This window comes from Pagrus pagrus (genome assembly GCF_965226575.1).
Source record: "Pagrus pagrus genome assembly, chromosome: 10".
NCBI lineage: Eukaryota > Metazoa > Chordata > Actinopteri > Spariformes > Sparidae > Pagrus > Pagrus pagrus.
In genome coordinates, this window is record NC_140194.1 from 29,308,597 (window position 1) to 29,448,635 (window position 140,039).

A 140,039-nucleotide genomic window follows, 5' to 3' on the forward strand; every position below is an offset into this window, starting at 1 on the left:
AATAATCTGTTAATGCAGCTTTAAACCTAATGGCTCCTGCTGACAGCGACACTATGTTCACCTGCTTGTCACTACTTTGTTTATCAGCTGTTAGTTCGGGCAGGCTAAAGCAGGTTTATCAGAGTGTTTTTGTTTGTTTGTTTGTTTGTTTTTGCTGGAAATAAAAAAATACATAAAACATAAAACATATTTCTGGATCTTCACAGTGTAACAGTGTTGTAGCATTCTCCTAAACAACTGGAGTAGAGGGGGGTTTGTTTTAAAATGTAAAAAAACCCAAGCCATTTTATGTCATTTTCAGTTTCCCAGGTACTTCAGGTGTTTAGGAGAATGCTGCAGCGCCATTTTGCTGCAAAGCTCCAGAAATGTTTTGTATACTATGAAACTTTCCCTGACCTTGCATTGGCTTGAAGGGAAGTAGCCTAGATAATGACTGATTAAGCATTTTTGGTTGAACTGTTCCTTTAACATAAATCGACAACGCTTATTTTAAACATTACTACAGAGCTGTTTTAGAGAACTGTGTAACCCTAGATGATTCTTAGTTTTTGTGAAACTATTCCATGATTTGAGGTTGAACAATTCAAATTTTGGGGGTCGCATTTTAAAAATTATTTTTCGTTGGTGCATTTAAGTTCTTGTGGTCTTAGTATTACCACCTTTTGATAATTCAACCATCCTTCAGACTGACACTGTATGTTAAAATTACACCAGGAACACTGATTTACTCTTAGTAGAACTAAAATTAACTAGAAAAATTGTATTTCCTGCGAAAATACAGTGTGAATGCTGACGGCTGAAGTGATTTTGCAAAATCTGCTGAATGTGCTGGAAAACACTTGCCTAATGCATAAAAAATGCATAAAGCTATGAGAATGAATGGTCAAGAATTTGCAGAAAAAGCTGATTTTTTCAAAAGCTGAAAAGGCAGAAAGGCTGAAAAGTAATAGGTTGAAAGAGCTTAAAAAGCTGAAGATTTTGATAGTTGAATGGCTTCTATAGCTGAACATAAAGCTGAATGTTTGAAAAAGCTGAAAAGGTTGAAAAGCTGAACAGTTTGACAGCCAGACAGTTTCTGTAGCTGCACAGATGCTGGAGCAGTAGCAGAACCAAAGCTGAAAATGTCCCCATAAGAATGAATGGGAAAACACCTCCCAAACACCTGCAGGTTTAGAAAAAAGTGTAATGGTTATGGCCAAAATATGTATACAGTGAGTAACAGGAGACATTGCTGAACCATGTGATGTCTTTATTATTTCTGTAGAGTGAAAAATGAGGGCACAAGAGCGAGAGACAAAACCGGTACCGTCTGCTCCACTCCAGAGATTTAGGCTCAAAGTTAACACTGCGGCTTATGGGGGAGTTGCTGGAGTGCTTGTCGCTCGAGGGCTTCTACAGCCAAAAGTTTAAGTCGCACATCTGAAATAAGACCATCATATGAAAGCCAACAAGATTTCCTACATTTCTATGTATATATTGTCTATGTGAAGTAAAAGATGTGGGACCCAAATCAAGCTGAAGAGAGTTTTTTCTAAAGTTTTTGCAGCTGCTCTCCACTCTAGCGATGATGTTCCGCACTCTAGCTCACGCAATACACACCCATTATAAACCCAGAAGAGGAGCTAAAACTCCTTCAAACTAAAACTGTGATAATTTCAAAACCATAAAAGATTTTCAAAAACTAAACACATGCCCAATAGTTCAAGGTCTTGTGAATATTTTAAAGTTGGAATGGTGTATCTAGCTCAAAGTATGAGGGAGCAGAAGAGGTTGAAAGTCTATGAGTTTTGAGGAGGATTTGAAGATTTTCCCATTTGTTTCCATGTTAAATTTTTTTTTGAAAAAGCTGAATATTTGAAAAAGTTGAAAAGCTAAAAAGCTGAAAAGTACAAGGCTGAAAGAGCATAAAAAGCTGAACATTTTGATAGTTGAACAGTTTCTATAGCTGAATGTATGCTGAAGTAGTAGCAGAATGAAATTTGAAAAAATCCCCATAAGGATGAATGGGAAAAAAATTTGGCTTTAGTTTTGAAAAAGCTGAATATTTGAAAAAGTTGAAAAGCTAAAAAGCTGAAAAGGACAAGGCTGAAAGAGCATAAAAAGCTGAACATTTTGATAGTTGAACGGTTTCTATAGCTGAACGTATGCTGAAGTAGTAGCAGGGCGAAATTTGAGAAATTCCCCATAAGGATGAATGGGGAAAATTTTGCAGAAAAAGCTGAATATTTTCAAAAGTATAAAAGATAGAAATACCAAAAATACAAGCAAGAATGTCCTTAATGAGCTGCACATTTTGATAGTTGAATGGTTTCTGTAGCTCAAAATTTGAAGGAGCTGAAGAGAGCTGAAAAACGTACGGAAGCAGGAATAATAATAATAACTAGAAAAATTTGTATTTCCTACGAAAATACAGTGTGAATGCTGATGGCTGAAGTGATTTTGGAAATCTGCTGAATGTGCTGGAAAACACTTGCCTAATGCATAAAAAATGCATAAAACTATGAGAATGAATGGTCAAGAATTTGCAGAAAAAGCAGAATTTTTCAAAGCTGAAAAGGCAGAAAAGGTGAAAAGGAATAGGCCGAATGGGTTGGAAAAGCTGAAGATTTTGAAAGTTGAACAGTTTCTAAGGTGAATATTTTGATAGTTGAACAGTTTCTCTAGCTGAACATCAAGCTGAATATTTGAAAAGGTTGAAAAACTGAAAAGGTTGAAAAGTTGAAAAAGGTGAAAAGCTGAAATGGTTGAAGAGCTGAAAAGGTTGAAAAGCTGAAAAGTAATAGGTTGAAAGAGCTTAAAAAGCTGAATATTTTAAAAGCTGAACAGTTTCTCTAGCTGAACATAAAATTGAATATTTTAAAAGTTGAACAGTTTCTCTAGCTGAACATAAAGCTGAATATTTTAAAAGTTGAACAGTTTCTCTAGCTGAACATAAAGCTGAATAGTTTGATATTTTAACAGTTTCTCTAGCTGGACATGAAACTGAACATTATGATAGTTGAACGGTTTCTATAGCTGAACATAAAGCTGAATATTTGAAGAAGCTGAAAAGGTTGAAAAGCTGAAAGTAATAGGCTGAAAGAGCTTAAAAAGCTGAACAGTTTGATAGTTGAACGGTTTCTATAGCTGAACATAAAGCTGAATATTTGAAAAAGCTGAAGAGGTTGAAATGAACAGTTTGACAGCCAAACAGTTTCTGTAGCAGCACATATGCTGGAGCAGTAGCAGAACCAAAGTTGAAAATGTCCCCATAAGAATGAATGGGAAAACACCTCCCAAACAGCTGCAGGTTTAGAAAAAAGTGTAATGGTTATGGCCAAAATATGTACACAGTGAGTAACAGGAGACATTGCTGAACCCTGTGATGTGTTTTTTATTTCTGTAGAGTGAAAAATGAGGGCACAAGAGCGAGAGACAAAACCGGTACCATCTGCTCCACTCCAGAGATTTAGGCTCAAAGTTAACACTGCGGCTTATGGGGGAGTTGCTGGAGTTCTTGTCACTCGAGGGCTTCTACAGTCAAAAGTTTAAGTCCTACATCTGAAATAAGACCATCATCTGAAAGCCAACAAGATTTCCCACATTTCTATGTATATATTGTCTATGTGAAGTAAAAGATGTGGGACCCAAATCAAGCTGAAGAGAGTTTTTTCTAAAGTTTTTGCAGCTGCTCTCCACTCTAGCGATGATGTCACCCACTCTAGCTCACGCAATACACACCCATTATAAACCCAGAAGACGAGCTAAAAGTCCTTCAAACTAAAACTGTAATAATTTCAAAACCGTAAAAGATTTTAAAATTTTGAAAAACAAATTCAATAGTTCAAGGTCTTGTGACTATTTTAAAGTTGGAATGGTGTCTCTAGCTCAAAGTATGAGAGAGCAGAAGAGGTTGAAAGTGGATGAGTTTTGAAGAGGATTTGAAGATTTTCCCATTTGCTTCCATATTAAATTTTTTTTTGAAAAAGCTGAATATTTGAAAAAGTTGAAAAGCTAAAAAGCTGAAAATAAGAAGGCTGAAAGAGCATAAAAAGCTGAACATTTTGATAGTTGAACGGTTTCTATAGCTGAACGTATGCTGAAGTAGTAGCAGAATGAAATTTGAAAAAATCCCCATAAGGATAAATGGGAAAAAATTTTGGTTTTAGTTTTGAAAAAGCTGAATATTTGAAAAAGTTGAAAAGCTAAAAAGCTGAAAATAGGAAGGCTGAAAGAGCATAAATAGCTGAACATTTTGATAGTTGAACGGTTTCTATAGCTGAACGTATGCTGAAGATGTAGCAGAATGAAATTTGAGAAATTCCCCATAAGGATGAATGGGAAAAATTTGGCAGAAAAAGCTGAATATTTCCAAAAGTATGAAAGATAGAAAAATGAAAAATAGAGGCAGTAATGTCCTTAACGAGCTGAACATTTTGATGGTTGAATGGTTTCTGTAGCTCAAAATTTGAAAGAGTAGAAGAGAGCTGAAAAACGTACGGAAGCTGGAATAATAATAATAATAATAACTTTAATAAATTCCGGAAGAACAATAGTGTGAATGCTTTGGAGCATTCACACTAACTAGAAAAATTGTATTTCCTGCGAAAATACAGTGTGAATGCTGATTGCTGAAGTGATTTCGCAAAATCTGCTGAATGTGCTGGAAAACACTTGCCTAATCCACAAAACATGCATAAAACTATGAGAATGAATAGTCAAGAATTTGCAGGAAAAGCTGATTTTTTTCAGAAGCTGAAAAGGCAGAAAGGCTGAAAAGTACAAGGTTGAAAAAGCTTAAAAAGCTGAACATTTTGATAGTTGAACGGTTTCTCTAGCTGAACATGAAGCTGAACATTTTGATAGTTGAACGGTTTCTATAGCTGAACATGAAGCTGAATATTTGAGAGCTGAAAAAGTTGAAAAGCTGAAAAGTAATAGACTGAAAGAGCTTAAAAAGCTGAACATTTTGATAGTTGAACGGTTTCTCTAGCTGAACATGAAGCTGAACATTTTGATAGTTGAACGGTTTCTATAGCTGAACATGAAGCTGAATATTTGAGAGCTTAAAAAGTTGAAAAGCTGAAAAGTACAAGGTTGAAAGAGCTTAAAAAGCTTAAGATTTTGATAGTTGAATGGCTTCTATAGCTGAACATAAAGCTGAATATTTGAAAAAGCTGAAAAGGTTGAAAAGCTGAAAGTAATAGGCTGAAAGAGCTTAAAAAGCTGAACAGTTTGACAGACAAACAGTTTCTGTAGCTGCACAGATGCTGGAGCAGTAGCAGAACCAAAGTTGAAAATGTCCCCATAAGAATGAATGGGAAAACACCTCCCAAACACCTGCAGGTTTAGAAAAAAGTGTAATGGTTATGGCCAAAATATGTATACAGTGAGTAACAGGAGACATTGCTGAACCATGTGATGTGTTTTTTATTTCTGTAGAGTGAAAAATGAGGGCACAAGAGCGAGAGACAAAACCGGTACCGTCTGCTCCACTCCAGAGATTTAGGCTCAAAGTTAACACTGCGGCTTATGGGGGAGTTGCTGGAGTGCTTGTCACTCTAGGGCTTCTACAGCCAAAAGTTTAAGTCGCACATCTGAAGTAAGATGATCATATGAAAGCCAACAGGATTTCCTACATTTCTATGTATATATTGTCTATGTGAAGTAAAAGCTGTGGGACCCAAATCAAGCTGAAGACAATTTTTTAACAAGTTTTTCCAGCTGCTCTCCACTCTAGCGGTGATGTTCCGCACTCTAGCTCACGCAATACACACCCATTATAAACCCAGAAGAGGAGCTAAAAATCCTTCACACTAAAACTGTGATAATTTCAAAACCGTAAAAGATTTTCAAAAACTAAACACATGCCTAATAGTTCAAGGTCTTGTGAATATTTTAAAGTTGGAACGGTGTATCTAGCTCAAAGTATGAGGGAGCAGAAGAGGTTGAAAGTCCATGAGTTTTGAGGAGGATTTGAAGATTTTCCCATTTGTTTCCATGTTAAATTTTTTTTTGAAAAAGCTGAATATTTGAAAAAGTTGAAAAGCTAAAAAGCTGAAAAGTATAAGGCTGAAAGAGCTTAAAAAGCTGAACATTTTGATAGTTGAACGGTTTCTATAGCTGAATGTATGCTGAAGTAGTAGCAGAATGAAATTTGAAAAAATCCCCATAAGGATGAATGGGAAAAAAATTTGGTTTTAGTTTTGAAAAAGCTGAATATTTGAAAAAGTTGAAAAGCTAAAAAGCTGAAAAGTATAAGGCTGAAAGAGCATAAAAAGCTGAACATTTTGATAGTTGAACGGTTTCTATAGCTGAACGTATGCTGAAGTAGTAGCAGGGCGAAATTTGAGAAATTCCCCATAAGGATGAATGGGGAAAATTTTGCAGAAAAAGCTGAATATTTCCAAAAGTATAAAAGATAGAAATACCAAAAATACAAGCAAGAATGTCCTTAATGAGCTGCACATTTTGATAGTTGAATGGTTTCTGTAGCTCAAAATTTGAAGGAGCTGAAGAGAGCTGAAAAACGTACGGAAGCAGGAATAATAATAATAATAATAAATTCCAGAAGAACAATAGTGTGAATGCTTTGAAGCATTCACACTAATTATACTATATAATAATTTTAAAGCGTACTGTTATGATTACTTACACTGTATTAGCCCATATAGTTCTCTTTTACAGGTCACTGTTGTTGTTGAGTGTGTTTGTGTGTGTGTGTGTTGTAAGTCTGACATATCAGCTTCCTTCTTGTATAGAAACCAGAGCTTTGGCTTCCTGTTCTACAACCTGACTCCTCGCTCACGTTCAGGTACACTCTCACATGCACACACATCTATATAGAGAGACATATACCCCGATGCACAGGAACACTGCGGTACCATTTTAGCATCTTGGCCATGAAACATTCAGCAGCAGACTTGTCTGATCAGCAGTGGCTGCTGTCCGGTCATAAGGGCCCCCAGTCTCAGGTCTCTCTGTCTCTCTGTCTCTCTCTCTCTCTCTCTCTCTCTCTCTCTCTCTCTCTTTCTCACACACACACACACACACATAGTCAGTTCTCTGTTTTCGGATGTGCAAAGGTACAGGTGAGCTGTAGTTTCCATAGTATTTAGTCAACAGATAAATAATTCTGGGCAGTAAACAAATTGGTAGCTTCTAGACCTTGTGTCCCTTCTCAATTTGTACTTTTCCATCTGACCACCTCTCCTTTGCTTCAGGTGATTATCGCTCACACACAAGTATTACAGACAGTGTTTACTAAAATGCTGTCTCATCTGCAATTTATTGAATTTTGATGGAATTTTGTAAATCATAAATATCATTTTAGTGACATAGTTTATTTTAATTTTTAAGATGGATAATACATGTAGTGTTTGGTGTAGATCAGAAGATGTTAAATTTGAACATATCTGCATCGATGGTAGATTTAAACAAAAGTCTGCCACAATGCTGGTGGCTCTGTGAGATTGTACTTATCACATGGCAGAGCTTATACTAACATGCTAACAATGACAATGCAGGTATCTTGTTTACCATGCTCGCTATCTGCTCCAAGCTCACAGTTGCTAATAAGCAGTCAACAAAAAGAACAGCTGTGGCTCAGGGGTAAAGCCAGTGTCTTGTTGTAGGAAGGTCGCTGGTTTGATTCCCCTGGTCTGCATGTCAAAGTCTCCTTGGGCAAGATACTGAACCCCAAATTGCTCCTGATATGCTGGTCGGCACCTTGCATGGCAGCCACCGCCATCAGTGTATGAATTACTGTGAGTCGCTTTGGACAAAAGCGTCTGCTAAATGTAAAATATGTACAGTATTTAATAATAAACTTTATTTATATAGCACTTTTTAAAAACACAGTTTACAAAGTGCTTCGACAAAACAAAGCAAAATTGCTGAGGACAAACAAAATAAATGGCATTTATAGTTAAACAATTTGAAACAAATAACTGAAGAACAGAAATAATGATAAAAATGAATAAAATAAGCAAAATAAAGAAATGGAATAAATCAAATAGGTAAAATAAACAAAACAAATAAAGGTAGGAGCAAAAGCCAAAGGACGACAAAAGGACGACATCACATAAAGGCAAGTCTATAAAAATGGGTTTTAAGAAGTGATTAAAAAGAAGTTACCGATCCTGCGAACCTTATCTCCTCAGGCAGGGCGTTCCAAAGCTGAGGGGCCCTGGAACGCCCTGCCTGAGGTTATAAACCAAAGTATTGGGCTTAATAACATTAACCGGTCTGCTCTGGAGGAGAGAGTCAGGGACAGAGCCAGACTTTCTGGAGGAATAAACACCCAAAGTCAAATTAGACTTGGCTTTGATCCAGAGCCATAAACCACATTTTAGAAGTAAAAATTTGAATTTATCTTCACTCCTGTTTCTCAACCTGACTCCAGCAGTGATCCACAGAAGTGACCTGCATTTTTAAGTATTTACTGTTATGTTGACTCCAGACTGGAGCTGGAGATAAAATCTACTTAACTTCATGAACATTACGTTACAGAGAGACGAGGGGAACGAGAAGAGAGAGAATCAAAGTCTGGTGAGTGCTGAGTTTGGTGATTGACCTGAATTCAAACACGCAGTCTACAAACCTGGTTGTATGCTGTTGCTTGCTAGTTTACGGCTAATGTACAATGAAGTAATCTGGCTGTTTGAGGCAAATTAACTACTAGATGAGTGAAAATTTGCTTTGCTGGTGGTGAATACACCATTAACCACCATTGCTGATGAAGGTTAATCTGACATGACTCGAGCACAAATGTTAAGTTTGTTTGCCCCCTTCTGTCCTCACTATCTGACTGTTATAAAGGAGACGTCAAATTCATCAAGTGGCCAGAAATACAACTCTGAATGGATGCTTATTGCTCCCCGTCTGCTGGATGTGTAAGTGGGAAAGTTTAGCCATAACAACATTACCACATGATAATATGTCAGAGCTGTTTGTTTTCCATCTTGTTTTGGAGTTATTCCAGAAATACATTAGTCCCGACTTATTATTGTCTGTTACCAGCTAAGATGTGTGATTTAAAGATGTGTCATAGACACTACCAACATTTGATTGATCTAAAACTTGTGGGTTAAATATTGCAGTTTGTGAATAAGAATCTGTATCTCCATAGGAATAATTAGCTCCAATATTTGCGGTTATTATGTGAAAGTCCTTATGAGTATCTTTGGTCTAAAGACAACATTTAAAGGCCCTCTAGACTAATTCTGTCTAATCAGCTTCTTAGTATGGTTAATTGTGTCCTACATGAACATGTTATTTGTTTACAAAGTTAGAACTGTTTTAGTTGTTTCAAATGAGAGATTTGTGTATTAGAGTTTTTGTCTGTGCTCACATCACTAGTTTAGAGAAGGAGGGGCTCAACAGGAGATGTGTGATGTCACATACTTCTGTGCACCAATAAGGTATCAGCAACACTTTAACCAGGATCTGATGATGTTGTTGTGTGGCCACTGTCAGTTAAAGATTTCCAGTGTTAAACCCTTAATAAATTCTTCAGTTTTAATGTCATGGTGTTTCTTCATATAAACGAAAGGATGGATGTGCAGTCACAATTTGTTATGATTGATTTCTTTAAACTTTTATTGCACATTTAAGAGACAACTTACCAAAAACGACACAGCATGCAAAGAGATTTGTCAGATATCAGCAAAGTGTGACCTTTTTATGTGATGTGTGCTGGTTATCAATGTCTATATTTAAAGAGGTCTTCATATTTTAAAACATGCACAGTAGGGTTTAGCGTAAGAGTGGGACACATTTTTCTTCAATAACTACACAAATGTATGTATTGAATGACATTAAAACAAAGCAAACAAGCTACAAAATAACTACTACTAAAACATCTTGTGGGGAGGAGTAAGATTAGAGGAGGAGGAGCCTGCTAGAATTTCACTCCTCAATTCATACAGAGGATCAGATGGAAAGGTGATGTTTGTCCTGGAGACTGAAGGGGAACAAAAAATGAAATGGAAAGAACAACAAGAGTCAGTAAAGTTATACTCTGCTGAACAACTACAACAAAAAACACTCATGAAGTCCTTTAAAAATGGTAGTTTATGCTATATTTGTCTTTTAAAAAAATCTACACAGAGGCTCCACTTTCAAAACACAGAGTATGTAGGAAAAATATCATTCCATTCTCTTCTGATGGACCGCAAATCAAGTGAACATTGTCCTCCAACATCCTCAGTCACAGGACTAGCTGTCCAAATTGCAATCTGAATAAACTTCTCCATTGGAGGACTGATCTCCCAGTCACTGTGAGAGTCGTAACTGGGTTGCAAACGGGTTCTGCTGGGTTTAAAGGGTTGCTTGCGGTCCCACGGGGGCTCCTGGGTCAGCCAACACGTTTTATACTGCGTTTATGTCTTAGACAGCTCGGCACGCATTTCTTCTCCGACTTGTTTCCTGGCGACGCCGGAGCCAGAGCTGCAGACCCCTGCTTCCTGTGCAGAGGGAGAAACCAGACACAGAGGCAGAGCAATGAGAGGAGGAAGTGTGATTGAGTGTTTGTTCTGGTCAGGACACAAGATTATTTAATTATTAACTGTAGACTCCTGTGGCCTCGACTGATAGAACCACTGCTGTGATCACAGTCCAGTCTGGTGCAGCCAAACAGACCCTAAGTGCATCAATAATGTAATAATAGTCCACATAACTATCCATGCTTAACCACAAATATAAATAAATAAACATTATAAGCCTAGGTTGCAGCTTTTGTGGCACTAAAGCTCCCACATCTGTACTTATATCCTAGTAAGAATAACTTCAGGGTTGCCAGGTTGTGAAAAATCCCTTTGACTGATGGTACTTCCTCAAAATGGCTGGATGTGGCCCAAAATTAATTTGTTATTTACTTATTAAACATTTATAACTAACATTTAAACATGTATAACTGCATTTTCACAAAAAAGAAAGCACAAAAAACAGCCAACATTTATTTTTACAACCTGACAACTCAAAACTGGTTCTTCTTATTATTGGTTTATACCGGATCAATACAGCATTGGTAAGTATTTATATATTTAACCATTAATAACATGATCAGCAAGAGTTAGTTACTACTGTACTTTACTATGCTTCCCAAATGTTCGAAACTGTGGTAAAGTATACGAGTATTATTTAAAGCAACAAGATGTGACTTCCTGGTGAAAGACAGTTCATTGTTGAGTCTCACCCAGGTCCTAACTGCTGATCTGGGGATGAGACTCAACAATCAACTATCTTTCTCCAAGAAGTAGAAAGAAATATATTTTATCTGTTAAATTTTTCTCATTTTATCTTTTTTGTATTCGGCTTTAACATGTTGTCCATTTCTAAACAGAAGAAAAGAAGGGATCAGCCTTCCCGATTCACAGTTCATGAGATTTTAGTGCTAATTAATGCATTTTGGCTATCAAAATGTTATCCAAACATTTCATAGTACACAATATTAAGCCTTTTCTAGTTGCCGTACAGCAACAAGTTCAGTCCAGACTGAAGTATCCACTATTTGTTGTATCGCCATGAAATTTGAGATACTTGCAAGTACCTGCAAAACTAACCCAAGTGCCTAAGTGCAAATTGCAGCACCAACAGGTTCCAGGTTCCTGCAGCAGAGTAGTTCCTCACCTGGAAGCAGCAGCAGCAGCAGCGGCAGCAGCAGCCTCTCTGTGCCTGACCTGCCTCATCACCTTCAGCGTGCGACAGATCTGTCTCAGGGTCATCTTCGGAGCGTGGCACACCAGGCGGGGACGCGGGGTGCAGCGCGGGCCCCGGTATGTGAGGATTGCCTGATAGTGGCCCCCTCTGTTTTCTCTCCCAAACAGCTGCAGGGGCTGAGCAGTGGCATAGCAGGATGCAAACTGGGAGTCAAGGTGGAAGAGAAGGGAAGAGTTTGTCATATGTTGTACATATCTAGATTAGATGCATGCATAGATACATAGATACTATAAACTGATATATATATATGTATATATATACACACACATACATGTTATATATGCATGTATACCTGCACACATACATAGGGTTAATAATGCAATAAGTGAATATACAGAGATTCAGAGATACAGAGATATACAGAGACTTTTTTTCTTCACTTTTCTCTTGACCTATATCCCTGAACTCTTAAGATTCTAACTTCAAAATTGTGATATGATATGATAAATATTCCCAATCCTCTTCTGTACAAACTCAAAGCCTTTGTGACAGTTTTTGTTTTCAGATGTGTTATGTTCCACTCTTCAATAGCACAAATGCATTCAGCTGTATATAATATAAATAATGAATTTCATTGGCTTTATTGTCTTTACGATTTGGTTTCATTGCAGAAGACTGCACTTGAATATCTTTTCCCTCATAAAACAGACTTCATGGTATTTGGGATATTGACCTGATGACATGCACCCCCAAAGCTCTGTCCACAATTCTGTTTGATTATTGCCTTTCTCTTCTCTTAGTCGTTTTTTGATATGGCTTCATAAATTCAGATTGGGGGAGAGATGAGTAAATACACCAAGTACATCTGGAATAACTGTTAAATCCTCTTACTGGTACAAAATACTTTGCAACTAAATAAGCTGTTAGAAATGCTTTTACCCTGATTTTAATTACATAACTTGGATTTTTTTTTTCTGTGATAGGACATCTGTCCACCCCATTGGACGTTATGCACCAAAGGGTACGTTCTGCTTTTTTTTTTTTTTTTTAGATCTGCCTTATTTTGTAATTTTTTAAATCAAAATCATGATATCACTTACACTTACTTACTTTAATTAAACAACAATATAACCTTAGGATTGTATCTTAATATAGACACAATAGTCAGAATATACCCTTTGGTGAATAACATCCACTAGAGAGAAAAAAAGTTTATCATCCAATTCTGATTGACTGTATTTCTAACATCTCTTATTCAGTTGAAAATATTGTTTTTACCTGTCTGTTTTTCTGAGAATAAAAGAATTTGACAGTTTTCCAGAATCATTGTTATACAAAAGACAGTGACATTATTTTTGAAGAGTAAAAACAAAAATGTAAAAAATATTACTTTTTGATTAAACAAGTTATGCATGGAAGCGTTATCTTACAAAGGCAGCTAAGAGGGTTATTTTGAAATATATAATCCACCATGCAAAGTTTGTCCCCTTCATCCTTCTTAGTACATTATAACTACAGTGTGGAGTGGCACACTGCTGAATGTGTGTGTTACTGCCTAAATAAACACACTATACATTACACAATGTACACCTATGTGATGTACCTGTCTCACTGAGGCTCTCATTTACACTACACACTTTGTTAAGTGAGAAACAATTTGATCACTGATGCATCATGGGAAGCACTGATAATTATTTAATCACAAGCTGCTATTATTGGCCTCCCAACATTTTAATCTAGTGGATCATAATAGATACTGTATTGCAGGCAGCGGAACAAAATGAGGCCATATGAGCTGCTGCAGTCTCAGCGTGTCCCTGTCATTCACACATACGTACACTTGCACACACCCATACTGCAACATTTTAATTAGTGTACGAGGAGCCACCGTCTTCCTCTCGCAGACTTAATCACCCTCTCCATCAGAAACCCAAGACACACACACACACACACACACAGAATTCAGCTGAGCAGATACATTTACAGGCCTGACACTTGATCATGTAGATTTACCTCCCGACAGTTGTCTTCCCAGTCACACACACATACACACACACACTTGCACACAATAGCTGACCTGTTACAGTATCTTTAAATTGTCGTGTACAGAGAAATTAGAGCTTTGATAAAAAACACACACATTCTCAGGATATCTCTTGAGGTACTCTCCATTGCATTCGACAAATTAGTGTTTTAAACTGATTCCAAATATATGAAGAAATATTTCTTCAGTTCTGAGTGTACAAATGTGAACATATCTCATACACATTTGACAAAAATATGGAACTTTCGATTTTCAGCATGGCAGGTCACTTACACTGGGTTTGCTCTTAACTGCTTTGCTGTCTTATTACATAAACCCACTTCACTTTAAACCAAAATAGTGCATCACACTGCATGAATGACATAACACTTAATCACAACACTTAATTCTACTTTTATAGTGCAAACACTTGAAAAAAACAGTGTGGTTCTATGACTGCATAATCCTGAAGTGCAAGATTAAGATATACATATGCATAAACATACACACACACACACACACACACACACACACACACACACACACACACACACACACACCACAAAGATACTTACAGGAACGACAGTCGCCATGGGTGATTGTTAATGCTCTGTAGTGAAGAGATAATCAGAATGGGACTCATTGCCTTCTTATACATGCCTTCATGACCAGGCTGGATGATAGGCCAATCACCCTTCAGAAGGGACAAAATAACCCCGCCTACCTGTGACATCGTCACAGTGAAGTCACTCTTGACTTCACACACACACACACACACGCACACACACACACGCACACGCCTGTTGCCTCATGTTACACATACACTGGCACGCAGTCTATTATTGAGGACTCTTGTTGCGCAGAGTATATTTAGAAGCAGCTGTAATTCTGGGATTGAGGAAAAAATGAGGGGAGGTGAAACTGATAGAGACAGGAGGGAGAGAGGGAGGACAAGACAGACGAGGAAATGGCAAAAGGGGGGAGGACAGGAGAAAACAGGCGGACATAATAGACAGTTAGGGGGAGTAGGGAAGCCGGCGTCACACAGTGTAAGGTGACGTGCCTAACAATGGGATGCACTGGTGCGTTAAATATCGTCAATCAGTACAATATTACACATCACTGATGGGAAGAGACAATAGGTGTGAGACACGCTGACTCTGATGTGTTTTCTAGTCTCTAAGGAAATGAAACAGGATAAGGGCTTTACTGTCAACACATTAGACTGTGCAAACCATCGGTCAAACTTTCTGTCTCAACACGAGTCAAGTAGAAGCTACTTCATGTTATTCAACAACTCAAAGTTACCAGAGATTTTAAATGACATGAAAGCAAATATAAAATCATGCACAAGATATCTCAAATTTTTGATTTTTTTGATTTTAATTGTTATCCAAAATGATCTGTATAATTTGGTAATAGGCACAGGGAAAACATCAGTGGTGCCCAAACATTTTGACTTGTGAACAAAAGGTAGAACAAAGCAGGATGTAATTGAGGCCCCTTGTCACAGGTTATGACCTAAATGTGGACATGAGCTCTCAGCACTTCTGGGTTCAAAGGTGATTTTCTTTGCAAGATTGTGGCACAGCAAATGTTTGGCCCAAAACTTGGTAGGATATGACACCTCACAGCTTGCTGGGCTAAAGCTGAACAGTCACAGCAGCTCTTCCAGCTCCTCTCCTCTCTCTGCACTGTGCTGTTTGCTTCCCCTGGCATTTTGTTCCATAAAAAGAAAAAAAGTTCTCTGTTCCCACTGTTTGCAATCTTGTTATCTCGTGAGCTTAGCTGGCTGCTGAAGGGACGATGAGTCTGCACTTTAAGCAACATTATGTAGAAATTGGCATTTTGTGCAGTTTGGCGTCCCCCAACAGTTTCTGAGTGCAACACCACTGTTGTAAATACAAATCCCAGGTCTGTAACAATTTGTCAGATATAATGTAGCTGCTAACTACAAATAAAACTCATTACATCATAACAGTGTTATGTGTTGAAAACTTGTATGTTGAAGTAAACATGTTTGTAAGGCTGTGATCCTCCCCTCTCACTGAAGTTACATAGTGCAGAGACAAGTGACAGAGACACCGTTCACGCTGTTACAAGACACTGTACCATCAACATGATGTTGAGTCTGTTATTTTAATGTAAAAAGTTACATAATGTTGCTTTTACTTAAAAAGAACATAGACAGACAAAGTTCTGAGATGTTTGAGTTTATTTAGTTCTGTTCAGTTTATACACAGCAGTTGATTTCCAGAGGAATTTATTTAATGATAAAGCTCCAATCAAACCCAAGTACTATTCATTCATTATTCATTTATTATCAGAAACACCATTATTTCCATATATGTTTAATTGTATACCTGCTTATAAACATAATTCAAATTTTTGTAAGTTCAGCCGACCTGCAGTGTACTGACTAAAAATCTCTCTGGCCTACACAAGGAATTAGAATAACTGGAATTAGGTAAGTGTAATCGAGCACTATCTCCATTTCTCTTCAGTTACTAGAAATGAGGAATTCACAGTAATTCTGTAATGCAACCATAAAAATAGCATTAGTGGGTTAATGTTGTAGGCTTACAGCGTATGTGTTATAGATGTGATGCAACATTGTGTGCTAAAATGTTCCTTACTTTGCCAAAAACAGCAGGAATTGAGGACCCATGAGTCACTTCATGCACGTTGAGTCTTTTCTAACCTTCCATTTAATTCTATAGCTATGATGGTAAAGGTGGTTTGAATATTTTGTATTGTAACTTAGATTAAAAGAGGGATGTGACAAGAAAAGAGGAAAAAAAGAACTGTCTTAATGTTTAATGTTATAGAGACACTAGAAAATCAGGCTATTGGACACCCTCTCATAGCAGACATTTTGACTTGTCAAACACAGGTGAAGCACATATTATTTAACGTGATCTGCATTCTCTGCATGTGTTCCTGTGAAAGGGTCCTGCTATTGCTCATGCTGGCTCACTGATGCACCCAAGTGTTACAGAGCCATCATTAACCACATTTGTTCCAGCTGTGCTTCTCCTGCAGTAAATACAGACTGCGTGTTATAATATTCATGTCTGTTTGAGGGCACCATCAGTTTGGCGTACACAAATGTTCAGAGTGATGTATAATTTATTCATTCATCAACTAAAGGAACTGTGAAACTTTGTGACCCACATGTCTCTAAACTCACAATACTAAATGAGGGGTGTGTGTGAATGTTTTACCTCTAGAATTTGCTCATATAATCACTCAGGTGTTGAATTATCTGCAAAAAAAAAAAAAGACACATAAAACATCACATATTTGTCTTTGTCTCACCTACTGTTTCATCAACTCCCTTGGCACCTCTCTACTGCTGTCTGTCTCTCACATCACCCATTTACTGTAGCTATGTATACTATGGTCCTTCTCTGCCCCCTGCTGTTTTGTACAAAGCTCTACCTCTATGTAGGCTGAGAAACCATGCAACTTTTGTTGTATTCACTTGTGAGATAATGCAGTTTTAGACAAATTCATTCAGTCATTTTATTCTCTTGTAGTTGTCCATGATGTATAGCAATGTAATACTTTGAATTGTGTGTTATATATTATATTCAGTATTGAAAACTTATGTAAGTATTTTAAAGTTGTGCAGTTGATGTATGTAGAAATGTAGGCTTTTGCCAATACTGCACAGGATGGTGTCTGCCTCTTCCAGGGACGTAGACAGGATTTTAGAAATACTAAACCCCCCCCCCCCCCAATAATCCAATAATCGCTTTGGAAATAATATCAGTTCCAGCACATTGATGAAAACTGGACTCAAATCCTGACAGAAAAAGAAGAAGATGATTGATGAATATGGCCAATTTTGATTTAAATTTATCAAACTTATTTACACTTATTCATATGCTAAAAAATGACTTCAATTAAAATAGATGGTGACACAAGAAATGGCAAGAATGGTAAAAATAACACAATATTTACAAATATATGCATACATACATCTACCATACTGCAAGATTAAAAAAGGTCTGATAGAATAAATAGAATAACATTTGAATATGAATCTAAAATGTGCTAAATAAGAGCATTCACATGGGTAACACTTCATAATAACCATCACTGATAAATGGTAAATTTATAGTTCAGTAATTTTACTGTTAAGAAGCAATAACATGGTTCTTAAAACATTCATTAAGTAACTGTATAGTTTAAAAACATCAGTTGTAGCTCGTCCAAATAATGTTAATAAATGAACACACAGTATTTATTATTCTGAACAATATGATCAATTGCAACTTTCCAATAAACAAGCATTTAATTGCTTGTTAACAGTGAAATGGCTGTTAAATAAAGTTAAAATAACTGTATTTGCCATTTTTTATTATATATATATATATATATATATATATATATATATAGACCCACAAAAGAATACAGAGGACATGACCTCAGTGGCCTCAATGGTCGCTACCGCCCTGGCCTCTTCCTTACGTCCTTCTGAGATGCCCTTGAGCAAGGCATTAAAGGTCCAAGGATTTAATAACTGCAGACACTGTGGTGACTCATCACACTGGTATCTTAAAGGACACTGTGGCATTGTGACGGAGAGCAACGTGTGCTGATAAGAATGTGTTTAACTGTGGGTAGAGAGGACCAGTTTTCAGGACAACTAGGCCTAATTTTAGACCAGGATGTCTTCACTACATATCACAGTTGTTTATTTCAGTTCTTAAGCTTCATCATACATATAGAGTCAGACCTTCATACTCCTTGTCATAAAGTCACAGGATTTTTGTTTTTGTTTCTGTAAAGCAAATAAATTAGGCTATATTTTTTCAAACCTCCCACCTAACCTCTAATAGCATTCTCTCGTCATATTATGACTCGTTGTGAATGCTGAATTTGATTGTGCCTATACCTAATAATTGCACCACCTCGTCCATCGTGTTTTTATAACATATATTTTACCAAAACACGCTGGACGGCGCTCGCGGACAACTCCTGAGTTGCCTTCAGAGCCACGTGCGACTTCCCTATTTTGTTAAACGCGGTCCTAAATGTCCTTCGTAACGCACTTTTAAACTGCTGCTGCAGCTTCCACGCTCTCCCAAACATCACTTCAATATTAGTTATTTCTTTACTATTTTTGTGCTTCATTTGAACCTCACCTGTGGAATGAGTGTTTCCAACACTACATGTAGGCAGCAGCTCATCTGTTCGCTCAAGATAAAGCTGAAAGTAAACAAATACACGCCCTCTGTGTTAGGAGACCTTAAAATAGGCCACACTCTATCACGTATATTCAAAATAGTACTAATTTAATCTGTCTGTGCATGGACATGTCAGTTTGGGAGATGTTGCGCGAACTCGTCATTAAGAAAGTGATCGAAGTGAGGAGCGCACAAAGATTTATGTCATTATTAGTGTTGAGAAACTTAAACAGATGTCAGGTTTAGTTAGAGTTAGATGTGATGGATTTACATTTTAGACTTAAAAGCTCCAGAGTAGCCTGCGGGCTCTGATGTTGACTTATCGATCAGGAAGTGATGACAGCTCTTGACGCTATGTCACTGACTAGTTGACGTCCACAGTTAACCTTAATAAAAGCTGTCACTTTTAGAGATGGTAACAAATGTAACCAAATTATTCACTAATCATCTGTTTGCTCTACAAGAGAGATTCAGCGGACTTTATCTTCACTGTGTTTTCACAGCAACAGGTGGATCTGGATGGAGTGCTGCATTTATGGCACAAGTTGAAATCACGAACCTATAAAGTCTTATGTGAAAATCGCATTTTCCTGGTTTTGAGGTGAACATTAGTGATAGGGAAGAGCAAAGCTATGTTTATAAAACAACGACAGCCATCCAAGGGAGAACATTGTTTGTTGTTTCAAGTACCTATAACGCCAGTGGGCTGCTGTGACAGTCAATAAGTCGTATCTACGATCTTTTCCGAGCGTTTGAACCTCTCACAGACCCCGCCTCTCGGCGCTGTCCTCTTGTGGATACTTAGAGTTTTTGAGCTTCTGGGCGTCAACGACGAAGTTTGACTTAGTAGACAGGTTGACGGTCCTCAGAGGAGGTTGTCTCTCTCGTTCTAGTCTCTGTTTTCACTTTTTGGTTCAGGTGGACGCATTGAAACTTCACTGTCAGGATGTCTCCGTCCACGTCCCCCCGGTTCTTCTCGGAGAGGGAGGTGGCCCGCCACTGCACCAAAGAGTCCTGCTGGGTGCTGCTGGGGACCAGGGTGTACGACGTGACCGCCTTCTTGCGGATGCACCCGGGCGGGGAGGCGCTGATACTGCGCCGGTCGGGCAAGGATGTTAGCGAGGAGATGGAGGGACCCCCGCACCGGCACTCTGAGAACGCCCGGCGGTGGATGGAGCAGTACTACATCGGGGAGCTGGCAAAGGACAGCGGCACCGAGGAGGCACAGGTAGAGTCTGGGGTACCTGGACCCACAGGTAGCGAGCTAGACTGACATTACTGACCTCACAGCAGAGTGACAAGTTCAGAGAAAGATAGGAAGAAAAACCGGTTGCTTCAGTTGAGGGTCGTCAAGGTGTGTGTCTTTGCAAGGTGTGTTAGAAACTGACATTAATATTTTTGGTTGAAAGTGTATATATCTCCCACTTGGAGAGTTTCCCCTCAGGCTAAAGCGGTGACGTTGTAAAAACAATGGCCTCCAGGCAAGGCTGTGGCCCCTGAGGGACAACAGTCACAAAATAACACAATTATAGTTAATTTTTAATCATTCTGCTCAGAACTCTCCAACATGTTTGACCTCATTTGGGAAGTCATCCAGTGACGTCTCTTAAAAATAGTCTAACCAGAGTAAAAATGAAGCCCACGGAGCCCCATGTTCCTCACACTGAGCCAATATTTTGACAGTCATGACATATTTATGTGCTCTAAACAGGCTAGGAAGTGTTTAATCCCTAAATATGATCCCAGACGGGGTGACTTTGCCAAACACTTTGTGGTTTTGAGGCACTGGAAAGCTGATAGGAGCTTGTTGGCTCTGTGAGTAACAGGTGTATAATCGTCTCTCACATGACTTCTCCTGGACAGTATTGATTATAGGGGAGGGGGAGAGGAGTACGTGGAAAATGACACACAGGGAGGGGTCCGGCTCAGTGTTTGTGTAATTTCTGTGAGGAGAAGGAGGAGGGAAGGAGCAGAGCAGGCAGGGAGGGGCGTACAGGTGATATTGTAGACCTGTGGGGGTAGGATGTTGGGATGAGGGTGGGGGCTCATTGGTGTTAATGAATGATTCAAGAAGTGTGTGTGTGAGTGTGTGTGAGATGGAGAGAGAGAGAGAGAAGGAAAGGAAACAAAACTGGTTTGTCTTGTCCCAGTAGGGATAAAGGTGAATACAAACAGAGCCAATTTGAGGGAAACTACAAACTCTCCAACACCGGTTGTTGGTTGTATCCACATTGAATTAAGCTCTTTCTATCCCTGTGTGTTTGTCTATTTGGGAGGAGGGAGGAACCAAGAGAGTTTGCATAAATCTCTAACCAACAAAGTTGACATTTACATGGCTTTCCCACTCTCATGTGTGTTGCATCTCAGTATACAAGTTGCACAACTGCAGTGGCAAAAACCCTCTTCTTCTCTTCTTCTTAGTCCTCTCTGTAGCTTCGTGCTTCATGTGGTCGCTTCATGTGGTCGCTGTTAATCTTGTAAATGTATTTTCACACATTTCCTTCACAGTTTGAGACGTTAGTGGTTTTCTTTGGACATGATTCAGCACTGTCTTCAGTGTCTTGCAGGTCCAACTCAAGGTTGCATGGAAAAAACCTCGACTTTAAAATATTTTTGAACAACTTCTCGTTAAAAAACTGAAGTAGTGTGTAGTAGTAGTAGTAGTGTGATTCTGCAGAAATATGGTGACTGATATTGAATTCATACTCAGCCCTACTGAGGAACTCACATGGGTGTGAAACACATGGTTAAATGTGACAATGGAGGTCATGAGACAGATTTCAGCCCACTGACTGATTCACCACGACATACCAGTGGGTAATAAAATATTGCACTTACATTATTTGTCCTCCAGGTTTGGCTGGAAAACAAGTAATGCTCACTTGCTCTTCCCTCAGTCACTCAGGCCTCTAACTTTAAATGTTAAACCGAACTCGCATTTTGTTCTTTAATGATTGGCCTGTAAATGGCATTTTCACCAGGAAGCCAAATACCAGTGCAGAAATGGGATGCATAAACTTAAGGTCACACAGTGTGACTTTGAAGAGGAATTAATTGTGTTTTCCTACAGAAAGGTTAAATACAAAGGTAATATCACCATAAGTAGTGTCAAAATAATGCGGCTTTGGATTTTTAAGTTTGGTTTGACAAGGAAATACACAAAATTGCATAATAATTCTGTTGTTCCCTTTAGAGCTGCAAAGATTAATCAATTATTTGTCAACTATTATATTAATCACCAACTTTTTTGATAATCAATTAATTGATTTGAGTACAATTTAGAAAAATAGTCAAATAGTCATATATATTTGAGGATTTTCTGGTTTCTTTACTCTGACAGTAAACTGAATGTATTTTTGTTGTGGACTAAACAAGACATTTGATGGCTTTGGGAAACACTGACTGACATGTTTTACCATTTTCTTACATTTTAAAAACCAAACAACTCATTGATTGATCAGTAAAATAATCAACAGATTAATCGTAAATGAAAATCATTTATAGTTGTAGTCTTAGTTCCCTCATGGCATGATCCTCCATTACTGAGCTGCTGAAAATGGGACTAGGGAAAAGATCATGATAACATCCCACACCACACCACACAGTTTGAGTTTGACACGCACAATGTCAGCTCCTGTTGAGTCATATCTGGTGGATGGAAAAATCATTTATCAATAGAGGAGTGGAGTTGTGACGTCATTTATCCAGTGGTATCAGTATCATTAAGGTGGAGGTGTTTTCATCTTTGACTGCACACAATTTCTCCCATAGCTGTTCTGCTTTTTGTCAGTTTATGGCTGTTTGGCATTTTAATGGAGCCGCATATGTGGATGTTACCACGTGCACATACGGAGGCTTCAACCAATCATTATTATATTCTTTGTTAATCTACTGATTATGTTTTGGGATTTTTCATTTAACCAGTCAATATAATGTCAGAAAATAGTGAAATAGCCTATTTCAATTTAAAGCCCAAGTTGATGTCTGCAGATGTCTGGTTTTTTTTTTGATAAGCAGCCCAAAACCCAATTTAAGTAAGTGACACTCAAGAACATTTGTGTTTTTGCTCGAAAAAATTACTCAAATGATTAATTGTTTATCAAAATAATTGTCTTTTCTTTATCAGACAAATCAGTCAATTTGTGCACTCAGCTTTTTATACGAACAAACTGAGATGTGTTGATAATGCAGGGATGAAATACCAAATGAACTTGATCCTTGATTTGTATACAAGGATTTTGCCTTTTTAGCAGTATGCTTTCCTCCGTGATTACAGATCGAGCTCAAACACCTGTATGGTTATTGTTATAATGGGGTTTAGAAGGTTGTAGTGTCATGTTGTGTGTTACCTTGAGATTACAAGGCCTATACATTGCTGTAATTTCCACAACAAATTATTTAAAGATGCAGCACTCTAAAATAAAATTTTTGCTGCATTAAATATGACTTTCAATCCCTTAGTGACATAATAAAATCTGACGTGGTTCATTGTCCAAGAGTGTAGATCATGTTTCCCATAGCCCAAGATGACATCCTCAGATATCTTTTTGTCCTCAACCTGAAGATATTCAGTTTGCTGTCATTATAAGGAAAAAAGTGTGCAAAAACCAAACAAAAACAACATAAAATTCTGTAATAAAGAAACCAGATAATCTTTACGTTTATGAAGCTGGAATCAGAGAATTAAAAGAACGCAAGGCCTTCTCAAAAATAGTTGGCAATTAATCTATAAGTAAACAACTAGTTGATTAATTGCAGCTCTATTCTGAAGGCATCATGTGCCAGAGTAGTCTATAGTGATGACAAGCCTTCGTCCCCATTCAGGGAGACTGCTCTGCCTGCGCTCTGCCATACAGGACAAAGTGTTTGAACAGACTTCAGGTAAAGCATGGCAGATATTACAGGACTTGTATAATGTTCTGTTTGAGGTTGCTCACAGTACAAACAGAAGGAGATTAGAAGAGATGGTACATTATCCTCCATGTTTACATAAGAAGTCAGTCTACATATATTCTTTAGTGAAGAAGGGGAATCCTTTTCATGGCCATTATTTCCTTGTGATTGACAATTGGTATGTGGTTTTGGATAATAATTGAGGTGCTATTTGAATCGATCTCAAATTTCTGGTGATTATGACGATTAATGATTATTCATTTTCATTTGGAGACAGCAATGTTATTCTGAGACAGCCAGGGCTTTGTGTGTGTGTGTGTGTGTGTGTGTGTGTGTGTGTGTGTGTGTGTGTGTGTGTGTGTGTGTGTGTGTGTGTGCACGTGCGCGCATGTGCATGTGCATGTGCATATACATGTACTTTTGATTGGGAGCAGGTTTACAATCAAACAGAAGGGCTGTTTACACCGTCAACAAATCGAACTGCTATGTAATAGATGCTAATTACCTCCATTCAGAACCAGTGCTTTTCCACAATTAGCCAGTAATTGGCACAGTTTGTCCCTAAATAAACAGCTCAATGTTTTTTTTATGATGTATTGGGGACGTCTGCCCATACAGAGGCATTTAACAAAACACTGATCGCATTATGTGGTTAACAGGTGAAAATGACGGTCTACGCTATGGATGAGAATTGATAAGATTTTATCGATAACAATGCCATTATCAATTCTGTTTATTGGTCTGATTCTTTATCGATTGACTTCTGATCAATTTTTGTTTAGCTGGCCGTAGCCTGAGAGCTAGCTGTAGCAACAGTCTGTCTGTCATCATCTAAAATGGATAAAATCAAAGAATGTTTGTGCAGCAGGTGTTCTCACTCAGAGGCTACATTTTTTATGAATGCCTGCCGGGCATTCTTGTTCTTTTAACTAGAGGCTGGCCGATGGGTTTTTGAGGCTGATGTCGAGGCAGATTTAATGGAGTAGAACAATTCTGATATTAATACATTGGCTAATATTATTTACACATTGATTAGATACATTAAGACATTTTTTGCAATGATTCTTCAAATGTGGTCAAATCAAACACTGACAACGATACATATGTAATGAAGGCAGGATATTTTGCAGTTTAATAGAAAAGTTATTTTCCAAAATGTCATCAGTGCACAGAAACAGAACACTTCAACATTTGTTTTAAGTATGTTCTGTTAAAAAGTTTTTATATCAGCACAAATCAGACAACATATACACCAATACCGATATATTTGTGATGCCAATATCTGCCAATAACATTGACTGACAGATAAATCAGTCGGGTTTTAATTATAACATATCCTATTTTATTTACCTGTGATAATTGATGTGCTGCTTGGAAACACAGCATATTGCCAGTGTTTCCACCCTTACTTGAAATAACCATTATACAGACATTACAATAAGAACTATCGTTGTAACTTCTTCTGATTGCAAGTTTGCAGCAGCGTAGATGCATGCATCATAATAACATTAGTGTTGTCTTTTCCTGGTTTTAAAGGCTGCATTATATGTAGGGATGAATTGAATTGGTGTAATTTTCTGAACTCACCGGACTGTTTTAATACTTGCTTTTAAGACATGCACTGGAAAAATGTAACTGGCTGGTATACTCAGACTTTCTGTTCCTAGAATGGGTCAACTATGTTGAATCCTAAATTTGTGTGGCGTCTCTCTGGAAATGTAATTTTTAGCAGCGATCCTAAGTACACTACTCATAATAGGGTTGGGATACCATTTTTTTTAGTGATACACTTGATTGTTTATTCTGTGATATTTCTGAATTATATTATGTGTTATGTGAATATTTTTGGTCAAAAAAAATAACGCGACACATTTCATTTGACTTTTATTGCATATCCGTGCACATGCATATATGCACCCATAGAGTGTATATACATTTTTCACCACAGGTTGAGTAATGACAGAAACACATATCCCCTTTATCAGAGTGTAAATCATGGGTGGACCTTTGTTTGCTCTGTTCTCCTGTCGCTTTGTCTTGAAGGGATCAAGGCAGTACGGCCTATCTACCTCTGAGCAGGATGTGGAAATTCACATTCCCTCAATTTTGTTTAACTCGGTCAGTTGCTTTCACTGTCTCCTTCTATACAGAGGTGAAATGTAAATGAGTTAAATGGGGCAAAGGGCACAGGCAGCCATAACTATAGGAGGAGAATGAAGCTCTATAGTCATGAACTCGTGAGGATAGTATAGAGATTGTTAAAATGAGTGGAATCACAAATGAGTGAGTGTGTGTGAGTGAATGAATGAACAACAGAGATACTATGGAAGACCTCAGCAGGATGAGATCATATGCAGAGAATGGTGCAGGAAGTGAGTCTAAAGTTCTTTCAGTCTTGAATGAAGCAGTTAAGTGAATCCTGGAGGGTAAATACCAAACAGATGATGAAAGTGAATCCCGGCACAGATAAGAAGGGACTCGACAGATTTGAGCAGAGTCGAGGTGGTCGTGATGGTCGCTGTCAATAAGTGTTGTGGATGGAATGCTGGAGGGCGACCGGGTCGGGCTGGTACAGCACTGGAATGCAGACTTTCATCTGCATGGATCTTTCTCTGCTCAATGACGCGATTGTCTTTCATCAGAGGGCAAGCCGAGGAAGAGGAAGAGAGGTTGAAGGGGTTGGGGGGGACTTGTTACAATGTTCACATCTATATTAACACCTGCTACTGTAAGTGGAAAGGTTGCTACATCTTATTGTAGCACATTGGACTCATAAATGAATGGTTATTTATGAAAGACTGTGTCTCTGCAGACCATCATAGACTTTCACTAAGTATGAGCCAATCAGAGTGAAGCCAATTAATGTCACAGTATTTACTACGATCAGCTCTGTTCAGGTGTACTCTGCACCAGCGTCAGTTTTTCCTACCAAGCTATTAAGGTGAACCAGCTCTTTTATAGCTCTTAAGAGCTGCTCTGAGTTTATCACCGTGGTGATACATTACCCGGCACATTGTTTACCTTTGCTACCATAGAGACTGCATACACGGCAATTAACGCTCAGGTGCTGGCCTCAGGTGGCTCCCCTCATCGCCTCAGTAACACCTGGAAGTGAGAGAGGGCGAGGTGGAGGGAAACTGAATGGACGGTCAGAGGAAAAGGACATGAACATATGCTGAAAAGGTTCAATTGATTTGAGAAAAGGTCTCACAGGAGTGATACTAAAGGCTGATGTTACCTGTTTGTTCTGAGGTCATAACTTTTTTGACCATAAATCACTTCCCCATGGCTTTGATCATTCGCATTGCTGTGATCCCATGGGTGATCTGATTGGCTAGAGAGATATGAGGCCCTGCTAATATTCGGCCTGTGGTCAGAAAAGGACAGAGGAGAATGTGTAACACTGAGATCTAAAGTCTTCGGAAGTGTCCTGGAATATTACAACATTAAAAGCGTTACAAAATAATTTCTTGTACACATTCACTGATGTGTTCATTTTCCCATGGCTTTTCCCCTTACTCATGAATTTAAATGATCTTTTACCAAACAATTAAGTATTGCACAACATATGTCAGGCTGATAATTTATTGACACAAGCTATGCTTATCTGTAAATTTCCTCCTCCCTCAACGTCTCCTCTCTCTTTATACCATTATGCACCTGTTAATTTTGTCAATTTTGCATAATAAGAGAAAATTGCTCTTTGCAGCAGGCAGGTCTTGGTTGGGCTGTGTGTATACATTATCTGTGGATGACCCAGGGGGAACACAACGTGCACACACACACACACACACACACACACACACACACACACACACACACACACACACACACTCAAGAGGTGTGTTGTTGCAGAAAAACAAACAGTTGTAAGGGTGTGTGTGAAACTAAAATTGTCTCTCAGACACACCCAGTGGAAGGAGGAGAATTTGGAGAGCGTCAGCCTGAAGGAGTACTTTAGGGATGTCTACAGGCAGAGAGGATCGAGAGGTCTCTGCCATGGATATCTAGCAGGTCTTTTAGATGAACTTTTGTCAAAGGGGACCAACAATGACAACCTCTGCTCAGGTGTTCTTCTGGTGAAACATCACAGTGTCGGATGAAAAGACTCAGCTGACAGTGGTATTGCGTGTGTGTGAAAGTGTGTGTGTGTGTGTGTGTGTGTGTGTGTGTGTGTGTGTGTGTGTGTGTGTGTGTGAGTGAAAGTGTGTGTGTGTGCTGCCTTTTGCTCCCCACAGGCCTTACCCTTTCCTATTACCGCTCACTCGGTATCAAATCAGTATATTACACACCAATTAATAGATTTTACACATGACCACAGTTGTGGACTAGTTTTGCATGAAAGGAAAGCTGTTGTTTATGGGAAGTTTAGACTCTTATACACATAAACTGCTATTTTGCTTCAGCCCCCCAAATGCAACGTGCTATTCCAGAAATCCTCCAGGGTTATTGTATGTCCCACCATGAGAGATGGCATGGCAGTAATTAATTCTTGGTTCTGTATTTAATTGTACAATATCAATTTTGACTTCATACTATTAAAATTTTATGTGATAAATTTAGCATTACGATGTAAGCAGAGAAAAAAGTTTGAAGTAGAGAACTGTTATCATGTCATCCTATTATCTTGCTTTAAAAATGCAGCAAAACAAAAAATAACATTAAGAGAATTTGTTCTTAAATATCTGCCATTAGTAAATCTCAATGCAGGCGAGTGTTTGGGCTCCACATCTCAAAATGTTCTGATCATGTGCCACAGTGTGATCACTAGGGTTGGGGGAAAAGTCGATTCCTATGCGTTGCTATTCACCTGTCACCTTTTTGTACATAAAGGTCGTAAAAATATGAATTCCTACACCGTTTTTATATTGGTTATGGCTGAACTAGGAGTGTTGCGATATTGCGATATTCACAATAATCATAATATAAAACAATTGACATATTGATATTGTGTTAATAACACACATATAATAATACTGTGTGAATAATCCAGGGAAGATGGTAGGCCTTGAGCATCTGTTTTTAATGATTTCATCTGGTTGCCCTTTCATTTTTAGGGTAATTTAATTACAAAAAAAAAGAGATAGAACACAGTCAACAATGATAAAGATGGATATGATTGCTAGCATTTCTTTTTCAAACTTTCTATAGATATCGCAGTAATATCTTTAAAATCTGATATTTCGACCAACTGGATGATGAAACGTAGTGGACGTGAACATGTGACTATGTAGAAGAAATAGTTTTGTCTATGTTGAACTCCCATTGGTGTACAAAGACTTCAATAGTATTATTTAATTAACTGCCTCCTGATAGACTTGATTGATGTCTTTAAACCTTTAAAATTAAAGGTGAATTATACTGCATATCTTTTTTTTTTAGTTTATATTACACACACAGAACAACATTTTAAAAATATATGCAGAACAAAGCACACTGATGCTGGTTGCCATGTTAATACGGTACTTAGCTTACTCGTTACTGTCTGTATGGTAACGCGAAACCTTCTGCACAAACCAGCTAGCTACACAGAGCCTCTGATTCTTGTACACACACACACACACACACACACACACACACACACACACACACACACCGGTACAGAGAAGAGGAAGGGTGGAATCTTGAATTCTGGTCAGTCAGGTTTGACTGGTTCTTTTATTTAGAGGGAGACGAGTGATCCTCTTATCTAGACACACACACACACACACACACACACACACACACACACACGCCAACACATGTACATCACCCTCACCCACCCTTCCCAATCCCATTTCTTTCCTTGTGTCCCACAACCAAATAGCTTTCAGACACCTACTGTAAGTAGGATCCATTAATTCAGTATAGGTTTTAAGGCATAGGAATGACTCTGACTTGCATTGTGAATGTGTTGAACAGTATGAGTGTGTGTGTGATGTTAACTTATTCACCTGAAGTGTTGTTTACATTCTGTCCTTCACCTTGTGACAGAGAGTGATGACAGAAAAACGAAGGTCAAAACAAGATCATCACTAACAAACGTGTTTAGCTGCTGTAAACCAGATGAGTGAGCCGTGTGGTGTAGTATTCCTGTTTGCATTCCTTTGGAAAGACAAAAAGATGTGTCAAATTTTACTGAAAAGGAGGTTGTTGCTGAGGTTTAATTACCTGCTTCATGCTGCCCTCACTGTCAACAGACTCTACCGGCATCGGAAACATGTAGCAAACCGAACGAGCAGCACAGTTAATCTTTGTTGTATCTCACCCCCAACGTGTAGTTACATTTTTGAGGCTCATTTGATAGCATGGACTTTTGCCTTTTTTTCCAGATGACAGAGGGTTTGGCCCTAGTTGGTGAAATATTTCAGCCTTGGGTAAATGCTGTTGTGTCATGAGATTGGTAAAGGTGTATTTTGCTATCTCTCTTTCATCTAGCGTGAGTGTAAATCTTGAGAGCATCCAACCTTAACACAGTTTTCTGACCCTCCTGCTGTCACCCTTATCAAACTAGTATTAGTGTGAGCAATATAACCTAAGATTTATGTCATGTTTTGTAGTTTTTGTATTATATCACGATACTACAAATAAATAAATATGTAAATAAAAGGAATACTCCACTTGACATTATTATACATCTTTTTCATTATATTGGCAATGTAAGGGAACATGTCTAAAAACATTTGTTTCTTCATTTCAAATAGGAATAAAAATTAGGTATTGGCCTACATGTGTATCAGGAGCACTAGCCTGTCCAATTATGTAGGCTAGGCTAATTAGTTAATGTGATTGTGATGTGAATTTGGCATCTCAACAGCATTTATTTGTAGAAAACCCAATGAATATTTATGTAAGCAAGTACAATAGTCAGTGTACAAGTCATATCTATCAAGTACATTTACATACAGCACCAAGAGACACATGAGGATCACCCACTACTCTTGCTATTTAACTGGCTTCAATTGAGGCTCAACGCTCACACAATTTCTCTTGAGTGTCCCTTAATAATAAATTCTCCAACACTGCTCCAAAAGACTTGTGTGCTACAATAGACGGAAAATGGCAAAACTAACAGACTTACAAACATGATAAAATTTTTCACCTGTAATTGAAACATGAAATGCTTGATGTCTTTTGCTAGTGTATTTGGCTATCACAACTGCCATCAGTGTTTTACTAAGAGTTGATAAGAGTGAATACAGACATGTGTGGAGACTGGTTACTGGTTCCCAGTTCCCTAATCGTGCCTTACACCTGACACAGATGGAGATAATGAAGGCCTCTCTCTCTGTGTGTGTGTGTGTGTGTGTGTGTGTGTGTGTGTGTGTGTGAATTGAGTCAGTGTTTTTACGTATTTGATAACGTGAAATAAATGTATGAAGGTCAATAGACTTTGGTTAGTCACACTGTTGGATTCCTAAATAAACAATTTTCTCTTACATTTGTTGTAATCAGTGCAACTGATCGATGTGCTACATGAGTATTCAGAGCTCATGGCCTTTTCAGTGTTATTGAACTTTCCACAGTGTTACTGAACTTCAACCTTGCTCTCTCCACGTTTCCAACCAGGGAACTGCTGTTGGCACACCCTCAGAAACACACACACACACACACACACACACACACACACACACACACACACACACACACACACACACACACACACACAGCAGTCACAACGCTTAGTTCGTCATAGGTTCTAATTCAATAAGGAGATAACAGTAGGGATTAGAGTTATTTTCAGGATTACTACTTCAGCATCAGCTTTTATTTCAAGGTACAAGGTTGGGCTTTGATTATGTATCATTTTACAACATCACAAAACAAAATGTATAAATGAATGAATGAATAGTCATTTTTTAGTGTGGATGATGAATTGAGGGCCTCACAGCCTGATGAAAATGGCTGCTCTGTACACTAGTGGTACAGCAACGGATACTTCTGTATCTTTTGCCAGACAGCAGCCGGGTGAACAGACTGTGGCTGGGGTGGGTGTTGTCTTTCTATTGGTATCTTTTTGGCTCTGCTCAGACGTCTCACTTGACTAATATCACTTATGCTTGGTAGATGGGTACCAATGATATTCTGGGTGGCTTTAATCACCTACTGTAGAGCCTTCCTGTCCTGGGCGGTGCATGTTTGTGATGCCAGGATCCTTTTTATTGCTCCTCTGTAAAGGTTGACAAGAACTTGGCACCAGAATTTAGCCTTTTGAAGCTTTCTTAGGAAGTAGAGGCTTTTCTCTACTTTTTATTTTTACCAGGATGGTGCTGTGCAATTACCATGATAGGCTGATTTCCTGTAACCTACAAATGTTCACCTGCTCTACCTCAGCTCTACTAATGTAGACAGGGGTGTGTCATTACCTCCTCTTTTCTAAAATCTACAATCAGCTCCTTAGTATTGCCGCCAATGAGCAGTAGATTGTTCTCTGTGCACTAGTGTTGTCAAAAGTATCCAAATATTGATATTGAATATCTCAATACTCTTTCAGTACTTTTTTTGCAGTATCATTAATCCCGTACAAGCTGTGTTCTTTGCTCTCCTCTTAGACAGCAGATTGACACGTGTCGCTGTAGTGTCCACACCCCACCACTCCAGAATTAAATTGACTTATACACAAGCTTTGTTATATTTATCATTTCAGAAAAATCTGAAACTCTATGCCCTGAATGTTGTGGCAATTGTTCCCAGTGGTATCGAATTTGGCTTTGATAATGACATTTTTTAAGGTATTGTATCAAGGTTTGAAGTTCCAGTATTGTGACAACACCACTGTGCACTATTCTGTGGGATTGTTGATTTCCTCTCGAAAATGAACTCTCATTGTTGATTGTAATGCGGCCGATGATGGTAATGTCATCTGCATACTTAACAGTAGAGTTCTCTCGATGTCTGGTAGTGCAGTCATGGGTGTACAGTGTGAACAGGAGGGGGTGTCTGTTTGTGAGGAAGTCTAATATCCAGATGCAGAGTGTTTTTAGTTTTCCAGTCAGCGTCATGGGTGAGAATGTATTGAATACTAAGCCGAAATCAACAAACAGCATTCTGATGTACCTGCTCATATTCTCAAGGTGTGTGAAGACAGACTGGAGAGCAGTGGATATGGCATCCCCTGTGTTGAGGGTCCAGGCCGGCAGGGATGTTGTTTTTGATGTACTGGAGAACCAGTTTCTCAAAGCACTTCATCATTATGGTGGTGAGAGCAACAGGGGGGTACAGACTAGAGACGAGAGACTAATTTCATCTTCCTCTCCTAACGCATTTCATCCCATGTTGGCGAAGTGAGCCATGTGTGTTATGTGGGTCCATCTGTGGCCCATACTCAAGTCACACCACAAAATAAATGATCTTCATATTATTATAGATAAGTGGATATTTCTGGAAAACTGCAGTCTGACCTGCCTAACATAGAAGAAGAGCAGCAAATAAGAAACTTGAAACAAGTGAAACTAAAACCAGGGTCAACTTCCTGATTGGACAAGTTTGGAGTACCTGACCCCAAATTACTAAAGACTTCATTCTTTTTGATATATATTTATTAATTAATTTACAACATTTGGTGTATGAGACCAAATGTGTGAGTGTTGAGCTCTCTGTGTTGTTATTACGAAATTGCCATATTGTCATAGAAGTCATAAACCAAGTTAGCCTTCCTAGGTTGACTGACTGACCCTTCTCATCTGCTATGTAACCTGAGACCAGAGGGGTTATGAAAACAGTTTCTAGCATGAAGGTCACCGGTAGAGTTGCTACCTTTGATGCTCTGTCGTATTTTTGCTCTTATTTACTTACTTAACTCTAGGAGGAATCCTCAGTGACGCTGCCTCAGTCTATGTGCACCATTAATTATTATACAAAAGGTAGCAAGGAGTCAAGTTACTTGATAGTGGCAGTTAACCAGAAATGCAAATTTTTGGCACACTGTTGGCAACAATTAAGGGTCAAAGTAGATGTGTATTTTTACTTTCATGAAGGAATAGAGTTGGTAGCTGAGCCAAAATCAATATTAGTAAGAGAGATGTTCTAATGTTTCCAAATATTGTTTAAATTTAGGGAAATAAAAAACTAAATTTAGCAACTACCTGACTTCAATTCGATGTGCCGCTGTCATCATCCTTTGATCACAACATTTAAATTGCACAAACCAACCATGACCAAGTCTGCTTACAACGCGACTACCCAAAAGGGGCGACACCTTCTCAACTTTCTGCTTCACACACAACTTCTCCACCTTTAGTCCCTACACTCTCCCTATCATGAGTCATAAAACACACAGTAATAAATGAAAAACCCAGACACACACCCTGCAGAGAAGGAAATCAGTTTTTCTGGTGAGATGAAACAATCTTACCACAAATAACTGATTTTATTTCACCTCAAAAAGCACAAAATCATTATGAATAAAATACATGAAAAAGAAATGCATTCAGATAGGCCTCGAGTGCAGTGTTTTTCAGGGTTAGAAGCTTTTACAGCACATAGGATAGAAGATAATAAATAATGATAAACTTTATCTATGCAGTGCTTTAGAAGGTTGCTAAGAGGGGTTTAAAGTCTATCAGTTAATCAGACACTTTCTCAATCCATGTTTTATTTCAGACTGGTCAGGGAATTGACACTGTAGGCAGGTATTATCAGCATGTGTGATGTTGTTAGTAAGCTAAACTTGACTTTAAAGGCTCTTCAGTCCGTCATAAGTAGTATTCTGGATAATAATAGTAGTTAGTTTTGTCATGACAACAGTCAAATATTAATGTTTGCCCTTCAGGTTTATTGACGTTTTTATTTGGTGGATTGGTTTAATCTTTAAGCCTTGACGGCCTTCAAGTCAATTGTCATTGTCTTCATTGAGTCACGGAGGGCCATCAAGCCAGTTTTGTAGTAGGGATGCACAAATTGTTTTGTCTTTTTCAGCCAATAACAGTAACCGACAATAACCTGCTCTTCACAGTTGATGCCAATAAGATAAGCAATTATTTTACATTCTTTTATTTTAAAAAGTTCCTAACCTGTAGGTTATGCACACCTTAGTGTAAGAAAAGGCTTTCTTGTCTACACTGCTTGGCTCCACCCATGTCCAGTGCAAAAACGGTGTTCAGTGCATGTTCTGCTTGTACTTCTTCTTCTTTGTGTTAATTGGCAGATCACAAACCAACTTTACCAACTTCTGTATTGGAGTGTATAACTGCTTCGCTTGTTAAGTGAAAAATTAAAGCAATTTCACTTGGTATTTTTGGTATGTATTGGCTAATGTTGCATAATTGAATGATAGTCAAAAATGTCAGTAGCCTATTATTAGTCTAGATGTTTCCCTGTTACTTAAAATGGTTAATGTGACATTTTATCTGTGTTATGTATAAGCAGTGGAAGTGTGGCTCACCCAGGTAGCCCCCTAACTGTCACCTTTGTCTTACCCCACCCTCTCCTCGATTCAACTCTGCCCCAGTATTTTTACTATCTGCTCGGCCTTTTATCCTCTTCTATCAGTTCTGACCCAAATGATGTCATACGACGTCAGCACAATTCAACCTGGTTTGTCTTTCTCTCCCCCAGCCGAACTTTGGGATCACAACAAAGGCTAACAAAATGAAGCAGGATCATTAGACCACAACCAATATTCAGCTCTAGGGCTGCCACTGCCGATTATTTTCATTATCGATTAATCTGCAGATTATTTTCATGTTTCATTGATTAATATTGTATATTACGGTAAAATAATATTTTGATAAAATGCTGATTACAATTCACAATGTAGCAAATCCTTTTATTTAAGAAGCTGGAACCAGCAAATGTTTAATATTTTTGCTACTTCATTACTTTTTGCTACTTTTTTCATGCTTTATCACACACTAATTATTACTATTACTCATTCATTTAACTGGTTGTCCATGCCAACCTAGATTTTCACACGGCTGAGGGACATTCTCTCTTCCCAACCTCAGTCACCTATTGCACTGGAAATCTCTTTTATTCCTCTTCACCACACATTTAAATTGTCCAGCCACATTCTCCTCCCTCCTCCTCCTACTCTCCCAGCAGGCCGACTATAGTTTCTGTGTTGTGATGGTACCAGGCCACATCGCCACCCCACTCTAGTCATCTCCTTTGTTTTTTGTCTTTCTTTCATGTTGCCCCTCCTACTGGGACAGAGCTCTCCCTATGTCTTTCTACTTGACCTCAGTCTCCCCTGTAAAGTTATTGAGTCACGCTGTGAACGTGACACGCTCTGAATCATTATCTTAATTTTGTGTCGATTTAATTGTAGTTCATGCACACACAAACACAGTTACCTGGAATATACCATAACCTAAAGACCATTCTGATGTGCCATGAGAAGGGAAGTTGAAGATTTTTATGAGTTCCTGTTCTGAGTACGATGCACAAGGGATGAAATAGTAATTGAGGTTTGCTTTATAAAAGTCACAGGAAAGGATTTTTTCAGGTTTGACATATATTGTGAATGAATGCTGTGTAAGCTTGTTGACTGCTTTTAATCACACTCTATTAGCTGGAACATTATAATGGAAGGTCTATTCAGTGTAATGCAGTCAATAGGTGTCATTCTTGACATGACAATGAGTCGACGTTGGGTGAGAGTTATGTCAACAGCCCAAGCATACCACCCATTGTCTCAGCTCAGGCATGAAGAGTGTACACAGGCACTCCTGGGTCGAACACATAGGAAGGCCGACAATTAGTTAGTGAACTCCTGAACTGTGTACTTAACAACAACTAGCAAATGACCTGCTATTCATTTGTTCTTTAGCTATCTGGCTTTATATTCAGGCAGTAACGTAGAAGATGTGTCAGAGCAGGTGACAGAGTGATAGCACAGCGAGAGATGGACTGAATGCAATAAGATAAGGTCAGTAAGATGGAGAGATGGAGAGAGGGTTAGCTTTTACCTGAGTTACGACACCTGAGTATGGATTTCAGGAGTGTAATATTATAAATATCTATACATTTGTTTCCTTCAATTTATTCAAACATAATGGAAATCAAAATCGATTGAACATGAAAACACATTTGCCATGTTGCATGATTGTTGTCAGATCTTTTGATCAAATGTGCCATTGTCAAGCCAAAAGAAGAAAAAAAACTTGCAAACATTCACAAGTCTTTTTCTCACTGCTCTGTTTGTTAGTGACCACACTCTAGATGTATCCTCCCATGGAAAGTGTAAGGACAAAAACAGACCACATCAAGTCATTCGTTTGCAGCCACAGCCCAGCAGATTAAAATCAAGATCAAACTGTGGTTAGAACGATGCTGTGGTGTCAGTGTGCCCCTTTGCTGTTGTTTCACACTGGAGACAAGATGTGCTTTTAGTTGCTCGTTTCGGGTAAATAACAGATGTATAGTTGGACATAAACCCAATAAATAAACCCCACCACCACCACCGGAACTGGCAACACAACAAATTTCTAGTAACTTCCTCAAATGTAGAATACTAGTGAATTAAACATTAACTATGATTTTTGTCAATCTGCTGGATTAAATAATGGTTAAAGATTTAAATTAAATGTGAAAATACAAAGTAAATCGTAGCCTGTGCCTGAACTATGATGTTCTGTTTGCTGCTACTGTGTGTGAAGGAAAACATTTCTCTCTGTCGTGTCTTTTCAAAATCTCAACCATAAGGGCACCGATCACCTCCACAAACACTGAAATATGTGGTTTTATTGTCTTCGAGGGTGAGATGGCTACCAAAAGAAAGCCATTTATGTTGTTCAAAGGTGAGGTTGTGTAACTATCAACAAAAGCGCTAAAAAAGACTGTTGCTTGATTACTTCCTTGTCAGGTGAGTACAGTAAAACTTTGTTGTCCTCGTTGATGAGCAGGCTCAGGAACACTGTGTAGCCATGGTGCTGTGGCTTTGAATTTCCCTAATGAGCTTTTTTACTTTTCAGCCTCTCACCTTTCCATGCGCTACTACAAGCTAAAGAAAATCTCTATCCAAACAATATGCAAAACCTGATAAATTGCTGAAAGTTCACCAGCACTTTTTGTTATCCATGCATGTAATAGTTGGACCTGGATATGGTGGTGGCTCAGCCTTGCTTCCTTTATTGCTCAGCGGCTCAGCATTTCCCTGTAGACCACCGTCATAAAAGAGATGTTTGTTAAAATGCTAACATGACGCCTCAAACTGCAAACAATGTCAATTATGAATCTATTGTGTGTTTTTTTGTTTTTTTATGTAAAACTTTCCTTGAGCTGACATTTTAAATTTGTAACATTGTTAAGCGTAGGGGGCCAAGTGGGGACGGGGGGAGCACTACTGCAAATATTCAGTGGGCCACATAAACAGGAAGTAAACCCAGAAGCTAGCAAAACAGGCAAGTAATTCACATTTGACTTAATAGGCACACTCTTTGAATAGGTTATCTAGTTCTGCTATATTTCTATGCTGTTACTATAAAAAAGTGCCAAGCGATCCTCTCAAAGGTGGATGCAAACCCTTTAAAGGGATGCTATGTAGTTTCAGAGAAGAAATTCAAACTCAGAACTTTAATATTCACAACATTAATGAGGTAATAATGCAAACTTAAATATGTATTTATTCAATAACTGAATAAACAAGCTGTTCTCAGAGGAAAATAAGGTCCCCAGAACGTGATTTGAAGCTAGCAAGGTGACAGGGTCCACCAAATATAAAACAGTATGAAATTGTGTTGTCTTTGAGGGCGCTCTCACACTTGGCCCTGTTGCTCCGTACCGTGCTGAAGCATGATTGTCCCTCCTCCCCAGTCCCCTGCTGGCCTGTACTCACTTTGCTCCGGTCGCAACCGGGCCTGAGGTTGGAGAACAACAAAGAGAACGTGACTTTACTGACTTTTTTGTGGCTTACTTTGTGTCGTTTTGGTAATAGACGGCCATCCTAGATTTCTACATTCTGCAAGGTGGCGTAATACACATGATTATACTTCATGTCTATGTTGCGCACCCATGCCTGTGCTCGTACATGAGCAACTGTACCATGCCAAAGCACACCTCTTCCAACTGTGCCAGGGTCAAGAATGTGTACTGGGCATGAGCACGGTACAGAGTGCTCACACTGGTCCAACAAACTGGACTTTGGGGATCAAACGTACTCGAGCACGGTACGGAGTGTTAAGTGTTTATCTCAAAATGTGAATATGACAGCTGGTTTAGTTAATATTTAGCCCCATTACAACAACTGCAGTTCAGAAGTTAAACTTTTACAGAACTAGAATCATATATATTTTAAGAGGAAGGTTGAAGCCATTAGTGATATAATCTAGATGGTGATGGGATGAAGAGGATGGCTGAAGATCTTGATGTATAAGAGGTGGACTCTGATGAGCTGGACCTGAGCACTGGGTATGATTAACTGGAGGTGAATGGGTTGGAGCAGAGAGGAGAACAGATTTGAAGTTTGACGGCGACGACATGATTGGTTGACTTGATCGTGGCAGAATCTGATTGGTGTAACTGAAGGAGTAAACGCCCATAGTCAGCTGATTAAGTGGGGGGAGAGAGAGAGGGAGAGTGGAATGAACGATAATATAGTCCTGACTGAACTTACACTGAGCTTCATCTAATGAGCATCACTCGGAGTTTTCACTGCTTAGTCCATCATTGCTGCCTGATCTTGCCTATGCAGGCGTCTGAAATATTAATGCTGGGGGCCTGTGATAGCATTTTACAAGCTAATGGAGAATTTAAAAAAAAAATGATTTTCACATTTTGATTTTCATTGAAAGTGTTAAGTAACAGGAACCAGTCAGTGATCAGCATCGCTAATACAACACAACTTTGCTTCCCTCCAATTATACCACTACAACTACTATAAGTAATACATGCTAACGCTTCTCTGATTTTTCATTGTAATTTAAAGCAAACTATATCACAGATCCACATTCACGCTTATCACATGTATGGTCAGAAAAGCTCAATTAAAGGACTGAACCAGCTTAAATTGTAGGTGCTCTACTTATCCTGTACTGTTGTGATACTTTGATGTGTGCCATATAGTGGCAGGTCCTATTTACTTGTTTGTTTCCATTGTCAGCTCCTTGGAGAGTAAGCGTAGGTGTTGCACAGTGGGTATAATTTGCTCTATCAGAGCATTATGCAACAGAGGGTGCAAATGTGGGGTGTGTGTACTGTCTGTATTCTAAAAAATGTATTTAAGGTGGTATGTGGAGGTTTACACATATTTCAAGATAGAATTGTGAGGCTTGTGTTTGCATTGCCTTTTGAGCAAGCACATTGACCGTGACTTGAACATAAATGTGGAGAATATATTGTAAATGTTTGCACTGACACATTAGAGTTAAGCTTTTCTGTGTAATCACTGCAGTTATGTTGGTTTAAAGTTGGAGCTTTTTGTCAGGTTTTTTAGTTCATATTTTGAATTCTGTCACATTCGGTGTCTCACACTTTTCTGTCACATCTGACAAGATTATATTTGAGCAGAATATTCACATTCACAATACTGGCTACAAACAGCACACGCACCACACCTGCAGAACTGATGCCACACCACTCCAGTGACCTTTGTAAAGTGTGTATAAAGTGGGGTGAGGTAGAGAATCACACATAACATTTGTTCGCTCACGTAGGCCATGACTGCTGCTGCTGATACAGAGGGTGTGTCTTCTCATTGCTTTCACTAAAATAAAGCTATAAGGCTACTTGTTTTGGTGTGTGTATGTGTGTGTGTGTGTGCTGGTAGCTTTGAGCCAATAGCCTTTGCTGTGTTACACTGTTTTTTTGCTACTAAGTGTAATTTTTTTTATATCAGCTAGCTCTGTATCACAAAGATGCTATTCTCTCTTGCCCAGGGGCTATAGATGTAAATTTGCTTATAGCTAACTCTGTTACAGATAAGAAGCTTGACACTGTCCCTGGCAGATAAACAAATAATTATCAGGTCAGGATCACCCATAACAGCTAACAGATGTATCTCATCTTTCTGATGGTACATCTCAACCTCTATTTCCCCAAAAACGTTTATATTTATATGTATTAATATCAGTTGCTCAACCTTTTTTAAGCCACTGGATGTGTCATTTTGATACAGTTTAAAAACTTACTGTAACATAACTGTATCAGGAAAATATACATATTATTATTTTTATATGTTAGACAATGTTCTTCTCTTGATACTGTAGACAAGGCCTGGTTTGTATTACGGTACTGTGTTCTCATCAAAAACTGGATCTGGAAAATGGAATTGAGCTCATATAAATACATCAGAGTGAGTTTCAACATGAAATGTATTCTTCCAAGAAGGAACAAGGAAGGTTAATAGTCCCTTTGTTTCTTTTCTTTTCTTTTCTTTTTTCTTAGCACAGTGTGATAATGGGTGGTGTAACCTTGCCCCTGTAGGTGTTGAATTGCCATAGGTGATGTTAGTAACGAACCGTAGGGGACCTGTGTGTGCGTGTGTGTGTGTGTGTCTGTGTGCGTGTGTGTGTGTGTGTGTGTGTGTGTGTGTGTGTGTGTGTGTGTGTGTGTGTGTGTGTGTGTGTGTGTGTGTGTGTGTGTGTGTGTGTGTGTGTTTGTGTGATAAATATTTCACCTGACTGACAGGAACTTGACAGACAATTGCAGTCTCAAAGGATGGGTAGAGGCAGCCAGTTGTGGATCAGAGAACAGAAATAATGTAACACTGAATTTATATCTTAAGCGCTTAGTCACAGAGGATAGGAAACCAGATTGAATGTTTCAGTCTTTCCTGTTCTGCATTGTGATTGCAACATACAAACAAAACTCTTCTGCTGGTGTCAGATACTACTATCTGCAGACTTAATTCAAAAAAAGTATTGTTCTTGCAATTTCATATATAACATTGTCTAACTAAAACATTCCTTAGCATGTCACATGATGTGCTATTTCAGTAAACCTTAAGAACCTTGGACCACTACAGAAAATTGGCAACGAACATTTAATATCCAGGAGACCAGAGTATAGACACTACCACAAACTGTACACGTTCCAGCCATATTCTAGTCTGCAACCTATTCTTGTTTAAAAAACTTCAAACAAAATCTGCTATTTGTAGGTGGCTTTAAGTGCTTAACTCACAGAGGTCTGCAATTGTACTATAGTTCCAACGTCAACTCAGTTTCATGGCAAGAAGTATGTAAATGTCAACTTTTCAAACTACACCTGCATCATAGTACACCTCTCTGCACTGTCTGCCCGCCTGTACAGAGTGCTCATTATATTTGAAACTTCTCCAACATTATGGCTAACTCTGCAGCTTCGGTTTGCAAGTCCTGCATTGAGATACTCATAGCTTGTTGCCTGACAAGCATAACCAGTTAACCACAGTGGTGACAAATGGTAAAACTGGGTAACCATAGGAGACTTTTGTAACCACAGCTGCTGTTGGCTGAGGGGACCATACTGCCAACTTAAAATAACCATCTTTCTAGCAGGTTTCTACAGGTGGCAAGCATTTTAGACTAAAAAGATATTTGTAGATGGAATATTCCCTAAGTAGGACTGATGGCACAAGTTTACACTCAAACTGAAACATTTTCAATGCGACATGTTTTTTGTTTCTGTTCAAGTCCTCCAGAGCAGATATACATTACATTTACATTGCGGTTCTTTTGTGTTTATCCTTTTCTGAACATGAATACACATGTGCTTGTCAGAGCTCATTTATTTATTTCCAGCTTATATTTGCATTTGTCATTATTTGCATCGATATGGATTTTGAAGTGTATAAGGCCGTGCCCTTACAAACATCCAGCAGTGTGTGTGAGGCAGCCACAGTTGCCACTTCCTTTAGTTTTGTACACGCAACTAATGATTCATTCAAAAACGCCCAGCATGTAGTCTGTCTTGTTAATGAGGACTAGGTAGAACATTTTTGTTGTAAACCAATCTTTTTTTTTTTTTACCATTTTTAACAAGAAAGACAATTTTAGCTTGTATATGAGAAGAAAAACTGCAGCAGAATGAACAAAGAAACTAAACAAGGACCCGAACATCATGTCAGATCAATGTTGAATAAGGTTTTACCCATGTACCTGTGGAAACATTGACGGATGAAGGTGCTTTTCAGTTATATAAAGGTTCAAAGTTTGAAGATTGTAAATGTTGAGCTCACATGTAGTCATAACCATGAAATATATAACAAGGTGAGGAGGCTGTTTGACTCACCAGAGCAGAGCAAAGGGCAGCCCCTCTGGAAACAGACACACACATACAGATCAGTGTTTGCATGTCTTCATCATACCGTAGCTTATTTGATAGGGATATAACTATATTTATCTCTGACTTTTGCAAAATGAAATGAAATTTGGAAAGACTCAAAAGGCCCAAGAAGTACCACTTTAAACATGTGTCAGTCTGGGAAAAACAAAAAAAAACATCCTCTATTTTATTTTGTCACAGCTCTGTTTACTCTCAGATACCCTCTGTTGTTAACTGTTTCCTGTTTTTGTCTGGTTTCTCTTCAGACTCTGAGAGAGAGGAGGAAGGGCAGTGAACAGACAGACGGACAGACGGCAGAAAAGAAGGTGAAGGAGGAGGACGAAGACAGCCCATTCAACCGCTGCAGCTCTGTGGACCTGGACAAGGTCCGTGTGTGTGTTTCTGTGAATTAGTTGGTATGCGATCACATGGAGAGAGTGTAATCCTTCATGAAGTAGCTCTTTGTATATATTTGTGTTTGTTGAAATTGTTCATTGTTACGTGCTCTTGACTGGTATGAGAGTGACTGAACGTGTGTGTGCGCGTGTGTGTGTGTGTGATGGGGGATAGAAGAAGAGTGAACAGCCATCAGGTTATTGACCCTGCCTCATTCCAAAACTGTCCCTGTTTGTTTGTAGAATCTGAAGTTCCCACGCTGCTCGTCAAAAGCACACCGTCACTACCATGTGTATATTCTTCCCTCTTAACCCCAAACTTTCCCTTTTAAAGAGGTGTATGTCCTCGCAAGTATACACATAATGACCCACTCGTTCGTTTACTAGGGTCACACTCATGTGACTGAGCAATCTGACAAGTGTTTTCTACCAGGTCCTTCCACAGCACAGTGTGATGACAGATTCAACCAGTCCATCTTGTTCACTCTGTTGCCAGGCATCACTGTATTGCGTGGGTTGCATCACACTTAACTGGTCACATTGTAAACCTGACCTTACTGGGCCTCACACCTCAATACTTCACAGTGTTTCTGCCTTTACAGCTTCATCTATCATTCAGCTTTATAATAAAGTTGACCTTTTAATCCTCTTGTTTTGGCATAATCGTAAAATAAACCTTCACCTCTGACACTCCCACCACAAAGCTCTAGTATGGTTTGATTTAAAAAACAGAACCCAAGTACCAAATACAAGAGGTGTTCCTTTGAGTGTGGCTGCAGTGTTAGGAACGTCACTGTAGTAAGTTTAATGTGAAGCCACCTCCTTGTTCAGGTATGCCTTATTTTATGCCAGTGTATTGTTGATACAGTTCAATGCACTGGCAAACTGGTAAAGCAGGAATGCAGCTACAGTCAGTCTCACATTATTTAGATCCTCACTTCATCGTGCATCAAGTCAGGTGTTTGGGGTGTGTGTGTGTGTGTGTGGTGTGTGTATGTCTTTCAACATTTTGTCAGAGCCATCTCACTCAGGAATGAGAGGCAAAAAAAATACGTGCCGTGGTTTCTTTTGTCTTTTTCCATTTGTTAATTTAGATAGAAACTCTTTGTACATGTCATCAAAATTCACCTGTTGAATTTTAGAATAGTATTAGTAGGCATTTGGGGATATTCAGAATACATATTAAACTACAATGGCCCACAATTAGAGCGCATACCAAGGCCCAACAATCCCCTTTTGTACCGACTCAAAGATACCAGCCACCTTAATATGCCTCATTTTTATATACAGTACATATATATATATATATATATATATTTCCCTTTATCCAGATCTGTTAATGTGGTCTAATCTGGGCTGAGACCCATCCTCCGTCCAAGTTTCATTGAAATCTGTTCAGTAGTTTTTGTGAATCCTGCTGACAAACCAATTAACCAACCAACCAATGGACACGGGTGAAAACATTTACATTTACATCCTTGGTGGAGGTAATTCTTATTGATAATGTTTTTCCAGTCAGGTGCTAATTTAGAAAAGAGGATGTTTCATGATGATTTTGGAGCTACAGTATAAATTATGTCACGTCCGTGTGGTGTTTGTTGTGTGACAGGGCAGTTAAAGTAGCCAGCTGATTCAAACTGGTTCCTGTTCTTGTCAGATGCGGCATCATGTGATAGTTGATTTCACTTCTTTTTTTAATATATGAGAATAAATGTCTTGTAAAACACGTTTTCTCTCAGTTTAATAACTGATGGCTTGTTGACTAGCAGCTGATACACATACATAACATTTCCTGTTTGGCAAAGTTGAACATGTACACTAGAGTTTGCCAGTTGTCAGCATCAGTAGGCCCATCAGGACTTCCTCAGAAATAATATCCGGCAGCTTACAGTTTGTGAGGTATCAGCTGACTTCAGTGCAGTAATTGTAGTCAAATGGCCCTTTACTTTTCACTGTACTTCTATTTGGCTTTGCTTTTACTACTACACTGATGGGTATTAGAGTCTACTCCTCCTCTGGATGGTTTCATCAACTTCAAGTCTACTGCTACTGACTGCACAGTCCCACCCAGAAAAACTGCGTTCAGCCAGGCTGTCTTTTCTTCAGAGCATCACATCAATCAAATTCAGTATTAGAGCGTTCCCATCATTACATCATTCATTTAAAGCTGCTGTTTAGCACTGTTGACATTTTCGCTAACATCTGGTTTGTTTTGCAGTTAGCAATCTGCTCCCTCCTTGCTACGTCGCCACACATCGGGGCTCCTTTCTTTTACTTAAGGCAGCTCTCTTTGCGTCTTTCTTATCTTCAATAATTTTTCATCTGCCTTTTTGGTAGGATAAGCCGTTACCAGGAGGCCAGAAATTGCTAGCTTCCTTCTTTTCTGACATTACTGCTGTAGCTATCAGAATAGGAGGATCCTGCTCTATGCGCCTTCCCCAAGAAGACAGGACCGCCTTTTTAATGGAGTTCTATGTCCTGATTAGATAAAGTGGGCAGCGATACCAGAAAGTCTCATTTGTCTATTTCACATACACACGTTACTGACCAAACACAACTGTATATAATACTTATTTTAATAAGAAAATAACACTTTCAGCAGCAGTGTAATGCCAGGAAATGGCTTGTTGATTACCAACAATATCAATACTGATGCATCTTTTATCCACCTGTATTATTCCTGATATCAGGATTTGCCCGCTCATGTTATTTAACAGTATCATATAGTTTGTTTTATTTTTTACACATTTTTAAAAAAACATTTTACGTGTTGTATTTTTAAATTTTTTTTATTCTTGGATTCCCATTAACATCAGGCGAAGGGACAGCCAATTAAATTAGTTCAGCTAACTCGGGTACATTTACATTTGTTTGAATGTTGATTAAAGTACACTTCCCCATTTCAAGAAAGAAGAATTAAAGAATTAAAGTCTCCAATTCACACAACTAAAAATGAAAACAGACAGATAACTGTGTTATAAAACATAACACATTCACCATACTTATGTAAAAAAAATTAATATTGTGTGTATATATATAATTTCTCACAACATCTCATATATATATATATGTTTGAAAGTATGTTTTACCCATGTTTTGCACACTGCAGTGACCATTTTTTAGCTTTACAAGTACTGTAAAGTACTTTGTCCTGAGTGAACAGAGGCATTAAAGGAAGAGGTGGCTGCCAGGAAGCTCTGAGGTTGATAACTTACTCTCAAACTCACAGTGATATGACAGGAAGCTGACCAGTCATAGCAACAACAAGTGCCATGAATGCTAAACTGTCAGTGAATGCATTTACATGATGCTTCTGTGGCAGTGCAGATGTCATTCATTAAAAGTGGATAAGGAGAGGCAGTATTTTGATTTCTTTGTGTGTAAATGAGGTTATGTGATGAACAGATTATCATTCAGGCAGTAACCTGTAATCACTTATAATCAGCCTCAGGTTTCTGTGTCAGTCTGTGCCTGATACGGACGTTCTTCCCCCAAATGATCAGCACCAGTTAGAAGTGCAAAGGTTTCTAAGTAAAACCACTGAAATTAACTGGCTGTTTTGATATGATGTGTTTAATGTGATCTCTTCAACCCTAGTCATGGTTTTAGTGTGCGAAACTTTCTCATTAATAAGTCTGTCAGAAGTTCTGACAGCTTTCCTAACCTAGGACATTCCTGTGGATGTTACAAAACTGACTCCAGGTCATTTTGAAACTTGACTGTGTTATCATCGTTTGCCCACAGCACAGCAACGTGTGTCATGTGAGAGACATGAGGAGGTTGTAAAGAACTCATAAAAGTCTTGTCTGATAATAAAAGTATGGTCTTTGGACTCCGGAAGAAAATCCTTAGTCATTACTGGCAACATGCAGTTAGAGCAAAGTAACCCTACAGAAGCACAGCACACAGACACAAATCAGCATACAAATAGTCACTTCCTGGTCTGAGTGCAGTTCATCAGTTTTTAACTCTCTGCTGCCACCTGTTGTATTAAAAAAGTGATCCTCTGTTGTAACACACTTTCCTGTGCTTTCTCCATCACTGTCACATTGACCTGTACTGAATGCATTTCACTGATTTCTCACTGGTTGTATCTCGACAGGATTTGGTGGATTGGCGGAAGCCCCTGGCTTGGCAGGTCGGCCACCTCGGAGAGAAATATGATGCGTGGGTTCACCAGCCAGTCGACAGACCGATCAGACTGTTTGGAAACCCCTTCCTGGAGGCCAGCACCAAGACTTCCTGGTGAGAGCGGAGGCTATTTATTATTATTGAAGAGAAAATAACAGGATGACCAGAAAAATATTTCCTGGTATATTTATGTATACGTTAATATAATTAGTTATATAATATTTCATTTAATCATAAATATTCATTTAGTTTTACAGACTTGCAAACAAAACAGGCTTGGCATCTATTCACATTACCTTTTTGTCCATTCCTAAAGTTTCCACATATGAATGTGTGTAACTCACACAGCCTGAATAAAAAAAATAAGCAATAAGTTTAATCTAAATGTCTGAAGTGCTTAAATTTTTCCAGTCTACAGTTGAAATGTTGCTGCAGGAGACTTGTTGACTCAGTTGTTCTATCTATTGAAAGCCCTATTTGCATTGGACTAGTGCTACCTGGGGACCTTCATTAATTTGTAGTAATTGCGTAGGACATCTGTGGTCTTAATCGCATATTAAGGTGCCTTGTAAACTAAAAATTCATATTTAGCCAAACACAAAAAATATAAGTCCTGTGAAAACTCTGATTTGGAGTTTTATTTCTTTTTAAACAACAACTAAACAAAGTACGAATTTTGATCACACCTCATAATATGTTGAACAGCAGTCAGTAGCTGTGCTACGAGATCATGTAGAGTGACGTTTAAAAGTGATGACAGAGAAGTTTAGGAGCACCAAAAAGCTGTTATATCCAAGTATAGCAACAAAGCATCTGATACTTGATCTAAATGAATTGCAAATGTGTCTTTATGCTTATAAGACAAGCAGAAAAAAGTCAACTCTAAACTGTATTAATAATGTGGCTGCTGAGGAACAGGCACTTCACTTCTAAAAGTCGATGTTACACAGTGCCATGACATCATATCCAGGAGATAATGTGAGTAAATATGAGTAAAATACAGACGTCACCTATGCCGTGTGAATGCACTTCATGAAACACAAACATGGGTGAACAGGGCTTAATACAGTAATTCCTAGAACCTGTATATCAACACCTCCAGGATCACTTTGTTCTGTATGAAGAAACTAGCGTAATGATATCCACTATATAATTAACAGTATTAAATCCACTTTCAATTCAAATGAAATGAACACATTTGGGAGATGGAGGGCAGTCTGCATTAAGTAGCTGGAGCTGGAGCTCCAACCAATAGGCTGCATCACCCTCAATATGATCAGATAGAAAGTATAAAACAAGCGAGAGGATGTTGATCAATTATTTGATGCTGTCTGGCAACAGGTACTGGGTTCCAGTGGTGTGGCTTCCTATTGTGTTTTATTTAAGTTGGCACTGCTACACCGTCCTGTCAGAGGGCACCACCAGGATAGTCCTCGCTTCAGGTAACATACATATACATACACATGACCGCCTGCACACACAGCCATATATAACGCTTACATTGCACGATTGAATTTTCATTCACACGTCCATATTATCACATGTGTACGCACACACCACACTATACATGTTTGTTTTCATCATTTTCATGTCCAATAAATGTTTGTTTACATCGATATAGTTATTATTATGTGTGGGTGTGTTTGTGTTCCAGACTTCTCTATCCCGATCCATAAGTACATTTTCCCGATACTCTTTTTGCTGGGCTGGTTCTTGTGGTCATTCATCGAGTACTGCATCCATCGCTTTGTCTTTCACATGAAACCACCCGCCCATAACTACTACCTAATCATGCTCCACTTCCTCCTGCACGGACAACACCACAAGGTACATACACACCAGTGAGGCTGATGGACAGGCCAGGTCTCCTGATCATAAAACTGGTTTAATCATAAGTATTTTATGATGTGTCCTTTATTGCACAAAATTAATGAATTATCTTATATTGCTGGTGACTGACTGCACATTAACTTTCAATAGCTATAATGAATTTAAACTTGCTAACCTCCCTGCCACTGTGAGCAAGCATATACTGTACATGTTTAAGTGTATGACTCCAACTTGTTTCTCCACAGTCTCCTTTTGATGGCTCTCGGCTGGTCTTCCCTCCCGGCCTGGCCTCCTTAGTGGTTGGAAGTTTCTACATAATCCTCCGCAACACGCTGCCGGATATCCTCGGGATATGCGTGTTCGTCGGGGGACTGTGTGGCTACGTCGTGTACGATATGATCCACTACTACCTTCACTATGGCTCACCAAAGAGAGGCTCGTATATGTACAGCCTGAAGGCCTACCACGTCAAACACCACTTTGAGCACCAGAGATCAGGTGAGCAAGGGAAACCTGGAATTTGACAGATACAGCTGCTTCCATCAACATATTTTAATGCAGATTTTGAAGCATCACATTAGAAAAAGTCAACAGAAAAAAAAATTGGGGAAAAAAAATCTTAATTTGGCAAACAAAAGCTTTTTTTGTTTCTTTTGACAAACACTTCATGAACTAAATGGGAGATGAAAACACCTTTTTCAAATCAGCTCTGACAGCGAACATTTAACTCTTACATGACTGATCAGCTGTTTTGGCTCTGAGAGGAGTAGAAGAAGAAGGAGCCTATTGCCCTGATGGAGCTTTTTTTTTCTGTTTGTAGTCACAAAATCTTTGGTCTCGCTCAGTGTCCCTCCAAAAACGTTGGTTACATGTCAAAAGTAAAGTGCATAAAGTACAGTACCTCAATAAACACAGTAGTACCTAAGGACAGTACTTGATTACATTGTGCTTAGTTACGTCTGATCACTGGTTATTCTAAAATTTGAAACAAAGATTTTTGTATATGGGTTCCAAATATCAATTATTGGCCTCCTTAATTACTAATAATTGATATGGAATAAAACATATGAATATTTCCTGAGCCTTTTCTTCTTGTACTCTGTTTGTTGCAGCCCTGTATAACATAGCTTAAGTCACCAACGTCTGATGAAGCTACGCTTTGTATAGCCTAGTTTATTCGCTCCAAACCAGTTGATGGAATCACGTCTAATATAATACATTTCTTTATATTTCTTATTTTTTTACTTTTTGCAACATTTTAGAATTTCCCTTCAAATTCACTTCACAGTCAGATGGAAACATGTCTGCATAGAGCTGAGGAAGATCCTGTTTTTGTTTTGACCCGTCTGATGTAATCTTTATTTCTCTCTCCAGGTTTTGGAATCACAACTACATTCTGGGACCACCCCTTCAAAACACTCATCCCCGATGAGAAATTCTAACACATAAACGGCTCTCCTGAAGGGCCACAGGACTTATCAACCAGCCTCTTAGCAACCAGCCCTCATGGAATAACCCGCTGCCCCCTTAACCTCCTCAAACCTCCACAGCCATAGCTTTCACACTTCTGAGGACTTCTGGGTCACTGCAGCTAATTCATTCACACATATCAACCTGCTTTTTGATTCCAGCCAGCAACACATTTTTTGCCTGAGCTTGCTCACCTGGGTGTTTCCCCACTGTGATCATCTCTTCACAGTTGAGAGGCCTTTCTGTGCCATTTTTATAACAAATCAACTTCTGCTGTAGTTTTCTTCACTGCACTGACCTCCCAGCCAAATAATCACCTGAAAGCCCTTTACAACATCATAATGTACAGCCAAGAGGGAGGCCATGGAGAGAAAGAGAGGGACACACACACACATGAACAGACACACACACATATGCACATCTATATATTTGGATCATTACTGTTTCATTTAATGAAAGGAATTATATGATTCCTAAATAGCTGGAGAGTACTGTAGAACACATTCAAAACTACACTGCAGAAACTAAAAAGAAATACTCTTCCTGGTTTTTTCCAACATTTTTTCCAACAGCATGATGTCGATCCACATTCACAAATGGAATTGTGCACACACATAATAGCTTACAGACACACAGACACTGTCCTGTGTTCCCTCAGAGTGGGAGAGGGGGAACAGGAAGTGAAAGATGGAAGGTGAATGTGAAAGACAGAGAAGGAAGAGCATGTGACGGGGTGACAGAGAGAGAGTGTGAGAGAGTGTGTGTAGAGACTGTGAGTGAGAGAGAGCCCCCAAACTGGTGAACTGACTCAGGTAAAAAAACAAAAAAACAACGTTTGATGCTTCCCTTTGTCTGCAGCTTGAACGTTCCTCAACTCTATCACAGTTTGTTTTTTGTTTCGTTGCCGCCCGGCTACACTGCTACTCACTGCTGCAGGTCTGTAACAGCACACATAATCTCCCTCCACCATGGTTACTCTCACTGTAGTTTTTAGAAGCAGCTGTGAAAAGAAAACATTTGTTTTCACATGTAAGAACATGCTGAGATTCATTTACAGTTTAGATTTAACTTATTTAATTATCAGCAAAGCTGCAGAATGTGCTAATGCGAAGTACTGTTGATGTCATGCTGTCATTCTAAATGTTTAAAACTGCTGTGGAGATATATTTTTGCAAGTCTTGTAATATTTCCTCCGTTTTCCTTTTTGTCATTAATGATACAACAAAGGTGTAGAAAAAATATTTTGTAAAATGCTTTGTACAGAAGAGATTTTTTTTAATTGCATCAGCTTTATGTTGTCAGAGGGAGCAGATTTTTTTATTGGTTAGACAAGAAGAAAACGGATGCATTAAGGTGTAAAGATGGATGGATGAGTGTTGTCATGGTGTCAGAGGGACAGAGCTGAGGCATGAGGCCAGCCTATCAGACTTCCTGCTGTGGGGATCTTGGGGTCAAAGTTCACAGGGTCAGCTAGGTGACAAGAGAGGGTTTATTTTCTCCAGGAAAAAAAAATTCTTTTTAAATTGAGTGGGTTTTCAGCACAGACTAAGGAGAACTTAGGTCTTTGGGAGATGAAGGATGGTTTTTAGTCTTTTAGGATCCACCTTCATGTCTCACTCCACCCATTAAATGCCACTGGTTAATGTGGCCCTACAGATCCCCACAGGATGACGATAGATGAACCATCTGACTGGACAGCAGGAGGTCCTGATGGTACCTGGCGGATCCTCAAAATGTCTCCTCTAAACACTGGACAACGACACTGATAACTAAAGCAGAACAAACCTAATTAAAACCATTAACACAAATAGGTAGGGCACAGTGGAATCATTTTGAGCAACTTTTCTAGTTTAAAGAAATACTCCTCACAGAAGAGTAAATGAATAATACATTAATTGTAATTGTATTGCTTTTTTTCTGGCAATTCAAAGCAGCAATAATATTTAACCCTTCAGGTAAACCTTAAGAGGGATGTGTCACTGACGTCGTTGCAGGGTTAAGCTATAACTGCACGAAAGTTTGTTGTTGTCTGCAGCACACAAATCCATTTATATAAAACCATAAGACTGTCTGTCTTATGCTGCACACAGTGTAATTAATTATGAATGTTGAAGGCATAGTGAAGAAGGTACTTTGATATAATCACTATGTACCACAAAGATGTTGCTTCAGAAAGAGCCAAAAATTATTTTTAATGTCTGTAATGATGGTGGAGACCGTGATGACTGTACTAATAATGATGATGAGCATGAAAATGATTGTGACGGCTGCATGTCAAAGTGAAATGATTCCACCCGATGGAATAACGTATATACAGATCTTATTTATGTATATTTATATCATGAAGATGAAAAACAACAGCGTGAACGCTTTGATTCTGACAAGTGGACTTTTACTTGTACTAAATTATGCAGCGTAAAAAAAAAAAATTACCCAAATCTGTTTACTATAATATCTTTTAACTTTTATTTTGGAATTTTAAATGTCTATGCAAATGCAAACGTATTTGTAAATAAATGTCTGTATATTTCTGATGTCAGTCTGTCTTGTCTTTTTTTTTTTGGTCAATCTCTGTTGTACAATTATGAACCCTGCACCAGTTGTATGTCTTCTGTGACTCTTGAGCAGCTTTGTCAAAACAAAATAGCATAGTTGCATTTGATGCAAAACTCTTGTTTTCTATCATCACAGTAAATTACTATAAAGTATTCTGATTCTACTTTATGTCCATCCATTATGTGTTTAAGGCCAAATTTTGTAACCCATTACTTGTGAGTAGAACACTTCATGCAGAGATGTAATATGAATTGACCATGGTTTATCCTATTTTACAGAATTAAACTAATCATTAACTTGTGATTCTCTGTATTACATGCATATATGCATGTTTTGTTTTTTTTATTAAAAATTTGTAATATCAACCAAACCTTTCCTATTTGCAGCATGTGGAGCCCAGATTTAGCCCAGGCTATCACAAAAATTGCCTCTTATATATGTCAATTCACAGGACAAACTTAGAACAACATGTTGTATATCTTTTTCAGCTTTTTTAGCCCTTTGCATTAAAATAATTAACAGATGGCTTTTCATATTATTCTTGTGGAGAACTGTAGGATATTCTGTCTCCAACAATGCCTTGTGGTAAGGTAAAAAAAAAAAAGATACTATGACAAACACACCGGAACAGAATCAACCCCAAAACGTAAAAGATAAGGCAAACACAACTAACAGTAGCTGCTAGCATGGCTAACAGCTTACAGCCTGTAGTTGGCACCAATGTCTCTTATAATGTCTCTGGTTGGCACGGTGGTGTGGCTAAATGCTAATGGAAACATGCTATCGTGTGCACACTGGCCATGCTAACATTTTATTGTTAAGCAGGTATAATGTTTATCATGGTCACCATGGAATTTAGCACTTGGAAACTAGCACTTAGCCCACAATACAGCTGAGGCTGACAGTAATGTCATGTCAGTTTTGCAGGTAATGCTCATAAACAAAAGATAAATGGCGATCATCAGACTTCCCCTCCAGCTCAATCATGAGATGGACATTTTTGTTCTAATGGATGGCCATGAAACTGAGTATGACATATCCAGAATGAATCCTAATGACTACGACCCGGTCAACACTGGACTCTGTCGGATACTTCTGTTGATTTCATTTCTGCAAAAATATTATATTTGACAGCCACAGTTGTGCTTTGTGTTTTGTACACATAAGCAAATGTTGGCATGCTAACATGCTTACTTAAGATGCTAACTTGATTTACCTGCTAAATGATAGCATGTCAGTACTGTGAGTGTATTAGCATGCTGTTGTTAGCATTTAGCCCAAAGAGCTGCTGTTACTAAGTGAGAAGTTTCACAGTACTGCTGGTGTGGCTGTTGACTCATCTGCTTGTGACCAGTTAATACCAGGAGAGGTTTCTCTGTGAACCTATCATGACACAGAGCATGTCTATGACGTGTGAGCAGCTTATTCAAAGATTGACTTTACTTTTTCCCCACTTTAGTATGGATATATTTTAAATATATCTTTGAGGACGTACAGAACAGTGTAATTCTGTCCAAGTGTCAGACATTGGATTTGCTTCATTGTTTGTTGTATAGTAAAGTTCAACAGGGCTCTAATCTGGTTTACCTGACATGTTTTTAAAGCAGCAGATTGTATGAAGTTTTAAACCAGACTGCAGTTGCCCTGGAGCTTCTTCGGGTGTGTGTGTGTGTTTTTAACACAGTTAACACATGGCAGCAGCAGAGGCGGGTGGAGCAGCAGGACCCTGAGCTGCAGCTGCATAAAGCAGAGAGCAGGCAGGAGGGAGGAGCCTGAATATAAACCAAACAGCTCTCCACACCCTGCAGTCCTGGGAAGTTCCTCCGCATTCCTGTCATATACACACACACATACACACACTTACATACACACAGACATATACATAGGCAGAAGGCTGGGAGGAATCACAAACCGAGGCTGGGTGAGTACACGCAGAGAGTGAGAGTGTGTTGTTCCTGGTTTCTTTTCAGGAAATCTGAATAGATGTTGTTGTGTTCATGCTCGTGTGTGTGTGTGTGTGTGTGTGTGTGTGTGTGTGTGTGTGTGTGTGTGTGTTCAGACAGGAGTTTGGAGGGGGTGTGGGCCTGCTGTAGGACTGGACAGAGCCTCATCATCAACGTTCTGACAGGTGTTGTATTTCCTGACTCATCCTTTCTTTCAGTGTGTGTCTCTCTCTTTCTGTCCCTGTCTGTTTAAACATAACTCAGTCACATTAGGAGGGACGGCACCACTTCAGTCCTGTGTTCCTGTGTCTCTCTCAGTCTCATCCTGTCTTCCATGAGTTTGTGTGCATGTAAGTGTAGCTACAAGCTCAGTTATCATGCAGTCAAAACAGAGGAAGTTCTTTTATTGGCTCAAAGTGCCAAAGAAACCGCTGTTTCCTGCAGAGAAACTGAAACATTCAGCGTTCCGTGCTACAGTGTAGCTACTTGCTACAGTAGCTTGCTACAGTAGCTGAAATGACAGTAATAGTCAGAAGGACACACTTTGCAGATAAACTGCACCTTCAGTAAATGCAAATCTAAGAGATTCATGAACAGTCTAATGCTGTTTAATGTAATATGTGGTAATGCAAATGCAATAAGGAAAAATGAATCATCATCATAACTGTCAATATATGACTGCACTCAAACATGTAAATGTTGTGAGTCTAATGCAGCACATCAGAAAGGACCCTACAAGGCACTGAGCAGAGTCGTTAACAAGAAGTCCTGGTGTCCTGCTAACTAAACTGTTTTTCATAGCTTCATGACTTTTAATCAGAATCAGAATTCCCTTTTAATCTTCTTATAAAAGGATTAAAGTAAAGTTGTGACAGTGAACTGCCCTCCACCCTGCCCAGGTTGAGTGTGTCTGAAAATCTTATGAACATTTTCATCTTTTTTTTACAGTGTACCATAATTTTGCAGCAGTCTGCAACCGTAGAAGTGATTCTGTGAGACTGTACGTAGGCACAGAGCTAAATGCTAACATTTAATGTTGAGAGGATATAATACTGATTGGACATCATCTTAGTTTAGCATTCTCATTAGCCTCAGTTATGTTTTGTGTTTAGTGCTAATTAGTTAATGGTGGCATGCTAACATGCTAACCTAAGATGGTAACCTTAATTACCTGAGAAATAATAGCATGTTGATTATGAGCATGTTAGCATACTGTTGTTAGCATTTAAAGCACTGCTCACTTCAGTTTCAATGAACTGCTAGTGTGGCTGTTGACTCTAGTTTGCCTGTTACCCCTTAATACCAAGACAGGTCTTCCTGTTTAGAAGATGTAATGTGGGACGCTATCTTAGTTTAGCATTCTTAATCTTAGTTTGGCATACTAACATTGGCTAATCAGCACTTAACACAAGTACAGCTGAGTCTGTAGTCGAGTCATTAGTCTTATACCACTAAAGTTATTGCAATTCATCCTGAGCAGGGCATGAACAACTGGACCAAATTTCATGGCAATCCACTTAAGACAACTCTGCTCTGCTCAAGGAAAGTCATTGGATCAATGAAGTCACTGTTCAAGGCTTTGTGCCAGTCCATTCAGTAGTCTATAGTGTTGTCACAAGTTGTGAAAACTTTGATGTAAAGTCAATTTCATGTTTCACTAAGAGACAAAAATGTCAAACTCTCGGTGGCACTAGAGAAAAAGTCAGGGGTCAGGTCGGCTTCATCCTGGAGACCATGAATGTGTGTACAAAATAGTTGTTAACATATTCCAATGTCGGGTTAGTGGTGGACAAACAGACTGACACTGCCCTCCTCAGAGCCATGATACTATCATGGCTAAAAGAGGAGAAAACCTCACAACTCTTTACATTCTCATCAAACCATGAGTGGTTCTCTACCTGGCTGTCCTGTTGACGAGGATGATGTGAGCATCTTAACTAAACCTGTTTTGTTAACATTTCTTCTCAGTCTCACCATGAGTAAGGCAGAAGGTGATGAAGGTGACGATGTCAGCAGCAGTGAAACAGCCCAGCTGCTGGAGGATAAGACTCCAGCAGAGAAGAGCCTGACCAAACTGAGCGCTACCACTCTTGGACCAGGCTGGACTAAAGTTAGTTGCCCCTGCTGTGTATCGGAGCGCGTCGAGCCGTTGGTTCTGGTGAAGCTCGGAGAGAAAGTTCGCCCCGAGACGAAAAGGTGGCTCATCAGACTGATTGGAGCGCCTCAGAAAGATGGAGGTGAGGGCTTGAATGTCAGTGATGATGGGAGAGAGCCCTGTAGAGCTCACTTTGTCTGCATTGATCTTGCAAAGAAAAACATGCAGATCAAACATTTATGAGCCTTTCCTCTCATTATGGAGGTCTACTGAAGAGGAGAGCCATTCCTGGAAGCTCTCTCGCTCTTTAACATTTGCATTTACATGCCAGCAATGCAGATAATATAGGTGAATGATTCCTATGAAGATGTAATCTAATTTCATATTCAAATTACGTTATTCATGTGTGAATAGGCGATTTCTTTTTAGCATAATAAGGGTAATAATGAGAGTTAATTGCCATTTTGTTTCTCTTTATTGTGCTCTCTGAGGAGAGCCTAGATCTGACAATCTCTCTCCTTGAAGGAAATTTCTTAGATTATTTGTTTAATCATCTATTAAAGCAGTCATTAAAACTATAGGCTTACTGTGCTGCCAAAAATGTTAAACGCCATTAACCTTAAATTGTAGCAGAGATCACCAAGTTTCCAAAGACGTCAAATATGTGAGGCTGAATTATTTTGGGAAATATGTGTAACTGATGAACGAGAGTCTAGAATATTTGTATTTGATGAAATGACAAGGCAAGTTTATTTGTATAGCACAAGTCAGACACAAGGCAACTCAAAGTGCTTTACAGGGGCATAAAAATTACATTACATTAAAAACAAGCAGGAAGACATCAGACACAAAACATTTAAACAAGTTGAGAAATAGGAAAGTCATCTAAACTAGAATAAGTTTAAAAGAGACAAGACTAGAAAATAAAAGTCACAGTGCAGTTCGAAGCCTTGAAATTGCTTCAGTGAAAGGCAGTGGCAGACCGAAAGGTCTTCAGCCTCGATTTAAAAGAGCTGAGAGTTGGAGCAGAGTTTGTTCCAGATATGTGGTAATGTGGCATAATACCTGAACGCTGCTTCTCCATGTTTAGTTTTGACTCTAGGGACTGAAAGCAGACCTGAGCCTGACGACCTCAGAGGTCTGGATGGTTCATCGTAGCAGCAGATCAGAAATGTATTTTGGCCCAAAACCATTCAATGCTTTATAGGCTATGGCCATAAAAACATGCAGTATACAGCAACTTAAGGGAAAGCTCTATTCTGCATTTCAAATAACTGTCAATATTCACGTATCTTGAACATATACACAGCTTTGTCCAGTCCTTCTGTCCATCTCTGCCAAAACACTTCCTCAACCCAACAGAAATGATTACTCTCCTCTCTTCTTATCTTTTTCTTTAATCAACACCACTGGAGCACCACAATCTGCACTTCCCCTTCTCGTCTTACCTCTTGGATTTGTTTAGTGCGCGTTTATTCCATCTTTTTAGCCCTTGCATTAGATATCATGGATTTTTGACCCTACTGTACACTCCACATCTGTGTTCCTTTTCTTTCACTACCATTCATTTGTGGATGACGTTAAACATTATTTTTCTTTTTTCTAACAAACAGATAAAGACATTAACATCATTCTGACTTGCTGAATGTTACATCAGCACGTAAAGCTCAATCTAGCTGAGACGGAACTCATTTCTCAACAAAATCAAGCTCAAATCTCTTCCACTTCCTGTTTGTTTGCGTAATAAATCAGCTAGTGAAGAAACATTCCTCTCTGTGTAAGGTATGCAACCAGCTCAGTGTTTAAAGTTTCTACTCCATCTTTGCTCCACTGTCTCCCACCAGGTGCTGCATTACTGGCCCACCCTGGCGAGGAGGCCAGTGGTGACATCATCGTGGTCTCTGCCCCACGCTGTACGTTACTCAGAGCCACTGAAGAGTTGGGACTATGTAAGACTTACAAGACCAGAGACATGGAAGCCTTCTCCTACAATGACAGAGACAACTTTAAAGATTCAGGTACACAAGTGGAGCTTTGAATGCAGTCATGAGCACACTGTAAACGTGAAAGCATAACATGGGCAAGGGTACAGTATGTGGGTTAGTTATTCACAACACAAAGAGAATCAAGAATGTATGATCATATATGTCATATTAAAAGGGCAATAGGTAATATTCAATTTGAATTTACCAGGTGCTCAGATATCAGTTATCCGTTTGCAAGGCCATAAAACTAAGGCTTTCGTCACACACAGAACGCCTGGCAGGTGTGTGCGATACAAAGTTCAGATGTGTTGTGTTTTTCCATCGCTTGTCCGTTCAAGCCGCATTGCACCTGTCCACTGACAACCCTGTATGCCCAAATTTGGTAATTTGAATATTTCCGATTATATGAAGGAGTAAGTACTTCTGTATAGGCTGACAATGTTCCCCCTCTTCTTAAAACAAATAAACCACTTACTGTGAAAATCAATTGGATTATCTGAGAAATGCAAGACATTCACTAGAAGGAATGCAAATTCAAAATAAGTTTCTTGCTTGCAGTGTAGTCACAAAGCTAGCGTGTAATAACACGAGTGTCATTGTGGACATACATCCTTGCACACAAATCTATTGTACCCATACATTACATTCCGATACACCAGTCTCAGCTGTGCATCGTAGTGCTAATTAGCATGGTAGCATGGTAGAATGTATAATATAAACGAGTCATATAGTATAGTAAGCTTGTTAGCATTTAGTACATGCAGATGTTAGCACTACAGTACAGCCTGACAGAGCTGCTAGCACAGCTGTATTTTTTCATTCTTGTGCATGTGTGTATTCACACAACACTGGCTTTTTCTGTGTTTCTGTGTCTATTCATGTGTGCGACAGACAACATGGAGGTGTTCCTGACCCTGGCAGAGCGGCAGTACATAATCAAGTATGAGCTGGACGGCCTGCGGGCTCAGAGAGACCTGAGAATACCCGGCCTGTCCGACAGCTACACGCTGCAACACCGAGACAACATCTGTGAGTGCTCTCAGTTGTGTTCACAGCAGCATGGAGAGACAGGATGCACACACTGAAAACATATCTGTACTTTCTTATTTATTATCTACTAGTGAGAATTTCATTTTATAGTAGTTATAGTAGTAGAAGAAGAAATCACTGAAGATCACCACCACTAAGACATCTTGTGCAGTGCACGCTTCTAATCATGTTATAGATTTCCATCCAGCTCATGTAGTGTTTAGAGTAATCTCATCAACTGTTATGTGTTTTTCAGACATATTGAACATCATGTTGTAAATAATAGCTGTTGCCTGCTGCCCCCACATTCAGCCTGTAACCAGCTGTACTGTGTGAATCTATGTCTTGCTGACCTCAGCTGTTCTTCTCTCCTCGCATTCGATCAACAAATTGCCTCAGTCAGCATCACCCGCAGTGTATGTGGCGTATAATGTATGTGTGTGTGTGTGTGTAACTGTATATATGTGAATAGGTTGTTGCTTACTTGGAAAACTGTCACCCATCTTCCCAAGGTGCTTTGTGTCCTAGTGAAGCTTTGATTGTCATGTGTGTTGTTGCAGGGCAGAAGCTGGGGTCAGCTGGTGTTATTGTGGACACGTTTCCGCTCCACAACCCGGACAAACTGAAGGATCTCAGTGAAGCCTGGTACTCTGGGAATCAGCTGGCTCAGCCGCTGGGTGGGTGGAAATGCAACAGACACACACATAAACTGATGCAAACATGGTCTCAGTTTTTCATGCTGAGAGGAGTTCGAGTTCACAGTATGGCCATATGGGTGACAGCTTCTACTTTCTGCCTGTAAGACAACCGAACCCTGACACCTCTGTGTGCTGCTCTGTGCAGATTCAGTCAATGGGTACTTTGGAAGCTCTGTGGCGTTCTACTTCAGCTTCCTGGATTTCTACACCTGGTCTCTGCTCCCACCAGCCGTACTGGGCCTGTCCATCACCTACTTCTCAGGTAGGTCTGTGGATTGTTCATTCATTTATGTTCACAATTACCCGTGTGGCATTCATGAAATATTAACACTCCAAAACATACATTTATATAAATTTACCATTAGAATGGTTAGAATGGTTCTTCTCACACGTCACAGGTGAGGTTGAGAAGGAGATGGAGGAGTCCGTCTCAGGGTCAATGGCCATACCTGTTGACTCGGCACAAACTGTCGGTGGCCACATGGTCCAGGCGTTGTTCAGCATGCTCTGGTCCACCGTGTTTATCGAGCTGTGGAAGCGTCGGAGCTCTTCCCTGTCCTATCGCTGGGGGACCCTGCACCTCGCCGAGCGCTTTGCAGAGCCCCGGCCTGGCTTCCACGGCGACCTCGGGGTCAACCCTGTGACAGGTCGTGTGGAGCCGCTCTTTCCTGAATGGCAGAGGGACCTGCGTATGGCTCTGGCGTCTGTCCCAGTGGTGGGACTGTTTCTAGGTACAATTCTTAATTTTAGCTGAATGAATTGATCAGAAAGATAATATTTATTAGTTGCTTAGTTTGATTCCCAAGTAAAAGAAGTATTGTTTTCCAAAGGAAAGCATCTAGTAAATGTCAGCCGAGGTTAAAGTGGTGAAACATGAAAGCACAGAAAAGTACGCTCTGCTCTTTAAAAGTGCAAAACCTCTCCTGAGCCCTGCTTCTGTACTCACGTCTCCTGCCTCGTCACATCTCCTCCTGCAGGGTTGGTGGTACTGGGTATGCTGTGTTTCTACTGGGGGGAGGCCCAGGTCCAAGAGCTCCACAAAGACTGGGACTCTCTGCTGTCTCAGACTTTGCTCTACATGCCCTCAGTGCTTCACATCGTCTACACAAACGTGCTAGCAACTGTTTACAAGACGGTGGCACAGTCTCTGACTGAATATGGTGAGTGAGACGGAGGGGATGCAATGGGGAGTATAACAATTCATGAATTTATGAATATAGTAGCAATATTTATCTCATACTGATGATGTAAGCATTGAAGAATGTGTGGCAAAGATGCAATCAGGGAATGGGATGATCATTCAGCTGATCTGGTGTCTGCTGCCCTTTAGAGAACCACAGAGAGGAGTCTGCCTTTCAGAATCACCTGACAGCCAAAGTCTTGGTGGTTAGTACCTCCTTTCTTCTCCAACCAATAGCTCTTACATTGTATTTTTACCCAGCATGCTCTTTGATCAGACTCTTTTCTCTCTTTCCCCAGTTCACCTTCTTCAACTACTTTGCAGTGCTCTTCCACATCGCCTTCTTCAAGCAGGATGTGCCTTTGCTTCGAAAGGTAACAGCTGAACTCTACTAATGTTGCATGTCTCTGTAAAGTGTTGTGTCTTCGAGCTACTCGCCTGATATTTTAATATGTGAGACAGATTTAAAAAACAGAGGTATAAATCCAACATATCCTTATCTTTATGTCTAATATGGGTCAGGAGTCAGAAATGCTTGATCCTACAATTCCCACAATGCAATAGCACCTTTCATTAGACCCTCCCTGCTCATGTCACACTCCTAAATCTATTGTTCTAAACAGGCTGAGGTGACACTGATGACTTCATCAGCATATTCCTGTCTGACCAATCAGCACAAAGTTAGAAAGTGACATGTCTCTGCCCCGCCCACATCATTTTTCTTTTACATAAATCAAAGAAACTGTTGATTTAAGGGTAATCATTTCTATAATTTGACTAACAGCAACTTGTACAGCTGTGTCAATGTTGTTCACACTTTTTATAGATGCGAGGCAGCTAGCCATTTATGTAAGAAGATCCCATCCCGCCTTCATAGCTTTCATTGCTCAGTTGTTTCTACAACCAGCTGTGAGCTCTCAGTGAGCACAGCATCAGACTAATTTGAGATGCAGGCTTCCCGAGGCAGACATTTTAACTTGTCAAAGCGGGAAAAGCACAGGTGTGACCAATAATGTTAACGATGGCTCCATTCTATGAAGTCATGTCAGTGAGTGAGCATGCGGTGAGGACCTGTACTTTTCCTGCTTTGACAAGTCAGAATGCCATGAAAAGGGTGTACTCAGAAAGTTTGAGCACCACCAAACATAAATCAGTGAACAAAATAAAAGATAAAGGCTTCCTGAGCGACAATAAATTCACATGCTCTCTTTGTCTAAAGCGTCTAGCGTCTTTGCTGATAGTGACCCAGCTGATAAACCAGGTGACAGAGGTGGTCATACCCTTCCTGGTGGACCGGTTCATCAGCGCCCCCCACAGGACAGAGAGTGAAGACGACCCTGAGGAGGACAAATTCAGGAACCAAAGCACCCTGCCTGCTTTCCCTGTGAGTAAAAGGTTCATAATGAAACAGGGGTTAGAATAAACTGTGGCAGTGTGTGACACAGCTTCTTGTTTTGTCACAGGGCCTGTTTGCAGAATACATCGAGCTCCTGGTGCAGTTTGGGTATTTGAGTCTTTTCTCCTGCGTGTATCCTCTGACGGCCGTGCTGCTGCTCATCAACAACCTAACGGAGATCCGATCGGACGCCTACAAGATCTGCAAACTGTTCCGCAAACCCTTCACCCCTCCTGTGGCTAACATGGGCGTGTGGCAGGTCAGCAGAGAACACAACGCACAATAGAGGAGAGACAGCCGATGTGTCACACTCAACCACTTATGAGCCAACAGTCAATGCCATTGTCTTGTGTTTCAGATTGCGTTCGAAGTCCTGAGTTTCGTCTCCGTCGTGTCCAACTGCTGGCTGCTGCTGCTGTCACCATGGCTACAAACGTTGTTCCAGGAGCGTGAGATGAGCAGCACAAACATTCTGATGTTGGCTGTTTTGATGGAGGTAAGAAGGAGGATGGAGAGGTCACATTAAAAATAATCACACGCGTGTGTTCGCCTGACATCGATACCTCTGTGTGTGTTCGCAGCATGTGCTCATCGTGGTTAAGGTGGTTCTTGCAGTAGTGATCCCAGATGAACCGGACTGGATCCGTAAAAAGAGAGAGCATATTGAATACACATCCATGCAGGCCTTGAGAGAGCAGGTTAACCACCGTGCATTTCATTATTTAGCATTTTTAGCATTGAGGTTGTTCTTTACGAGTGTGACGACTTCTCTTTCTTTCCTTCTAGAGGGTGCAGTCTGAAGACTCCTGATTGCATTTCAAAGTGTTGGGGTGGTGCTTTATGTTATCCTGTGCTGAGCTGCTGCAACCAGAAGATACCAACCTCAGTGTTGTGTGGGCCCAGACAGGAGAACAGTCTCGGCTCTCCATCAGGGCCCACAATGCATACTGCTGTGCCCACAATGCTCCACCTGTATAAGTGTTTCAGCTGCTCTCACTATCAACACGGTGCTTCTGCAATGTACGCACTTTGAAAACACACTCATGTCACATGTATACTGCAAGTGCGATTTGAACAGCAGCTAAATTGTTGGTTTTTTTCTCAAATGTGAGACAGCTATTGGATGTCTTGGTTATGTGTACAGATGCCCTTTAAAGAGCTGATGGTAAAGGAGGTTTTCACAGGGTTGGTTTAGAGCTCTTGTACGATCGCTATGGCTACGGTATGTACAGTCAATATTGACAGTAGTAAGGGACGGATGGGGCAGAGTATTTGATGTCACTGGCAGGGTCAAACAGAGAGAAAAGGCTTGACAGAGTGTTCCGTTTTTTTCTCTGGAGTGGGAATCTTTCAGGTGTGTTTTTGCTCAGTGCTATTACCTGATAAGCTACAGTGTGTGTTCAGGAGGACAGTGTCATTATTGGAGTGGTTAGCCAAGACAAAAAGCCAGAAATATAGATGTATGTCTTTTAAAGCAGCTTTAATGATTATTTTATGCGAAAAAGTACTTGTAGTAACAGAGAGAGAAAAGAAGCAGCACCAGCAGTGCATTTTAGCTCATTTTTGGCCCGCAACTTACAGTAACTTATAAAGGTCTGATAAACCCACGGTACCATACCTGCTCAGCACCAAACAGCAGACAGACTAGGTTAACGGCTAGCTGGTGAACACAGTGGAGCATTTAGCAGCTAAAGAACCAGGTATTTCCCTCAGAACTCAGTAGAGACTGAAAAAGCTAAAAGGAGAGTGAATATTGGACTTATTGTAGATTTGTTCAGGAGGTCAGAAACATTACTCAATCAATGTTAATGCTGATCCGTGTCTGCCATAGATTTCTAACAGAACCAGATACTGTCATGTATTCACTCCAATGAGAATTGCCAAGTGCATATGCAGGTTTCCAGCTTTCACATTTCCTCCTGACTATGCGGACCACTGAATATGTGTAGTAGAGTTTCATCTCTGGCCCATAGACGTCCTGTTCCAATGATGTCACAGCTTTTTAAATCCCTTTCCTCGGCTTAAGGAAAGTTTGACAAATATAAAAACCTCCATGGATCAAACATTTACAATATAATCATAATTGACCGTTTTAGCTGTTTAAAGTGGCCTGTGAACAGTTTTCCAGACGTCTCTTATATAATTGTGGTTTATTCTTAGCTACAATACCACCAGTGACCACTGGGCAAAATTGGAAGCAAGGCTCGAGGTCTAGTTAATAGATTCTGCTGGATGTGTAAACAAGTACCTGTTTGCTGACAAGTTAGCCACATCGACTTAATAAGGAGATAACAGTGTGTTTACAGCTTGTTGTGCTGCCAAAAATGTAATTATTGCAGCTTTAATTTCAGAATGTCATTACTTTTGTCTGTGGCTCGACCAGATGAAGACAACATGGCCTGGATTGTAACCCTCTAACTTAAACTGATGCCAAGTGACTTTTGTGCTCAGTCAGTATTGGCAGTGAAAACAGCTTCAGGTTTAGCAGCGAGTATAAAGTATTGCACTACCCTCCCTTGATGATACTGTCCGCACCTTAAATAATCCCAGCATGGCTACAGGACCATGTAACATCAGATGAGTGCAGTAAACTTTGTGCCAGGATTTGATTTGCAGTGAAAGAACCTCGATGTGCTTTGCTAATAGAAATGTATTATTTTTTTATGGATGGATTTCAGTCTTTACTCACATATTTATCTGTTGTGTGCCTTCAAGAGTGACTGCTTGACTTCACTGTGCTGTAACTAGTTCACCTTGTAGTCTGATACTTTACATACTGTAAGTGTTATTTCACTGTGCACTGCGGGCAGATTTGACCTAATATAGTTAATGTGCAGGTGAATGCACTGGGGAAGTCCACCATTTCTTCTGCTTTAAGGTGGTTTATTGCTCATACTGAATAATTTATTGTTTTTTAGGCATTAGCATTCTTTCCAGCCACCAGGAGGCACTCTACACTTACATACTTACAACATTTAACTCCACATGCTCCTTACAAAGCCCTGCTAGCTGCAGGACTGCTTCAGTAAAGATGCAGATGGATGCTGAGACTTCCTCAAGACTGCAGCTGTATGTGTGCACTCCTGACACTAATCATAAACCTGTGTGTGTGTGTGTGTGTGTGTGTGTGTGTGTGTGTGTGTGTGTGTGTGTGTGTGTGTGTCTGCCCTGTTTTGAAGTTAGTGAAGATAAGCTTTGAGACAATCTCTTGAGCAGAATTTCAGGTCAGAAACAGGTGATGATGTTTGCTGGTTGTCCCTCAATAAACACACAGAAGGAAGCTGGTTGGTTGTTGTGTCTCCACTTCATAAAAAAGTAAGTAGGTGAAAGGAATCACCTACTGTTTTACGGTATTGTAATTTTTACCACCACATCTATGTAACAGCTACAGTCACTAGTAAATTCAGTACATTTTCAAGCAAAAAATGCCAAATCTACATTTACTTTCAATTATTTGTAAGAATGTGTTTTTCTTGGCCTTGGCTAATTCTCTCCTGCCGGTTGAACAAAACAAATGCAGCCTTTTTCTTCACTGGTAAAGATATTACATACAAAACATACAGCACAATGAGCTTAGAATATAATTGTTATAGATGAAACTGATAATAGCTTCTCTGCTTTTACTTGAGACTGAATGAAAGACTTACTGGAGCATTTTGCATTGTGGTGCTATTGTACTATTAGTTGTATTATAGTTTGTTACAGTTCTCTGTTCCACACTGTGTTAGTAAGTTAAGTAACACATTTTGTTAGTCCTCACATGAACATTTGGCTTATCATCATATATCAGAGTAGCAATGCCTAAAGTCCTGTGGGCTAAGGAAATTAAAGGGTAACTCCACCAGTTTTAGACTTTAAAGTGTGTTTACAGGTCTTGGGGAGTTCTGCTGCTTATGTGAAAAGTAGTGTAAAGCTTTTTGTGGCTCCAGAAGAAGCTGCATGTAATCTGATAAACTGCTCCCAGTGATGTCACTCAGTGGCTAGGTTGCATTGTGAGTAATGTAGGTAATATCCCATACCCATAACTCTTAATAATTTTGATTATGGATAATCACTGGCAAATACATGTTTCCCTGAGTGTGGGGCAAGAAAAAAAGTTGAAATTAGTTCTGTTAACATTAGTTTCATGTTGATGGTACAGTGTCTTGTAATAGGGTGAATGGTGTCTCTGTCTCAGCAACTCGGCCCCCCCATCACTTGTTTCTGCACAACTGTAACTTCAGTGAGAGGTGCAGTGTTACATACATGTTTACTTCAAGATACAACTTTTCAACATATAACATTGTTATGACGAAATGAGTTTTGTTCTGTAGTCAGAACCTACATTATGTCTAACAAATTGTTACAGACCTGGGATTTGTGATTATGACAGTGGTGTTGCACTCACAAACTGTGGGGGGCACCAAAGCACACAAAATTCCAAGAATGTGGCTTGAAAGGCATTTTTTCATTCATGGCCGTTGAAGTAAACATTGAAAATATAAAACAGCCGAATAACATTAAATGGGGGTTGCTTTTTTATTCAAAGTTCATCAATATATAATGTGTCATGTGTATGTATGAATGTATGCAATTGTATATACATGTATACACACACCTACACACACATATGTGTACATATACAGAAATCAACACACCACACACATTTTTTTCTGTTGATTTAATCCATTTTAATAAATAAATAGAGAAAAATAAGTTCATGGCTCCGTAGAGACGTGGTCCTAGTTACAATGCAGGTCAGTAGACACACTGAGGACAGACAGGCTGCAGTCACACAGGAACAAATAATGGGATTATAACCCCCATTCTGCACAGATTTTATGCTTCCATGGCTGATGAAATATGAGTGATACTCAGATTTTACACGTGACGTCCTTTCCTTATTTAGACAGGGACCTTCCGGTCACAGTCACAAGTTAAAAATCCAATTTGTTGTACCCATGAAGCTGCAGTGACTGATAGAAATAAGCTGTGTTTACTGAACTATAGGAGGAGGATGTAGCTTATTTTACAGCTTTGGCCTTCTTTCACTTTACACAATTTTACACTTCTTGTCCCGGCTTCAAAAGAGGGAAAATACAGTCTGTATGAGAAAATATAGAAACACACAGAGGCATAATATGGTAAAAGAACACCATACAGAGGGACTCCTCAGCTACACAATTACATATGACCAACAGTTCTACCCATCAGGCCCTGGTCCTGCTCGCAGAAAGCTACCAATAGTCGTACTGTGTGCAATCCATCATTCAAAGGGTTACGTCAAGGTACTTACAGTTACACAAGAACAATGTCCTGTCAGATCCAAGACACATGGAGGTATATTGTGATAAATAACAGTAATAACATGCACAAAGTCACATATCTCTTCAGAGAATTAATATCTTTGTCACGTTATAAAAAAATCAAGGAACTTCATTTCTGCACATCCAAAATAAAACTGTTATGTTCAAATATCTTTAAACTTTAAACTGTAAAATTAAAAAGTTCAAAATACAATGGAAGACCTGCATCCCGATCAATGATCCTATCGAAGGTATTATACAGTATGTTAGGACAAGTCATCATATTAATAAGACTTTAGCAGAACAGAAAATTATATCATCATCTCAGTCTTAGGCATATATTACACAGTATTATATCATATATCATATATCATATCACATCATATCATGTCATGTCATGTCATATATAACAGTCTCAGACTTTCTTTGATAGAGCTTTGAGCTTTTAAACCAATGAGGGAAGCAGTTTGTGCAAGGGGACGAGGAATGAGTGCTACTCTGTAGCAGAAGCTGGTTCAAAGTTGATTCTAATTCATATATTATAAAATATGAAATATGGATCTACTGAGTGCGAGAGCATTCTGACTTTAAGAGCTTACAGTCAGAAACAAAATGACACAGTGGCCATGTACAGTATGAAACCCATTTTATCGTTGTAGGCACCTTTTTAACAAACAAACAGACTATAGCTTATTCAATAAAAACTGTTTCAGTCTTCTTTCTTCAGTGTCCCTCCTTCCTGTAGGTCCTGTATTGTTTCAGAGCTACACACACAGTCGAGTCATTATGGTTGCTCCTGTACACAGCAGCAAATGCATGAGATTCTACCAAGTCCGACTACTGTGCTGTACACCACGTCAGACTTAACACAATGTTTCTTTACATGAGCACAATGCTAGAGCTGAGTGTTTGTAGGTATGAAGCTGTACACTGGGTGTTGGCTTGCTGAAGGCCATTTCTCTCATGCCTCAAAGTCTCTGCAGCAGAAAGGCTCAGCAGGGAGCTCAGCGGTTTGCAACTTCACAAGGTTTGTGCTCTGCAGCAAGCCACCTGCCCACTGCTAGTCAGCCTGCACCTCCCAGAGGAGTAGCACACCACTGGCAGCACCCAGGTTGCACTTACAGCACGTGGCAGCAGTTGTACTGGGCCAGCGGCAGGATCTTGGGCTTGTTGTGTGCCGGTATGTTGAAGGCCAGAGCTTTCTCACACAGAGGAAACTGAAAAAGTCTCTCGCGCAGCTTTATGCTATGTCGTTTCCCCTGCTCCGCCTTCGGGCCAACCTCATCCCGGGTCCCCAGTGCATTGTGGGGTTGAGATCTGTCTGTTGCGAGGTCATCTCTTCCACCCTCCGCTGTTTTCTCATCCTGTTCTCCTTCTCTGCCTGTTTTCTGCGCCTCCTTGTCATTCAGGATAAGTCTTGCCGAGGATGCAGGATTTGAGGGGACGGAGGATTCAGGGAGGAGAGGAGGAGGTTTGTTAGTGTTGTTGTTGGGTTCTGCCTCCTCATCCTTGCCTTCCTCTGGGCTCGTGGAGTCCGGCTGGCCCCGACAGCATGGTACAACCAAACCAGGCAGGGATGATGGTGGGACCTGAGGCGTCTGGCTGACCGGCTGTTCTCCATGACTGACTGGCTGGTCTGAAATCACACAACCACCGTCTTCTTTCTCTGTTTCCATATCCTCCATCTCTTCCTGCTCCTCCTGTTCCTCCTCCAATATCACCACTGAGTTTCCTAACTCTTCTTTTTGTTCCTCTTCTCTGCACTCGTGATCATCTGTCTCATCAAGCATCTCAATAGCTTCTCTCTCCGGCTCTTCTACTAACACAGATGGCAAAGCGCTAACCTCTTTTGCCTCCTCCTCCTCCTCTTCCTCCTCCTCTTCTTCCTCTTCCTCACAGATCTGCTGTAGCGCAGGCAGGTTCTTGAGGGCCGGAGGCTCTTCAGCTGGAGGTTGACGGAGTGTGAGGCTGAGGCTGGGCTGCCAGGGTCCAGGGAAAGCCTGCTGAGTGGGGGGCCTCACAGCGAGCAGGTCCCCACACTCAGGTACTCCTGAGCGTGGAGAGCTGGGAGAGAGGGCCCCTGAGAGCCAGTGTGGTGGGGCCTCTGGGCTGAGCAGGGCAGTATCCAGCCCCTGCAGCCAGTGATGAGCCTCGATCTCCTCAAGTGAGGCGCGGCGAGACGGATCCTTCTGGAGCATCCTGGAGATCAGACTGACGAGGAAAAGACAGAGAGGGTTATTGATTCAAGGAAAGGATATGAGCTGCTTTGTTTTTTGTTTAACATTTAGATGATCAGCCATTACAGCAACTGAACACAGGCAAAGAATGACCTGATTTAGATCTGATCGAGGTTATCTGTACACAACAACTTAATGAAATGGTTTGTGTGAGTTTTTAATGTCCAGAAGGTTGTTCTGTTCTATTTTTCTTCTCTTCTTAACTCAAGTACATCATCATGTGACACGAGCCGGATCAGATGTTCCAGGATGTGTTTGCAGCTGCAGATCTAACAAACCACTTGGTTGAGGGTATTTACGCCTGCTGCCTTCTAGAGTGTATAAAGGCGTTCATTCAGGAAGCTTTCAGAGCAGAGACTGCATGCAGATACAGCTGTGGTTCTTACACATTTAGACCTGTGTAGCTGTTCTGCACCACACTGAGCATTTTGGCAAGTACTTTTGAACTGCTGATTTCACCATCCTAGGTGTTTATCAGAAATCCCATTGTGTTAATATTTTGTGAAAGTACCAAGAGTCATTCCTACAATATTGTCACAATATTAACATCGAGATATTTGGTGAGAAATATCGTGATGTGATGCTCAGTCCTCGCATTTATGAAGAGCTACTGAGGACATTTCAAAATATTCTGATATATATCAGGATACAACCTAAAAATATTGTGACATTATTTTAAGGCCACAGTGACCAGCCCTACCTCCTGGGTTTCTGAAGCGCTCACCAAGTGAAATGTAAGTGTTTTTAAATCCGACACAGAATGGGGTTAAATAGCTGTTTCATTGTCACAGCCATTAATTATGTTGCAAAACTAGAAGTGACAATGTGGCCTAGAATGATCACATTTTTTTCCAGTGCTTCCCAGCAGTACATAACAATAATGATGATTATTTCATTACATTAACGTGGCTCAGATAAGCAGCACAAAAGGATGGATTAACCTATCAAGCATGATTAAGTTAAGTTAATGTAAATGTGGGGATAAATCAACATGAGTCTTCTAGCTACTGTAACGAGCAGTGGTGACAGAGTTTTGCTCCAGATCTGATGGTTTAGACTGACACTCTAAAAAGCACTGAACAGCCGTCTGTGCACGCATCCCACTGTTCAAACAACCTCACTTTAAGTTTAAAGTTATACAACCTACGATAAAATAGGATAAGATAAATTATTGAAGATGTTTTTTGATTACATTTAAGACATTTTAATACTTTCTTCCACCTTCTCAGGACACCTGCAGATACCCTGCACTGTACCTGCATTTGGATTTCAACAGCAAATGTTAAAAAAAGAGTTTCAGTGTTTTTTGAATGTGGATCTGAAATTTAATTTGGATGTGGTAAACCCCTGCCAGCAATCTATTTCCTTCATTGATTAGTCCTTTGTTAAATCAATAGTGAGCTATCTGGAAAACTGTGTTTTGAGGTTTTTATCTCAGAGTAATGTCATTCAGCCTCCAAAGCTGCAGCAGCAGATCAAACTGTATTGATGTTTACCCTGCAGTGCTGTGAGCTGAGGACATTGTGTGTGTTTTGGATGGAGGTGTGAGGACTGAAAGTGGAGTGAGAAGTCATAAAGTACATGTGAGTATTTTGTTTCTGTGTGCCTCTTATTCAAACCTTGCTCATGGTTCAGGGACACAGATGTTTTTGTATTAATAAAATAACAGCTAATAAACTGGCCAAAGCCAAGAACATTTGGACGGTTTTAGCACAAACTGTATTTGCTGCACAGTGAAGAAGCCTCTCAGACAACTAGGGCACTAAAATTATCCACTGAAACGCACGCTAATGAGATGATTTTACGGTCATCAGTTTAAGACATTAAGACAGGATGACCCACCGCATCTATTCAACAGTGGAAAATCTCTGAGAGAATTAGCTTTTAAATGAAGACTCAAAAATAAAACGTGCAAGACAATAAAATCATGTATTTTACAGATAACACTTTTATTCCTTAAGATGGGGTCAGAGAGGAACCTGTGTTCATCAGTACTCACTCTCTGCAGTCCACTGAAACATGTTCGGGCACGCAGTAGCGACAGTCCAGAATCATGACCAGAGTCTCGCTGTCGTTGGTTTCCTGGAAGGGAGGGACTCCACACACCAACATGTACAGGATCACCCCGAGAGACCAGATATCTGGAACACACACAGAAAAGCACAAAAATTAACCTTAAATAGCTAATCATGTCAGGCCTTAAAATAGCCTGCCATCCCTCTGCTTTCAGATCATATTTAGAATACTGTGAGCCTCACAGATCATAAGGGATGTTTAAAAATATTTGTCCTGTTTGAATTTGACTTGAAAACACCCAGTAGTTATTTTCTGCAGCAGCCTACAGATGAGGTGAACATCTGTTCCTACAGATGTAGATAAAAAGGATCCACCCTGTCTGGATCAAGGTTAGTCATTGATTCCTGTATAACTTTTTTCATTTTCTCCTTGACATCCCCGACAGCGAGATCGGAGGTCAGGGTGCCATTCTTGCTGAGTCCTACATAAGAATACGTGACGATATTCCTCAATGAAATGAAATATAGAGGAAAGTCAGTGCAAAACAGCTGGATATCCGGTTTGATGTGTCTGAAGTGTGAGGGTCGAACTGCAGACGGCTGGGCTTGGTGCTCTTGACCCCTGACTCACACACACACACACACACACACACACACACACACACACACACGCTGACACACACTGACACATTCACACACATTGACACACTCACACACAGGCTTCCTGGTGCTGACCGACAGTGCTGACTGTGTGTTCTTTTCCCTTCTCCTCCTTTTCCTTCCCCTCCTCCCCCCTTCCTCTCTCGTCCTCCGGCAGACACAGTGAGAGGAGGTCCATGTGAACTCAGGACAGCCTGAACCAGGCGAGAACACTGTGGCTGGTTCAAGGAAACACACACATACACACATGCAGAGGATAGGGAGCTGGGGGCTGAAGGCCATAACAAACAGAGGCCTTGTTGTGGTGTATTGGTGTGTTGCTATTCTGAGAATCATCTTGCTCTCCTTCTTTTCTGTGTCTCCTTGTGTTTCTTCCCAAACACTGGAAACGGGAACACTGCAAATTCTGTTCACATCATGTGTTAGGCGTGATGGAACAGTAAAAATAAAGCCAGATCTGAAATCTAATAAGTGCTGCCTCTGCTAAAATCATATTTGTTTCATGAGTCGGTTTGAGGACAGTTATTTTTGAACTTGGCCTTTTTATGGTTTTCTATCTTAATCTTTGATCAGATTTGTCACAGGGAGCACTGCACTCCATATACAAGACAAGTAGCACATTAATCTTTAAAAATATATGGTTGACTGACAAAATGTCCACTTTAACTGGCAATTTGATTATTTTTAGGTTTCTTCACACATTTTGGTTTTCTCCCCTGGCTCTCTTCTGTATTCAGGTCGGATCAGAGTAAAGCAAAGTAATTAGTAAGTATCCACGTGTATTTATTCTTAGAATGTCTATATAATGTTTAACTAACTAAAATAAATAACACACAATTATGTCCCGTTTTTTATGAGCCACACTAGTGGCATAGCTCTATGGATGGCAATGTAAGTCAGACAGTCCACCGCTCTGGTCCAGACTCAATCATCACACCAAATATTGAATGGATTAATATGAAATTTTGACATCCATTGTCTCCAGAGGATGAATTAGCTCGTCTCAGAGTCAATGAGGTTTTTAAAAAAAAATGTTTTAATAGTTTTTCCGTTAAATGCCTGAAATAAGGTCTGTGGTTTAAACAAGCTTTAGAGATGTTCATGGTTTTGCTCTACAACATTAAAAATACACTTGCATGTCTGAAAAACAATGGTTGCTAACAAGTGGCTAAATGAGACCACAGAGGTTGTCGGGAACTTTACACGTCATTACGGCCAACATGGAGACTTATCTACTCACTAGTCTGTCTTTACAGGCCAACTTTAGTAGAATACACTTTAACTTTCCAACACATAGAATTATCAATTTATAGTAAAGTGTGCATAGTATAAGGTAGTAAAAAGCTTACTGGTGATGACTCTGAAGTCATGCGACTGCAGTGTAGTTTGTTTATAGTCTAACATTAGTTTTTCACTCCAAAAACGTCAGTGTCATCAACTTCTGTTTGCGACAGAGTTTATTTTCTACAATGATCCAGTCAAAACTACATTATTCTACTAAATTCCCCATCAGCCTTGGTGGTATTTTTTGTAGAGATCTAATTAGCAAATGTTAGCATGATAGCACATGAAACTGAGATAATCAGAACAGTGTTAGAATAACGAATCATTTTGACATTTATTATCTTTGACTTGGTGACAAAAGTGGAAATCTTGCTATATTTGTCACAAAACTTCCCTGTTATCTACTTATTTTAGAAAAGGATCACATCAAAATACTTTTCTGAGAATATCCGCACAGAGCATTAGATAAGAATATAGTGTGGTTGCTTTCGCAATCAACTTGCCAATTAGTTCACACTATTTAAAGTGGAAACAGACAACTTCCCCCCTAGTGTTGTTAGTGATATTATCTTTGGTGCCGCTCTAGCCAACATAACTGGATCGCTTTCTGTTTTCCTCAGAGTCACAAATAACAACAACACTGGATAAAGTGTGAGTTTATTCCTCCATTTAGTCTACAATGGAGACATGGCTGTCAGAATAATAGCATTGTCAAACAGGGCTTCTAGGGAACCAATCTAAACACTAATGGTGTCATTATTCTATAGCCATTTCATATTACAATTAACATTTACTTCATAACGATACGTTGAAGCAAAAAACTCTCTTGGCAGTTTGAAATAACACATGAAATAGTGCAACATGTTTTAGGATATGGATAATCATTGCATGGCAGAGATCTGCAACTTCACAACACTTGACAGCCGATGATATACAGAGCGAACCTTCAAAACACAATCCAAACACTGCAGTTCATTCAGTTCATATCTTTCCATGGATTCTGACCCGTTCCAGTCCCATGTGTGATAACCATTCAGCCATTGTCCCACATTATACTCATGATGGTCTAAACAACAGCCCTTAGTCCTCAGCATACAATGTACACTCGCGTGCACGCTCACGAGCACACTCATTCCAGTCTCGAGAAGTGTTATGCAACGGGGAGGAGAAGCCGCTGAGTGCTGGGAGTGTACTTTTCTCTGCACGCTGGGGAATATCACACATTCTCACCATGCATTAGTGGCCTGCTGACAGCACAAACATCGACTCCACACACACACACACACACACACACACACACACACACACACTGTTTGTATACACCAGATGCAGATAGGCTTTATCTAATCAATTTTACTATAAAAGTGTTAAAATACAAAAGCTTGTCCACAGAGTTCAGCAGTAAAGAGGAGAGGAGTGAATGATCCTGTGGGCTTTATAAGGGGCTGCCTCTGACGTGCACATTTTCCAGACCATGTATGTCATAAAGGGTCAACAAAACTGGCCCCGTTCAAAAAGGTCCTCCAAGTTTGGACTAAAAACTGTAGCTCCCTTTGACCACACTTGGAGGTCAAAAAAATTATTAAATGGTGCATTCACGTTATCAGTCACTGATAAATGTAAAAAACATGAGCTGGACTGAATCATAAAGCCATTTTCTCATGATCTTGACAAATCTCATTGTTCTGATATGATTATCTTCTTACATAATGATCCTAATAAAGCTGGGAAGCACATGATTATGTTCATGCGGAGGTGCATTTTTCTTTGACAGATATAGGCTTCTTGTAATTTTAATGACTTTAGAGTAGCTCAGTTGGAAATCCCACTCTGATCTGTATAAAATATTACTTATTGGGAATCAGCTGAGGTTCACCGATAAAACCGCTCTTACAATGTTTGTATACTGTCTTAAAAAAGCAATTGTAACCTTGTAAGAAGCTGATTTTTTTGTCCTTCAGTAATTTAGTGCAACCCTCAGATAAAGTTGGGGCACTTGCGGGATGCAGAGTTCAAGTTTGTAAAGCTTTCTTTACAAAATGCTGATATCATCTGGGTGATTTTTTCAAACTTTAGAAATCTCCTCCACAGCCACAGAAGACATTACAAAACAGATTTCACAGGCTGAGTAGTGCTGCTCTACATGAAGTGGTTTTAAAGCAACAGATTTAGTGATAAAATATGTATTTGAAGTACTTCCTCTTTAAGTTTGTAGTCGGAATCAATGAGTCAAGCAATTAATGTCCACATCTTGGTCTTAAAAGCACTTTCATAGGCTCACTCAAATGCTGTTCTCAAAGGACTTATTTATCCTTCGTTGTTAAGCATCTCCCCCAAAGTGGTGTGACTGTTTTGGGATTTTGTTGCTAAGAGAGATAATTTGTTCTCTGGACTGTTTTCATTAACTCCAGCAGGCCTTGTGCTGCGTGTTGTCTTTGCGTGTTTTGGAAAAGTCCTTGTTGATGTAAACAGAGCAGGAGCCTTCAGGTTTATATGAAAACACAGACAAAGCATTTTTGTCTGAGAAACCTCTCCGGTTATCCAACTCTTCCTTGATCTAAAATTGGATGTTTAGGGGGGGGGAACAATCCCCCTCCACCCTGGAACAGAGGAATGAGTGTTGCATGTGGCGGCCAGCCAAAGAGGAGGGATGGAAATTCATTATTCTAAATTAAAGTTTCTGTTGTGGTTCAATACATCAAACTTTGTGGACACTGGGTGACACATCAGAGAGCTCTAACCCAGCTTGACCTCAGACTTCATTGCTCTGACGTATTTTCAATCATCTTCCTCATCTTGTAAATGCTCTTCAAAGAAGAAGACTGACACCAAAACCCATTTAAGAGTTTTAGAAAGCATCTTTTTCTCCCATTAAAACAAATTTTTGCTGTACTGACAAAACATAAAAGTGATGTTGTATTGTCTGCTTAGCTCACTCGACCGAGTAAATAAGACAACTGGATCACATAAAAACAAAATAAACCCTGACATGTAAAGTAAGTACATCATCATCAGCTGCTTTATGTCAAGTTAAAGGGTAACTCCATCCATTTTACACATAAAAGTGTGTTCACAGGTCTTGGGGAGTACTACTGCATATGTGGGGAGAAAAAGTAGTATAAAAGTATTTTGTGGCTCCAGAGGAAGCTGTATGTAGTCTGACAAATTTCCTCCAGTGATGTCACTCAGTGGCAAAGTTGCATTGTGGGCAATGTAGGCGCCAGGTTTTGAAAATTCAGAATAATTCATGGAATAAAAAAGGTGGTATCTCTGGTTCTGCTGTATTAATTTAGATAATTGTTTTTAAATAGTGTTAGAGGAGTGCAATGCTAGACCAGTGGGCTGTTTTTCAAAACCTGGTGCCTACATTACCCACAGTGCAACTTAGACACTGAGTGACATCACTGGAGGCAATCAATCAGATTAAATGCAGCTTCCTCTGGAGCAACAAAAGTCTTTATTGTACTTTTTCACATTTGCAGTAATACTGCCCAAGACCTGTAAACACACTTTAATGTGCAAACTTGGTGGAATTGCCCTTTATTGCTCATTAGGGTGAATCTTTCTTTCTTTCAAATGTCACAACCACATTCAATTGCCATTGACAGCTCACAGTGTAAATAAGGGTGTGGAGCCAACGCCCAGAGAGGCTCCCTATCTGCCAGATGCAGAAGTTCCTCTTACACTGAACACACTACACCAATTAAGGTATTCCTCGCTTCTTATCTGACAGCCAAACTTCTCCATCATAACTCACCAGTAACTGTCATATTAAGACCTTTTTCAGTGAGAGCACAGTCATACTTGTGCCCCAGTTGTATCCAAATCTTAGTAGCTCATCACTTGATCAAAAAAGGCCTTGTGACCAAGAAAAGGACAACAAAAGCATGCAGCATTAGCAGACAAGCATCCACTACAACATCGGGGACAACCTTCAGCTGAGTAAAAGTGATTTCCTGGTCTGTGAACGTACCGTGAAGCCCAGCATTAACACTTTGACCTCACAGACTGTAGTCACATACATGCACTCAGCAATGGGCAGACATTATGTAACTGTAGGCAGTGTTTATCTTTGTCGAAAGCAAGAGGCCCTGTGGAACATCCTGCCTCTCCTCCACATCATATGACTATCATCAAACACACACACCATGTCCTCAAACAGAGCACACATGTACTGTAAAGACTGGAAGCACAGTGAATTAAACAGCAGTCTGTTTATAGGCAAAAGTATCAAAGAGACACAGCAGGCAGTCTATGTGTGCGGGTGTGTGTGTATAGAGAGAGACGGGTTTATGAGTCACCTTACTAAGCTGAGATCACTGAGGGACATCTCTTCCTCTGCGCAGCTCTGGATTATCACACGTACACACATACTGTATATTTATGTGTGTTTGAGTGTGTGGGTGATGGAAGTGTACCTTTTTATCAAAGCGATGATATAATGGTTATTTCCACAAGTTGAGTCATGTCAGAGTAAAATAGAACAGAAAAGTGCACTTGAGTTGTGAAGTGAAGCAGAAAACAGTCTTGCAGGATGTCATACTAACACACACACACACAAATGGATTTAAATGGACGCCCTTTGTGTGGACGCTTTTAGGAACAGGAACTAAGATTAGAAAAAAAGGGAACTAATGCAACTGATGATGAGTCATGTTCAAGTTAAGGATGCATGTGAGCAGTGTTTCTTCATCACCACTCCTTCTTATAACACTGTAATGACCTCGGTTAACGAGCACCATCCCAGTGAGACGATTAGAAGCACACAACATCTCAAGAGAAAAATAAAAATCAAGACCCTTAGTTGCGAAAATAACACTTTCACTGGTTTTTGCAACTCATCCTTCCCAAAGACAGTCATTCCTTTAAAACAAACACTCTAGATGTCCTTCTACAAGAACAGCCTCTTTGTATTCAGTGCAGATGCATTTATAGTCACCAGAATAAATGGCGCCTTAACCCTGCCAAAATCCAGCCTAGTCCAGCTTAGCAGATAAAACCACCAACCTCCCTGAAGCGGACACATGCTGCGTCCCCCACCCCCAGGAGACCTGGGACCAAATCCCCCACTTCAAACAGAAGGCTGTTTCTATAACGTCAAATCCAACCATCTACCAGCCTGCATCACCTCTAATGTCACACAGATCCCAGCAGTACACACCAACCTCTCTGCTACGGATAAACACTGATGCATGGTGCTTTGCCTTTCTGCGATCTATCTCTGTCTTTCTCTTTCACACACACACTCACACATACATAAATGCTTGCTATGCAGTAGGAGAGCCCAGTGGCGAGCTGCAGTGTTTGGTTCTACTGCAGAACGTGCCCACTTGGCTCATGACTGGCTGGCGCGCCTAGACTGACCCAGATACACAGACTAATCCTGTACGGACATACACACACACGCGGACACACAGAGATACATGCAGTACTTTCACACAGGCACAAACACATGCAAGCACTTACAATATGGATGATTATACAGAGTAGGAATATACACAAGAGGAAAGAAGAAAACACACAGGATTAAACATACACAGGGTCGAGGTGACAAATGCGGCCACACACACAGACAAAGTGGTGAATGCGCACACACACACACGCGCGTTTTTTCATGTCATCAGTTTGTTGCTTTTAGAGTTGATTCTTGTCCTTAGAAACAGCACAAGACAAAATAACTTTTCTGCTGTATGACAGAAAGCTGGAGAACAGCTACTAAATAGACCTTAAAGTAAGTTGTTGACTGTGCTATCTAGGTTCAGGTCCTTAATGAGGCCTAATAAGGATCAAGCTGCACCTCAATGTAAGATCGCTCTGTTCAGGGTGGAAAATAAATGGATTACAACAGATAAGTGTCTGTATTCACTTAAATTACGGCTTTATTTTTAGACAGATTTTGATCTGAGAACAGAGTGCCTCTGTTTAATGTTGTATATAACTATGCTATGGCTATGATTTAAATGTGTGAGTGTGTTATGTCAGCACCAGCAGCACATTTAATATAACAGGAAGCCTTCACATACTTGACCTCTTAAACAAAGAGATTCCTACTTGCTGTTCCCCCCTAACTCTGGTGATGGAATGTAACTAAGTACATTTACTCAAATACTGTACTTAAGCACACTCTTAAGGTACTTGTACTTTATTTTTCATCTTTTACACCTTTACACTTCTACTCCAATACATTTTGGAGGCAAATAGTGTACTTCTTAGTCCATTATATTAATTTAATAACTTTAGTAACTGGTTACTTTGCAGATTGCATTCTGCATCAGAGCCAAAGCAGCATATTGTTAAAAATGTATTTATTATTATCATGCTGAATATCGAACCTGATAATCAGCCTGGCCGATAATCGGTTGACTCAAAGTATACAGTGTATGCAAACATTTAAATACAGTATGTATAATTTACTTTTGCTTATACTTTTGATACTATATTACATTTATCACCTGAAAATTGCTTGGAATACTTAAAGGTGCAATATGTAAGAAGTGGCCACCTCTCGTATTCATAGTCCAAAGGAATATAGGGCAGCACATCACCAGTTGCTAACAGCAGCTAGGTCATTAGATCAGTTATCTGTGCATAGCTGGTTAGCATGCTAACTTCTAACTGTTGGTAATTTCAGTTCATTTTTGAAAGTTTTAAAACTAAAATTCTTACATATTGCAGCTCTAAGCATATTTCTTAACAGATACTTTAAGACTTTTACTGAAGTACTATTCGTATATATATCTTCACTTTTACTGTAACTTCAGGGTACTTTTTACAACACTGCTGGTTGCGTCGTTATGCCGGGTGTCCAGTTAAACCAAAGAGTAACTATTTTGCTTGTATTATGTGATAAAAATCTGACTAAATAAACATTGATGTAGTACAAGTATGTATTTTTTGCTTTTCTGTTATGATCTCATGTGAGGATTCTGACCCCAAGCTGGGATCTAGACCAACAGTCCAGTTTCAACAACTTATAGATAGACAACAAATTCTGCTTCTTACCCACAGCTGGAGCATCATACTCTTCTCCCAGCAGTATCTCTGGAGCAGAGTACGCCAGCGACCCGCAGCTTGTGGCCAACATTGTTCCGGGTTGGAACAAGTTGCTGAACCCAAAGTCTGTCAGCTTCACTGCTCCCTGCTGGGGAAAGAACACCACATTCTCGGGCTTCAGGTCCCGGTGCACCACGTGGAGCTGGTGGCAGTAGGCCACGGCACACACAATCTGGGCGAAATGACGCTTGGCAGTGCCCTCAGCTACACCTCCCTCATGGCGAAGGATGTAGTCGTAGAGGTCACCCCCCTCGGCCAGCTCCATGACCAGGTAGAGGGTGGTGGGCGTGTCGATGACCTCGTAGAGGCGAACCACATTTGGATGCTGCACCAGTCTCATACACCTGAAAATAATGAGAAATGACGGTGAAAACTAAGAATATTAGCCTCATTTTTAAAAAGGACACTTTGAAGGAACTCCTTCAGGGACTTTAATCATTATTCTTTACCTCACTTCCTGTAAGAGGTGGCTTGTTGCCATAACATCAAGTTTTGTCTTGTCAATCATCTTGACAGCAACCAGTTGCCCGGTGTTCACATGACGAGCCAGTTTGACCACAGCAAAGTGCCCCCTGCCCAATGTCCGACCCAGATGGTACAGTCCGCTGAGGTCAGAGCGGCTGGGGCTGCTCCTGAGGTCGAGATGTCCATCCTGGCCTGAGGTTATTTCTCCAGAGGAGTCCATGTTTGAAACAAAGAGGGGATGTGGAAGCAGAAGGACTGGGCTGGAGGGCTTCAGGAAGATGGAGAGATAAAAGGATAAAAGGAGATGGAGAATAGTTGTGTCAAGGTGTCGGGGACAGAGGGAGGAGGGGGTGCAGGGTTCCTCACTGCTGGCGAGTTGCCTGTCAGGACAAAGAAAAGACAACACAATAAGACATAATGACAGAGCTGATGATTTTGGCCTTTGGCCCAAAGTGAGAAGGGCTTAGATGAGGTCAGCTGCAGCTAATGCCTCATCCCTTGGAGCACTGAACCATAAATAGATTGATATTTCACATCTTTTGACAAAGACAAAGAGGACAGAACAAGTTATAAATGGAGTCATGAAGACTAGATTACAATGTATAAGATTATATTACAATAAGAAGCGTAGAGGGTAAAACATTCGTTGATTGTCAGGGATGTTAGAGGGCTGTGTCTCGCTCTATCTCAAATAACACCCACCCAGCATAAATGGCATGCAAGATCAATACTGTAACAGGAAACCATAATGTATGTAAGTGTGTGTGTGCTCCCGAAAGTGTGTTTGTGTGTCATTAGTTTTTCTAAGAGGGTCAGAAGGTGGCATTAGACGTGATGATGTCATCATCAGATCATCCCGGGGGGTAACAAGTTCAATATCTTCATCACTGTGGTGGTCATCATCAGCAGCAGCAGCAACAATTACTACTGTCAACTTATCCTGTTCATCCGCATCACTTTCAACACCTTCGTCATCATCATCACTTATTTATCACCACATAGCTGCATCAGCATTAAGGCAACAGCAGCCTCTGACAGCTCCACTGGGCCAAGTGGACTGAGGCGGGCCTCGCCGTGTTAATATTCGCTGATACCCTTCCTGTACAGTCCTATCCGAGCCAAAACACTGCGTTATCTTGCCTACGGGCTGCTACACTTCAGTTAAGGCCAGCTGTTCTCTACTTGGCCTCAACTGCAGTCCCGAGTTGGCACATACGCACGTAGTTATCCTCCGGGCTGCCGCTCCAAACAAGCGCTACCAACAACCTCACTGCCACTGGCAGCAACACGGGAACACACAGCCGCCACCGGAGCAGAGACACAGTAACCCCGACCGGTAACAACTTACCATTGTTGTGCGGATATCCCGTAGCTGCGAGCCGCTCAGCTAACGGTTCTTTCTGCCGCTCCACAGCCGCACAGTCGCTGTGAATTCAGACGTAGAGGATGACAGCGCCGCCTTCCCCGCTTCTTTCATAACACTCCATGTTCTCGGTCCATGTGTGCTCATACTTTTCTCATGACTGCCTGCCTCGGTTCATCCCACAGTCTCGAGCGCCCGCTTCGCACAAACAGACACGCGCGAGACGACGGAGCGGGACGGAACATCTCGTGCGCGGGGGGCATGCACGTACGCGCGCGCGCGTGCGTCCAGCCAGCCTTCTTCTGACGTCAACACATTCCAGCAGCAGCCAGCGGCCGCGAGCCTCTCGTACGCAGTGGAGAGAGGAAAATGAGTGAATGAGCTTCACAAGTCCAGAGAATTATATAACTGAGTGATGTGTTGTTTCCTCTGAACAGCAGGGAGGCACAGCGACAACAACCGCAGCACAACATATATCACAACCTGCATTCTTGAGATGCTTCCACTGTAAGGGACACAGAAGACTCAGAGGACCACGCAGGAAATGAGGATGAAAGCAAAAAAAAAAAAGTTGTTTCTATTTATAACTAGCTCTTAGAAATATCCTGAGGAAAATTCACAGAGCATCTGTCATCTGTGGCCTGCCGTCTGTATGGGGAGTTACGGCGTGTCAAATAGCATTTACTAATGATCCCATCATGTAAATGAAAGTTTGTGTGTCTCTGTGTGGGTTTGTGTGTGTTTACCTATTTCCATGTCCATCTATTTTTTTCCGTTATCCCATACGGCGTCACCTCACACTGACAGTCACATCCCTGAGCTGAAGTTTTCAATGTGTTTTCTGTATCATCTGTAGGTTTAACATGTCAAGCATTGTTATATTGAGAAGTGTGCACTAGAGTGCCTGATGATCTCATCCCAGCTGCTCTTTGTTTCATCTGCCCAGCCAACCTGCAGCAGAATGAGGCCACCTAGTGGTCATTTTATTTATTCATTTTTCTGTCTTTCTTTATTTCCTTCTTTCTTTGATTTACCTGCACCTCACACACACTCATGTGCCAACATACAGTAGTCAAAGGATGTATAGAGTTACTCTGTCCTTCACACACACATGCACGCGGACACACACTTTTCAGACCTAGCTAATGAAACAGCACAGGACAGAAACACAATGCCTGTGATTCTGTCAGCAGTAACCCTAGGGTGTGTAGGCCTATCTTTAACATTGTTTTCTTCACTTCCACTCCTAAATTACTGTTGTTGACTGTCAGAGGTTTGGAGTTGTTTTAGATTTATGACTGACCTTTTAGGTGTCCTTTAACTTGGATTGGATGGTTATTATAGCAGTGTGGCAGTTCACTTTAAGTTCACACACAACATTTAAATGTAAGTGATATGCAGTATGTATTTGGGCCTGTTGTTTTGTAACATGTGAGCCAGTGAGTAGTAGTTGATATGTTTTGATTTTTGCGCCATCAGGTGGTAGTACCCAAAATGACATTGTGGCCCACTTTAAAGGACGGACGCAACTCGGTTCACTAAATTCTTCTCAAAATGAAGTTTACAGCACAAGGAGTTATTAAGTAGTGGCTCAGGTACAGTAAGTCACATTTTCAGAGGGATCTGTTTATATCACCTGCATGTTTTATTAATAATATGGATATTGATAAGTGTATCAATAATTGTAAGGAATTCTTTCACTGGCTGCAACGTTCAGTGTTTCATTGACACCAAACAGATGCAGTAAAGCACATCAGTGAAAAGGCCACACCTGACAATTGAATATATATTTTCTTTATTGTTCACACATTTTCAAATTTTAACATGTGACAAATGAATACAATATAGTCATGACAAAACAATGACAGGAATGAAGTGCAATATAAATTACTGCGCATTTTCTAAAAAGACACCTGATTTACTTAAACATTAGCTATTGGTTTAATATTTCATCCAACTGCATATCCACCTTTCAATAAATTATTCTACTATTTACCAGAACCACACACTGCAGACTCCAATCACACCATACAGTTAAAACCAGATACAAAATCAGACAGAATATTATAAACCTCACAAATACATGATTTATTATGGTTGTAGTGTTGTATTTGATAAATAAAGTGGTAAACACACTATTTTTGTTTCTTTCAATTTGGCCCAAGTAAAAACTATTTCACATAAATATAAGACTTACGTATATAAAACTCATTATAAACATAAATAGGTTAAACCATTAGTTCATTAATAGTATTTTATATTTTCAAAACTAAAAGAGTCACACATGTTTTTAAAGTGTCTTCATGCTCTTTGAGGAGGAATGGCTGCAAATGCTGCTCTCTGATCAGCCTTTTCAAAGTAAACTCTTACATGGTCGAATAATGTGCATTCAGTGCAATTATTTAGTTTTCATCCCGAGGTGACACAGGTCAGGTCCACCCTTTCCCTGGACAGACACATGTTTCTGTCCAGCAGCTGTTCAGCCACAATCACATCAGGAATCCACTCTTTGGTTTCAGGGCCTCTGTCAGCCTCTCTCTCATGATCTCCTTGGTTGAGTATAAGGGCAGGACCAGAATAGAGTGACATGTCAGAGACTCAGGGAAGTGCGTATCGTCAGAGCCGCTCTGGGCTTGAACCTCCATTTGGATCTGGTCCATGCCAAGAATAGGAACCCCTCTATAACCAGTCAGGAACCCTGAGGAACACCCGTGGACAGAAAGTAGGAATCTTAGTTTACATCTTTGCAGCAGCATCATCTGCATCATCAGCTAAAGCACCTCCTTCAGTTAGTTATTTATTTGTATGGTTGAATGAATAGATGATAGTTAATAATAATGGCAGTAAATTAGATTACATTTTCTCCTGACTCAGTCACCTCTTAAAAATGATTGTTTTTGACTTCTCAAACACAGATAACTAACTTTAAGGGAGCAGCATGTAACTAATTACTTATGTCAAGTGTAGCTGCCGTTAGCTAGTTAGCTCAGTTAACTGTGCAGCTTGGCCCAGATTGCTAACAAGTGTTTGTATTTACAAGAGCTTTGGCGCAAGAGGGGCCGAGGCTAACTGGTTAGCATGCTAAACATGCTTTTCAACACAATACATATACATCATAACGTCAAAACTGTTATTCTATCACCTTCTGTTCGAAGTGTTTAATGTTTTCAACCAAAAGTCTTACATATTGCAGCTTTAAGTTGCAGTGGTAATAATAATGGTTAACTGAGAACAATGACATAATCAGGCTGTAAAGAAACACAGGCTAAATCATTTCATCTGTTTAATTTTTACACCTAGGAAATCATTTTTAGAACATAATTTTAAACATGATATATTTTACTTGTTTTGGTTAAAGGCTTCCACAATGAAACACTTGACATTAGGTGGGATACTTACAAAGGAAATCTTTCCTCTGGTCTTCAGTCAGTTCATCAAAAACCTCCCAAAACATCTGTATGTTGGGGTGGCCAGGATGATATTCACCTCCATAAAGTGTGTTCTAGTTTAATTTAAGAAAAATAAAGTTAAAATGTTTGAAATGGTAAAATGTGACGATGCAGTAATTAGTTGCAGAGAAAACAAGAGGAGCTTCAGTTCTGGCCTGTACCTGTTTCAGCTTTGCCCAGTTGTAGACATCTTTGCCCACCAGCACTCCCTGCAGCTCCTCCGGCCGGAACAGCTTCACCACATCTCGGTCACACACCTGGAAGAAGCCTCGCTCGAACTCCTGAAACACGCCCTCCACTGATGTGTTGAAGACGTGATTCACATAGGCGTCCACAAACTCCTTCCTGTTAAGAAGATTAAAGTTTCAGACAGAGCTGATGTGGGTGCAGGTCACATATATCACTAAGATTCAATATTTTTAAAGTCTTACTTATTTTGTCCCGTCACTGGCTTTTCAGGATTCTGGGGATCAAGTTCAACGTTTGTCCCATCCCAGTTTATCTGTTAATTATTAAAAAAAAAAAGAGGTTAGTGATATAACTGCAAAACCTTTGGAACACTGTAACACAGATAAATGAGACAGATTACTGGTGGAGTAAAACACCAACCAAAAAAGACAAGCACATGTCCTCTACGACATCATCTTCATTGTCCAACACATCCTGCAGAGTCCTTAAAAAAACAGAGTAAAACAATTGAGATTTATTAAGCTAATTGAACAGTATTTACAATCTATTGTGACCTTTCAGAATCACAATGTAAAACAATAAATTGGAGTTAATAAGAAGAAGAATACTGACTTTCCAAAACTGTTGAATTCCTTCATGTCCTCCAGTGTCGGCTGCACACCGACAAGCTTCTTGAACAGAGCAAGTGGGAATGGTAGGTATATGATACTCTGGTTGTACAAGGCCAATCCACACAGAACCCCAAACAGGAAGAAGTTTGTCCTTTCCTCCCTTGTTACCTGAATTGATAAAAGTAGAAAACAATTGAAATCTCAGGAAATTGTTTGAATGTATGTATGTGGTATGTGGAAAGGAAAGGAAAGGAAAGGAAAGGAAAGGAAAGGAAAGGAAAGGAAAAATCCATTCATAATATCCTGAGTCTATGGTTCAAAAATATTTCTTCCTGTATAAGGATATATAAGTCTTACTCTGGAGGGAAACCATGCCAGGGTTTTAGGGTCATTAAACACGAACATCCCAAATTTAGGTGACACCATCTCATGAAACACACAGTGAAAAAAGTCTCTTCTGTAGACATCTGTGACCTTCGGGTCCTCATCCAAGTAGACCTGAGAGACAAAAGTTACAATTCTGTTAGACACCTATATGAGGGTAGCTACACAATAATTTGTCTGTGCTTTAACCATCAGGTCAAATCTGAATACTTACTCGAAGTGGCCTCTTGAAGGCACTGTGATGAGTGGCAGCCAGTTGTTCGAGGGTGTCTTTCAAAAGTGACACTCGCCTCAGCTTCAGTTCCAAACGATTAGAATCTGACTTGGGAACCCATCCATAAGGCCACATGAACACCAGCTCTGGAGCTGCTTGCTGTGCAGCATCGATGTTAAAAGCCATTATCTTCGATTGCACATCCATCGCAAATGGGTAGTTACAAAGGATAAGCTGCCGATGATTCTCATCCTGAAAAAAGAACAAATCAGTCGTTTAATATACCAAAATGTACCCTTGATGATCATAGATTTTTTAAATTGGTGGGGTTTTGTTTAAATGAAAGAAACAACAATAAAGAGGGACAATGGGTTCAAAATAGTTTTTTGTCCGTAGGTTTTTACCACATTTGTCATCGAACGCCAAAGCTGCAGATCCTCCTGGAGAAATGTTTGGCTGATCTTCAAACAGAATGTTTTTTCTGGGATTCCCCGACATCCTGTAATCCTTTTGTTGGCCTGTAAAACAGGTATATTTAGGTAGTGTTAGTGAAGTGAAAGATTGGTAGGAAACAGAAACCATCACAGAAGAAAAGTTGAGCTGGATTCAATTTGGTGTGGTTTGTAATTTACATAAAAAAAGACAACTTATACTAACATTGTACATGTTCAGGAGGACCAGCATCAGGTTTTTGACTCCAGAGTCGCGACGGGCCGGCTGAAAAGACAGGATCACTGAGAGGGCCTGACTCCACGCCTCAACATGTCTAACCATGGTGGAGCGCGACAGTGAAGACCACCAGTCCACTGAGGAGGAGACATGGAGATGTGCAGACAGTTAGTGAGCATTCACAACAGAATAGATGTCACAAGTATGGAGTCTGGAGTATGGGGAAAAAAAACTATACCATAAAGATTAAACAATTAGAAATTATTTACATTAACTTAGTCCATGACTTTTGTTATTATTAAACTATTTGATATTATTAAATGAATGCTAATAAAATAAAAATTCAATTTAAAATATATTTCAAGAATTATTTTAAAATAGCAGCAGGAGCTTTGATTGGCCAGAGCCAACACATGACACCTGCCACCACAGCAAAGGGTGGCAGCACTGTGCAACATTACAGCTGGCCAACAAACCAGGGAGGACATTAGTTATTGGTTATTCTAAGGTAGTGGAAACGTTTTGAATGTCAGTCAAATGAGCACAATATTACACGATCCAATGATTAATGAAGCCTCTCAAACATTTATACTGTTATCTCTCTCAGTACCTATGACCTGGCAGCTTTCAACAGAGAGTCTTTGTATAGCAGCAGCGAGTGCTACTGCAAGCTTTGTGCTCTGTTGCCATTTGTGTCTCGGGATCACATGTAGAAGCTCAGTGAGAAGCAAGAAGATCCTTAACCCCTCCACTCCCAATGGTTTCTCAATATGTGATGGAAGCAACTGCAGAACAGCAGCCCCAACCTGTTGAAAAACATAACTTAATAAGTATAAAGTAAACTTTACACCCTTCCTTGTTAATTACTGATCAGATGCCAAACATAGATAGTCACTTTTCAAGTTCATACCTCTGCCGTAACATCATCATTCTTCATCAGTTTCTTGAAAGCACGTTGTGCAAGTGACAAGTCCAGGCCGGAGTACTTTGGTGAGGTCTGGAAATGTTTGTCTTTGCTATGAGGACAAAAAAAATGCATGTAATTGTAATGTAATTCACCAGATACAAGGAAGGGAAGATCATGCACATGATGGTGTTTACCTTTGGTCAAGGAAACACTGATTCACACAGGAGGCAGAGGAGAACAGCTTGTGGATTTCCCTGTGAAGGTTTCTTAGTGTTAGCCAATAACATTGAGAACACAGCTTAAGTAATTTGGAGCTAATTAAAAGTCATAAAACATTGGTCCAATAAACAAACCAATTCTATATTGAGAAAATAAAAACTGCTTACTGTTTGATCTTTTTCCATGATTTTGAATCACATGTTGAGGCCCATCTGTCAATCATATCATCAATAGTGTGCTGTGTTACATTGTTGACACCGTCAGTGTCCTGATGAACTTCCTGTGAGGGAAACAAGACGGAGTTAATCTCTGTTTTAGATAAATGACCAGTTAGTGATATTATTACACCTCCAACAATTATGGTGTGTATTGTTAGTATTTGTGTTGGTACCTCAATAGATGTGCAGGTTGCAAATGAACAGTTTCCTCCTGCGTAGATGTTTCTGATTATGAGACCATTGGTGGTGTCTGAAATAACAATAGAATTAAAGTTATGTCTAGTCTTCAGCTGCACTGTAACATTTCAATCTTTACATGTGCTATGAAACATTGTGTCTTTTTACTCTTGAAGTCATTTGATTGGCTGTATCTTATCACTGTCTATTTCAAAGTTTTTAGCCTCACCCTAGTGGTGGGAGATGACTGGTGTGGTCTACTATAGTACATACAGTATATATATATAATTTCAGCAATTGTGTCTCAGTATGGTTGTTGATTGTGATGAAGGCCTGAGGGCCGAAACGTCAATTAGAGCTTCTACCAGTCCAGTGATCAGCACCTGGTTACAACACCTGGTGTGCGTTACCTATCTATCATAAAGATGTCATTTTAACCATGCCATACTCATGCAGCGATACATCTTGAAACTAGGTTAAGCACAGGAATTTCTAAGCTGTCTTGGGAATGTCAATAAAATTTCAAAGTGTATTGTATTTGCATTTTAAATATATTACTCTATAAATACACTTGACTTGACTTGTCATTCACATTAATTATTTGAGTATTGTAGTTACCTTGTGGCCGTTGAACAGGTAGCGGAACAGACGGATGACTCTCCTCTCCATGTCCCAGCTGGCCTTGCTCATCGCACCCAAAAGTGTAGACCCTCTTGGAGTCCGTTAACACTAATGTGTGATGTCTGATTGAGAAAACAGTTTAGAACAAAGTAAATTTTAATGGCAACTAAGATGTACTACAGCAACCAAGCCCCCATTTACTAGACTATAGCTAGTGTAATAATTTATCTATTGTTGAGTCAGTCACACACCTTTCTTGTATCCTTCTGTGATGTTCTCACATGCAACAAAACTCCCTCAAAATGCATATTTATAGCCATACATTTAATAGCTTTCTTGTGTAAAACTGTTTTCGTTGTCATTTGGAAGTGCAGTTATCTTAAATATATTTAAATTTGTCATTTGTAAGCAAAAGAAAAGTCAAATGAAAGATGTAAAACATTTAAATAAAACTCCAATCATGCTAAAACTGCGTTAGTAATGAGTAGAACTGGCTCAGAATAATTGTTAAAGTTTGTCATTGTACTGTACCGTCCACATGCAATCTTGGTGACTTTTGCCCGCCAGAGCTCTGCAACCAGCCGAGGTCGTAGTTCATCGCTGAATGAGTTGTGCCCGAGCTGTCCATGTTGACCAGAGCCAAATGTGAACACTGCACCATCCTATAAAAGCAACCAGACAATTAAAGTCCTGCTTACTCTGTGAGATGAAAGAAGTTAGTATGTGGTATCATTTTCACAAAAAAGCATCAATTTATAACCTTTTTTAATCTTCCCTCTGCTCAAACATGCGTATCATATTCAGTGTCAGTTTACAGTAATTAATATTCAAATATTAACTGATGACACAGATATGATAATGACACAGAATAGCTCTCCGGAATTAAACCATGCCTGTTTAATTTGGCAGTCAGCACTTTGAATCCCTGAATACATTTTTTAATTTTCAGCGAGGAAAGCTCGACAGTGGAGTGTGCTCAGAAGTAAACCTTTAAACTGAAATCTGTAAGTTGCACTTTCCTTCATTTCCATGTCATTTCTAGAACTGTATGCTTTTCCAGCAATGAAAAGTGGTAAGTAACAACATGAGGGTGCCATGTTTCTTTGCCTTACCTTGGTCAGAGTGACAGTGTGGTCCTTTCCACAGGAAATGTGAACGGTTTTCTTCAAGTTCAGGCAATGAACAGCAGTAGGTGTATGTCTGTCTATAGAAAAGAAATTCAGAGTGAGGTTTAAATGTTAAAGATATATATATATATATATATATTTTAATAAATGTAAGATAAAATGACTAATCGTTCTACCTGTCCTGTCTCCCAGCCCGAGCTGTCCACAGTCGTTTCTCCCCCAGCCGAACACACCTCCAGACAAAGAGAGGGCGAAGCTCTGCTCCCCCCCTGCAGCGATCTGGACCAGAGGGATCGCTGACAGAGATCGGAGGTGTTGGGGTGAATCAGTGCTGGTCTGGCTCTTCCCCAGACCCAGCTGGCCTCTGGAGTCCTGGCCCCATGTGTACACCTGCCCATCTGTGGAGAATCACCATGACTTTGTGAGCTCAATAGTGCTATGTTCAATGCTCTAATCGGCATTCTCAAACATCCTGTATTTTTATTGTTGTTTGTTTTTTCTGCTATGTTATTATAATTCAAATGATCTTTTACCATCCTGTCTCAATACTAGCTGAGGCATTTTTTCCAGCTCATCAACAACAGTTAATAGAATGGTTTACAAAGTCTATACTGGGATTGACTAAATGTATTGAAGAAAGGGGAGCTAACTACATGTATAGATACATATAGGACGATTTTAACATTTTCTGTGCTAAGGGCATCCATGACTGTGATAGGAGCCAACAGAAACTTGCTTTCGGTTCTAATCTACTTTACCTTTGGTCAGGGCAACTGAATGCTGGCTCCCACAAGCAACCTGAAGTACTGGTATCTTACACAAAACCTCTGGTGCCCTGAAACAACAGGAAGCAGCACATAAACACTTGGGCTACCATAATTCAAGAGCAGATTTCACAAAAGAAAAGACAAACAACAAATAAAGAAACTCACATTATAGAAAAAAATAATAAAATTCATATTTTGCATACCTTGGACTGAAAGGAGTGTGAGTTGGGTCCACACAGAGCACGGTGCCCCTCTCAGACAGAAGTGTGACTGTATCATCTCTACAGCTCACAGCCTGAATCTTCTCTGGACATTTCACATACTCTGCGAGTACACAGGCCACAGAAACACAGCAGGTTGTAATGGATCAGTGAAGCAAGAAGAGAACCTCTTTAAGCTAATGACAGAAGGAAGTACACGTGTCACATAAAGACAGAAACACAAGGCTGATGCTCACTCTGTTTTCCTCTGGCTCTTCTCCCGTCTTCGCTCTCATCCATGCGAATTATGGATGCATCTCCATTGCTTTTGACAAAGGCGATCGCACTGTGACCAGCTGACAGATCTGTGATGTGAAAACTGAGGTTTAAAAAGTGAACCACGTCTCCTATTGGGTTAACTCTCGCCCGAAAGCCCTGCCGACAGTCCTCTCCCCATGAAAACATTTTGCTGAAGTGACTCTGACAGACAGAGGGCTGATTTATATGGCTCAGCTCCGTCAGGCAGAAACGAAACTTTATTCATTAACTATGTAAAGTCCAAAACATGACGAAGGGAAAACAACACAGCCAGTGACTCAGAGATAGGAGGGACATTTGCAGTGAAAGGAAAATGAAAGTGAAACTACAGACTACAGCAGTATTGAGACCAGAGGTGCCAGAAATGTTTCCCTTTGAGGGCCAAATGTAAAAAAAAAAAAAAAAAAAAAAAGAATAGTTGGGCCAAAAGTAAGCACAGATTGTATTTTACTGTATTGTTAAGATGGTAACTGGCACAAGGATCCCAAGTTCCATTATTTGACTGACAATAACAGATAATGAGGGATCCTTTTTGTTTGATTTGATGAATACATAAATTGCATTATTCATTATCCAATAAAACACGTTGGCATTTTCAAATTATAATTATTTTCCACACATTTGTAACATTAGTCATTTAATTCATAGGGCAGTTTAATACAAGACAAAACAAAAAATAAGAAAAAATGTCGCAAGAAAACACACAAAAACAGCAAATAAAAAATATATAGGCTATATTATTTTCTTCTTGCTTTATTGTTTTTCAGAGAGCATTTTTCAGAATTACCCAGTTAACTACAGATGAAAATGAGAAAATTTGTATCAGCATGTGCTTTATTTCTTTCACAAGTCTGTGATATTATTCCTGGGTTCCACCACATATATGTCATACACACTTGCACATTCCACAGTATAACCACAAATAGTCACATCGGTGGGGCCCACTAATCAATGCTTTCCTTACCACCATTAAATAACATTACTGTACATGCAGCTTCCTCTGGAGCCACAAAAGACTTAATACTACTTTCACATATTCAGTAGTACTCCCAAAGACCTGTTAACACACTTTAACGTGTGAAATTGGTGGAGTTACCATTTAACGGAAGTATTGGGCAGGATTTTTTTTTATGTACCACAATCAATACTGTTTGGATTCACCCTTTATTAGCAGGGGGCCTATCTCAAGTCTTGAATATTATTCATCAAACAATAGAAGGTAATCCTTACTACGTATGCAGGATACTATATCTCCTAAAGTCATATACTTTATATACATCTGTTGCGTTATTTCCCTTAAACTTATAATAACCCAGCTGACTGTCTGCAGCAGTAAGATTCAGAACTGCTCTTAAGGTTCCAGTGTATTTGTGGTTCTATGAAGTTGTATCAGTTATTCCACAGCTGAGAAGGTGAGAAGAATGTATTTTCTTTATCGCTCCAACAATAAAACATTTACATATAACGAACATACACAGTGAGTATAAATGTAGATCATTCTGGTTTACTGTATGCAATTATTCTGTATGTAACATTTCTGGTTCAACTTGGCCCCAAAATAACAAACTCTTTCACACTCTTTATCCCCTGAGGAGATGCAACACCTGTAAAAGGCAACTTACTTAAGACTGACTTGCAATTTATATAGTACAGTATGTACTATTTATATCAGTTTATTCACTATACACACACATCATCATCATCATCATCATCATCATCATTATCATCAAAAAGACTTTAGAAACCTTTGTTTTTGCATATACAAACACACATTAGCAATAGCTACAAAGGCTGCTCTTTGTCATCCATTTATAAAGTGCTCTATTGCAATGTCCACTTCTCTGTACAGGTGCAGTGAATAGTTGTGGTGCAGCTCCACCATCACTTGTAGATATTTCCGTTGTTGGTCAGGGCCTCTATCAGCTTGGTTTGCATGATCTCTTTAGTTGAGTATAAGGGCAGCTCCAGGGTTGAGAAACACGTATGTGTCTGAGGGTAGAACTGGTCGTAGGAGAGGTCCTGGACTTCGACAATTTTGACTATCATCTTGACATTTGCGATGCCAAGAATCGGCACCCTTTCAAAGCCTGTCACAAACCCTAGTAGAGGAGAAGTGGTGATCGGTGAGTTTCACACTTTTTAATTTCATTATTTTTGTAACATCCTTATCTATGTGCCACCCTTCCCTCTAGACAAAATAGGTGATGAAAACATAATGTAGTTGCTGCTAACTAGAGTAGTTATTTTATTGATCCCAAACAACCACTATCTAATGTGTGAGGGCATTTTCTCACAAACTTATCCGATGACGAGTATACAGAACAGCAAATGCAAAAACTATCATGAAGCATCAAGATAAAGGAAGCTGCTGAAATAGCTCATTTCAATGTATATGTGTAAAGAGTATGGCTGTCAAGCAATTAAAAAAGTAATCTAATCCATTACAAGCTTTGTGATTAATTAATCATAATTGATCGCATATTCCAATACCGTAAGCATGCAATGCAAATGGATTTTGGTATTTGAGTGATAATGAATAAATGGACATTCTAAACTTTAAAGGAGGTGATATTCAAAGCTTGAAGTTCTCTGATGGTTAGAAAATTCCTTTCTGCATAAATTGCACAAAACGGTGCTCCTGTCAACAGCTCCATCTGGGTGTTTTTTTGAAGCCCCACTCCACTGTGTTTTGGTATTTTTGTGATCTTTCCTGACAATGTTTTATAACTTTTGACAATTAAAAAATTGACAATTTCGCTGAAAGCTGTCGCCAAAATGGAATGGACCACAGTGAAATCTGGGACTTTGATGTCATCCACCAAGCTTCGCCTTTGGTGTGAAAGAGTGGCATGGCTCCCATAAGAACAGGGTCATTGTAGTGAGTGTTGTACAGGTTACAGTTTGACCATCCCTACTACTAAAGAAGACCTCATGTTTGAGTGACTGCTATCACTATCCCTGCTAATATCCATGCTATTGCTATCCATGCTAAAGTTGTTAATCATGCTGAAACGAGAGCGTTTGGTAGCTTTGGTATAACATCTAGCTACTAACCACAGGCCATTCTCAGTTTGAGAAAGAACGTTAACCGTTTGGCAGTTAGAAACACTGGCTGGAGTTTCCATTCAGTAGACCTGTGCTCAGCACCCTTTAAATATTTGCCTCCATGATCTTTACAAAGCTGCTGTGGAACGTGTTCATGTGTATTTTTTCTGTAATTAATAAATCGAAATTAATGCATTATTTTAACTGCCCTAGTAAACAGTATTTTTTAATATGTTAAAATCAGGTACAATACTTACAAAGGAAAGCTTTCTTCTGATCCTCATTTAGTTCATCAAAAACCTCCCAAAACATCTGTATGGTGGGGTGGCCTGCATGGTACTCCCCCTCATAGCTTGTGTTCTAAAAACAGTGAAACAGACTGTTACAATTACATCTGTTACAGACAGTTATAATCATTTGTAGTGTTCAAATAAAGAAGGATGTGATAAATCAGACACAGCTTCAGAGAAAACTGGACTATAAAGAGATCTGGTTATAGACAGTACCTGTTTCAGCTTTGCCCAGTCAAGCAAGTCTTTGCCCACCAAAACTTCTTGCAGCTCCTTTGGTCGGAACAGCTTCACCAGATCTCGGTCACACACCTGGAAGAAGCCTCGCTTGAACTCCTGAAACACGCCCTCCACTGATGTGTTGAAGACGTGATTCACGTAGGCGTCCACAAACTCCTTCCTGTTTAACAGATTAAAGTTTCAAGTCAGCAAATACCGGAGATCCACACATCTACTAAATGCACCACATGCACTTCCGAAGATAGGGGTCCTCAATCAAAACAATCAAAACAAAAAGATACAAAAGATAAAGATTGATGAGTCTTGAAGTAGTATGGGAGCATGGGAGTTGTTGTTTTCATTGTAATCAACCACCATTGTTAATGAGAAATCCATCTACTATGGAGTAATGTTTTTTTCAGTTTCATTCACGTTATTTTTAGTCACATTCACAGACTTCCAACCTTGCTCTGGGACTCTTTCCCTGAAGTCATAGCAACAAGCGACCAAATGAAATCCACTGTTACCTTGAATAAAATTACAAATTTCTTTGGGTTTGACCCTTTTTGGAAACAATTGGAATGAGACCACAATAAAAGAATCTTACATTTTAATGTTACATATTATATTGTTTACTTATTAACTGCTCTGTTCCCCTTTATTTCAATAAGACTGACTGAAATCCTATCTTTCAGTAAGGCATCCTCCTGTGGAACCTGATAGCTTCATTTCCTCCTACAAAACGTACTTGTGGTGTACCTCAAGGGTCAATTTTGGGTCGCATTCTTTCTCTTTCACCCTTGGCCACATCATTAGCAGATATACTATTTCTATGCAGATGACATGCAATTATATCTTCCGTTCATCCCCTCTGATAGTAGCAGTTTGGTTGTACTAAAGAATTGCTTTGAGCATATTAAGTGTTGGATGACTTGTAACATTCTCCAGCTTAACAAGTCTGAAACTGCGTTCACTCTTAATGCACTCACAGTATCACACAACTTTGGGTCATGTTAAAACAGTCCTTACTTGTTTTGACTTGTCACCGGCTTTTCAGGATTTTTAGGATCAAGGTCGACCTCTATCCCATCCCAGGTGATCTGTTGATCAGTTGAAAGAAAGAATAAGATAGTGATAATGTGATAATTGATTTTTCAGGTGGATATCATGAAAAGGATAAATAACATTTTTGCCACTGTGAAACACCTACAACAAAATACATGTCCAGGTTTTCTAAGTCGTCATCTTGGTAGTCTTCCAGGATGTACTGCAGACTCCTTAAAACACAAAAAAGGAATAATATTTAAAATTATCAAATATAATGTCCAGTATTCTGAGCAGAAAGTCAACACTAAAACCAAATATTTGTCTTTTCAATATACATATATTTCCTCTTACGCTCCAACAAGTTGGCTGAATTCCAACAAATCCTGCAGTGAAGGCTTTACACCCAGCAGCTTCTTGAACAGAGCCAGTGGAAAGGGTAGGTGAATGATGCAGCCGTTGTATAAAGCCAATCCACACAGAACCCCAAACTGGAAGTATCTCTGGTCCTCCTTTGTTGCCTGGTGTTGAATATAGGATTAATGATTTATATGTTTTTCGATGAGGTAAAACCTTCAGTTATATTGTTTATACAGTATATTGTTCCATTGTTACGTATTACAATCGGAGGGAGAGCCAATAAATCAAATACATTTTTGAGTCTATTGTGCAGCAATTATTTTCATGTATGAGGATCTAAATACTTACTTTGGAGGGGAACCATGCCAGCGTTTCAGTGTCATTGAACATGAACATGCCAGATTCAGGTGACACCATGTCGTGAAAAACTTTGTAGAAAAAGTCTTTTTTGCAGAGATTATCGATTGTTCGGTTTTTATCAAAGTAAACCTGGAAGACAAAAGTGCACAAAATAAGCCTTGCGGCTGAAACAGTAGTTTATACAAGAACATGTGACTTTGGCCATGCTATGGTTATCAGATGAAGTCTACACATTTACCACAAGTGGCATCTTGTAGTCAGTGTGATGAGCAGTAGCCATTTGTTTGAAGGTGTCTTCCAAAACTGCTGCTCTCCTCAGGTCCATTACAAAGAACACATCTTGAGGTAGTGGGAATCCATATTCAAATGGCATACTGCAGATGATTTGATAAATTGTTTCCCACTGAAATAAAATATAAAATGAAACATTTAATTTCTCATAACTTATTCTACCATTTTTGTGTTGTGCACTGCAATAGTCCACCCTGACAGTATTGTGTGTAACGGCTCATGAAGAAGAATTCAAGGCCTGATTACCTTGGTGCTGCTAGCATTCATATCAAAAGCTATTTTCTTTGACTGCAGATCCATCACGATTGGAAAACTACAGAGGATGAGTGGCTCTGCATTCGCCTTCTAAAAGGGAAAAATGTACACAGGGTCTTCACATTTAACAGAAAATTTAAATGGCAACTATTGAAAAAAACATTGTCTGAAAAGAGAGGACAGAAATAAAGGGCAATGGAAGGAGGCAATGACTTGGCAGCTATCACAAAGTAGATTTAAACCCACGATGTACAGAGACATGGCCTTTGCTCATAATCTAATAAACCATTTGTTTTTTTACCTTGTGTTTCAACCTTGAACGCCAAAACCGCAGATCCTCAAGAAGAAACTCTTTGTCAATCTTCACATTAAAATCACTTTCTGGCAACCTTTGTGGTTCTGCAATCCTGCTGTTGGCCTTTAAAGCAAAATATGTTTTATGTATTAGGTGAAACGTTCAATAATATATAACAATTACAAAAAATACAGGAACAAGCCATACTAACATTGTACATGTACTGGAGGACTAGCAGCAGGTTTCTGACTCCAGAGTTGCGAGGTACAGGCTCAAAGGACAGGACCACTGAGAGGGCTTGCTTCCACACCTTAACATGTTTAACCATGGTGGAGGGCGACAGCAAGGACCACCAGTCTCCTGAAGAAGACAACATGAAGATTTGTTGGATATCTTTAGGAGGAGGAGCTGTGCATTACTTCCTGTTTAAAACTGATGCAAAAAAAAGATTCACAACTGTCCGTTGTCTTGTTTTGCAGACAGTTTTTAGAACTGATTGAGGCCAGCAATCTGAATCCAGCATGGAATGGCGGAGTCCGTCACTAACAATAAGAAACTGCTCTACAGAGAGGTAACTTCTCAGTGTAAATCCACTGAATGACTATTTGTACGATTTGTATTTATGACAGCATTATGTTGCTTTCATTGTACAAAGTGCATTTAATCTAAACAAACAGAATCCAGATATTATGCAACGTTTGGAGGTGACAGTACCTATGACCTGGAGGCTGTCATCAGACAAGCAGAGTACTGCAGCAGCGACTGCCTCGGCAAGCTTTGTGCTCGTTTGTTGCCGTTTGTGTCTCTGGATCACATACAGGAGCTCCATGAGAAGCAGGTGGATCCTCAACCCCTCCACACCCACTGGCTTCTTATCAAGGGAAGGAAGCAAGTGCTGGACAGCAGCCTCAACCTGTCAGTTTAAAAACAGTGGTGCATGGTCACTCATCAACCAATGACTGGATGGAGCAATGTAGAGTGCATGGTTCACTGCTCAGGGTGGTGTTCAGAGAAAATTACAATTGGATCATTTTCTAAAAGCCTAAGACAAATGCATACAGCCTGTTTTCAGAAACAGGCCTTCAAATGAGCCATCAGGGCTTCGGTAAGGTAGTGATGTCACAACTATACAGTCATTGCCATCAGCCACACCCCCAGCACAGCTGAGGTTGCAAAAACACTGGCAGAACTAATGCAAAAACACAGTGAGCAGCACCTGTTCAGGCTTATGAGAGCTGACCAATCAGAGCAGCTTTGGTTTCGGGAGGGTGGCCTTAAAGACACAGGCACTAAAACGGAGCCTTCATAAAAAATGGTGAATAGAGGTGCTGCAGCAATGAACAGTATGAGAACAATTAGGTGTTTTTTAAGCATTAAAGCAAAACAATTTCTAGCAGCCACCCTATTCTTACAATGCATAGCATGGGATCTTTAAGCAGACAGTGCATTTAGAAAAGTAAGACAAATATTCTAAGAAGATAACTTCATACACATTTCAAACATTTCAGTTACATACCTCAGCCAAAACATTGTCCTTTTTCACCAGTTTCTTGAAGGCAATTCGTGCAAGAGACAAGTTCAAGCCAGAATACTTCAGTGAAGTCTGGAAATGTTTGTCCTTCCTAAAAACACAAAGAAGAAAAAAATACAATTCGGCACAATGGTGCTTTGAGATAAATACTAACATCTAGGAACTGTGATCTTTTTTGAGGCAAAGTTAATCACAATCCATCCAACAGTTGTGGAGATATTTCAGTCTACACCAAAGAGGTTGACTTACTATCTACAGGCAAGGGTGTACAATAAATGTGAAAATTCACCAGATTAAAGTAAGTGCTGAAAATTGTTTACCTTTGTTCAAGGAAGCTTTTATTCACACAGGATGCAGAGGAAAACATCCTGTGAATTTCCCTGTGAAGATTTAACATTTTTAGTCAACTGACAGAAAAAAAAGTGTGTATTCTTTTGATCCAATTGAAATATTCCATTCCAGTCATAAAACATCAGGATATTCAACAAAATAATTGCATAATAAAAAAAAAATGCTCATGCGTTATAGCTTCTTACTGTTTTATCTTTCTCCATGACTTTGAATCACATTCAGCAATCCATTTGTCAATCATGCCATCAAGACAATGCTGTGTTACATTGTTCACACTGGCAACTTCCTATAAAAGAAGCACACTGAGTTAGTGTTCACATGATTATACCTTCAACCATCATGGCTTGTGTTTTATGTATTTGTGTTGGTACCTCAGCAGACGTGCATATTGCAAATGAACAGTTTCCTCCTGCGAAGATGTTTGTAACTTTTGGATCGTCAGCAGAGTCTGGAACAGTGATGGAATTAAAGTGTAATCTCTGTAATGAAATCATTTCTTGCATTCACATTTTTAATTCATTTATTACAGAATTGTGGTCACCTTGTGGCAGTTGAACAGGTAGCGGCACAGACGGATGACTCTCCTCTCCGTGTCCCAGCTGACCTACTTCTCCACGCCCAAAGGAGTAGACCCTCTTGGAGTCTGTCAGTACTAATGTGTGATGTCTGAGTAGACAGAATATCACAAATAAATATTTTATTGAGGGAAATACTCTTCAAAACATAATTCATGTAATCTTTGGTTGTCTGTTTAGAAGTTACAGTTTAGTAGTCAACCCTGGTTTCAAAAGACAATTACAGCATCATCGGAGATTCTATCTTTTTCCAAAGTAATACTCAGACAACTGCCAGTGAACTGCCAGACAATCTAAACTCATTGTTATAGTGTCTCCTGTGTCTTCATGATTGTTCTGACGGTATAATAAAACAATGAACAGAATATCAAAATCTACAGGTACATAGTCTGACCCAGAGTGATGGAGTGTCTTTATAGTTCTCTATATAAACACACACGTTTCTGTGTCATTTGGAACTAATTGAGAAACACTGACATGGTTTCAAAACAACTTTTAACCAGGAGCCGTACATGTTGAAACTGCTACAACTGAAATGGGGAGAACAAAAAATACAAAAATAAAAATAAAAGGTGATCTACTGTACCGTCCACATGTGATCTTGGTGACTTTTGCCCCCCAGAGCTCTGCAACCAGCCGAGGTCGTAGTTCATCGCTGAATGAGTTGTGCCCGAGCTGTCCATGTTGACCAGAGCCAAATGTGAACACTGCACCAGTCTGAGGAAGCAAACGGAGTTAAGTGGTTAAAGTCCCATTATCATTCACATTTACAAATCTGTGGGATCTAAGTTGTACAAATTATTTTTTGTCACTCGTAGTGCACACCATCGTGGTCGGACTACAGGAACACATGCTGGCTGAGACTTCAAGTAGCTTATCATGATGCCTTGGTAATATTACTAAAGAGCCCTTCTGTGGATGGACTAGTGCAAGTGAGATGTTTGTCGCTGCAGGAGTCAGTACTTTCCAAACTGAATTGAATTGAATTGATGAACCCAAAGAGAGTTATCATCTAACTCAGCTTTATGTTATAGTGTCTTTCAGCTCATTGTTTTGGTTTTACAGAATGACACTTTACTGTTTTGGCTCGGACTCTCTGCTCTCATTGACACTGTTTTGTGGTAACAACATGAGAGTATTAAAATGATAGGTATGCAAAATTGTGAGTAGTTACTAAGAAATGATTATGGGGAGGAGTACAGTATATGGCAACTAGAAGAATATTTAGTAACTACCAAGGTTTTTGTACTGCACTAGAAAGTATTACCAGGTTTCTGTGTCTAACCTTGGTCAGAGTGACAGTGTGGTCCTTTCCACAGGAAATGTGAACAGTTTTCTTCATGTTCAGACAATGAACAGCAGTAGGTGTATGTCTGTCTATAGAAAAGAAATTCAAAGTGAGGTTTACGTGTTACAGAAATATATATATCTATATATCTAATGTAAGATAAAATCGTTCTACCTGTCCTGTCTCCCAGCCCGAGCTGTCCACAGTCGTTTCTCCCCCAGCCGAACACACCTCCAGACACAGAGAGGGCGAAGCTCTGCTCTCCCCCTGCAGTGATCTGGACCAGGGGGATCGCTGACAGAGATCGGAGGTGTTGGGGTGAATTGGCACCGAGCTTCCTCTTCCCCAGACCCAGCTGGCCTCTGGAGTCCTGGCCCCATGTGTACACCTGCCCATCTGTAGAGAATCACCATGACTTTGTGAGCTGCATAGTGCAGTTTACAATACTGTAGTCTGCTTTCTCAAACACTTTACTGACATCTTAGACTACAGTGTTTCCATGGACTGACCCATTAAACCCTGTGCACTGAAGGGCAGAGCTACACTTCTTGACAACAGCACAGGTAGCATGTAGTTGTTGGAAGGTGTAGCCATAATTTTCAGCACTTAATTTATCTACTTGTTTTTGCATGTTTCAAACTGTTGAGGAGTTTATTTAGCAGCCACTAGCCCTCTCTACCTCACTGTGTCCACTCATCTGCTCTAAACAATCCAACAGAGACTCCTACTGGTGAGAAGGTGTAATGACATTCACAGTGCCACTGTTTGTAAACACAACACACATGACTTTAAAGGGCCAATGAGCTGATCTTTGAACTCTTAAAGGATGAGTTCACCCAAATTACAGACACATAAGCACACTGAAACAATAAAGTTTGGGTTTTTTTTTTGCAATAAAGACAAAGAAGAGAACATCATTTCTCAAACAATATTAATCAGAATAATCCACTAACATCTTTGTGTGTAAAGGAGATGCTTTTTCATTTATTTCCTTTTGTTTTATAAAGGTTCTTGTGCATGTAAATGATCTTGAAAGATAAAAAAAAAGGTCTGCACCAACAGAGGCTCCTCCCTTCCACAGAAAACACTGCTCCTGAAACACCTAGTCAGTAGTCTCGCCTTTTGTTCCGAAACATCACGCGACATCACGCTGAGTCACCTAGTTTGGCACATACTATTACTTTAGTACAGCTTCTCTGTTGGTGTTAGTGGTGCTTGCTCAGGCGTATGAGAAAACTGATGTGTTTTTTGAGCATTAAAGCACGTAAACCTATTCCAGCAGCAAGCCATAAACATAAAATGATCAACCTGAAAATGAGCATCTCTTCAGCACTACAAATTAAACTGTCAGAAAGGCAAAAAGCTCAGACACAAACATCTATACACTTATGGCACAATAGACCCAAGGCACCTTACTGTACCTTTGGTCAGGGCTACTGAATGGTGGCTCCCACAGGATACCTGCGTTACTGTGATGTTGCTCAAAGCTTCCACTGGCCTGAAGAACAAGAAACAGGAAATACCGCAAGCTAAACAGCATGTAACCAAATGCAGATTACAAACAATTTTGGATCATTCTATACATTTTCTTGCAAGTGTAGGACATTGACAGCAGCTCTTTCTTACCTGGGGATGTATGTGTGAGCTGTGTCCACAGACAGGACGTTGCCTCTGTCTGACAGCAGTGTGACTGAATTATCCCCACAACTCACAGCCTGAATCTTGTCTTTACATTTCACAAACTCTGAGAGTGAAACACAGCAGAGGCATGTCACCATTACTGATAATAATAACTTCCTTTTTTAAATGCTTTGTAAGCACCAGGTTGAGTTATTTAATATAAATAAGTAGAAATATGTGATGATGCTCACTCTGCTTCCCTCTGACTCTCCTCCCGTCTTCGCTCTCATTTGTTCTGATGATGAACGAGTTTCCATTACTTTTGCAGAAGGCCAGCACGCTGTGACCTGCTGACAGGTCCGTGATGTGATAACCGAGGTCTGAATACTGAACCCCATCATCAGCATCATCATCATCACCGGTCCGACTGTCGGTGAGTGCGCCGTGTTTGAGCCGAAAGCCCCGCTGACTGTCCTCTCCCCATGAAAACATGCCGTCATCCGGTCTCCTCAGGACGCACAGCTGACTTTTATCAACCCAGGAACGAAACTGAGAGGACACAACCCTGCACGGTGCTGAGGAGGGGAAACAAAACCTAAACACACCGACACTGTGGCTTTAAGGAGAAACGAAAGTGAAACTGTTTGTTCACGAACGTTCCATCACAGTGGAGTGTTTTTTAAAGGTAATTTTTTTTAATGTCATGTTGCATTACATTTATAATTTGTTCACGTTCAAAGTCATTAGTCGTATTGACTGGGTGGATGTGTGATGTTTCGGTGGAGGAGGACTGATGGTCCGTCTGTTTCGTTTCAGCACGGAGAAAAGCTGAAAAGCATCAGGAGGAAGTGACTGAGTTACCTCAGCTCAGTCTGCCAAGTGGGTCCAATATCTTTGTTGACTGGTAACATGTACATGTATAGTTAAAATCTGATTAAATGAACAAAAAACACAAAGCTCATGAGAGATAAAGTGCACTGCAGTAGATATAGTGTCTCTAATGAGCTTCAAAATGTATACAGCAGCTTTAATTTGTGCATTGCAGTAGTCATTTCCCACCATTTTCAACTGGCAGCTCATCCTGAAGCAACTTTAAGTGTTAAGAGTCCTCATTGAACTACCAAACACCTGTAGGTTACTGTGTGTACTGCTACAGGCAGCCAGAATATTCAACACACGGTGTATTCAACAGTCCAAAGGATCACTGGACAGATTATACTGTGCATGTGTTACCTGTAGCTCTGTTGCATTGTTAAACCTACCGTTTCGTTGTTATTACAGAGAAGTAATTAAGTCATTTTGTTCCTGTTGTTTGGCTCATTTGTTTGTGGGTTAGGATAACCTCCAAAACATGCACAGTATGGCACGATAGGGTCAAAGGGTATAAACTTTGTAAAAACCCTCTGTTGCTGTTCTGAAAGTGAAATATAGTGAAGTTAAGTTAATCATTTCATTTCAAGAAGTTGATTATATTATGCCAGTTTATTGTGAAAGACACCAACATAGTGTTGTCACAATAATGCAATTCCTAACAACTGACACATCATTGAGGGCATAAAGTTTCAGATTTTTAAGAAAAGATAATCAATCAATCAATCAACTTTATTTATATGGCACTTTTCATACTGTACGGTAACACAAAGTGCCTCACAGAGGTTAAAAACAAAACAGAACAAAACAGAACAAAACAATACAAAACACCATGAAGACCACAAACCTCCCACCCCCACAAACATACACACAGATACACATTTACATACACACTCACACACATACACAGACATATGGACAGACATACACACCCACACACAAACATACACACACCCACACACATACACTAGCTGTTGCTAAGGAGACATGGCTGGGCACCGAAATCACAGGTGAGGAAGAAGCTACCTTTGGGGGCCATGCACACCGAGAGGAATCATGGTCCATGACTGCAGGGGCGCCACCACATAGACCCCCTGAGCCCAGGCAGACAGGAGGCTCCACACCAAGGTGTAGAGCTCTCTAGCCACCCGGGCCAGGGCCATCCACGGGACAGCACCCCCATCGGTGGACCAGAAGCAACTCCCGGTGTGGTAGGCCCCCAGGAGGAAACACTGGAAGATCGAGGGGCTAAAACAGTAAAATAAGATAAAAGGTATAGGAGCTAAAACTGAGGGAATAAAACAATAGAATGTATAAAATAGACCATAAGTAACGACTAAAACATTGAAATAAAACATTGAAGTAAAACAATAAAGTAATAAAACAGGATAAACTAAGCTAAAAATAAAAATATAATAATAATAATAATAATAATAATAATAAATAAATATGTAAATAAATAAATAAATAATAATAAATAAATAAGGATAGTAATAAATAATAATAAAAAAAAATGTAAGAACTTAGAAAGAGTTAAATGAGTTTAGTTAAAATAAGTATAACAGGGCTCGTGTTCTGTGTGTTAAGCACAACAACGTCAGAGTTCATTTCCTTCTGGAGGAGGTGGGGTTATGTAGGCACTACAATGCTGCATGTGTCAGCCTGCTGTAGGAGAGGAGGGTGAAGCAATGAAGCTGGTATTGGTACTGTGAAAAATGAGCATAGGAATGGTTTCAAATATTGATTGAAACTTCTGCACCACTGCTGAGGCCTAACAGACCCCTTTACTTCAATCAAACCAAATCTAATATCGAAACATTTAAATCCACTAGATCCAAATTTATTTAGGATTCGCATCAAATTGTACTCACTCATAGAAACCAGCCTACTAAATATGCCTGATTTGTTTCATCAACATCCATACATTATTTCCTGAGAAATTAACCAAATCACTCAATGTTAAAGGTGCAATCTGTAAGAATTGGGTAGCTATCAACTACAAACTACAAACAAATAGGGGCAGGAGTGGACTGAGTAGGGAATGCTGCCGGGGAGTGTTGCCAGAATGGGCACCAGAACTGGATCTGGACAAGTGAACATGGCCACACCGGTACTGAACACAGCCGTCGAAACAGACAGAGACCAGTGACTCCAGAGAAGATGAAGACATGGTGGATTCAGGCGGAGACAGGAGAGGCTGGAAGCAGGAGAGGAGTGAGAGGGAGGTTGGACATCAGTCAGCACTCACCTCTGGACACCTGAGCTACACTATTGGACTAATGCCTCTTTTGGTACAATGTGGTATTGTGAGACAGGCAGGGGGGCTAGCTTGTTAGCATGCTAGCTTCAGTAGATATCCCTGAACACAATACATAGATGTCTTTGACATAATGCCAGGACTATTATTTCTTTACTCTCTGTTGATGATTTTAGTTAATTTTCAAAAGAGAAATTCTCACAGATTGCACAGATTCCTTTATCTGTCCCTTTGTCCTGATCGCACCAAAAGTTAATGGGGTTTATTCTGGGCCGAGATCCATCCTACATCCAAGTTTTGTGGAAATCTTTTCAGTAGTTTTTGTGTAATCCTGCTGACAAACCAACCAACCAACCACCGGACATGGTGGAGGTAATTAAAATAATATGAACACACCTGATGTCCATTGAGCTAGGCATTCAGTCTGATTCAACACATTCAAACAAATCTTCAAATTAAAAAACCATTACATTACAAATGAGTGAATAAAAAATTGTTTGAATTTAAAGGAGACATAGTGTATGTATGAGCGTTGTGTTCAAGACCACGGATCATTATTACCAAAGGAAAACCAAAACCCAACAAAAATGAAAAATGAAAATAAAAATGTGGGATTGATGCACCAGTTGGACCTCTCAAATCATCTCAAAGAGTTTATCTTGAACTTGACTCTCAAGTGTCAAGTTCACCTTGAAAGATAATGACAGTAATTGCCCACAAGGTGGAGGTAGAGACTGGACCAAGAAAATGTTACAAAACATCCAAGTAAATCATGCTGAGATCCTGCACTGCTGACAAAAAGGTGATGTGTTGACAAAAAACGCTCATGTTTGGTGTGTAGGAGCTAAAACTTCTCTCACAATCTCTTCTCTTAAAGATCATACTAATGTTTTCCACAGCAGTCAATAGGAGCTAAACGATGACACAACATGTGAGATACTGCCTGATTGACTCTCTGCTCATTATTCACTTCCAACCTGTCTCCATGTGCCTGTTAATCACCCTCGTGACCTCTGTGACCCCTGCAGTGCATCACACCGGCTGCACAAGTGACCTTCACGGTAGACATTCTCTCTTCTGTCTCTGTTTGCTTTCCTCTGTCAAAGCCAAACGATGAGGCCACAGGCAGTTTGAATACAGAGGCACAACCTGTATTCTGTATTAATTGGTCGGATTGGGCACAATATATTGAACATCTACAGAGTTCTGTAATTATTCTGTCTTAGAATAATGTGATCTTGCCTATTTTTGCATCCCGTTGAATAAACGATCCCTACACACTCATGGTAAACCCAGAAGACGGGTGGAGCTATGGAGGGAATTCCCAAAATACATGAACCAGTAAGAGTGATAAACAGGCAACATCAATCAAGCTCAGTCTACAGGTGGCACACCCACACTGTCCTGCTGCATTCAGATCAAAATTCCACCAGCGCAGTATACTTGTGTGGTGTGACTAAAAACTGTTGGACAGGGACCTGTGTTGGTTGGGTTGTCAGAATGGCTCGTGGGCTAAGTTGTAAGTTATACAGCCTTTTACTCCCATTGATGTCCGTTACTGTTGTTCTCTTGGCTTCACTGGAGAGGATAATCATGTTGGAAGTGATTCTTCCACCAGCCTCTCATTCCTGTCATCTACCACTGCCAGAAACTGTCAAAGCATCAGCTCAGTCTGAGCTGCAGGAACATCACCTTCTTCCTGTATTGTGCCATAGAGAGAGCGAGCAAGCGAGAGAGAGAGGGAGAGAAAAGATGTCCTTCCAAATTCAACTTGGAGACACAGAATGAAAAACACTGCTGCTTAAGCTTCCATGGCTGGCAACAGTAGTCCAGAAAGTTGTAAATTATACAGCATTTAATGTCATTAATCAATGCAGCCAGGCAGTATCCCTTCAACTACTGCTTGTATTATTTCACCATGCAGTTATAAAACCAGAGGTTAAAGGACATACTGTATATTATACTCATTTTCAGGGTCATAATTTTATTCTGGGTTACTTACTAGAATAGGTTTACATGCGTTAAATGTTTAAACAACAGTTTTCTCATACTGCCTAGTGCCAAAGCTCTGTATACCCCCTTTGTCCGAAACGCTCTGTTTTAGCTCCTGTCCTTTTACGGCCCCCCTCCGAACACCTAGTCTCTTCTGATTGGTCAGCTCTCACACGCCTGAGCCAGCACCACAACAACAAAGCAGCTGTACTTAATCAGTTCTTTTGTGCCAAACTAGTTGCTATTTATAAATGATGCAAATGCGTGACATGGTAATGTGGTGTGATGTCACAGAGTCGCAGGTGTTTCAAGAGCAGTGTTTTCTGTGGGAGAAATTAGCTTCTGTTGGTGCAGACTTTGACCTTTATAAATTTTATGACCTTTTACATACACAAGAACCTTTATAAAGCACTGAAGGAAAGGAGAAAAAGCTAAAAGCATAGTACAGTATGTCTTCTTTAAACAAATATCACTGCTTGAATGAGAGGTCAGTCCCACTTCCTCTGTCAAACTGGCTGAACATTGGAGAGACAGATTGCGCTCTGGAGTGAAGGGAGCAGGTAAACTTGCAAGCAGATGCGTCTCAACCTCTTTTGCATAGAAAGGATTGGGAAGCACATTTTGGTCTGACTACACCATTAAAAAATGTCTAATTAGACAAAATAAGCGAAAACACCTGTGTGGGCTTACTGATAATTATAGTTAAATAATAACTTGTTCAAACTGAAAGACTGGATATGGCTGTATTTAAACTGACTGTAAACGGTAGGCTATATTTTCCATATCATCTTTCACATGCATCAGTGTTACAGTCTTGTTCATTTACAGGTAATCAGACGCAAATATGTCATGCCAATTTCATTTTTTCGTGCCTGATTCAAAAACTTTCTCTTGTGTTTAAAGATGAAAGCTCATAATGCTCCATCAGATCCGACATGAAATTCAGGGCTTGCATTTTAGGGTTTAATTATATGAACAATGAAATCTTAGAAACAATCCAGAACATCACAAGTGTTATTGACAAGATGACTATTGTAACATGGTCATGTCTCATTTCTCATACTCCCCATTCCCCTTATTGTTCTCTTGGCTGTACTGAAGAGGATAATCATGTTGGAAGGGATTCTTCCCATCAGCCCTTTCACTCCTTTCATCTTTCCACTGCCAGAAACTGTAAAAGCTTCAGCTCAGTCTGACCTGCAGAAACATCACCTTCTTCCTGTTTGGTGCCATAGAGCAATAAAACAGATTTTCCTCCAAATCCCACCCAGAGGCACAAAATGAAAATCACAGAGTTGCTGCTGGCAGAGGCTGCCAATCGCTAATTACGTAATGCGCTGCTGATGTTAAAATGAGGTTGTTAAAATCACGAGAAGAGGCCCATAGGACAAATACCAACAACATGATGAATGACTGTATTTTCCTTCTATGTGTTCTGTTTACTCAGCACTTATTCTGCACTTTTAATAGTAATCTCTGCTGCTGTGGCTTTGCTGCACTCACGTCAGAATTTTTATCCTCTTGAAGCAACCTGAGACTTTGACAGTAAGTGAAGGAATGCAGCCTCCTGAGAAACAAACTGCACTGAGTGAGCACTTCCAGCCTTTTGTGTGTGTGTGTGATGTGTGTATGCGTGCATGTGTGTGTGTGTGTGTGTGTGTGTGTGTGTGTGTGTGTGTGCGTGTGTGCTCTCAGCTTCAGGGGAATGAGTTGTACTGAGTTGTACCAGGACCTGAAGATCCACAGTATCATCTCCCCTCCTCAGCTTCCACAGATCACAGAACAACATGACCGCAGAGGATTTCTCTCTTCATTCCTCTCTCATTTACACTTTCCCCCAGTTTCATCTCTCTCTTTGCTCTGTGAAAAAATGTTTATTCATCTTCGTCTTTTTTCATTTCTAATATGAAACATTTCAAGACTGCGCACATTGTGTCATTGTGTCATCAATTTAAATGACGTTCAGGCACTAAATATGATTGTTTATCAGTTTTTTTTTAAAACCAGGGCGAAGTGAGGTTATTATAATAAGAGCACTGCCAACAGCATGGCTGGGTTAACCCACTAGGGGGCATAACGTTACTTTCCTCTGTCCCATTACCAGTCTTTATGTCTGTACTCTGCCTTCCAAATGAAGCAACCAATGTCTTACTTGTGAGAAGTGGAAGGTGAGTTTTTGATCATGCACACAGCACACAGCATTATTATTTAAGAGTTCATTCACAATTATGACTCAATTATTGTTTTTTTCCCCATTTCTCCAGTATTATACAGCACACGTTTTGTCAACAGTTTATGTATTGGTCAACCATTTTGAATTTGTTTTTGGACTTTTTGCTGTATTGTTTAAAAATGTAAATACAGCATTCTGGATCTGGTTCATATGAGTTTATGGCATCTATTGAGCACATGTGGGCACAGCTCGATGCACGATACAATAATAAACACTTCATTCATTTGTTCATTCATTCATTCATTCATTCATTAAGTCATAGGTTCAGTCATTCATTTATAATATAATAATGATATATGATAATGTAATATATACATACAATATACATCACTTGAAGCTCTAAAATAGGCCTTTTCCACACTAAATATTTTGACATGTTACAGTCATGTAAATAAAATTAATAATGGCTGATTTCCATTGAGCTTCTTCAGTCCGAGGTCATCAGTTATTTTTCTTTTTGTGTATGTGAAGGGTCAATATGGCTGCTGTAAAAAAGGCTTACAGATTTAACAAGACAAAACTCTGGCTGTACAAAGCTGTAGCTCATCTCAAACTCTGGCTGACTAGAGTTCTGCATGGGTTGAAGTCGGGCAGAGCTATCCTTGGAATTACAGGGGATGGACAAAATTGATGTACCAAGAATGATAAAGGTGTAAGTTGTCCCAGCTTTACAGGTGCAACAAAAAAACGAGTTAGGTATTAATCACAGCCTGTACAGGCTCTAAGAGAAGTCTGCATAGGTAACACAAGTGAAAACACCTGTGCTGATTGGGGTTGAGGGCCTATAAATTGTGTCTCTGTGATGATAATGAGTCTCAATAACACAAGTATTAACTTATTATTCTGGAAAATGATAAGTCGGTAGTCTGATCTCAACCAGTGTAGTATAAAGTACCCAAAAGCCATACGTAAAAATATATTGTATTAAATATAACTGTGGTAAAGATGAAATCCATACGAATAGTACTTGAGTAAAAGTCTTATAGTATCTGTATCAAAACTAAAAAACAAGTAAAAATATGAATATATATATTAACACGTATGTATAAAATGTATACTATGAGTAAACCAATAGTTTTATCCGCTTTATCTCTTAGCATCTATGTGATTATTGTGATCAGTCTTTTTATCTGATTGTCGATGAAATTAGTATGAAATAATGTTAGTTTAATTCATATTCAAATGGGTTTATTTGGGACTGATGCAGAACACAATCTGCAAAGTAAGTAGTTACTAAAAATATCAAATACATAAAGTAGAGTCAAAATTTTAATATTTGCCACCAAAATGAGAGTGGAAGTTTAAAGAAGCAGAACATGGAAATACTCAACCGAAGTACAACTACCTCAAAATTTTATTTAAGTACAGTATTTGATTAAATGTACTCAGTTTGCTTTCAACCCACTTTCAAAGCTACATATAGTCAAGTTCTATTATAATAATTAAAAGAAAAGAAGACATTTTGGGAAATAGGCTTTAACGCTTTCTTGCTGAGACTTAGATGAGAAGACTGTCATCACTCTCATGTCTGTACGGTAAATACGATGCTGCAATATATACACATATGGTGCTTTAACATTTCTTTTGGATAAATAATTAAAGAAGTCTATTGCAGCTACAGAGCTGACTGAGACCAGGCTGAGCGAGCTGTTTGTGGGTTGAAATAACTGCAGAAAAATTCTGATTGGCTGAGCACCAAAAAGGGTTGATGTATGGTACTTGGCGCCCCAGGATTTGCTTTTATGTGATTTTTTTCTCAGTACTCTACGAGGGGCCTAATCCATGTTTTCTATATCTGCTCTAAGTAGAACATTTAGATACAGCGTCTAATGTGACTACTGAAAGTGGACAAAACTGCAGTTACACTGACCAGCTATCTCCCTTCAAAGGCCTTCAGCGGCATGAGGCTGGGACAGAGATGAAACACCAAAACACACACACACACACACACACACACACACACACACACAGCAGAGAGAGATGAGAGATATAGGCCTTGTCCGACAGCTGAGATATAGCACAAGAGCCCTGGGGAGTTTCAGGGGATTTCCACAGAGGGAATCGGACACGTTGTCTGATTTACACTAACACTTTGGCTAAACTTGTGATAAAAGTTCACAAAAGAAACATTGCTGTATCTGTCTTTATCCATCTCTGCCTCCATCTGTCTCTGTCTCTGTTTTTTTGCTCTGCTGCTTTCTCTCTCTCTCTCTCTCTCTCCGTAAACACCGTCGGCTGTTGGTCAAGAATATGTTTTAAGGTGTGAATTACTGTTTTCACACAGTATATGTGGGTGTCGTTGACACAAGTTATCTTATTTATAAAATGTCCTGCCTAAAAAGTTTTTTTTTGTCTTTTGTTGTGAAGCTAAAGGTGGACGGTTGGTCCAAAGACATAACAAAACAGCAGATTTTAAATGAGGAAAGACGTTATTGGCGGACAGAGGGATGAGAGAAGTAAGAAGAGGCAGCATTAGAGAGTGGAGAGAGAGCGAGAGGCTGAAGAAAAGAAGTTCATTTTTATCTGCCTTTACTGCTCCTTTTTTCACTGAGAGGAGAGCCAAGGAATGCAATGAGGAATCTGGTGAGAGATAAAGAGAGGAAAGTGGATGGTACTGTACTGTACTGTGTGTGTGTGTGTTGCTGATTGTGCAACTGTGTGTGTCTATTAGAGTTTACATGGAAAGAGCTTTTTAAATTCATTCTTTGTCTTGTCGCTCACAAATCAGCTCTCTTATAATGTTTAATTCAGTTTTAAAAAAGGATCGACTGTACTGAGGAAGAAAACCTCTTGTGTGTTAATATTATAGGGAACCTTGGTCAAGGTCAGCTGATGTAGGTAAGCCATAGTGTTTGAGCATATTTTATTTCAAGACTTGAAATCAAGTTGTCTTTTATACAAGCTATAGTGACTTCATAGCAGTGGCATGTTTGAAAAAACATAATTGGATCGTCATAATGATGACATTATACATAACGAGGCCAACAGTATTTAATGGATATTACTTTTTGTGTTTGAGGAGGAGTTGATATTATATTATCGTCGACAGAGTAAAACTATTAAGTGACCTTCTCGCAGGCTTAAGGCGATGAAACTATGTTAATGACTAATAAAACAATTATGACTTAATATAAAAAAACAACAACAAAGAAACTTTAAAGTAAATAAATAAAGACCACAGAGACAAAGTGATACTGTATCAAAACAGTCACGTTACATTTACACAGAGAGAAAGCATCGTTTTCAATTATCCCACATGTTTGAGTACAAAATGTTTCACTGACATCTGCTGTTTTATGACTCAAATATTAATACACATGAAAGAGAGAAAACTGAAAGTATAAACAGTTCCTGGATCCATCCAAAGAAAAGTCTAAAATATATCAGTTAAGTTACATATTTCCCCCCATGGAAAGAGTTCAGTTCCCATGGTGAAGCAGTATTATTTACATCTTGACCAAAATGTCCCGGCCACAGAGCCAGTGTGACCCAGCAGACATATTTTAGAGCTCGCAGTGTCTACAGCACTGCCAAAGTCCAGCAATATTTACACACCACAGGGACATGAGACGCACACCATTTAGCTCCAAGAGCGCTGAGCGCTGCTAGAAAAAAAATCCTCACATCCTCACATTGCCCAAAAACAAAATGTTAAGCTTTTTAAATACAACCATAAGGGCATGTTTGTGCTTGCAATGTCTACTTTATGCTGACCTGACAAAACATCCAAAGCTTACATCGCAAAGACTGCATTGGGTGTTAGATGAAAACTCTCCACTTAATTTGATCTCTTTAAATCAAGCGTTATCTTTTGTGTGAAATTATAAGAAACGGCAGAGGGACTGAATGCCACCTCACTCCCTTTAAGTCATTCCAGTGAAAGCAAAACTCGTTCACAAAATCATAATAAATAAGCCTTCCCGAACTGGTTCAACATAAAAGATATTTACAACAGCTGGAGGCGCGAAGCTGACCATGACCTTTGACCTCACTGTGCACATGATGGTGGCTGGTGAGGAAACCAGGCAACAACTGGGGATGAATGAAATATTACATTATAGTTAAAATGGAAACATTTTTGACTGAGACTCTTCTGGACTGTCTTACGTGCATTAACTCCACTTTTTCCATATTGTGCAGCCCTACTTGTTACATTTACATCTACCTGGCAGCATCTTTTGCCTGTTGAATAGTGTTACTGGTAAATGGAAACTTAAGTCAACGATGGCAATTCAGTTACTGATTGACTTTTGAAACATTAATTCAAAACTACAGGACATTTTTCTTGAAAGAATAATTCTGTTGATAGTCTGCTTTTTTAAATGTTTAGTTATATCCTATGAATAGACTAAAAGCAGCAATGGAGAGGCTGTACTGTGCCAAACCCGCAGCTGAAAATAGTCCCGAACAAATGCACTATTTACTGTCATAGGAAATGATTAAGCCTTAAAAAATACATTTACAATTACAATTTCAGTAGGAACAAATTCAGTATTCAGACCACAAAGAGCTGTGTAAGAAAAAAAAAAGGTTTCGTTGTTGTTTCAGGTACTGTTGAGACGATGAGTTTGAAGGCTTATCAGACACCAAAAAACTGCACAGCAGCGTTCAATACTACAGGGGAGGATTTTACATGTAATTTTACCATAACGCCAACAGAAATACAAAGTTGCACTATCCTCTATCAACAGAGTTGTTTTATTTAATTGAATGAGTTGGCTGCATTTTACACAAATTGATGGTTTGAGTCTTTTTCTGGGATTTGTTAACTTTAACAAAAATACAGAACATATCCAGCCTTATCTTTTAAAATCACAGTACAGTTTAAATAACCCACAGATTTCAGAACTATTTGAGCTCTAGTTTCTAAACTCAAAATAATTTTTAAGGGAGCCATTAGGACTCCACTGGCCCCTACAGAAGCTGGTTTCGTTGGTGCAAAGGGGGTCACAAGGTTTGGATTAACGGAAGACAGAAAATATAAGCAGATGTAATCCAGATGTTTACATTTAAAACAGTGATACGGGCTGACAAAAGACTCAGATGGCCAGCTGGAGCTTGGTGAGGTTCCTCTGGTGCATGTTGTGGTGCCGCACCAGCTCATCGCTCCGAGCAAACTTCTTCTGACAGTTGGGCCACCGGCAGTTAAATGGCTTCTCACCTGAGGGAGAGGTGGGTTGGATGGACAGGGTGACGGAGAAGGGGAAAGAAGATTGATTGAAGAAGAAGTGGAGAGGATGGTAACGACAGGAGCAAGTAGGAGAGGAGGGGTTTAGAGAGGATGGGTGGAATAATAATGAAATCAAGTGCAAAGAAAAGGGAAAAAAAATAAATATTAGAATATTATGCTTATTATAACCTGAATGGGGAAGAATCAATGAACTTAACATAGTACTGAATTTAGTACATATATGAAAAGTAGGAATAAATAAATGTTCACAAACTCTATGCTATAAAATTACTTTACTCTTATTCTACATAACTATACTATAAACATCAAATGGATGAAGAAGAAATGGAAAAATAAAAGTTTACGCACTTGTTTTACCTGTATGAGTCCGGGTGTGTGTCTTAAGGTGGTCAGACCGAGAGAACTTTCTCTGACACGTCTCGCATTGGAAGGGTTTAACTCCTAAACACATGTACAGTATGCATGCATACACAAACACACACACACACACACACACACACACACACACACACACACACACACACACACACACACACACACACACACACAAACAAGTCCACGTTCACCCAGACACACACACACACACAGAAAACACATGTTCAACATCACACAGACACACACACACACACAGAGGGAGATAGAAAAATACAGTAGAGCAGGGGTTTTGCAGGGAAGCCATTCCAAAGTTTGGCCAGCCTTTAGCAACTTTATCTGAGGGGAGTCAAGTGTGGTGCACCACAGTACACAAAATGCAAACTGTGCACTTCAAAAGACAAAATGGCTGTCATGCAAACAGCAGAGGAGAGAAAGTAGAGCTAATGCATTAACTGAAAGGAAAAACTTGAAAAAATAAAGGCAGATTGGGTAAAATTGATCAAACCTGTGTGCCTCCTCTGGTGTCTTTTGAGCTGATCAGAGCGGGAAAACCTGCGGCCACAGTCTGTGAAGTCACACTGGTAGGGTTTCTCCCCTGGACGAAGGCAAGAAAGATGAGGACACACACATTTAAATAATTCAATTTGAAGCTCTTTATGCCTGAAGATACTGAATCACAGATAACCATAGCAAAAAAGGTTTAAGGTCTCCTGGTTTAATTTTTTAGACAATAACACAGTTGCTCTTCTTCTTGTGACAACTGCAATAAATGTAAAGCTGATAATTAATTAAACAGCCAATTGACAGAAAATAAATAAATCAGCAACAGTTAATTAATTAATTTATTGCTTAAAAACAAAAACATTCAATGGTCTCGGCTGCTCAGAGGTGAACATGTATTGGTTTTCTCCGTCTTCTATGACAGCAAACTAAATATTGTTGGATTTTGGACTCTCGGTCGAAACAGACAAGCAATTTAAAGACTTTGCCATTGCCTCTGGGAACTTATGGCAGACAGCTTTATACTATTGTCTCACATTTTATAGACTAAGTTATTCATCTAGAAAAAAATCACAATCAGTGATGCTGTTGTTGCTAAATATATGTATGCAATGTACAAAGATAAAATTTGTCTATAAGGCATTTTAAGATTTTTGTCATTATCAAATTAAATTCCGAGATCAGAATAATTACTGCAGTTGAACCAAAGGCAGTTGTACTGGCATGATCTATGATCTCTCTGGCTCCCGAGTCACTCGAAGATGCCTTCAGTCTAGCTTTCCTAAAGGTTTATCTCCATTTCCTGACTGATTTAAATCACGTTTCATTATCAGAGATACTGAATACTTAAAGCAGCTGGACAAGAATCAGTACATTGTACATAATGTTATGTTTTTGGTTTTTTGTCCTTAAAAAACAAAAATGTGGGATAATTTAATTTTCTTTAAAAAAAGAAAAACACTTTACCATCGTTTTAAGTTAATATTTATCTGCTATAATGATTGAGAATAGGCTCATTATTTCACTTGTATTATTAATTATGATGTCAATATTGATGGTTTCTTTTTGAGACATGGCTAAAAAAAATCCCTAGGTTGTTCTACACTGCCACTGCATCAGATTTGACTGGAAATCCAACGGATCTCTTTATTTCACATAACAGGAAGTATTTTCTGGCAACAGCAGATACAGAAACTCAGGCCAATGGAAACATCATTTAAACAGCTTTTAAAAAGTTTCTTCTCCTTAAGCCAAACTGAAAACCTTTGAGTGAAGTAGGAACATGTGGGTGACAGTAACTGTGCTTCTGGGAAATGTGGCATTAACAACACTGCAGTGTAACATTACAACACATCCTCCTGTGGGGTTCACCTGTGTGTTTGCGACTGTGCATCTGCAGATGAGACAGCTTGAAGTAGCGTTTGTTGCACCCTGGGTAGGCGCACATGAACGGACGCTTCTCGCTGCTCTCTGACCGCACTATGGCTGGAGCGATGCTGGGCACCCGCCGCACATCCTGCACACACACACACACACACGCACACACACAAACAAACACTTTAATTTAAAGCCAAACCACTCAAAGGCAAATTAACAAAAACTCTCCCAGGACATCAATAATCGAACCAGTCAAATGTAATTGAGAAAACAGGCAATTAAATCTGTCCTTGTGTGTAAATAAGTGCATGTGATGTGTCTGGTTCACAGAGATCATTATAATAAAATGGTCATATATTCATTAGATGGAAATTAGCAGTAAAATGACCTCAGACTGACTGCAGCCCTCAGGGAGCTGTTAGTCACGCCTTTTAGACAGACCCCCTTTCAGAGCGCCCCATTACAGCCCTGCTGCTCAGTGCCGACGCTGCTGGAGAAGAATAACAGGAAGTACCACATGGCTGGAGAAAAAATAAAAATGTTGTATATTAGCTCGTCTGTACGGTAAATCTAGAGTGACCTGAGTTGAGTTTTTCTTGTTTTTCATGCCCTCTGAAGCGGCCTCCTGACCTATAGTTCCTCTCTTTTGATACTTATCAACCCAGTGCATGACATTTCAGCACTTTCTTCAACTGTTTCCACTTCCTACAACTCTACCTAAATACGTGTGCTGTTACTTTCTCTCCCTACACACCACCTTTTCTTCACCCTCCTGCAGCCATCTGCTACTAATTTCCTTAATGTCTAGCATAATGGCTAAAGAGACTCAGAGGTCAGCCCTGTTGCAATTAGTACTGTTAGCAGCTATCTATATTACAGCTGTTACATACTGGAAGAGGAGACACAGTGCCCATGTGACATTTACTGATTTTTGACCACCAAGAAAGACTCTCTGTCTTTCTCTGTGGAACATTTTTAGAATCAAAATGCTGCTCTGAATGATTGAGCAAGCTAAAGCTGCAAACACTGCTCATCGGTCTGATATAGATTAATAATCTACATCTCAACCCTGCCCAGCTAGTTAGCGGGCCAGGATGTTAGCATGTGAAGTCTTGTGGAGCAAAATAAAAGAAGCGGTCAGTTACTGTATTTATTCACAGCAGCAGCCTGGTTGGTTTAACAGGTGCTTACACTGTACTGGCAACATTTGGTAACAGTTGTTAAGCTTGCTTAAAAAAGGCTAGAGGCATTTGATCGGCTGAACGGTTGTTAGGAAATAAAAGAGTACAATTGTGAAAAATGCCAGTATGAAATAAAGACTTTTATTCTCTTTGGGGGACACTTTGGAATGAACCAATAAAATAACTGAAATAAAAACTCTTTGCTCGTAACCCTGTCAGTATGAAAAGATGATGAAATATGAGGCATGAGTCTGACTATAATTTTAAATAATTTCACATACTGTAGCTTCATTTTGGATCAAGTGTAATATTAATTTATTTATTTATCATCGACCACTTTGGGGCTCCGCACTGAAGTGATTGACGACTTATCCGTCACGCCCGTCTGCAGTAAATTTGTGCTGTAGGTGTTAGTTTAGCTAATGATTGATAGTGATATAATTTGTTGTGATTCATTAATTTGTGACGTGATTCCTGATCACAGAATAAAGTTTTCAACAAGCCGTTACTACTAATCATGAACCAATGTTAATGAACAATGACATTCCATGGCTGACAACTGTGTTTCCTTTGGCACTGCCAGAGATTAGCGTAATCCCTGTTGTAAAAATTATGGAGCAGAGCATCACTTTCCTACTCTCTGTCTGTTATTTCGCATTGTAGCAGCTCTTAAATTATACTTCAAAGGGCATAAGAGTGAGAGTTTGCTTATTATTTAACACTGAGCCAGACCTCTTATGTATGTGTTTTGTTCCATTTCTATGAACGGGGAAAAAAAATGAGCAAAGGGAAAAAAGGAGCAGGATGAATGATGAAACAGGCCCCAAAACGAAAGAAAGAAAGAAAGATCTCAGAAAGTCCCACTGCTGTGGACTAAGAGTGGGTCTGGAGAATCTCTGCTCCCTGTCCTTTAGAGCTGCTGACAGACAATAATTAAAATCTAATGATTTATTAACATGCTGATCCTCGTATGGAAACTGTATCTTTACCCAGCGTAACCCTGTGTGTGTGTGAGTGAGTGTGTTTTTCTCCACTGCTAATGGATTTGTGGAAAAAGATTCCTCTTGGCCTTTAGAGCTGCCTTTTAAAAATGTGTGTATGTGTGTATGCAACATTTTTGTGTGCGTGTGTAGGCATATAGGTGTGTGTGTTCATAGATCATAGCTCTGCTGCATATCAGTATTTCCTTTGCACATAGCCTGGTCATTGCATCAGACTCTCCTCTACTGTGTCATTAATGTGTTTTTCCTCCGCTGACCTTCGGCTTTCAGTATGTTAAGCATGTGCGTATGTCCTGATCTTGACACTAAACATGTACAGCAAAGAACACAGTATGTGTGTGCAGACAGAAGGTCTGTGTGACCTTACAATGACCTCTTGACAACTGAACAAGAAGAAACATGTAGAGACGATGTAGAAGCAGTGGCAGTAGTGAGAATCCTACCTGTATGCCCCTGAAGACTCCATGTGTGTGTATGCGGTACTGTGTGCTACAGCTGTACACCATGGGCGTGCTGGGGTCACTGTCGTAGCCTGTTGCGTGGCTGCCAACAGAGAAAGAGAGGAGTGATGGTGATGACGGATTCATTCTCACAGCAAATTAAAAAGTTAATTTACGTGAAAGTGAGAAAATCAACACAGTTTTGAACAGCTGTCTCAGAGTCACATCAGCTCCAAGATCAAATCAAATCAGTCATTTTCAGGAACATCAAAATTGGAAAGTTGTCAGTGCCAGTAAATCATTTTCTGATCACAAATACTCACAGGGAAAAAGAAGGTTTCCATGTGGATGACTGCCACATACAGTACAACAAATTTAAAACAGACACACATCAGATAACGAGATGCAAGAACATGAATCAATGCCATAAATCCATCCAGTGTAACAAACACTGGCAGATACATAGAGCATGAACGGCTGTTTGACTGCAGGCAGGGTCATGAAGGCATCATTATTCAAACATATTCACCTTGTCACATACAGCCCATAATGCAAAACACAGGCAAATCATTTATAGACACTGAGTTGACTGTAGAGATGTAAGTTGTGTTGATGGATGTGTTCTGTCAGAGGAAGTCAGTGGTTGTGTGTGTGGTAGCCTCTGTTTTATGCATGTGTATGTATGTTTGTGTTTTATATATCCAGTTCAGGATGTTAAACTTTGACTTTTTGCCACAATAAGCCCAGATACAAAATGAGCCAGCATATGTACAAGAGGATCACATTTAAACTGATATCAGAGACATGTGTTGGATGACTGCAGATATCTTGAAGTACTTTTCTGTGGTACTACGCAGTTTTTGCTCAGGCTTAATTTTAGACACACTAGCGATGGGGCTATAGGAAGCTTATAGCATGTCAGCCATTCCACCACTTTGGTTCAGACTGAAATATCTCAACAACTAAGATGACAAGATGAACCATGATTACTTTGGTGATCCCGTTCACATCTGGCACCATCATCTGGTCAAACTTTTAACCTGTCCAGTGCTTTCAGTCACAACCAGATACCTATGACATTCCTATGATCTTCAACTGTTTATATTTAATACTCACTAGCAAATGTTAGCATGCTAATACACTAAACTAACATGGTGGAGGTTATACCTGAAACAAGATAACACTGGCCTTGTGATCATGTTAGCATGCTAATACAGCCTCACAGAGCTGCTTACATGACAAACTAAGGCCTTTTCCCATGAGACCACTTTCAGTCATGTGTGTTCTGTTATCATCTAACAATCAACTCTAGATTAAGCAAGTATTTATCTAGTAGCATCTGCTACATTTCCTGAATCTCAAGCCTTGTATCATTACTGCTTCCTATGATTTTCTGATCACAATTTCCCAGAGCCCAAGCTCATGACTTCAAATTGCTTGCCCCTCTGACCAGCAGTACAAAATCTTGCATGATGTAGAACATTAGGCTAACCTGACGCGCCAGATGGTTTGTTGCACAGAACCATCTGGAAAGGCAACGTTAGAGACTGTTTGTAAAAGGGAAGGCACATTCAAAAAATTCCTGCCGGAGCCTGTTGGTAGATATACTCTCCAGTTCTGATACAACAGATGCTACAGCAGCATCTATGCCAACCTCTTGAAGGGCCGTCAACAAACAGTGGCTGGTCGTCACACCTAAAGGTCGGCAAGCTGCCAGAAGTTCCTCATAGGAACTTCCTCAAGCGCACAACTTGAAGCCTGGCAAGATGGATTCACGTAATCTCATGAATCCTTCTGTCTCGCAAAGTACAGGCAAAACAGACAAAAGCGGTAAAAAGTCATCTTTAAAAAGCTGCAAAACCAGGGAATATTTGACATTAAGGTTTGAAAATTACGTAAAGTATAAATCTTAAATGTATTATATTGTCCAGTTGATCTCCTAATTGATCAAAAGATTTCATCACTACCTACTACACAAGCAAAGTATACAGTTTGACAAATAGATTTCAGTATTTCACTTCAACAGCAGAACAAAAGCCGCTCTGTGTGACGCAGCCTCCAGCTTTGCCTCCGGTATCTTCTTATGATAACACACAGAGAAACAGAAAGCTCTTGTCTATGAAATGTGTTATATTTCAGTATGTCTAACCAAACGAGGAGGAGAGGAGTTTGCATCCTGTGCTGCTGCAGTGGGAACGTACTGTGTACAGCAGAGCGGCCATAAGGTGCTCTTTGTCTGCCTCGCTATTTCCAAGGACAGGCGGCATCGAGACTACCTCAGTGGTAGACACAGTGTTAATCATACTGTGTGCTCCTTCACTAAAGTTCATTCATCGTTCTTTTTTTTATATTTTGGTTCCCAGTAGCAACAAGTAACAGTAAATACAAATCTACCAAAGATTCATCTCTAAGAAAGCTCTATTAAATAAAAATATAACATACAAACATGTTAAAATATACCTAGAGTATGAATACAATAGATCTAATCGATTGATAAAGGTGTATGAATACCTACTGCTTACTATACAGCATATGAGACAGACTTTGATGCGTGCTCAAGTCCATAGGGGTCAGTGATGTCATAGTCACAAGTGTGAAAAGGCTCTCCTAATAACATTTACAACAGTTATTAGTTTAATATTTTAGGACTTTAGCCTTGTCACTTTCTTGTCAAGATCTGGATGAGTAGATGGATACCACTCCTGTTTGCCCATTCAATACAAGGCTGGATTGCTAAGCTCAGAATTAAGACTTGAATCAAGGAAAATGCTGGCTAGCTGTTTCCCCCTTTTACCAGTTATTATGCTAAGCTAAGCTAACTGGCTGCAGCTGCACACTTAGTTTACCGTACATACATACATGTGAGGGCCATCACCCTTTTCATCTAACTTTAGGTCAGACAACAAACTGTTTAGTTACAAATGCTGAAATATGTCATTTATAAACACTTTCCATAAGTGTGCAGATTCAAGCTAATTACCCACATCGCACTGCGCAACAAGCAATAATGTTTATTAAACTAAACATGACGTATGTAGTCTCATACGTTACTGTCCACAGAAACACCTCTGTGGCAGCTGACACAGTGTTGTTCAGTGTGAGGCCTATCTGCTCTTCCTCTCTAAGCTCAACTCCCCCAAACTTCCTCTTCCTCATCACCATCACCAGCTTCTCGCCCCGTTCCTCTTTATCTCCCCATCTTCTACTGACTCCCTCCTCTTGCTGTTGCTGTTATTCCCTTCCTCCTCATCCTTGCTACTCCCTCACACCTCCCCACCCTTCCCCTGCTCCCCCTCATCAACAGTCATGGAGGCTGAGCCACTGAGAGAAACACCAACACAGTCAGAGCTGAGCCATGCTATTAAAAGAGCACGGTATTATATGTTTGTCAACCTCTGAAGAAAAAAACACTTTAAGAATCACATTTGTCTCTCACCTTAATAAAATCAGCGAGTCCAACAAAGCCTCACTTGCACCGCAGGCACACACTCATACGTCTTTACAATGCAGCAACACCCCTGAAAAAACACACATTCCTTTTCACTTCCACTCCTTTGAGCACGTACACATTGCTATCAGGCACACAAACACACAAACACACTCATTCATCTGTTAACTATGATGAATGCCTGTTGGCTCAGAGTAGAATGGTATTTGTGAGCCGACGCAGATGCTGACCAGTGTGCAGCTATGCAGGTCACGGTGACATAAAGTACAGTTCATACTACTTCATGTTTTTAACTCTGTGGATGCTGATACTGCAGCGATTATTTGGTACTGCTTTCTAATAGCCCTTTCACACCAGACAAAAAACCTGCTAACACTCGCTAATGTCTGGCTTTTGCCTTCAGTGTAAATGTGTGTAATCAGCATTCACTTCTGCGTTAAATTAATGAATAAATATTTATCATTTTTCATCGGTTATGATGAAAACACCTAAGTGAACATGCTACTATTCGCCCTTCTTCAGGCGTGATGCTATGACAGTTGAACATTGTTCAGGTGGCGCTGAGTTCCGAAGAGAGGCTGAAGTAAACAATATTAAAAAAGTGGCCACTGCAGTGGCCTCTGTGCTTGTCAGCTGCCTGATCAGCACTGTGCATGTGCAACTATCAACAGAGATTAGAAGGAAGCAAGATGTCTCACTCCTTAAGAATTTCTGTTATCAGCTCCGGAAAAACGATCTGCTGCTTTCTACTGTTTTTCTGGCGCATTCATGATGATGAATTTGACGCACAAGCAAAAAAAAAAAAAAAAAAAAGAGTACAAGGGTCAAACCCGTATCCTTGGCAATATGAAAGAGTCAAACACCTATTTTAGTTGGTTTAAGAAACCTGCATATGAGCACTAATTTTGGTGTAGAAGTGGTATAATGTAGTTTAGCTGCATGGGATGTCATGTAGCAAAACATAATAGATTACCCAGGTATTCTGTTCCCAGGGGACCAGCTCACATCTTCCAAGAAGAAAAAAGAAATGAAATTTTAAGATGTGTTCAGACCTAATGCGAACAAATCTTCACCCCAAACAGCCGATGAACTGTTCAGACGTTAGCAGCAACCAGCTGTGTGTTAGTGCCATTGTGTGCTTGTATGTGGCCCTGTTCAAACCTGGTATCAACATCCAACATCCCTCCTGCATCGTGATCCGACTCAAGATAAATGTTGAGACGCATTCTAATATCAAGTGTGAACTGTCTGACTTAGAGATTCCCAGTTGTGATCACTCAGGGTGGATACCAGGTCTGGACAGTGCTGTTTCCTTTAATATGTTTTCACTCAAGTTGAAATGTTTAACTCACATGGGAGTCTTTGCCTCACCCTGCACTCCCTGTGCATCTTTGCCTTTACTTTATATGCAATTGCTCCCCTTCTAAAAACTTTACCTTTGACCATCAGGTTTCCCACCATCTTTTTCAACATAAACTTCACTGACTGCTACTATGTAGAGAGATGGATAAGTTCCTACCTCTTTATGGTGGATGCCAGTGTATTGACAGGGTTCCATGCCACACACTCCAACTGAGAGGTAATCTGATATAAATTTTCTCCTCTGTGGAGGGAAGACAAACGTAGAAGAAAAGCTCATGAGCTGTGCAGTGGACTATTACTTTGTAGGGTCGAGTGTGTGTGTATCCTTTTGCATATCTATGTTGCCTGTTATTGTCCTCAACAAAAGCACTCTAATGAAAAATGCTAACACACACACACACACACACACACACACACACACACACACACACACACACACGCACACACACACACACACACGCACACACACACACACACAGTCGCAGGTGGAGCCGAGGTCAAAGAATGTGTCTCAGACAGACACCAAGAAAGCTAAATTTCCCCATAACGGCCATCTTTCATTAAACACAGCAGACTCCACAACCATTATTCAGACCTGCGATGTGATCACACACACACACACACACACACACACACACACACACACACACACACACACACACACGCACGCACACACGCACACACAGTGGATTTATAGCTCCCCTCTATCACACCACCTGCAGGCTCACAGCAGTGTGGACGGGGTAGATGTGGTGCCTGGTACCCTGCTCATTACACAGCTATTATTTTACAGTACAGCAGGGGCACGCAGCCAGCAGAGCACACTCGGTATTTCTGCTGAAATATTGTTGGCACAGAGGCTGAGCACAAGATTTAAAGCTGTTATTCATGACATTTTCAAATAAATATGTGTCTGCTTTTCTTCTCTATTGCTGACGGATAGAAGCCATCAATGAGTCAGGCTTCATCCATTTAATGAAAGCTTTCTGTCCTTTTATGCCCTACACGCTTCATGTGTGTTGCAGAAGGTCTTTCCTGGGAAACCCCTCTGTTTCACAGGAAGCCTGCAGCAGAAGTATGATGAAAAAATGATTTCTTTGGAAAAGTTTAAGAAACTTGTTGTTTGCAATGAGTTGTGCAACTACAGAAACATTATCAACAGAAAAAACACACCATGCCACCAAACATGAAGCATGTGAGAGGTGCTGTAAAGGAACATCATGTTAAAATGTCCATTCAACAAATTTCTTTTTAAATTTGGAATTACAAAAAACAAAAACACACAAAAAAATTGACCAAAAATTGGGATAGCAGCCTTTTAAATAAATGAATGAACGAATGGATGGATGAATGGATGGATGGATATTTCTACTGCATGGTAGGAATATTCTGTCACAAGTAAAAGTCCTGTTCTCAAAATGTTATATTTACTGGATTATTGATTATTAATGCAATGTGTTCATCACTTTACCGTTGCGGCTGGTACGTGTGCGGATCAGTCATGTCTTGTTGATATATTAATGTCATAATTCATAATTTTAATATATTTTGTGTTATCAGCTGAATCATACTTTGTACTAGTATTACATTTACTTCAACTGTAATGTGTTTGAGGCACAAATCTCTAAACCTGTACAACCAAAACTATCTGCATGAGTTTTAGTCTGAATCGGGCGAACTTATCCTTTACACCTCCAAAAAGTTCAAAAACTTTGAAAAATTGTAACGTTTAAGAGTCTCCTTTCACATGCTGACATTGTTGTAGTTGCTGTAGTGTTGTAGGGTGTGAGCGTGTGTGTGTGTGTGTGTGCGCGTGGTGTGCGTGTGTGTGTCTCTATGGATTAATAAGACCTCAGCATGTTTTGGTTTCATGTTGTTCCAGCGGGCCGAGCTGACGGGCTGCAGAGTAAATACAGTCCTGTTGGTACCAGGCTGCGAGATTAGACAAACTGACTCTCCTTATATGAGTCTTCCCAGCCATGAGTGTGTGTGCTTGTGTGTGTGTGTGTATGCATGTACTCTATGTGTGTGTGTGCTGAGCTTATATCTGTTATGTTTATGACAAAGAAGAGCCTCAGACTGAGACTTTCAGGGTAGTTTTTTCCACCCTGTTCCTACATTGTTGGAAAACACTTATTGAGGCTCATTACAGCCGGTTTAAGATTTATTGGTATGTTTATGAAAGGCATGCGCAGGTAGTTCACTGCAGTGGCAGATATGGAGAAATTCTTAAATTTGTAGCTTACCCTGGTCAAATTGAAGTTAAGTGGTGTGCATTGTGATTACCATGAGTCCTTGATATGATTCACAGTGATTTCAATTAGGCAGTGAGTGCAAAATGGACAAGACGTCAGTATTGTCTTAACTTTACGAACTTTTGGTTCTAGTGTGTGGGAGGATTTGGGAGGATAGGAGGGGTTGAAAGGTTGTAGGAGGGTGTGGCTGGAGGTGAGCTGGACCAGAGTATGTGTGTGTGTGTGTGTGTGTGTGTGTGTGTGTGTGTGTGTGTGTGTGTGTGTGTGTGTGTGTGTGTGTGTGTGAGAGAGAGAGAGTGTTTCTCTATGATAAAACCAATTGAAAATCAATTAAAATGAACTGAATCAGGAAAAATCTTTCCTTTTGAAAACCTCTGAACTGGTCGTTTACTGGCAGGTGATGATGCTCAGATTTCTCTCTGTACCTATTGTTCTTCTGAGGAAATTTAAAAAAAGGCTGAATTCCATTTAGCTGCTTCAGTTTCATACAGTCATTACTGGTAAACTTAAATAGAACCGAGCCACCGTTAATGTTATTAGTAACCAGGTTCTCTTTCTATCATAACAAGTAAAAATGTGAAAAATACCTACAATTAAATTTTGCAAACACGACTAACCAAGCTGCTAAAATACAAAAGTCGCCTCTTCACACTTTACATCAGTGACAAGAATAGAATGACCCAGCTATCAGTGAAAAGTTTGAAAATAAAAAGCTGTGGTTTCTGGCAGCAGACGGACGTTTGTCGAGTGGAATCTATTTCTGAAATGTCGCGTTCCAGTTATTCATCTACTGCAGAAATCAGACTGTTTTGGAAAAACAACTTAATGTGACTCAACGAAATGAGCAGCACTCTGTTATGAATGTTTTTACTTTATTTGCTTTCAGTTTCTTACTTTCCTCTTTTTAATTGAGTATCTAAACATAATTAGAACAAACTTAGACTGGCCTCCAGTGTTGTCATAGACAATACAACAGCACAGGTAAACTACAAGTCATATTAATCACCAGAAACTAGAGTGCAAAATGTTGCTGAAAATAAAGACACTGTACTGTATAAAGCCAGAATATAATTGCCTTGAAAACACTAATAAACTAAAAGAAAAAACAACAGCCTGGCTCTGGATTTGTGCTGGGATAATATATTAGTACACACAATGCCACACAAAAGACCAGTGGTGAATAAAAACAGCAGAATAATGACGATTGCTCTGCATAGTTTTGTAAATGGTGAGCAAAATAACTTGATTTATAATATTCTTTGAATATTTTCCAAACGGTAAATCAACCCGCTTTCCTTCAGAACTTCCTGCCACTGTTAGTTTACTTCCTTCAGTGGCAGCGTGACTTTCTTTTGTGTCTAATCTGCATACAAACAACATTTTTAAACCACATAAGGGAGATAGTCACAATTGCCATGGCTGAGTTAGCATGGAAACATTCAAAGAAAGAACCTGGAGGAAGGAGAACAAAAACAGAGAGGAAGCCGCTACTGCAGGCAGACCTGTCCTGAAGGTGAACATCCTGTTCGAAACAGCATCCTGCCACCTTTCACTGAATTAAATCTGTTTGTTATGAAACAATCGACAATGGTTTCTGAAACCTGTCCTGTGTGTGTTTTGTGTGTGTGTGTGTGTTACCTGTTGTAAGGGTTCCTCAGCAGCAGAGCCTGGCTGCCTGTACAGCTGTCAGAAGGTGTGTGACATCCGTAGACAGGAGGAGGTACAGGATACTGCTGCTCACCTGTAGAGCACAGACCTACACGCACACACACAGACACACTTTATATAACATGTGCGAATGTGGAACACTCAGAGGAGGATTGTTGATGGGTTTAATCTGCTATCATATCTCATCTACTTTTAAGCTCTGCCCTCTCTTGGCCTCTCCTATTTGTCTCCATTCTTCACCAGTTTCTTCTACAAATAAAGACCCTTCACTTCATGTTTCTCTCCGAGCTTCCCCGGCAGTGTAGCGAATGGCTCCCTCGACATTTCTCCACATTCCAAAATCCCTCTCAGCTCCGATTCTCCCCTCTTATCTTCGCTTTAAAAAGTCGGCAAAAATTTACGACAACGGCTCAATAAAACAAATACATTTAAATATTTACTAATAACATGCGTAGAGGAGGGATTAAAGGGAAAGGTGGGTGGATGAAAGCTGGGATGAGAGGAGGAGACGAGGGAGTTCGTGAGTCAGGATGTGGCTGATTTATACCTCCGACAGGCAAGGTCACAGTGGAGACGTCAGAATAAGGGACAAGACACTCCCTAGGTGAGGGCCATGGAGCTGCCATACAGACGCAGCTGTGCATTTACACAGGGGCTTTAAATACACACAGAGATCTACTTTTATTCTTATTGAAAGACACTCTGGGGTAAAGTGTTATTTAAAGAAAAAAAAATAGAGGTCCAAATTATTCTGGACAAAATATATTGAGAAGCGCCAGAGTCGTCCCCAGATCTGTGCAGGAGAAGTTAGACTGCAGGAACCCTGGGACTGATACAGTCAGGACTGTTTGTTCAAAGTGCATTTAGAGTGAGGGAGTTACATTTAACCCCGCTGGTCTGGACTAGGGGAGAGGAAATCATATAACTTATTACGCAACAGAACTGCCCTAAAAACTATCTCCGACTACTGTTCACCGTAGAAATGTACAAATTCTGTTAAAATTGATGTTTTAACTAAAACTCACCATCAGACTTGCAGACCTGCAGAGAACTCTAGCTAGGTAACGAGCTAAAGCAAGTGAGCGACATCAAGTGAAAGCTAGCTGGCTAGCCACAGGCTAGCATTAGCTAAAACTAAAGCTAATTATTATTAGTGTTTATTGCGTAAGTGAAAAATAATCATTTTAACAAACTGACTTCTACATGAGTCAGTTTGTTCATCCACATTAAATAATGAGGCAGTGGCTAATTCCAGTTATGACCAATCAACTCGTCCTCAAGCTAACTAGGTTAGCAGAGTAGCCTTGCAGTGACATCTTAGCTTTTGACTTAGGAGAGTTCACATGACTTGATGTGGTTAAACTACCTGTAATGGACATATCTAATATATTAAATTGTAAATGAATTCATTATATTGATTTCAGCAGGCCATAAATATTAGATGGCTAGTTGGACAGGTAGACACCTAGCATAACAAGAAATACATGTTATTTAACTACATTTAACTAACTGTTAATTAGCAATAAACTGTACATTTTATTTAATAAAAGGCTTACGTTTGTCTCTTAGCTGTAAACCTGAGCGAAACCTAAACAGGCATAAAATGAAATCTTGAATCTAAAATTTAAAAAGTTGAATCTGATTAAGTAAAACGCGGAATGCATAGTTGTTTTTTGTTGTTTTTAATGTAACTGTTAAGAAATTGAGTCAATCGTCTCCTGGTGTGTGCTGAATATTCAATGTTTTTTGTCCCACTGTGGTTTGTCCTGTACCGGCTGCACCCAGAAGAGAATGAGCGCAGTGCACGGGGGTATCTTCCGTTTTCAGGCGTAAAATGAAGTCATTACAACCTCTCTATCTGTTACACAATTTGCTGACCAGTTTGAAAACTATGTGTGTATCAAATACATTCATTGACTGACTTTATTTCGTGTCGGTGTATACAAACACATGCGTGCCCTTACCCATAGTGCTTTGCTGAGTTATAGCGTCTTCATGTTTGAAAGAGTGGTTGGAGAACTGCGAGCTGTGGTGTGTAGGAGTGTGGCCGTAATTACCAGCTCCATCGAATGCAACCGTGCTGTAACCTGCGACACAGAAAGAAAAAGCAGTAAATATACAGAGTCAACACTGGAGATTACAGATGACCTCCTGAACACCAGAACCAATAAAACTTACTCCTGTCATTTTGTAATTCCATCACCAGCTACATGCTGGCATTTGATTTCATGTTTTCCCTTATTTGTAAGGTGCTACTATCACTGAATAAAATCATAATTCTGCTTTATGAGAAGAAATGTTTAAAAAAAATTAAGGTTGTGACAAAAATATGATAAAAAAGTTTGTCCGTTTGCAGTTTGACTGCTGCTGAGTAGAGCACAAGATGTGAGCTGAGATTCTGATCAGATCAAAGAGTGCTCATAAAGTCTGGTGCCTCTTTCCACAGAAAACCTGAAGAATTTCCTACATTTTAGACATTAAAAAATCCTTATTTTGAATTAACTATGGAACTTTGGCACTTATTTATCTGTAAATCTTTGAAGAAATTTTTTTTTTTTCCCCAGAAGGGTTTTATGTTAATGTTTTTATGATTTCTAATGGTGTATATCTCAGGCTATCTCAGTCTCTTCACAGCTGGTGTAAAGCAACTTCTGCAACATTATACATGTATACACAGTTATGTATCTCGGGTGTATTTTCCTTTGAACGTGTAACACAAAGTGATGGATACTGCAGAGAGATGACAGGTCTGAGATCAGTCTCTGAGTGGGTGAAAAAGATTATTTCTTTGATTTGGTTTTATTAAACGACATGACACCAAGACAAGAAGAAAAAAAAGTACCACACATGTTCACGCACACAAACACACACACAAAACACACACACACACACACACACACACACAAACCGTCGTTGTTCATCTGACATCGCAGACCAGACCTGACTCATGACTTAGACTGACCTAAAGGGCACAACACAGTCCCATAAATCACCCACATGCACTCTCTCTCTCTCTCTCACTCACACACACACAGACACACACACACACGCTCTCTCTCTCTCTGTCTGTCTCACACACACACACACACAGACACACACACACACACACACACACACACACTCTCTCTCCCTCTCTCTCTCTCTCACACACACACACACACACACACACACACACACACACACACACACAGACACACACACACACACTCTCTCTCTCTCTCTCTCTCTCACACACACACACACACACACAAGCTTCATTAATTAAAATGCAGCACTTTCACTCACTCTGCTTGGTGGATCATTGGGTAAGAGGAGAGAGAGGAGAAAAAAAACTCATTAAACATCTCCATTTATCTTCCACTCACCCCTGTCTGACTCCTCCGTGTGTGTGTGTGTGTGTGTGTGTGTGTGTGTGTGTAGGGCGATACTTTTGTTCCCTTGAAGTCCAGCGTTGAGGTGACAAGCAAAGGGGTTAATTTGTGTTCAACTGGAAAACCCAAAGTGTGGAAATACCCCAAGACTTATTTCACAGATATTGAATGAGTGGATTTCAGTTCTTGAAGAGTGAACATTTACAACATTAAACTCTTTCATAACTTGCATTCCCTCATATTTGTATTATTTTTCATCCAGTGTATTTGTCGCTGCTTTTTATATATGAGTAGGAATCAGCACAACTTAAATCAGAATCATTGAAGCTGTGTGTCCCGGCTTCAATGATTCTGATTTCAGTAGCATTTCAAATATTATCTTTAAATATAAGCAGTGCTAGTGTAGCGCATCTCACTACAGTAACAGTTTACTTAAAGTGTAAAATATATTTCACTCTTTAAACAAATAAAACATGCTTTAAAATGAAAATGTTTTTCCTTGCAGAAATGTGTGTCTATGATTTTTTTTATCTCTAATTACTGACTAGTACATGGTTGATTTTCCACCTGCAGGCCTGTCTGGACGAGCCTACGCTACATGTGAACAAGTGAAAGTGTAAGAAATAGAAGAGCTGAATGCTCTTGTATAAAAATGAAATCCCTCCTGGAGAGAGTTCACAGTGATAGTCTCTACGACCCTGCCCTGTTATCAGCTCTACTGTGTGACCCCAGTCCTGCTGTTAGTTTGTTTGTCTGTGCTCGTCCAGCCACAGCGGGGAGCAGATAAAACAGGTTAGAGGTCGGCTCAGCTCTTTGATTATAATGTTATTCCTAAATTATCTGCTTGATAAGCATGTTATTACTAATTAATCTGTTGGGGAACCACAAACAGATCTATTATCCTACATGGAAAGGACCAGGGATCAGGTGAGATCGGCAAGAAAAAACTCCAGCGGGTTAGATTTTTAAAATAAAGTATGCATATACAGTATGCATCGTAAGTCATGATAAATGGCACCCACGGCATTAGTTATCAGAATCCCTGATTCCCATTATTGACTGTTGACACATTTCCTCATCAAGTTTCCATCGTATCACGTATTTGTTAGTAAAGCATGAAACAGAAACATTAAATCCAATGACTTCAGTGTAAAATGTGATGATGCTCACATACTAATAATGAATTACACTGCGGAAAAGAAATATGTGAGTTCAATTAAGTTAAACACAATTATCTCAGTTCTATTCAACTGAACATAATAGATTTTAATCCAAACATTCATCTGATTTAAATGAACAAAAAGTCAGTGTGTCATTCTCACTCTCTCACTGTCTACTTGTTTAAACTATTTTAACAGTTCAGTATGAGTTAACGAACAAAACCAAACTTTAAAGGATTTTTATTGACACGGCTATTTTTTTTTTTTTTACCAATTCTCAAAATATGGATTGAAATATAAAGTACTGACACTAAAACTATAGCTGTGTGTACTGATATGTGTGAGAAACACCAGACTCCAACATTAAAAATAAGGATTAAGTCAGTAACGCTTTCTTATAATTACATATGAACAGTTTCCATAATTTATCACCTCAGTGATGCCTATTATATATATATATACACACACACACACACACACACACACACACACACATATTTGTGTGTGTGTGTGTGTGTGTGTATATATATATATATGAAGTTGTTTTGTTTTTTGTCAGTCATAGTAAAAATAGTTTAAGAGGTGTCAGTTCTTTAATCAGCTGTTGGAGATGTACATAAGACAATACTTGATCAAAAAATAGAAGAATTGTAATTTTCTCTCCATCTTCAATGACAAGTTTCATACAAAGTCCTGAGCCTGGAATTATTTGAAATCTATAGACAAAACTTTTGTTTAATGTTGAATCTCAAAACATTAATTTCAAAATAAATAACAAAATATAGTATTTAAAAAACCTGAAGGCCATGAATGTGTCGAGTACAAAGTTATTCTTAAAAAATCATGAAAATATAGTTTATATAATGACTATTAATAAACATCACAGTGACTCTCACTTGAAGAGAGTTTGTTTAGGCAATACAGGTTCATAAATATGACTTATTCTCTCAGCTGTGACTCAACTGTCTTTTTGAAAGGGCCATCTACACAAACAGCACTAAACATAGCTATTTATGGCTTAAACATTAACACCATAATACTAAAGTGATTCCTCAGTAAGCGGTGGTTGATTTACACCGCCTTCTAAGAAACAGACAAGAGCCTTTAGTTTTCCGTGAGTGTATAAACTGGATCACCCCTCTACACTGATATGCAGGAGTCCCTCTCCTTTTTTAATGTGAATTCTATTTTAAATAGTCATCTCCTTGTTTATCACATGCTCAGCGGTGCAGTGCAAATTTTGGTGAACAAAGGCCTCCATGCACTGAAGGCAACACATCTGCCGATTTAAACTACATACCGTAACTGCTCAAAGATGGGTAACATGAATCTGCAGCATCTCTGCACTGACAGAGTCGAACAAATGAAGCGCTGAGTCGTCCTGTGTTTACACTTAATGTCACTGGCAAAGCTTCTGGGAACAAGAGTGACTAAATGCTGATACTGTGTGATTGACTGACTTAATGGCATCCAGAAAGAAAACACACTCACACACACACACACCTGTCCATCAGCCCTACCTGTCTGGTTGCGGGCTGCCTGCTGTGTGTCCATGCAGTTGGTCAGGTACGGTGGGTTGCTGAACATCCTGCTGGGGGGCTGGTGGTGGTGTGGGGCGGTCACAGACGGCGGTTGACTAGGGGCTGGCGGTGGAGGAGGGGGTGCCCCGAACGTTGCCCCGTACCTGCAGGCCCCGGTCCCCGTGAACTGCCCCGAGAAGTGGACGGTGAAGGCGCTGAGGCCGCAGTGAGGGTCTGTGTCCAGGTGGTGGGGGTCGCTGGTGGCCCCCCAGCTGGGCTCCTGCTTGATGAAGGAGTGTGGCCCCAGGGAGGTGTGGGGGGCGGCCAGGGAGGAGTAAGGGGAGGCGGCCGTGTGGAAGTCCAGGACGGGAGCCCACTGAGGGGCCGTGCTGACAGGTAGGGCTGGGCAGCCAGGGCTGGGGCCCGCCGGGAGCGGGGGCAGCAAGGAGTTCAGGTCACGTACATCTGAACCCATTGTGGTCCAGGGAAAATAACTAGGACAAAGGTAATCTATTTTTAAATTTGATCTGTCACCCTGTAACTCTCTACCTGTCTGCCTCCCTGCCTGAGTGTCTGGCTGACCCGAACCCAAATCAGCCAACACCCACTAAATCCACGAGTCTTCCTTTAAGAGCTTTTTCTTCTCTTTCACAAGTCTTCTCGGGTTCGTTTTTTGTCCATTAGTTGTTTACGACACCACACAGCTGCTCTGGAAACTCCTTAAGTCCGGCAGAAGTTCATGGCGACACAGCAAAAGTCACAGCGCTCAACTTTTCTAAGCAGCAGCAGCACAGGAAGACGAAATAAAGAAAACTTCAAGGCGATGATGAGTCGGGATCTTCACTGATTTGGTCCACAGCAGCAGTGAGAGAGCGTTTGGCTCGGAGAGATGGAGTCCATTCAAGGAGGATAGAGGCTTCTGTTCAGAGCTTTCTCAGTGAATGGAGAAAGAGGAGTGGAGGAGTGAGGAGGAGTAGCCCTCTTTTCCCTCCACGCTCTTAGCCTGTGTGTGTGTGTGTGTGTGTGTGTGTCTGAGGAGGGTAGGAGGTGGAGTCAGGAGGTGATGAGGGACAGGAGCCCTCTGACTTCATTCATTTACTGTATGCTGAACAACACACACACACGCAACACACACATTTGCAGGAAAATACGTAAAAAATGAAACCTCAGTGATAAAATCAGAAATAATTCCTTATAATTCTTATATTTTGGCGGAGAAGAAAATCCCATTCATATTTTTCAAGTACAGCGTTGTTTCAGGTCACAGAGCTATAAATCTAGTTTATCATTGAGAGGCTGATATTTTTCATCTAGTTGATTTTTCAGGGTCAGTCACACAGAGGCTTATTATTTCTAATCAAGAACCATTTCACGGGCAATTTTACCAAGTTTCTAATCGAAAAATTCTCCAAAACATCCAGCGACAGGCTCGTTTCTAAATCTTAAAATGCACCTGGACAGACACAGAAGTGAGGACTGAGGCCCAGCTTTACGGTTTTTTTTACACGAATTAGACTCAATAGATTCACCTTCTCCAGAAATCTGCTGCAGCTTGTTCAGGTTACACACTACAACTCTTCTCCCGAATTAGATTGTATATTTATTTTGAAAGATTGATGATAGGATAAAAGAGGATAACGGTTTAATTGAGCCTAAATCTGCTGACGGATTCATTGTTAACTGCCCGCCTGAAGATAAACCTCCTAGATGAAGGCCTTTAAGGCGGCGCTTTGTAAAAGAGGTGTTCGCTTCTCTTCAACTGGCCTGTTTATATTTCACCTTTTCATTTTGTAAATAAATTCAGTCAATAGTAGGCCTAGAGGTAAATTAGCTTTAAAGAAGGCCGGTGCTCCTGACACAAATATTCGTTTACAAATATGATTTATTATGACCTGAAAACTACCGAAAATAAATTTAAAAAAAACACTCGGACAGATGTTTAATGTAAATAGTGAAGGGAAACAATTCGTTTTTTATTAAATGATTTGTTTTAATAAAGTGCATAATAAATAAAATACATACATTTGAAAAACCGTTTTAAAGCGATATTTATTATTATTATTATTATTATTATTATTATTATTACAGCCGGTTTCCGCCTTCACTCTCTGTTCATTAGCTGACATGATAGATGTGTCCGATCTGCTCTAATCGTTATGTGTGTGTGTGTGTGTGTGTGTGTGTGTGTTGGTCGGAGCGGCAGGGACGATGACGGCTCTCGATGCAAATATGATCTTTTACCAACAGTACTAAGGGGCTCA

At 39.8% G+C, this 140,039-nt stretch overlaps 7 protein-coding genes across 8 annotated transcripts; 2 read left to right on the forward strand and 5 right to left on the reverse strand.

Moving 5' to 3' along the window:
* Window positions 1-9,588: 9,588 nt before the first annotated feature.
* On the reverse strand, window positions 9,589-14,296 carry LOC311263471 (uncharacterized protein). Its single transcript, XM_084363550.1, has 3 exons — window positions 14,239-14,296; window positions 11,611-11,843; window positions 9,589-10,445 (listed from the first exon to the last, which is right to left on the reverse strand). Exons 1-3 carry the CDS (start codon window positions 14,254-14,256, stop codon window positions 10,337-10,339), a joined length of 360 nt encoding a protein of 119 aa, XP_084219676.1. The 5' UTR covers window positions 14,257-14,296; the 3' UTR covers window positions 9,589-10,336.
* A 5,394-nt stretch (window positions 14,297-19,690) lies between these two features.
* fa2h (fatty acid 2-hydroxylase) lies at window positions 19,691-53,272 on the forward strand. The gene is made up of 7 exons (XM_084363477.1): window positions 19,691-20,086; window positions 43,179-43,298; window positions 47,410-47,552; window positions 48,780-48,880; window positions 49,093-49,265; window positions 49,514-49,766; window positions 50,643-53,272. Exons 1-7 carry the CDS (start codon window positions 19,805-19,807, stop codon window positions 50,708-50,710), a joined length of 1,140 nt encoding a protein of 379 aa, XP_084219603.1. The 5' UTR covers window positions 19,691-19,804; the 3' UTR covers window positions 50,711-53,272.
* Window positions 53,273-55,071: 1,799 nt separating this feature from the next.
* On the forward strand, window positions 55,072-66,904 carry ano10b (anoctamin 10b). Its single transcript, XM_084365022.1, has 16 exons — window positions 55,072-55,215; window positions 55,354-55,422; window positions 57,206-57,474; window positions 59,177-59,350; window positions 60,209-60,346; window positions 60,907-61,023; window positions 61,190-61,306; window positions 61,443-61,775; window positions 62,022-62,204; window positions 62,375-62,430; window positions 62,524-62,598; window positions 63,444-63,608; window positions 63,688-63,879; window positions 63,979-64,116; window positions 64,202-64,318; window positions 64,407-66,904. Exons 3-16 carry the CDS (start codon window positions 57,213-57,215, stop codon window positions 64,428-64,430), a joined length of 2,091 nt encoding a protein of 696 aa, XP_084221148.1. The 5' UTR covers window positions 55,072-55,215; window positions 55,354-55,422; window positions 57,206-57,212; the 3' UTR covers window positions 64,431-66,904.
* Window positions 66,905-68,179: 1,275 nt separating this feature from the next.
* snrkb (SNF related kinase b) lies at window positions 68,180-84,326 on the reverse strand. The gene is made up of 5 exons (XM_084364932.1): window positions 83,968-84,326; window positions 82,604-82,999; window positions 82,104-82,498; window positions 73,142-73,283; window positions 68,180-71,116 (listed from the first exon to the last, which is right to left on the reverse strand). The coding sequence occupies exons 2-5, from the start codon at window positions 82,837-82,839 to the stop codon at window positions 70,024-70,026; spliced, it is 1,866 nt and encodes a 621-aa protein (XP_084221058.1). The 5' UTR covers window positions 82,840-82,999; window positions 83,968-84,326; the 3' UTR covers window positions 68,180-70,023.
* Window positions 84,327-85,760: 1,434 nt separating this feature from the next.
* On the reverse strand, window positions 85,761-94,199 carry LOC311263913 (putative E3 ubiquitin-protein ligase HERC3; the record flags this gene model as incomplete). The annotated part of the gene is made up of 22 exons (XM_084364283.1): window positions 85,761-86,680; window positions 87,382-87,484; window positions 87,593-87,776; window positions 87,863-87,933; window positions 88,041-88,104; window positions 88,233-88,399; window positions 88,589-88,729; window positions 88,830-89,081; window positions 89,234-89,347; window positions 89,487-89,635; window positions 90,109-90,304; window positions 90,409-90,514; window positions 90,600-90,659; window positions 90,792-90,904; window positions 91,016-91,092; window positions 91,638-91,762; window positions 92,172-92,302; window positions 92,753-92,844; window positions 92,944-93,165; window positions 93,526-93,602; window positions 93,738-93,858; window positions 93,992-94,199. 22 exons carry the CDS (start codon window positions 94,197-94,199, stop codon window positions 86,472-86,474), a joined length of 2,982 nt encoding a protein of 993 aa, XP_084220409.1. The 3' UTR covers window positions 85,761-86,471.
* A 603-nt stretch (window positions 94,200-94,802) lies between these two features.
* Window positions 94,803-106,072, reverse strand: LOC311263912 (putative E3 ubiquitin-protein ligase HERC4). Its single transcript, XM_084364282.1, has 23 exons — window positions 105,828-106,072; window positions 105,583-105,700; window positions 105,378-105,454; window positions 104,131-104,352; window positions 103,954-104,045; window positions 103,255-103,385; window positions 102,635-102,759; window positions 102,465-102,541; window positions 102,279-102,379; window positions 102,063-102,122; window positions 101,728-101,833; window positions 100,926-101,124; window positions 100,423-100,571; window positions 100,218-100,334; window positions 99,908-100,006; window positions 99,609-99,773; window positions 99,359-99,499; window positions 99,005-99,171; window positions 98,817-98,883; window positions 98,636-98,706; window positions 97,604-97,787; window positions 97,355-97,457; window positions 94,803-96,151 (listed from the first exon to the last, which is right to left on the reverse strand). The coding sequence occupies exons 1-23, from the start codon at window positions 106,066-106,068 to the stop codon at window positions 95,934-95,936; spliced, it is 3,030 nt and encodes a 1,009-aa protein (XP_084220408.1). The 5' UTR covers window positions 106,069-106,072; the 3' UTR covers window positions 94,803-95,933.
* An 11,810-nt stretch (window positions 106,073-117,882) lies between these two features.
* wt1a (WT1 transcription factor a) lies at window positions 117,883-138,779 on the reverse strand. Of its 2 annotated transcripts, none has more exons than XM_084365125.1 (8): window positions 137,779-138,779; window positions 133,692-133,814; window positions 131,698-131,815; window positions 122,998-123,097; window positions 120,367-120,511; window positions 119,000-119,089; window positions 118,477-118,560; window positions 117,883-118,089 (listed from the first exon to the last, which is right to left on the reverse strand). In XM_084365125.1, the coding sequence occupies exons 1-8, from the start codon at window positions 138,251-138,253 to the stop codon at window positions 117,968-117,970; spliced, it is 1,257 nt and encodes a 418-aa protein (XP_084221251.1). In that variant the 5' UTR covers window positions 138,254-138,779; the 3' UTR covers window positions 117,883-117,967. The 2 variants fall into 2 exon arrangements, with proteins under 2 accessions (XP_084221251.1, XP_084221250.1); XM_084365124.1 differs by having other exon boundaries at window positions 118,468-118,560; window positions 137,779-138,778.
* Between the last annotated feature and the right edge of the window lie 1,260 nt (window positions 138,780-140,039).

Bases quoted from the DNA above. Each gene is read 5' to 3' on its own strand.
- ano10b (XM_084365022.1), top strand. From the start codon at position 57,213: ATGAGTAAGGCAGAAGGTGATGAAGGTGACGATGTCAGCAGCAGTGAA. The intron at 61,776-62,021 runs GTACAATTCTTA...CTCCTCCTGCAG, and splicing joins AGTGGTGGGACTGTTTCTAG to GGTTGGTGGTACTGGGTATG. The intron at 62,205-62,374 runs GTGAGTGAGACG...GCTGCCCTTTAG, and splicing joins ACAGTCTCTGACTGAATATG to AGAACCACAGAGAGGAGTCT.
- LOC311263912 (XM_084364282.1), bottom strand. From the start codon at position 106,068: ATGTTTTCATGGGGAGAGGACAGTCAGCGGGGCTTTCGGCTCAAACAC. The intron at 98,707-98,816 runs GTAGGTGTTTCA...ACTGATCAACAG, and splicing joins ACCTGGACATGTATTTTGTT to ATCACCTGGGATGGGATAGA. The intron at 97,788-98,635 runs GTAAGGACTGTT...TCTGTTAAACAG, and splicing joins CCGGTGACAAGTCAAAACAA to GAAGGAGTTTGTGGACGCCT.
- wt1a (XM_084365124.1), bottom strand. From the start codon at position 138,253: ATGGGTTCAGATGTACGTGACCTGAACTCCTTGCTGCCCCCGCTCCCG. The intron at 123,098-131,697 runs GTAACACACACA...CTCTGTTGGCAG, and splicing joins CTGAGGAACCCTTACAACAG to CCACGCAACAGGCTACGACA. The intron at 118,561-118,999 runs GTTTGATCAATT...ACATGTGTTTAG, and splicing joins ACACCAGAGGAGGCACACAG to GAGTTAAACCCTTCCAATGC.
- snrkb (XM_084364932.1), bottom strand. From the start codon at position 82,839: ATGGACTCCTCTGGAGAAATAACCTCAGGCCAGGATGGACATCTCGAC. The intron at 82,499-82,603 runs GTAAAGAATAAT...CATTATTTTCAG, and splicing joins CACCTCTTACAGGAAGTGAG to GTGTATGAGACTGGTGCAGC. The intron at 71,117-73,141 runs GTGAGTACTGAT...TTTCCTCGTCAG, and splicing joins GTTTCAGTGGACTGCAGAGA to TCTGATCTCCAGGATGCTCC.
- LOC311263471 (XM_084363550.1), bottom strand. The intron at 10,446-11,610 runs GTGAGGAACTAC...CCCTCTGCACAG, and splicing joins GCTGCTGCTGCTGCTTCCAG to GAAGCAGGGGTCTGCAGCTC.
- fa2h (XM_084363477.1), top strand. From the start codon at position 19,805: ATGTCTCCGTCCACGTCCCCCCGGTTCTTCTCGGAGAGGGAGGTGGCC. The intron at 20,087-43,178 runs GTAGAGTCTGGG...GTTTCTCTTCAG, and splicing joins GCGGCACCGAGGAGGCACAG to ACTCTGAGAGAGAGGAGGAA. The intron at 47,553-48,779 runs GTGAGAGCGGAG...GTCTGGCAACAG, and splicing joins GCCAGCACCAAGACTTCCTG to GTACTGGGTTCCAGTGGTGT.